This window comes from Daucus carota, chromosome 1 (assembly GCF_001625215.2).
Source record: "Daucus carota subsp. sativus chromosome 1, DH1 v3.0, whole genome shotgun sequence".
Lineage (NCBI taxonomy): Eukaryota > Viridiplantae > Streptophyta > Magnoliopsida > Apiales > Apiaceae > Daucus > Daucus carota.
In genome coordinates this window covers 20191812-20334772 of record NC_030381.2, presented here as the reverse complement: position 1 = coordinate 20334772, position 142961 = coordinate 20191812, and the positions used below count along the sequence as shown (strand labels likewise).

The following is a 142961-nucleotide window of genomic DNA, read 5'->3' as shown; positions in this document are numbered from 1 at the left end:
CACGAACTTTGTCTGAGGACGAGAAATAAGTTGGAGAAGATTTCAACCAAGGCGAACGGGCACAGGGTGGAAACGTTTAACCGAGGAACTGGCTTGTTCTCCGTTAAGACACAAAGGTACAGGGTGAAAGGGGTGAATAAGGGAGGGAACACACAGGTGGTTGACATAACTAATGGTACATGTACTTGCGGGAAATGGGAATGCCACCGCCTGCCGTGTTCACATTTGATTGCTGGTTGCAACCATAATGCCATAAACTGGAAACAATGGATTGGCCCATTCCACTACAACTCCACTTTGTTAAAATTGTGGGAGCCAATGATTTATCCATTACCAGCAACTGGTTATTGGGATATTGACTTACCAGTGGAATGGAGAATGTTTGGAACTGTTGTACCGAACGAGGCATTGAGAAAGAAAAGGAAAAACCGAGGACAAAGGGGCCAGTCCGTGAGAATACGAACGGAGATGGATAGTTCCCGTACAGGCTCCAAATGTGGTCGATGCAAGCAAGAGGGCCACACCAGACGCAGCCGGAAATGTCCATTGTACAATACTCAGCCCGATGTGTAATCTCTAAGTTGTTTCTCTAAATAGTCAGTACGTATCCATTAAGTTGTTTATTTAATGTTAATCCAAAATCGTCATTTAATATCTGCTCACAAATCTTTTGCACAGAGGTGTGGTTTGGCATGGCTCTAAAACTTTATTTCACATCAAATTTACAAGTAAAACATACCGAGCAGGAGATAAACTTTCACATGATTCCACAGTAAATAGATTCTGATTAAATATTATGCATTTAAATAAATTAAAAAGTCTAATAAGCATTTAAATAAATATTATGCATAAGTCCTTAGTTACTAGCCGGATACACCGTTAAATATTTCATTAAAATGAGAATTGTAAGTCCTTAGTGTTCTCAATCCTTGGTGATGTCCACAATATAGTCGGAACCATATTCTTCATCATCATCTTCATCGTCCTCAGCGTCAACATCTCCCCAAATTGCCCAATAATCAGCTTCATCACGTGCATCAAGCTGAGCGTGCAATGCATCGCATTCTTGCTTAATTTCAGCCATGTATCGATTGTAGCGAGCATCAGAAAATATGCTACCCAAGCGACGAAGTTTGTCATCCTGAAGTTTATCAACTTCAGGAAAATGTCTCCCCTCGTCCTCAACCTCCTGCTCTGTCGGCACCCAATCTTTGCCGTTTCGGGCTCTCCTAGTACCAAACTTGCGTTGCAAATAGTACGCATGATCCCGCTTGATCGTCAAGGTCTGTGGTGGTTTGCTTTTAGGAGCTAGTGTAGGTCGTTGGTTGTTTTGGTTGCTGCGCATCCCTCCCAACAATAGCTCCGGTTGTTGTCTCCTGTGTTGTTGCTGTTCCAGGCGTTTTTCATAGCCGGGGGACATTGGCCTTTTACCCTTTTCCATCTTGGTGCAGTTGAAGTGATGAATGAAATATTGTTTTCGATGTATTTTCGTAGTTGAAATCCAACTGTATTTTGAAATCCAACTGTATTTTCGTAGTTGAAAACTGAGTTCAATGTATGTGTAGAAGGCAGACTAGAGGACCTATTTATAAGCCAGCTCGGCAATGAATTATTGTTAGGCAAAAATTCAAATCCAACTGTATTTTGAAGTATGTTTTCATTTATTGCATGCTTTGATTGAGATTAAATGCATGCTTTCTATTGGCATGCGTGTTATGATGGAAGACATGGTTCACATGTGTATAGTAATAAGCCTGACAGATTTCACATTATGTGTGTTGTACTGTATCTTTTAAAGTTTGAAATGACAACTCCCCGCTGCAGTGATGTTATCTTTGCAGTCTTATTTTGGAGTGTTGTCTCTATTTTGTTTAGAGTGCTGAGAAGACAACTCATATTTACAGTTTCGAAATGACAAAGTAAATTCTATACAACAATATTTACTGCTAAAATGAGTAGATCATGAAGGACGATAGATACATGTACAACAATTAAATCCGTGACATTAACTTGAAAATATGTCATTACAAGTGCTTGAAACCAAATTGCGACAGATTTAACAACATAACATTTAAATCACGAGAAAAGCCACAAACAATGCGATCAGTAAACAAAGTAATCCTACTACGGAAGTCATTGCCTTATGCATCTTCCTGCTTCTCTCCAGCATAATTGCATTCTCGAGTTCTTGCACCCTTGTCTCATAAGCGTGAAGAGTATCCTGTAGATGTAGACGCTCATTATTCAATCGAGTAATTATAACATCGTCCTCCAAAGTCTCATCATCAATCCATTTGAAATAATAACAGCTATTTGCCTGCAATAAAATATTTGACAGTTTTAAGCACAAACAATGTACACATATGATGTAAATTCCAAAACTTGACTTACAGTTCGAGAACCGCAGCAGTAAAATCTCTGAGCCATCATATCATCATTCCAACAAGTTCGAATTTCAGCCCTCAAACCGTGCTGCCGAGGTGATTAGCAAGCTTTCAAACGAAATTAGTGACCTGAAATGGTCACAGGCGGTGGAAGTTACAAACATGGAGACTAAGCATGCTGAGAAACTAAAGAAGATGAAGAAGACCATGAGGGGACAGGGATCTAGATGGGATGACGAAAATTGATGTTATTTCTTATCTTCTTCATGTTTTATGTTTGTTGTGTGTTTGTGTTTTCTTTTCATGTTGTGTGTTTGTTGTGCTTTTGACGAAATACAACAAAGTTTATTAATAAAAGACAATAAAAAACTAGTAATACAACTTCAACTTCAAAGCAGGAAACAATGATGACGTTTCTACAAACCAATTACTCGTCATCAGACATGTAGCTATCAGAATAGTAATCAGGGCTGGTGACCAATACAAGGTATTGTTGTTCTTTAAACCAGTCCCCTTCTTCGCGAAACATCCTAGCATCATCGTATAGACTCTGACGCTGCAGTCGCAGATTCATGCGATTCTCCTCTTCTCTCGCTCTGAAGAGGGCGGCCTCCATCTCCTGTGGCGTTTCTCGAGGCATGGTACGAGCCCTTTGCTTGGGAATTGAAAGGTCAGCTAGTGCACAACGTTCCCTGCACACTTCAAGCGTACGCACACGCCACTCCCACTCATGCAACATGGTAGTAATTGACTCAGGGGAGTAACGTAAATTTGGGTTTAAAGAGTACGTAAACTCTGAATCACACCACCATTTTCTACCCATGGCAACAAACAAATCACCTGGTGTGTAATTCATTATTTACACTATATTATATGCGCCCTCTATGGTTGTGTGTGCATTGACAACCTAATATGTGAACCTATTTATAGGCATATCATTGTGCTACGATAATAATGCAGTTACAATCCAATTGATCAAATGTACAGAATAATAGCAACTTTCACATGATCATCAGTAGTGAATAGTGCAAATACTCCTGCATGATATAAAGCAAAGCTTGACCACACACTGCACAATGAAGAGCTTGACAACACACTGCACAATGAAAAGCTGCATGACACAAAAAAACAAAGGCTGCATTAAAAATACATAGGCCACGTTATCATACTATAACTCTATAAATACACTACACACTAACAAAATCATAATGCAGAGGTTCACATGATCAACATTACTGTCATAATGCAGAGGTTCACATGATCAACAGTAGGTTATTTTGACCAGCTTCACAAGACACTGCATCCTTCAATAACATATCAAACGGCAAGGACTTGTCATATCAAACTTTAATTATGAGTAGTCTACTCAGCCCTTTAAATTGCAGCTACTGTTCTACTGCATTACAAGTTTGACTGAAAAAGATACAAGAAGTACAGAGACTTGTCATTTCAAATATTTTAAAGATACAAGGAGTGGGGAGATTTCTAATCAAATGTAATTTTATTTTCACTTTATGTAATGCTTGTGTTTCCTTTAATTTTATGCAGTGCTTGTGTTTCTTTTAATTTTCTATAATGCTTGTGTTTCCTTTAAATTACACATCCCTCAGTTTATGTAATGCTTGGATTAACAACAATAAAAAACAAGCACTAAAATATGTGGTTTTTTCGGTAATATGAATATTTTTGTTTAGGTTAATATAAATAGATATTGCTCATATCATTCCGATTTGCAGAAATAAAAAATGCAAATAAAATTACATTTCATTAAATGAGAGCATGACATAAGTTCGAAGTCCTTAATATTCTCAATCCTGAGTTATGTCGACATAATAGTCGGAATCATAATCTTCATCATCATCTTCAGCATCAGCGGCCACAGAGGTATGCTTTTCATTGCAATCATAAAGAAAATTTGGCACATCTCCCCACACTTCCCAAAATTCAGCTTCTTCACGTGCATCAAGTTTCTTCTGCAGTGCATCACATTCTTTCATAATTCCAACCATGTATCGATTGTAGCGAGCATCAGAAAATGGGATACCCAACCGACGAAGTCTGTCAAAATAAAGTTGTTGAACTTCAGGATAACGTTCCGACTCGTCTAATACCTCCTCATACGTCGGCACCCAATCTTTGCCCTTTCTGATTCTCCTAGTAGTAAACTTGCGGAAAGACTTGTTGAATTTCATCTGGGCCAGCTCTCGAGCGTGCTCTTCGGCCTGGCGACGTTTCTCCTGTAAGATCTCCTCTTTCAGGCTCATTGGAGCCCCCCCTGGATGCTGATTCATGGCCATCCGTCCCAGTGGTGGGCGACGCTTTTCTTGCACGACCAGTGGTGGTTTGCTTTTAGGAGCTGCTGCAGGTTGTTGGTTGTTTTGGTTGTTGCGCATTCCTCCCAACAATAGCTCCGGTTGTCTTCTCTCTTGTTGTTTTTTTAGGCGTTTTTCGTAGCCGGGGGTCATTGGTGCCTTGCCCTTATCCATTCTGCGGTGATTGAAGTGATTAAAAGAAGAAGTGTTGCAATGACAAACAATAAAATGAGTGAAGTGTATGTGTTGAATGTATGGGGGAGGACATATTTATAGGACAGCTCCACAATGAATTATTGTTGTAATATTATGTATGTATATTCAAAAGTAGCTGCAGTTATGACATAATTCAAAATTTGTATTATGGCAACTCCCTGCACTGCTCTTCTTGCATCTTTAAAATTTCGAAATGACAAGTCTCTGCTGCATTTTTGTCTAGGGTATCTTTAAATTTTTTTCAGCCTTCTTTTGCAGTTACTTTATACAAAGCATGCATATAAAAAGCTAAAAAATCTACTGCAGTGCAGGCCTTGGATGTGACCATACAATCAAAATTATTTGCACACCCTTCAAAAAATAATTATCTGCATCACATTTCAATATTAGGTAAATAAAACTTTAAATATTAGGTAAATAATTTATACACTTTAAATATTAGGTAAATAAAAAAATATTAGGTATATAAAAAAATATTTACGAATTAAATTAAGTGCGGGTAAAAATATTTACAAATTAAATTAAGTGCGGGTCGTCCCTGCTACGGGCGACCCTGTCGGAGGGAAACCACCAATAGGGGTCGCCCTTGGCAGGGGCGACCCTGCCTGCACCAACCACCAACAGGGGTCGCCCTTGGCAGGGGCGACCCTGCCTGCACCAACCACCAACACAGGTCGCCCTTGCCAGGGGCGACCTTCACTCTCCAAGATTTCCTTCAGGGGTCGCCCGACTTTGAATGAATTAGGCTGGTTAGTTTTGAAAAGTTGAATGTAGGCTGGTTAGTTTTGAAAACTTTACGTTCAAACTGGTTACAAATGTAAGGGAGCCGAAGGGAGATGATTCTTAGACGCGCGTCCCTTCAAACCTGTGCGGCTGTGACCTAAATTGCTAGTAAAACCCTAACATAAACCCCTGTAGCGCGAACCCAATTGAAAGAGGTTTCCGTTTTTAAAACAGACCTGAGAGAGAGAGAGAGAGGCTAAGAGAGAGATGAGGAAGAAAGTAGATGAACGCATCAGAACTCTCATCGATAATGGCGTCAAAACTCGACACCGTTCATTCTTCGTCATCATCGGTGACAAGTCTCGCGAGCAGGTATATATCGGATAATCTCGATAAAGTAGCAATCTTGGTGAATTTATGCATTTTCTTAGTCAGTTGTGTTATTTATGTATTTATGCAGTTATTGTTTTTATATATGTGTTTTATTTTATTTTCAACAGATTGTGAACCTGCACTATATGTTGAGTAAGGCGGTGGCGAAGTCGAGGCCGAATGTTCTCTGGTGCTACAGGGATAAACTTGAGCTTAGCAGGTTTGTGTTATCTGCTTGTTTATAGCTTTCGAAATGTTTAGTTTTGGATGAAATATTGATTTATTTCTGATTGTTTTTTGTTTTATCGTGTTGGAAGCTGTTTTTTGCAAAGCTAGATTTGTTCGTGTCTTCAAATTAGGAATTGTTGTAGAACTATGTTGGCAGTTTTTTTTATTTGCCGGGTGAAAATAGCTTAATTTAGGTAGTTATATTGTTTTGAAGTGGTATATTGATTGGGAACCCTTATATGATGTCTTATACGAGGCACATTAGTTGTTTTGGGGTTGTTAACTCTGTATTTTCTGTAAAAGGTTTCCGTCTTTTGTGACTGTTTGTGGTCTCTTCTGGTTGTATCTCGTGAGTGCCAATTTTTTGTGCTACTAGAAGTTTGAACTACCTGTTGCTTGACGCTCACCACAGTTTCTGATTATGTTTAAATTAACATGAGCTTCTAAGAGCTGTTTCTATGGTTTCTGTAATTGTGTTTCCACAGTCATAGGAAAAAGCGTGCTAAGCAGGTCAAAAAGCTAATGCAAAGGGGCCTCTTGGATCCTGAAAAGGTCGATGCTTTTTCACTTTTTGTTGAAACAGCGGGAATACAATACTGCCAGTACAAGGATTCCGAAAGAATTTTAGGGAATACATTTGGCATGTTGGTGTTACAGGTTAATGACCTTTTTAAATTATTGTTGAGGTGGAGTGCATCATTTTTGGGATATAATAACTATATTTGCTGCCTTTTTCTCTTTTAGGATTTTGAGGCTATGACTCCAAATCTTCTTGCTAGAACTATAGAAACAGTGGAGGGTGGTGGTCTGGTTGTATTGCTGCTGCGTAAATTAGCCTCACTAACAAGTCTTTGCACTATGGTTATGGTAGGACCACAGGAGCCAATATTTATTTTCAGCAGTATTGTACTCTTTAATTCCTTGAACAGTCAGATATGCTATTATAAATATTAATAAAGTATTCTGTATTATACCATTTACATTCTATACAAGGTTGTTTCCTGTTATCAGTTTTCTTTATTTGGTCACATATATTTCTAAAGTGCTAGTGTAGTTTTTAATTAACCGGACATACTGAATTGTTGGATTTGTGCCTGTTCATTATTACCGTCATTACCTCTATTTGCATTATTCTTGTTTGTGTGTTCAGCATTTATAACTGCACATGGCTGAACATGTTTAATCTTGTTTCAAGAAATGTTTTATCATAACAAGTTTCGAGTGTAGTTATATATACCTAATTTGCTGTTAACAAATGTAGGGGGAATATGTAGTAATATACTTGTAATACTGTTTGTATTTCATGTATGTAGTATACCTCGTATATTGTAGTCTCATTCCTGATATCCTGCACATCATCTATATTCTGCTGGAAGTCCTTAATTCTCATTTCAGATCTTAATATTTTACATTATATAATGTCCCAACATTTCAAAGAACTGTAAAATAACAATTTCAAAGAGAAAAGTAAAATAGTGGAAAGTGTTTAAAGTTTTGGGCAATTAAGCGAACCATACAAAACATATTTTATAAAAGATTTTGTATATCATGAGCCTCTTTTAATTATTCTTGGTTTAGAAATAATGAGATTTGTTTGATTTGAAGTAATAGATAACAAATAATGCATTACTACAAGAGATAAATTTCTATGATTAATAAGATGTAAAGAGGATTTGAGAATATTTGGGGTTTTTGCCCGAAAATGGCGTGTTTTAAAGTATACTAATACGATGAACTCAGAAATTTTGTGGTTTCATTTCAGGGCTTAAAGTCTTAAAAGCATTGGGTACTTGTATTAACATCCCTGGATTTTTTGTAATAAGATGTATGCTAATTACTGAGATGTATGGTAATTACTGTAATGTGTATATATTTGCTGTCAATACAGGACGTTCATGAGAGGTATCGTACTGCCTCTCATTCTGAAGCTACTGGACGCTTCAATGAGCGCTTTCTACTGTCACTCACTTCATGTAAAGCATGTATAGTTATGGATGACGAGCTAAATATTTTACCCGTTTCTTCCCATATGAAGTCGATTACCCCAGTTCCAGTCAAAGAGGTGATTTGCATGATTATTGTATTTTGTTAGACTTAGTTGTGTAAGTGTGTAATGTGTTTAATGGTATACTCAAGGGCATTTAGGTGGAAAAGTTTGCTCCGTCTTATCTTTTAAGAAAGAATATACAGTGGTGTTTTACTGAAGGAAAGAGAGATATATGTTAATATTCACATTTTACAGTCTGTTAAGCAGAAACTGTCACCATCAACCATATCATTGATAAACTTTTACTATGTTGAAAATTGCAAATTTAGCAACAATATTTTGATTTCTAATATTGTTTCTTTTTGTTGTTGGACATGTCAGGACTCGGAGGGACTCTCAGAAGCTGACAAGGACCTGAAGGATTTGAAAGATCAGTTAAGCGATGATTTTCCTGTTGGTCCTTTGATCAAAAAATGTCGGACTTTGGACCAGGTTGATATTGTTTAATATGATTTGTATGGCATTGTCAATTAATTCATTACACAGAGGTCCTGACTTGCTAAAACAACTGAATAGGGAAAAGCAGTGATCACATTTCTTGATGCAATATTGGATAAAACTCTTCGTAGCACAGTTGCTTTGCTTGCTGCTCGTGGTCGTGGAAAGTCTGCTGCCCTTGGTCTTGCAATTTCTGGAGCTATTGCTGCAGGGTATTGAATGATACTTATATTATTTCATTCATATTTTCACAAGTATTTTTATACATACATTATACACTAAAGCAAAATCGACTTGTAGGTATTCCAATATCTTCGTTACCGCACCTAGCCCTGAGAATCTGAAAACTTTGTTTGAGTTCATATGCAAGGGATTTGATATGCTGGAGTATAAGGTGTGTTCTATCGGTTATTAGGCATATAATCGTGATCCTCTTATAAAAATATTCAAGTTATAACTACTGGGGAAGATGTAGTGTGACAGTAGGCGAAACACTGTTGACTCTTTGTAAATACATAAATTCATGTTCATGTTGCAACATGTCTTCGTTTCACTTTTTGGTTGATGTGTATGTATTCATGAAATAGGATGGATGAGTTTTAACTTTTATACAACACACTTTTAGATGCTGAACAGGACACTGAATAGATAAAATTAGAAAACCATTAAACATAGGACTATAGATTGTATTCAACTGAGTCTATAACATTTTTATGGCTTTTAAAAGCCGAGGGCTATCTAATTAGGATCTTACAATGAACTAGTGATTTCCTTCTCTTTTTATTTTTGATGCATACTTGGGCTGTTGCTGATGGCACTTATACAACCTTCAATATTGTGTTTTTTTCCTTTTAATAATTGCGCATTTTTGACTAAAATCAGCTTAGTGAGAACAAAAGCACAAAGAAATAGCTTACGTGATTGTGAACAAGTGATTTCTAGTGGATGTCCACACATTTTCTTTTTCCTTCTTCTGCCCATGGCCTTCAATTTGGTATCCAGTTAAATATTTAATCATGTCTCGTTTTCTAACCGGACCAGAAGCGGGGATTAATATCTACGTGGCAGTTTCTTTAAGTCTCCTGAGCACTATGAAATTACTACCAATATTTTGTTTTCTGAAGTGATAATATGCTTATAAATGATCAAATTTGGTTGTTTTAGCTGCATATGTGCTTATCATGCAAGACTTGGATACTTTATGTTTATCTTAAGAAAGTTAAAGGAATGAGATATCATTGTAACTCTTTGAGCTGTCAGATTCAAGGGTCTAACTACAATCTTTGTTTATAGGAGCATTTGGATTATGATATTGTGCAAAGCAACAATCCAGATTTTAAGAAAGCCACTGTGAGAATCAATGTTTACAGGCAACACAGACAAACGATTCAGGTTGGTATACAAGACCTTGGGTTCCCTCTTGACTTACATGGTGCTATACAAAGCACACACATACATGTTATGTCTATAGTATGGTGTAGATCTTTTTACGTCCATTTGCTTCTGTTTATTCCCTTTTTTAATTGTGTTATTATATGACGTAAGAAGCCTAACTATGGAATTCATTTCTTCCATCAGTGAGTAGTGAGAGTGGAAATCCTTATTTTTACAGCTTAAAAAGTTTTGTATTTGAAGTGTCCTTAATGCTAAATGAACGAGATTAAAAAAACCATAGTTTTTGCTTGGTGAATGTACGGTGATTTTATTCTCTGTTATTGTTTAGTCGGTATGTCCAGTTACGAAATTCAACCACATGAACATTAAATTTCCTAGGTTAACCATATATTTATGAATAATCTTCGATTTTTACGAGCTTATATTCTGATTGCTTTTTGAACCCTGCGAACTGCTATGAGAAACCACTTAATATATAATTAATAATATGTATCTTTATTATAGACAGAAATTTTTACTACTAATATAGTTCCACTCAGTATAACAAAGAAACTATAATATTTTTAACTAATCCTGTATGAGTCTATATTTACTACTAAAATTATCCCAATCAGTATAGCAAAGAAACTAATATCTTTTGAATAACCCAGTATGAGTCTTATGTGTAAACAAGCTTCCCGCCAAAGATATATCTCTAGTTAAGCTGTAGTTGTAAAAGATTCACCAAATGCTTCCTTGCAGTATATACACCCGCATGAGCATGAAAAGCTTTCCCAAGTTGAACTGTTGGTGGTTGATGAAGCTGCAGCAATTCCGTTGCCAGTTGTGAAGTCATTACTTGGGCCTTACCTGGTCTTTCTTTCTTCAACAGTTAATGGGTATGGTACATTTGCACTATTAATCATCACTGTGTCGATTGTATGGAACAATTAACTTTCTATACCCAGTTTTGAAATCAAATGCCATTTTTCTTACCTGAGAAAAATGCACTTTTTCTTGGATATTTTTACCATTAATGCCCCATTTACATTTGTAAATGACTTATTTTATTTCTCTCTTGAAGTTATGAAGGTACAGGGAGGTCACTATCGTTGAAATTACTGCAGCAATTGGAGGAGCAAAGCCGTGTCTCTACTAAAAGCTCTGAAAGCTCTCTTTCTGGTATGTTCCTCTAATTTGTTAGTTCATGGCAACTATGTTCCCGTTCCATGTTTTGAATTACGTGCAGAGCTGGCTATTGGGGTGTGCAAGCAGCCCAATAGCGCAGGGCCTCAAAATTTTGAGGGCCTCCAGGCTCCAATTTTAAAAATTTCCAACATACAAGATCTCTTCATGACATAAAGAAACCCATTTTGTTGATATTCAACTCTCTAACACCTCCAATGACATTATTCTTGAGTCTCTTATTTCTCTCTCTTATTGGTAAAAGTTATTTAATATTTTTATTAGTTTAATACTTTTAATTATTTAATTCTCAAATAAATTTTTTACTTTTTTTTGCAGTCAGAATGTTATCTTTTTTTTCAGATTTTAGGTTAATTCGAAAAATAGTTAAAGAAAACAAACGAATTTAGATTAGAAATTTAAATTTGTGAACTTTATAAATAGTAGTTGAATTCAAAAATAATTTTTAAATATATGACTTATAATATTTATTTGAGTATTAGTGTCGTTGTTTACTATGTCGACTATACTTGATTATTAATACTTTTATTTCTATAATTATTATTTCTTTTCAACTATTTTTTTTGAGAAAATAAAGAGAGATTGATTTTAACACATAAATAAATTATTATTTGAATTTTTTTGGCACAGGGCCCCCAATTTTGCTTGAGCCGGGCCTGATTACGTGCTAGTATTAGAAGTTACCAACTTCCTTTGTACCAATCAATGGGTATTGCTTCGAAGTGATAAATTTGATAATTCAACATAGGAGATTGATAGGCTTCTTAGTTTTACTGCTTTGTGCCTTTTGGGGGTTCGTTGGTTGTCAGTGTTTTTTGTTTGTTTCCATGGTTTTTCTGCACCTTAAGCGAGGGCTTTTAGTATTGTTTATTTGAGGTGAGGTCACTGAAAGGACCTGTCTGCTTTAGAAAAAAATATTAACGAATCTCTTTCAACGCTGGCTAGAAATTTTCAAGAATTTAATAATGTCCAATGAGTTTCTCTTTTTCTTATTATCACTTATTAACCAATGTTGTAGAAGCATTAAGTGAAACCAATTAGCTGATAAACCTTTCTGCATCAACAACTTAGGTTGATACTGAGAGGACATCTGAGTGCACGAGGGATTCATTCGGGGAAAATCGAGATGGCAGAGTCTTAGAGATCCTTTAAACAGTGTAATGGATTATTTAAAACCAAGAGGGAATCTTTAGAATATATATTAACAACTTTTTTAATGATGGCCCTTGCCAAAACAATTAACTTATATCTTCAAACTTATGTCTCTTGACCCCATGTATATTGTATGTAAGGACTAGGTGGCTAACCTTCAAATTATAAGCCTAATTCTACGTAATTGGTCCGTGTATTAGTTTAGAACTTGCAAGATAAATAGACTATAATTTGAAATTTATTTTGAATGTGATATGCTAAGGTTTTTGAGTTTTTCCAATGACATTATGGAAATTTTGATTATTGTTAATAAGACCAGCTCACGATTAATATATTGTTTGTGAATCATTCTTTGGAGCTTGTTTTTAGAGAATGTCCTGTCTGAGACTCTTGGTTTGTTAGTAATGATTTAATCATGGAAACTGTATATCTCAAGCATGAAGTATATTATATTTTAGATTTGGTTGTCTTGAAGTTACTTATGACTTGTTAACCATAAATGTAGGCCGGCTTTTCAAGAAGATAGAATTGGCCGAATCTATTAGATACGCATCTGGTGATCCTATTGAGTCCTGGCTTCACACTTTACTTTGCTTGGATGTAACCAGCTATATTCCCAATATCAACAGGTTTGGACATTGTTATTTAAGACTAGAAGAATACGTTACCTGTTTATTTCTTCTTATTGACAACCTCACTTCCTGGTCCAAATAGGTTGCCTCCACCCAGTGAATGTGATCTTTATTATGTTAATCGAGATACACTATTTTCTTATCACAAAGATAGCGAATTATTTTTACAGGTAATGACACTCTTCTAACATTTATATTTATTGAAATTGTCTGTTTCCATATTTTCTATAACTAAACATATTTGCCTGTGGGTTGTAATTATTTCAGCGGATGATGGCCCTATATGTTGCCTCTCACTACAAAAACTCTCCAAATGATTTACAATTAATGGCTGATGCCCCTGCTCACCACTTGTTTGTGTTGCTTGGTATTTTCTGTTTCTGTTGATCTGCTTATGTTCTCTCCTATCATCATTACTCGTCAAGATAAGCTTACTTGGTAATATTTATTGCAGGCCCTGTTGATGAATCAAGGAACCATCTTCCTGATATTCTCTGCGTCCTCCAGGTATACCTTCTTTTGTGGCTAAATTATTAAAATTGGAGTTTGATATTGACATTATACAAACTCTCATCTTTTATGGTTTTGATTATAGTATATTAGTGTGGGTTGATCTCTTGGCAATGAAGCCTAAATCCTTTTGTATGAGATTTCCATGTCTTTGATATTGGGTGTTATCTGGGTTTGGAAAAGTGTGGATTTTCAAGAATGGAAGTCTTTTGATATATCAAAATTCTGTTTCGCACTTTCACTTAATTCTTCTTAAGAAATAGTTGTCTAGTATACAACATCCCCTTTCTCTGTTTAAAGTAAGCAGGAGGATGATTAAAAACATTTAAGGATTTTCTATATATGTTATGCAGGTTTGTCTTGAAGGACAGATTCCTAGTAGTTCAGCCAAAAAGAGTTTATCTGAGGGTCATCAGCCCTATGGAGACCAAATTCCTTGGAAATTTGCTGAGCAGTTTAGGGACACCGTATTCCCAACTCTTTCAGGTGCTCGTATTGTGCGCATAGCCACACATCCAAATGCAATGAAGGTAAATGTTCTTTATGTTTACCGGTTTTGCACTTCTGTTTAAAATATTACTCCCTCTGTCCCCCTGAGTAGTATACATTGGGGGACGGGGACGCGGCACGGACTTTAATGCTCCTGTAAAATGTAGTTGTGTAATTTATTTTTAAAAATTTCTTTTTCTGAATTAAAGTTTGAATGTTATATTTTTATTCAGAAAAAGAAAATCTCAAAAATAAGTTACGAAACTATGTTTTATAAGAGCATTGAAATGCGTGTCGAGCAGTTGAAAAGAAACGTATACAATTAAATGGGACAGAGGGAGTATAAATAGGTGCTAAAGATTTCATCAAACCTAACTTTCTGTTTGATTCTCCCGTTTCCACTTCTTTTGTACAGCTTGGGTATGGTTCGACAGCTGTGGAACTTTTGACAAGGTGAACTATTTTTTCTTGTATTTTATTCTTGTCGTGGGGTTCAAATAGGGGCTTGTCTAATTTAAAGTGGCTTAAAAAGTTCTTTGAAATTTGTTGGGAGTTTTTAAACAATTTGATTATATATGACACCAATGTGTATTGTGTATCTATTAGTTTAAAGGGTAATAATATTATAAGTGATTGCTGATAAAATTGTGCAGTCTATAAAGCTTCTACCTACCTTCCAAGTGCTGGTTTATTAATTGGAGACTTGCATGCATGATCTATACAAAAATAGGTCTGACAGTTTTCCTGTTTGTAGGTATTTTGAGGGACAATTTACCACTATATCTGAAGTTGATGATGAAAATGCTTCTGAGCCTTCACATATGAGAGTTACTGATGCAGCAGAGCAGGTTCACTCTATTACATAAGTTTTCTTCTTTGGTGTTTAAGGTCTATTTGAATTTATTGTATCGACTTCCAAAATTAGAAGAAAATGGATTTCTGCCATATTGGATGTTGATCCAATATTTAAATGGTATATCTTTGTTCAGTTCAAAAGCAGCAACTTAGAAATGGCAGATGTGTGTGTTTTTTTGGTGGAAGAGAAGGGTGAAAGTTTCTCTGCCTGTTGCTAAAATCTTACAATTTTCAAAGAGTGAAAGACTTTACTGCTCTTTTCCTGTGGAGTATATATGCGTAGCAGAAGACAGATGAATGGTGTGGAAAAATAGCTAACACGACGACTTTACTATTTTGATATTAATTATGTAAAATAGATAGTTATATGAATTCCTTATTTCCTTAGGGTTAGGCCTGAATTTGTCTTCCTTGGAGAAAAATGGATTGGGAGTGGCACTTATTTTCGATGTGTTCTTTTTTGTTTGGATGTGCGAGGTGGGGGGTTATATGTGTGTAGAGATTTCTGGTTGATTGATGGTTGCCTTTGATGATTTATTTTATATGAATTGTTTTACCTTGTTTCTGACTCTTGTGAATTGCATCTTTATTTTGACGCTGACTGTTGTGTCCTAGCAGGTTTCGTTACTAGAAGAAAATATTAAACCTAGGACAGACCTACCTCCTCTGCTTGCGCATCTTCATGAACGAAGACCTGAAAAGCTCCATTATATTGGTGTCTCCTTTGGGCTTACTCTGGATTTACTTCGCTTTTGGAAGAAACAGAAATTTGCGCCATTTTATGTTGGTCATAATCCAGTTAAGAGCTTCGTTACTGTATCATCTTCTTTGTTTTCCTTAAATTATGATGTGATAAGTACTCAGTAAATTCATGTTTCTTTGGTAACAGAATTCTGTCACCGGTGAACACACTTGTATGGTTTTAAGACCACTAGATAATGATGATATTGAAACTAGTGGAATAGATGAATGGGGTTTTTTCGGTCCTTTCTACCAAGGTGAGCATATTCTCTAAGAAAGATCTTATATTAATTAAAACTTCTGGAGTACCACATTAAGATTGTACTTTTCTATATGCTATTAATAGATTTCAGGAAAAAATTTACATGGCTACTGGGATCTTCTAGCTTTCGTACGATGGAATACAAGCTTGCGATGAGGTCTGGGTCTAATAACAAGTGTCTATATGCAATATATTTTTTCTTCTCAATTATGCTAATTGTACCCTGGATTTCACAGTGTACTGGATCCAAAGATAAACTTTACAGATGTGGAGCCATCTTCATCAGCTACAAGGGAATCATCATATTTGTTTAATCATGTTTTGTCGGGGTACAGTATGGCTAGGCTTACGGACTACGTGAACAACCTTATTGATTTTCTTTCGGTAAGATCTCCTAACGATTGCTAGGTCAAATTCTTTTTCCCATTTTTAGGAGACTTAATATGTTCAAAACTTTGTTCTTGCCCGTGGGATATTGCCATATTGGAGACTTAATATATTTAAAAGCTTGAAATGGTGGGGTTCGTTGGAATATTTATACAAATTTTAAACCTGTCGAGAACAGACTTGTTTTATATGAACCATTGGCTGAAATCTGAAGTCAATTGGATGTTTCTCCTTGATTGCTTAGCTAGATCTACAGGTGCTTTTAATACTTTCCTTTATACCAGTATTTTTGATTCGAGAAAGCCTGTTTTGGATCCCGATCTTTCCTTCAGTTTTGCTTCTTTGTTCATCTCTACTCGTGAATATTCCAACAAATCAAAATTTTCTTTCTGTTTCTTTTACGTACTTTATAGTTTCAATAATTATAGAATGAAAAGCAAGGTGGGTTTGGCTTGCATCATGATATTTTTTAATTTCATTCTTATAATTATGTTAATGGTGGGTGCAAGAGGTACCACATGTGTTATTTATCCCTGCCCTTGTAGTATTTTAGTTGAATCACCTTTAAACCTAGAAACACTTGATGTTTTACAAATTTTATTGGGTTTGTGATTTTAGGGCATATAGAAGAGTAGAAATACGACTAGTGTGTTGCAAGATCAATGAGATTTAGAACTGTGGGAAGGGAAAGGTTTAGGTAATGAAATGAACTGGGCAAAGTAAAAATGAGGCGTTCTGAGGCCAAACTGACTCTTTATGGTGGTCGGTACTAAGAAAGAAATTGTTATGTAACATATAAAGCTAACTATCTAAAGTTGGTGACCGCTTCTTGGTTATAAACAGCACTTGCCTCTTCAGCACTTTCTCAATGCAAAGAACGCGACCTCAGTAGTTTTTTTTTTTTTTTTTTTTTTTTTTTTTTTTGTAATTGACTACTGTAGATTGTCAAGGAATTTGACTTTTGGTTAGAATGTTAAACAATTTCTACTTCAAGGGAAGCTGTGGGTGAGGGTGTTAAGCTGAGGTGAGTTTCTCGGAGTAGGTGCATGTTAAGAAGAGACTAAATAAATTCTTAGAGAGAGGGAGTGCGAGCATTGGTGAATCCATTTGCTTGTTCACAATGACCTTATCAGATATAGGCAGTAATATGCATTCCAGATTTTTGTTTGTAACAAAAAACTATGTATTTTACTTGCAATCTTTATTCCTGGACAAAAAATCAAGGTTTCACATCTATTTTTCTAGGAGGTTAGTTGAATAAGCATGAACAAATTTGAACTTGTAAGCTTATAACGACACACCTTTCTCATTTCTTCTTGTTTGTGAATATATTATCTTGCTCAATAGCGACTTGGCTATGCACATGAATAAATTGCATGATCTTAATTAGTAGATTCTTGCTATTATTGATGCCATTGGCACATGTATTGTTATGTGGAATCTAGACCCTAATGAAATATGTTACTACTTCTCACGGTATTACTGCAGCTAAATCCCATCTTTGACCCATAGCTCTGGTCCTAATCAGAAAACAGTACATGTACATGCGAAACTCAAAAACTGAATAAACATGCTGGAAAAGATAATATAGAATACGGAATGAGAGTGGAAGAAAAGAGATAAAGCTAAGAAAGTTATCTGTTTGGAGCAGAAGTTGTGGGTAGATGGGTCAGAAGGATATATGAGGAAGCTGAATGCTCACCACATAAGATAACTAAACTATCTTCTATTATGAAAAAGGGAAAAACAAGAGTCCGTCGCCTGAGAGGTGATCATGCCTAAGATTATAATCTGTTTCTACTTCAATTAATACTTATAGTTACATCTGGCTTTGGAATTTAGAGTGGGAGTTGTGTCAAATTTGATATAAGCTGCTCAAAGTCAAAGCAAATAATTGTCCTTTTTAATGTTATTAAGCTTCACATCTTCAACCTGTCTGAGCTTAAAATCTAGCATGTCATAGAAATAAATGCTGTTTACATTTGAGTTTCCTGAAGATGTTCAACTTTCTTTTGTGGGTATAAAATAATTAGAATCCAATGTTACTCGAAATTGTTTGTGTAATATGATGTACACTTTCCCTTTTTGTGTCCTACAATAATAATCTTATTGTATTGCAGATCTCATATCTTGAACCCATTTTTGCAACACTCTACTTTGAGGAAAAACTTCCTGTTACTCTGTCATACACCCAGGCTTCTGTACTGTTATGTATGGGATTGCAGAGACAAGAACTCTCATATGTCGAGGTTTGCATTTTGCATTTTGACTTTCTGTGAACTATTTTTTTAATGACAAGATACTCTGTAACTAATTATTCCCTGCCTTTCCTATTAAGCATTTATCTATCATGCCATTTTGAAGTTACTGTAATATACTGAAATGTTATCCTTAAATGTTTGGAACTATAAGATTTATCTTTTCTTTTACAAGTGTCATCTTGTTTTTAGCAAATATCCTAATTATTAGAAGATGGTGCTAGTAGTCATGTTTGAATGTAAATTTTAAAAGAGTTTTTGAAGTTTTAAACCTTTCTCTGTATTTAAGATTATGACTATTTCATATTACATGTTATTCTGCCAGAGTTCACTTGGGAATAAATTTAATATTTACTAAATATCTAGAATGTTGGCTGCATCTTTGTTTTATGTTGTATTTTATACTATCATATGGTAGTTTGGTCCACAACAGCTCTATGGTTGATCTGGTCTGGGTGGATTGCTCAGTGTTTGAGGATTGACCCTCGAACCCTTGATGATCTAAATATGTTATATGTATCTTTTTGCATGTTCTGTCATTACAATAATTGGTAGCTAGTGTCAACATTGTTTTAATGGATTCTGCTCGTTTTTTGTATAACAGGGGGCAATGAACTTGGAAAGGCATCAAATTTTGTCACTGTACATAAAAACCATGAAGAAGTTCCACAAGTATCTAACTGGTATAGCCACCAAGGAGATTGATTCAGTTCTACCTCGACCCAAAGAAGTAAGTATATAGGTAGAATATAGTGTATAAGCGTTGACTACTGTTTCTCATTTCTTTTGTGGTCACCTTCAAATAACAGTGTTTGCAAATGTAACTTGCTAAGACAGTTACTAGATTAACAGAAGTTGCTTAATATCATTTAGAGTGCGAGTGTCTTGAAAAGCGTCATATTGCTTGCCTGTCCTAAATGAGATGATGATTTACATCGTGGGATAATGCAGGGGCAGTATTGCAATGTATTATATTACATTGTAAATGGATGTATTAAAACGACCATGATATTCTACTAGTGTTAATATGCTGCAATTGAATGAGTAATTGTTAGGTCTACTCAGACACTATCAAAGTATTGTGTTTTTGACGCAGCCTTCTGTCAAAATCCTTAGTTTGCCTCTCCTCAAGTCAAATCGCATTTTTGTGTATAGTTGTTAAGCTCATCTGTTGGACTAGCTATGAAGTTTCAGTTTTATGATACTACTACACAAGAGCCATTTGGCATAAATTTTCGGTATGCTCTAGTGGCTCCCATGACATTACTCGGAAGGGCGATGTAGTACCCTTTACTGTCTTAAGACACTGAAGATGGACAGCATGAAAACTTTATTGTGTAAAGGTAAAGTTGGAAGGTACCATTGTCTGGATATGATTACGTGAACCACCTCCTGACTAATTATTGAATAATAAGTTAGCAACTACTGAAACAGGTAAATAAGCATTTTAAGGTGACAGTGTCTGTACCCCTGTGACCAAGAATGTCTGTTAAACTTTAAGACTGACATGGTACATTTCGGAATTTTGTTATACTTTTCAAGAAATGGAGATTAGTTTCTGCTTATGTCTTGGCAATTTTAGTAGGTGGCACTTTACTGGGGCAATATGAGTATTTAGTATATGCATTTGGCATTTTTAGTTAATACTAAAACTACCGCTGTGCTTGTTTTGTTGTCAGATTACAATGAAACCTCATGCAATATCTTTGGATGAAGACCTTAACGATGGTGCCAAGCAAGTCATGGTACGGTCGCTTTCCTCAGAGAAATTTCTTATGTTCTGTTGTTTGTTGAATAAGCTGTACTAAGTACAGGTTCAATATTTTAGGATAAGATGAAAGCGAAGCTGGATGAGGATGACACATTAAACCCAGAACACCTCCAAAAGTATGCCATCGAAGTTGATTTTGGCAGCGCGCTGAAGAATGGTAACGGGAAGATACCTTCAAGTGGTCTTGTCAGTGTGAAATCAAGTAGAAGTGCAGGAGAAAAACGAGTAAAAAGTAAAGATAGCCAGAGTAAGGATAAGCAACATGGTTCAAGATCGAACAAGAAGAGGAAATCTCAATAGGCTGGATTGTGAGTTGTGCTGTCTACTGTAGGAATAGATGTCTCAGTTTTGTAAGATGTTTTATGCTATATATCATACATACTTCCGTAATTTCAATATTTTTGTAATTCAAAGGAACATCCCCCATTACATAACTATGTCATCAAAGATCACTAATATATAGTTAGTTTTGCTGGAATGAGAGAACCATAAGATCATCGGGTCTTTGTTGTATGGCAATTCCGCAAATTTGGTTGTATGGCAATTCTGCAAATGTGATTGTTAACTAAACTAGTGATACGTGTAGCAGATATCCTTCGTCCTTGATTTCCAAAGATTGGGATTTTGAGTTTCAGTGAATGAAATGTAAAGTGTAAGCTCGAACAAAGTAAATATATTCTATAGTAATTAATGCTCTTGTTTTCCGAAGTAAATCCACCAGAACAAATAAACCTCCTCTTCACAACTGTTCGAAACTTAGAAAGCACAAAATTAAAAAATTAAATATACAAGGTTGTTCGAGAATGCTAGGATGGAAGTTAGTAATGCTCAATACTCAATAGTCAATGCCTCCACCTCGTTTGAATTCTACCATAAGCATTCACAAGCTCTAGCATGCGCAACCTCCCCGTCGTTCTTCTATTTCCGATACCGTCGTAGGGATTCTTTGAAAATAACTGATGATGCGAAAACAGACAATTAGCTTCTGGTAATAGCTAGCCAGGCAAAGAAAGTCTAGTTGCTAAGACTTAAACATTACATTATTAGGTTGTTTCATTTATGTTATCTATTGTGTTCATATTTGGTGTACTAACAATGCTTACATGTCTTGATCATGGTGTTCTGCAGCAAGTGCAGTCTGCGCAACACACAGGAATGCATCATCCACATTGTAGCCCTCTTTCGCCGATGTCTCAAAGTACGGTATATTTCCTCTGGAAGCACACCAGTCCCTGGCTACCTTCTCCGAGACCTGCACAAATATCGCACTTGAGCTTGTTCATTTGCCATAATAATCACTCACTTTGTCCCTTGATCTTATCTATTCCAAAGCTAGAAAGATTTATAGTAAATGAATGAATTCTTACTGCTCGACTGTTCCCACCATCGACGTCTACTTTGTTCCCCAGCAGCACAAATGGAAATAACTCGGGATTAATCGGATCAGCCTGAATTGCAGAAACCAAAAGTAAGCCAACAACCAAACGGATATCAGATGAAACAAGAGCTAAATAAGCATGAAGAGCAACAACCTGATTACCTGTCTAAGAAAATCTTGATGCCAGGTCTGGAGTGTTTCGAATGTCTTGTGTATGTTAACATCATAAACAAGAATGCAGCAATCCGCCCCTCGATAAAACGAGACGCCAAGGCTGTGAAACCTCTCTTGCCCTGCCGTGTCCCAAATCTAAGCGATTCATGTTTCAAACATTTCATTACTTATCATACAAACTTGACTATCATGTCTAAAATAGATGAACCAAACACAAACTCACCTGCAGAGTAACTAGCTTATCATCAATTTGCAACTCTTTTGTCACAAAATCAGCTCCAATTGTTGCTTTATATTGTTGACTGAACTTGTTGTACACATATCTAGAAATGTAGGTTAAGAAACTTTTACTTGGACACAATCTTTCATCCCTAGTAGATGATTATCATAATTTTTTATGCATTAATAGCCCGTTTGAGAACCTGGATTTCATTTAAAATTCTGAAATTGATCAAATAACTTGTTTGAGAATTTGGATTTCATTTGAAATCCAAACATTCAAATATCAGTATAAACCTAAGAATTTGAAATGACAACTCAAATCCTGTCATTTGAAATCCATCATTTTAAATGAATGCACACTTCCAAACACGCTCTTAGCATTTAAAAATATTTGCCTACTGTAACTACTTCCTGAGGGAGCCGAAAGGATACTTATTCATCAAAGATGTCTTCCCCACCCTGCAATGCACAAACAACACACCAAAACTCAACAACTCATAAACAAAATATCAAGAAAACTTAAACACATAGATCAAAACATACCCACTATCACCAAGAACAATGACCTTGAGTAAACTTCTCTGTGGAGTCAACATGATTATGAGTCAACTATTTGTGCTTCAGCTTCTGATGCATATGAATGTGTTATATAAGTGAGTCGTTGCTGACAGAAACATAATTTGACAGTTGTGTTCTGCTAATCATCATATCAATCATCAAAACTTGTTATTTGTGAGTACTCTCATTTATTTAATCTACTTATTATTCAGACACTACAATTGTTAGTGTATCCTGCTTCCCACATTAGTATTACAAGTGTACATGACAAATATTATTATTTTTCCTAATTAACTATCATAATTGTGTTTGTACAGGTAGATCATACATATGACTTGTACAGATTTTTGGAGTTTATGTATTCTATATTTCGGTTTTGTCTATTACAATTTTTTATTTTTTTAAATAATAAGGTTCACTATGTTATAAATCCCAGATCTACATGTATAGTAGACAAGTGATCGAGTCGAAATCGAGATGATCATGATTAATGAGATCAAAACACGAATGAGTATTGTTGAGAACCAATCCATTTACAATTTTAAGGTGTCACATAAATGCCTCAAATGGGTCTTATGTTATACTATTTCAACAAGTATAATATTTTTATTTTTTGGTATTATAGAAACACATTTGCTTCATCTAATTCATTCATAAGTACCTATAATGACAATATCAGATTTTATTATTGAGCGAACCACGAATATCAGATTCTATTAGAGTAAACCACGAATAACGTGTCTAGAATCAGTATGATCGACATCACATTCACAAGTAGAAGAGACCAAACTACTAAAATGTAAAGATCAAAAGTGATGTAAAGGCTGAATATAATAGTAAGTCGGTCACATAGACTGGTGATTTCTTGTGAATCCACCTATATTATAAAGCAACAAAGTGCAGATTTGCAGTACATTTCTTGTGAATGCATTACTGTGGAAGGTCAATGACAATGGGATGCTGGGATTGCTGGAGTACCACGTTTGCTTGCTCTTTTTGTAGATCCAAATCTTGCGCATATATTAGAGTTACATGGAGCCAGAGCAATTCGAAATGGCAGCAAATGCCAAATAAAATTATTTGATACGATTCACGAATCTGTATTATTATATTATAATAAGGTGTATAATTTGATTTTTTAGTATGATATCACATAAAAAATACGAATATTTGGTAACATAATATTAAAATATATTTACATTCAATATTTAAGTATACAACAAAATTTACGTTTTTCACATTCTTAATTAAATCGAGGTAGATTTTGTAAATTACACACATGTCCTAATTTTTTATGTTCCGTCCATAATAGACGGAGGTTTTTGCAATTAGAACACGATTTTGTTGTTTATGTATTCAAAAATACCGCACAATAAATAAGAACTGTTAAATTTTATTATTTGATAAACGCTAAAGATTATATAATAATAAAACTTTAGATTTTTTAAATCAAACGAAGAGTAGGTTTTGTAAATATAACACATATCCTATTCTTTTTAGATTCTAAATCAAATACTTCTTTTATGCTCAAAATTAAATAAAAGGAGATTTTGTAAATAGAATATGAGTTCATATTATAAAATTCATAACTATTTTTTCTACATCTTAATTTTTGTTCAAATGAAAACATAATTGTTAAAATATCACTGAAATAAATTTTTTAACTTTAATCGTGTATACATTAGTGTATAAAATATTAGTAAGATAATGCATAAAATAAATCAAATAATAGTATATTTTTTTAAAAATATTCGGACGTGCAACAAACGAGTTATTCAAATGAACATATATATTTCGACCTGGACATGCGGAATACACAGATGAAATCTCAAATAACACAAATTTAACAATTAATGTTCCAAATATCACATTATGTAAAAAGACTTCAAATACCACTTAAAAACGTATTTAAAATAATGTTTTATTTATAGATATAGAACGTTACATGAGACGTCAGACCTTTTAATACCAACAAAATGCTACGGGAACTAGTTTTTAACTATTTAATATAAAATCGATTCATTTTTTATGACAGAGTCATCGAAGAGAAGCCGTTTTTGATTAACACGAATTAGCGAAATTAGGTTGTGATTTTAGGTGAATTTGGGCTGCATTTCACCACTACAAGCGATTCAATCATATATATATATATATATATATATATATATATATATGAAAAATCATGGAATCTATGTTTTACTCTCATTTTTGGTTTTATACTGTGTTTTAGTCTCATTTATATGTATGTTACTCTGTTTTTTTTGGACAGAAAATACACTTGCTCGTATTGATATACGCCAATACTCCGAGGAGTTTTTTTCATTCAAAAAAACTTATCATCTAACCGAAAGACATGAAAATGTCTCCAGAAGTTTAAACAACTAGACCTTAATGTCCGAAAAGAAAACGTCCCAACTTGTAAGAACACGCTACCTGAAACAAATACGATTCATTAATAACCAGAAAATAATAATAATAAATTTAATAATTAAAATCAATATAGTTTATCAAAAGATGGTAAAAGTGAATGAAATGATAAATATAAATATAAAAATGGTAAAAGTGAATGAAATGATAAATATAAAGATGGTAAAAGTGAATGCCACTAGGTTTACTTTGAATTGTGATTTGATATATGTGTTTTATTAATTGTGCATTTGATGTATGTTTGCTTGAGTTTGTATATTTGATGTATGTATAACTGAAGTTTATCTTTAAATATGCGTATGGTAATATATTAGACAATAATTAAAATAGAACTGAAAGGATATTTTAAATAAAATATTATTTTGATATTTGTTTAATTAACATAAAATTTAAATACACGTGAAATGCTTTTCATATTATTTAATTGATCTAGTCGAAGTCAATGGTCAAATCTATCTTAAAAATATTTTTTCCAAATATATTTATATGTCATATATAAATATAAAAGATATCCCTTATTTTACTAATGTTTTTAACATTTATTCGATGAGTCAAGAATTTTAAACCGTAATTCATCGAAAAATATGTATCATTTAATAATATCTTTTCTTTGAAAGCATTTAATAATATCTTCTTGTTTCCCAACTGCTAAAACAAATGTAAAAGTAGTTTGAACAAAGGAATATAGAGTCATTATGTGCCACCATAATAAGTACTTTTTAAAAAAAAAAGTTGTTTTCTATTTTTCTTGACATGTTTGTGTAAAAAAATAGAAGCAGTTTTTAGAAATTATAAATGCTAGTTTTTTTTTTTCAGAGTTTCTGTTTTTCCCCAATCACTCTAACCACTTATAAGTCTTAACTTGTTTTTAACTTATGTTTCACTTTTTACTTTAATCGAGAAGCACTTATTTTTAACGCACCCAAACGGCCCCTATATTCCAATTTACACAATTTATTTTTACTGAATAAACTATTTTAAGCTCTCAAAAATATATTTCTAATTCTCAAAATATTTTATTCAAGAAAATATATTTCAAAGAGTTTACTCAAGTCAAAAAGATTGGTTGAAGTTCTGTTCAAAATTGTATAAGGCTAATCGCATTTCATTAAAATCCAATAACCGGTTTTAATCATTTCAAATATAAATAAAATACTTATACCTGCTAGAAAAACTTGAAATATGAGATGGATCATTTGAATAATGTTTTTGGTGCATGCTAAAATTTTCAAAATTTTCAGAGAATTTTTATCCGAACACTCCTTCTAGTAATATATAAATTTATGTTATTTTAACTTTATAAGATATATGATATTAACTATTATTTTGTAAATAATATTTAATTAATTCCAATTGATGATATGATTAATTTTTATTATCCGATTAATTTAGAACAGTATATTTACGGATTAAATCTGATTTCCGATTTACATAAATTGATGATATGATTTTGAGTTTATATAAAAAATCAAAACCCCCAAAAAAAAAGTAAAAAATAAAACTGCTTTTTGTCCGCTACATGTTCAAACTGTCAGTCTCGATTTTCGCTGGCTTCAAAAAACTTGGTTTCTCTCCGCTGAAATAAACTTGGTTACTGGTAAAGAATGCCAAGCTAAGTTCTTGTTTCTTGATTTTCCTTTTTTATAACGACTTGGATATTTTTTAATGTTCAGAGCAGCTACTTCTTGTGTTATCTCAGTTAAAAATTGAAACTTGTGGTGGCCCAGTTTATTCTTTACTGTTAGATCTGTTTGGTGATTAGTGTTTTCTTATTTGCTCTAAATCTTGGGTTTTAATTATGATTTGATTTGAATTTTGTATGAGTAGTGTTTAGTGCGAATTTGATTGATCACTTCTGCTTGTGTTAAGACTTGTGCTTTGTTAGGGGTCTTTAGTTGTGTGTCTGTGTGTGTGTGTGAGAGAGAGAGAGAGAGAGAGAGAGAGAGACAGGGAGGGAGGGAGAGGGTGAGGTTGGGAGAGGTGGAGAGAGAGGGAGGGGGGGAGAGAGAGAGAGAGGTGGTTGTGGGTTGGGATATAAAGAAGAAGTCATGTTCTGGAGGAGGGGAAGCGAAAAAGAGAACAAAGAACAGAATGGTGTGCTGCCGAGCGGGCAGGTTCGGGTTCTTGTTGTGGGTGATGCAGGTATATATCATTTTCATTGCATTATGATCTTGAGTTGATTCAAAGTTGCATTTTGTTACAAGTTTTTGTTATGAAGTCTTTAGTTCCAGAAGTTGGAAGCGGTGCTTTGAATCCAAGTAGTATAGACTATAGTGCGATGATATTATGTGAATAGTACAGTGAAATTGCTTTTAACCTATCCAAGGTTCCAACAAGTCAATAAGTCATAGTTTTTATGCAGAGCCCAGTTGCTGGATGATATGAAATGACACTGTTTATTTTTGATATTATAATTTAATCAGCGTGCTATTAGTATTTGTAATCACACCATTCGAGGTAATTATAATAAATACAAATGAATCCGTACCGTACTATCAGTATGTAGAAATTAGAATATGGGATTCATTTATTGAATGTAGGAAGTGTGCTGCATTTTTAAACTCAAACCGCAATGAAACTAGATGTGTGTGATTTTTAGAAGTCAAACGAAAATTAGAACCTAAAACCATTTGTCCGGCTCCTAAAAGTTCACTTTATAAATGGTATATCTTCAGTTTTAAATCAGGTATATAATGAATTATATGTATTTAAATTTTTATTCGCTTCCAAGTTGTTATGAAGGCAGGTTGGACTAGATATCAAAACTATTACCAGACCAATAACCATTGCTGTTTTTTTCAAGTTCAGTTTGGTTGTTTTTTCTCATCAATCTTTACTCTCTTGGAAAGGTGCAAAAGAACTGAAAATTTGTGTTCAGTTGGTATTACATCAGCCGCAATCCATAAAGATGCTTTCAAGCATACTAATATCTTTGTTCTCCGTATAAATCTTTTTCTTTCTGGTAGGTGTTGGAAAAACTTCTCTTGTTCATCTTATTACAAAAGGTTCTTCATGTGCACGTCCTCCTCAAACAATTGGCTGTAATGTTGGGGTTAAAGTAGGTCATTGTTTATCTATTTCGTACAATTTTAGACTCATTCAACATTCTCAGATTCTTATTTGTTCGGATATCCCAGCATACTACTCATGGAAGTTCTAGTAGCTCTTCAAATAGCATTAAAGGTGACACTGAGAGAGACTTTTTTGTTGAACTTTGGGATGTGTCAGGACACGAGCGATACAAAGACTGTCGGTCCCTTTTTTATTCCCAAATCAATGGTAAGAGGTGAACCTTCGTGCTTGTGCAGTTTCGAAAAGCAACTGGAGCCTGATTATCTTTTCAAAGCTATGCAATTTGTATATTATCTGGTAAACTATGGGACTCATGCAAATAATTAATTATTTTGATGATATTTATTGGCAGGTGTAATTTTTGTTTATGATCTCTCTCAGAGAAGGACAAAATCAAGTCTGCAGAGTTGGGCTGTTGAGATTGCAGCAAATGGAACATTTTCAGCTCCACTAAGATCTGGAGGTCCAGGTGGCCTTCCTGTCCCATACCTTGTAATTGGTAACAAAGCAGATATTGCTGCAAAAGAAGGTACAAGAGGAAGCAGTGGCAATCTTGTTGACGTAGCTCGACAATGGGTAGAGAAGCAGGGTTTGCTTTCATCAAGTGATGAACTTCCGCTAACTGAGAGTTTTCCTGGTGGTGGAGGCCTTATAGCGGTAAGTTTTAACATAAAGCTATTAATTAATCTGAAAAAGAAAAGGTAAATATTAAAAAACTACAGATGCATCGAACTGTGTTGGTTTATTGTTGTTCAGTGTCTTCTATTGGAAACTTGTTCTCCTTTGGAGGATGCTGGTGCATTCTTTTGGCTTCAAATTTCAAATATATTCCTACAAAGACTTTATTTAGTATTTGTCTTGCAGATAGTATTGTGAGATTTAAAAATATTACTAGTGTAATGTAGTTTCCTTGTTCCAGACTTCCAGGTGCTAAATTTGTGCCCTAGGCTTATTTATCATAAAAGTCTAACCTAGGTTTAAAAAAGAATACTATGGTTAGTCCAGTTACTAATGTGATTGTATATGTTAATGGAAGTATTACGATTTCATGCATCAATGACCTTTAAAATCTAGCTTGTTGAGAAGCATGGCTATTATTTCCTAAAACATGACAGCCCCTTTGGTCAATTTGGTCTGGTCATATATTTAGTCAAACTCCAGAGATTTATATTGTGTCGCTATGTTTTATTTACTCTAATGGGAATTGGTGAGATGTTAGACACACACACACACACGTCATTGTTCCGGTGAGAACCATATTATATAGTCCCGTATAGAACCATTTGATTTACTTTAAAATCTCCTAAATAATTTTGAAATTAATCACACCTATGCATAAAATTTGATTCTAATGTAGAATACTAATCATACATGATATGCACAAACAATTTAACACTTACAACTTAAGTGAAAGTTTTGATTTTTAAATTTGGTTTTACTGCAGAATCATTTTGGACAAATATGGTTCTATTAGTAAAACCAGTTGGGATATATGATTAATTTTCAACAATTTTTTTGGACAAAAATGATGAATTCTTTTTTATTATTAATTAAATGTTTGATGGGTAATGGGATTGATACATGTAATTTATTCATATATAGAGGTATTCTCTATTGGACTCGGACTCTATATAATATGGTTCTCCATAGAGTGTGACTCTCTCTCTCTCTCTCTATATATATGTGTGTGTGTGTGTGTGAAAACTGAAAAGTGCATTCATCTCGCACAACTTTTTAACTTCTGCTAATACCCCTTTTGTCCTATTTTTACTTTCACCTCTTCTATATAAAATTCTAAAAAGGTTAAACATAATAGGCTGCAAAGGAAGCACGATATGACAAGGAAGCCGTGATGAAGTTTTTCCGTATGGTCTGTCTTTTCCTCCTTACATTTTATAAACTGGTAATGCCTGAACAAGGATTTAATTTAAAGTTCATAAATGTCCCTTTTCAGTTGATCCGGAGGAGATACTTTGCAGATGAACTTCCAGCGGCAAGTCCATGGGCTATCCCTGTAAACAATTCATCACAGTCTGGTGAAATAATGAGTGACGAGGATCGATTATACAAAAGTACAAGGTACCATTTTTTTTTAATTGTTGCTGGATTTGCCTATGCAAGTGTTCCTGTTACCGTACATGAATTAGATATCATCTGTAAGCAAATTAAACTTCTCCACCAAAAGTTAAGTCCATGTCATATTTTAAATTTAGTTCAAGAATACATGTGAACTTTTGCTGCACTGTATAAGACATCATTGCATTTGTATCTTGCTTGTCATTTGTAATAGGTATCAAGCACTCATTTATATATCTTCATTTTGCTGTGATGATAATGACCTTCCACCAAAGTTGTGCAGTAAAAACTCTAATCTGAAAGTGCTGCAGCAGCGCTATTACTAAATTCCTTTTGTGGAACAAAAATTTAACAATAGTAGGAGATAGACAAAAAGTTTTATATTCTGAATTCATACCCTATTATAATCTACCATCTTCGAGCTTATTTTATGATTTCTCTTTTTACCAGTATTCATTCCTTAACGTAAGTTCTTACGAGAATTCATCATTATATTGATTTTATGATTTTGTGTTAAGGATAAAACAATTCCGCGAGATCTGGAGCACTCATTCTCTTTCCCTTTTAACTTGCAGTTTTCTCTCTCATTTTTTGACCCCCACCTTCCATTTACTAACACACACACACACACACACACACACACACACACACACACACACATTATCCCATATATTAGTAACTCATTCATTTCTTCCAGCACATCTCTGCAAATTGCAAACACGCTAATCTTTTCCGCTTTCGGTGACGTTGTCATTGATGAACGTTGTTTCCTTGGGATAAAGTCGTTCTTTACACCCATGTGACCATGTCATCTATTATCATGTGCACCATAATTGATCCACAAAACATCACGACTTTTGTATGTAAGTACTACCTCAAATAACTAAGGGTATGTCGTCTTTGATTTTTATGATATATCATCGATTCATACTGAGAAACCACTATATGTAGTTGTAAATATTTGGTATCTTGGTGGTACAAATTAGTGACTTTCGTAGTACAAAATAGTGATTTCCATTTAAATTTGATAATTAGTGTCATTTATCGGGTCTAATATTGGTGATTCAGCAGTACGAAATCAATGTTGCATTTGTTTGATCAGCTGAAAGTTAAATAAGTGAGCAACCTAGGTGAAAGTTTAGTATGATTGCAACGACATAGCTTTGTTGTATATGCACCCATTCGGCTGACATATGCAGTTCCAGTATGCCCAGGGACAGGCTCACACAATGTTAGATACTTCAGCTCGTCTCAAACTTGTCTGTGCACTTTATGTTATCCTGCTAAATCTGTTTTGTGGTTTATTAGAGTGGTCGACTGGAGATTTGTTTAATGTTGCTAATATGACTTAGCTTAGGTGATTTGTAAACTTCACCTACAAATCCCGTATGTGAGTATACGCTAGACATGAAACGGGTTGGTGCTAGATGTGGTATGTAAAGTTGTCATAGGGGAAGTCCTAGTGTAACACATAATGCGATTATGATTTTTCCATTTTTTTTAGCATATATTAATTATTGCCCTGTTTGTATGGCATCCTTGTTTTGGTAAATTGCAGCAGCCTGGTAGATGAGTCTTACAAGTACAATGCACTCCCACCACTTCCAGCACAGCGAAATCTGACACCTCCGCCTACGCTTTATCCTCAGCAGCCCATGTCAACTCCCGACACCAAGTACACAACCATCCCAAGATATGCAATCACAAGTAGCAACGAGTATAGCATCGCTGCCAGATCTAAGCGTACAGATATTAATGTCTGATCACAGCTCTCTGTTGAAGGAAGTAAACCAATTTGAGCTTTTACAAACAATATGTATTATGTAGGTGATTCCTTGGTTGTTGAGTTTATGATGTGTACTTAAGTCTCACACAAAATGACCCAGATGTGAAAACTAAACCCAATCGAATATATGAACAAAAATCAAGATTGTATAGTGGATTTAGTTGATTCCTCTGTATTCTTTGGCAGAATGATCCTATTTGTTTTGCATAATTCTTTACTTGCCTAAATTAAATTTTGTTTGAGTTCAATCTATTTATATTATAAAGCCTGAAGGCTGTTTGAGGGTGTAATTACTTAAAGCCCTCCCCCATAACTCCGTATCTACATCCTTTGCCACTGACTACATACGGAAGGCTGCTTCCTTCCGCTGAAACGTGTATGAGTTTTGAATTAAAAAATATAAACATACTGTGCAGCCAGCTACTTTCCCAAAAACTCAGCTAATCTACCATTCAATACATTGACGTGTCGATGGATTAAGAGAGTACCACACTAAACCTAATATCTTCTCAATTCAAAGCTGAAACATTTTGTTTAGAAATTCAAATTGGCGCTTCTTACAACCACAGTTCCCAACCTAATCTCTATTCAAAATTTTTAATCAATCAAAACAAATTCACATTGCCGCTTCTCCAATTACTTGCGCGCAGATGGAAAGAAAATTCGAGCTGGGTAAAGATGCGGTTGATCTAGGTATTCAACCACCATTCAGTCGCAATGTTTGTAAGTTGCTCAGATTTTGATACACTCTTCTTGGTTGATTGATTCACAACTTTTTACATATACCATTCAGTCGAAATGTTTACAGATTTTGTTACCCTCTTTCCTCTTTTCCGAATTGATGGAGAACACACTTTGATAGTAAGTTTGTTTTTGTTGCAGTTTATAGTTTGATGTGAACTGTTTGATGAAATGGCTGAAAGAAAAGGCTATTAATTCTTGCACTCTGTATTGTTAATGGCTTGATTTTGGGATGTATATACAAGTTTCTTTGAATATTTATTGTTTGAAACTAACTTATAATGTGATATATTTTGATGTAGACGAAATCAAAGATGCAGATTGATGTGTATGGCCCTGTTGTAACTGTCTGGACTTTGCCTGAGAAGAAGGATTCTCATTTCCAGGTGACATTTTTGCACCTTTAAATCAAGGTAGTCCAATTTTTTTTTTATATATATCATTCTGTTTTGTAGCAAATCAGTAGTTTTGAGTCAATGCATGAGTTTAGATAAACATACTATTTGTGAATAATATAGTGTATTAACAAATATATGCGTAATTTATTAATCACTTAATTTCAGTACCTCCATAGGGTGTATTTATTCGAGTTTTGCCAGGGTGCAATGTGTGTACATTTGCATATGAATATAGGCAAAATTGTATTCGATTTTGGATGGATATAATGTACGTGTGTGTATATGACGTCAGTAATGTGTATTTTCGATTTTGGATGGATATAATGTATTTGGGTGCAATTATTTGCAGGAGGATCACATTACGGAGCAAAATGATGTAGGGCTAGAACCTAAAGTGATGTTAGATCCAGCAACATACTTCTGGATCGTAAGTGAAATCCACAAGTATTAGATTTTGGACTTACCAATTTGTTTGAATAAAAGATGGTCAGAATCCAGCAGCTTGGATGTTGGATATAACTTCAGAATTGCTTGAAGCAATAAATGGAGTCGACTTTGCTGAAGTGTACAAGACATAACTATACAGGTAGAAAATCCAGTCTCCGTATTCGAATGTAGCATGCTCTAGCATATATAAGTTAATGAGTTAAATTAGTTAATATTGTTGGGGTGCATGATTCAGGAGAAACAAAGAATTGACAGGGGTTCTGTTTGGAAGAATTTTTCTGCTTGGATTATGAACAAAAAGTGGATTCTTTACAGTGAAGTGTGGTGCTGGTATGAGATGAATTTATATCCCGACTTGCATTACATGACTGCAGATTATAGTTTCTAAGCATTCAAATATATCTTTCTTTGTTTTGGCAGCCTTAATATCAATGGTTTACTACACAATTAATGTAATGTATCACAGATTTTGATTTGTACACCCATGATATAGCTTATTGTTAGAACTATCTAGATATATAGCATTCCCACAGTTTATAAGCACCAAAACATATTTGCCCGCTTTGTCTCTTTTTTTACCCTCTCAAAAACATAAAATTTCATGGCTCAATACACATCAAATATGCAGACCTTTAACTCACCACTTTTCTTTGCTTGAGTTTGATCCAAATGTGGACCTCATCATGAATCAACTCATGCAATTAAATCCAAGTGTCATGCACACCTCAAACTCTAATTTTACTAGCTGGGCAGGCTTTCCTTCCGACAATTTCATTACATAAGTGCTTGAATACCCTGGGAACTTGGCAGATAATTTTCCACATTTTTCGAAAGATTATAAAAATGTCATGCAAGAATCTGAAATCTGTTCTGATAACTCAACTCCTCAGGCTTCTGAAAGCGGAAGCAAGTGAAAAAATGTATCGTAAATTAAATGTAGAATCTTGCATTAGTTATGAAAAATTGCATGCTCTTCTCTTTACTAGCTTAATTGCTTTGTTTATGAATGAATTGAATTTTTCGTCTTATCTTTGATTTACTGTTAACAGAGCTGTGGAAGGGGCAAAAGTTCGAAAAGCAGTGATAAGGAAGAAGAGAAACTGAAGGATGTGGTACATGTCAGAGTGAGAAGGGGCCACTGGCCCTCAAATTTGCAGGCTGCAGGTAGCATCTACTATGACTATAGATTCTTAATGAAACCACTGGCCCTACGGATCACACATATTCTGATTTTCTATGATACATTTTTACAGTTGCAGAGACAGATCTGATGGTCCTCATAATATGTGCGGAGAGTTGCTCAAAATTAGCGGCAATTTAGGAAGGTAACGTGTCTTCACTAGCTATTGTGCAGGTAAAAACTTATGTTGGAACTGTTATAACATGGAAACTGCTCTATTTGATAGTAAAAAATGGCACTGACAATCAAAGGAAGTATTTTCTACACATGTTACAACCTTACAGATGAATTACTACTAAATTTTACAAACTAAATATATATTCAACCAAGCCAAGAGAAAGCAAGAATATAACATAATGAATGCATATACCTTTAATTCATGGAATAAGTTGCCCGTGTCTTTTCCTTTCAGTGGTACGATCATGAGATCTGTACTGAACAAAATATATATTCTTAAATTAAATATCAATCTTTCATCTGCTTTTTTGATACAGTTGCAATTCTCATCTTTTTTGCTTCTCAAAGTCTAGAACTAAAAATTTATTTTATAACTTCTTTGACAAATCAACTAACTAATCTTATCAAAACAAATAACATAGAAATTCTATATACGGCTCCATGTAGCTCCGCCCTTGATACGGGGTAGCCATGGAGTACCTGGGATCCAAATGGCTCTGCCCCTGATATAGGATATTGATACGGCAAAGTTTGGGATTTTAAGGTCTACTTAGATATCAATGGTTAAAGAATAATCACATTTGATCGTTTTGTGTTCCTGCAGGCTTGGAATTCTTCAACACATTAATCATGTTGAATTTACGTAAATAACTCTATCTATATGCAAAGTTGCAAATCAAAGTGATTCGGATGTGGTGTGTCGATGAGGCTGACTATGTTGTACTGGATTGATGAACAAATCAGAGTTGAAAGAGTTCTGGGAACAAATTTGTAATCAAAGTTTCGACTCTAGATTTTGAACTTTCTTCGACATGCAAGTAGGAAAATATGATCAAACATCATTGGCTCATGATGCTTCAGCATACTTTATTAGTAATTATAGTATATAATTTGGAGGATAATTTTATGGCAGAGTTGATAAAGTTGCAGATGGATGAATAATAGAGGAAGAAGTCAGAGAGATATGGACACTCTTACTGTGATATTGAAAATTAGTCATATAAATGGTCTACTTGAAAAATTGTATATTAAGGATAGAAAGTTAATATGTAATTGGTCAAACATTTACGTAGATTATCAGCCTCAGTGAAGTAGTAGATCCGTCAAGTGTGTTCTCGGTTTCTCTTCTTTTTTGTTCTGGCCATGTATTGTTTGTTATGATACCAATGTGTTCAGGTGCTGTTCCGGTGAGAGCATATATTTAGGTTAAAGTGTATTTTTATGCTAATCTGTTTTAAATAAGTATTAAAATTATGATGGTGCTACATGCACATCCTAGATTTTTTCATGTATTTTCTAACCATAATTTTTGTAATCAAATTACTCCTAATTATTTAGAAAATAGAGATAAAGTCCAAAATAAAATTTTAATGCATAAATAAATTTAGATATAAATATATAATACTAGCAAAGTATTATAATATGTTATTTTAAAAGTAGGCCTTTTATGATATTCATTGCATTTAAATCAACTATTATGTTTATTAATAATCATAATAATATTGAAAATATATATTTTTGAAAGCCGAGGTATGGCCGCTCGGTCATTGCCGAATAGTTACGCATGAATAGTCAAATCATAATAATATTGAAAATTTATTTATGTATTTTTTTCTATTCTTAATATCTAATCAAATTATTCTTAATTTTTAAGGAAAACGGGATAAAGTCTAAATAAAATTTTGGTGTGCATAAATAAATTTAGATATAAATATACAAGCATTTAATATAATTATTATAATAAATATATAAAAAATTAAAACATATAACCAAGCGGAGCGAGTCCAGAACACTGTCGATACGACTCAGCACTTTGACGAATTTCATTTGGGAAGCAGAGAACCGAGCCACTGGCGGTGAAGAAGACTATCAGTGATAATTTTTACTAAGCCGTAGAAGAACTCTCCCATTCAGTTTTGCAATTTTAAGATGGGGGCAAATAGCACTTAAATACAATAGCATTTATTAGAGACAAGGGAAGAGAGAATAAGAAAATTAATTTTTGTTCTTTTTAACTGCCCAAGGAGCTGACTCCCATCTCAAATCAACCTCTACACCTTTTGTATAAAAAAAAGGTTTTATTAGTAAAATAAAAAATTAATAGCAAACAGTATTTTTGAGAATTTGGTCACAATTAATTTTGCGGAAAAAATCATCTCTCTACCCATGCGTAGCGGGCAAAAAATCCTAGTATATGTAACTCCATGATATATACCTGAATCTATATAGAAAGAAAGATGGTTTAAAAGTCTATGGTGACAATAACTGAACCCAAGATTGTACAATGAATCAACATTACATGTTTTGAACTAGTACTACTACTAAAACTTGTTATACATGACAAGAAATACAGAACAGAATACAAAAAATTTAAAGTTCTTCATGAGGACAGCCATCTCCAGTACACTGCTTCTTTGCCACCTTCTCCTTGGTCTTGTGCACCACTTCCCCAACCGCACTAGCGGCTGATTTCGCGGTTTCCTCCACCGTCGATTTACTCGATCCCAGACTCTTCTTCACCGCCTCTTTCATCCATTCTTTTGACCCTTGTTCCTCTATTTCTTCTTCAACCTTGGGCCTAAAACTGAAACTCATTCTCATTAGTCACCCTCATTTTCCGCTGAAAACTATCATAACCAACACATATCTGTACAACAAATTAGTTCTCATTTAAATGGACATTAACATAAAATATATTAGAATCAAACACACTTCGCCACAGCCTTCTTCGAACCCTCAACATCACGCAAAAAGAGCGAAACCATTGATAACAATAACATACTCCCTCCATATCTCACTCTAATGCTATCATAAAATATAGTTTGATAAATTATTTTTTTAAACTTTTTTTCTGAATGAAAGGTAAAGTTCAAATTTTCATTCGAAAAAGAAAATTCTCAAAAATAATTTATGCAATTATATTTTATATCCGTATTAAAATACATGCCGAACAATGAAAAAGAACATAAATCTGTCTATCCGGAAAAAAGAAGAACATGGGTGGCTAGGAATAAAAAACTTACTCGAGACTGGGAGGAAAATATCGTAACTGAACATCATTGACGAGGGTTTTAAGCTTCTGCCAACAGGACATGGAGGAAGACGTAACTACAGAATACAAACCTCTAAACTTGTCAGAAACGCTTTGTTTTTCTTGGTCTAAAGCAGCTGTGGAGATTATTACATGAGGGAACAAGAGTAGAAAAGCTGAAAATATAAGCAGCGCAAGATTTCTCTTTGATTTTTCCATTCTCAGATCAATCGATCTATCTATGTTGGTCTTAAGACTATTCACATGAACAACTTTATTTATATCGGTTTTCCTATGGTGTGCCCATGGGCACATGCTAAGCGCGGAAATTTTTGCATTTGGAGCATTTTGATTGGCTCCTACTTCTTAATAATGGTGGACCCCCTGCAAATGCACCAACCACACCAATCAAAATACTCCAAATGCAAAAATTTCCGCGCTTAGCATGTACCCATGGGCACACATTAGACAAACCCTATTTATATAATCTGCTAAAATACAATACTTGTAATAGTTCCTGCTATGCACAACATGATGACGTGTACACCAGGGACACGTGGTGGATGTATGGAGCGCCTTGGCGGACCCAAAGCTCAACTTTTCAAACTGTGTAGTGCTGTCCGGTTTAATAATATAAAATATTCGAATAATGTGATCGACATGTTTTTCTCGAAAGCCGTGGCGATAAGTAAAATACAGATAGGCATCTCCGGTCATAATACCCTCTTTATATTGTACGTGTTGTATCGGCTAGTAACACGTGTCCTGGACTAAAGGTTTACCAAATATTACCGTCCCAATTTTGAATTCACGAACGGTAAAAATTAGTCGAAATAAAATCATAAATTTAGTTTTCCTCACTCCTTCGATACTCTTTTAAGAAAAGGAGAAGTTTAAGAATATAATTTTAATACCAAAACTAGGGCTGTTTAACGAACCGAGCTGTTCGCGAACAAGCTCGATCTCGGCTCGTTAAGAGCTCGTTCGGCTCGGCTCGTTAAGTTAACGAGCTCGAGCTCGAACACAAAAAATTGTTCGTTAAGTAAACGAGCTCGAGCCGAGCTTTTAGTATGTTCGGCTCGAGCTCGGCTCGAGCTCGGCTCGTTAAAGCTCGAAAAAATGCAAAATTTTTGGGTTTTTTTTTATAATTTATATATGTTATTGAACTCAGAATTCAACATATAATTAATATATATATATATATATATATATATATATATTAGTGATGTAACCAAAATTTCGGAAAATAATAATTTTATATGGTTTGCTATTTTAACAGTCAAGTAAAAGGTTAACTAGTACCGCTAACTAGTGTTTAATCCTAATATAGTGTTTCAATATTTTAAAAAATATTTCTTACCGATCCAACCGTATGAAAGTTAACATATATACATTTTAGTGATATAAACAAAGTTTCAAAAAAATTAAAATTATTTGGTTAGCTATTTTAAGAGTCAACTAGCGGTTTGTCTTTAATTTTTTCTGGCTCGGCTCGACTCGACTCGACTCGGCTTGGCTTGTATTTGTTCGCGAACAAGCTCGTGTTCGGCTCGTTAGTTAACGAGCCGAGCTTGAACACAATTTTTGTTCGATAAAAAAGCTCGGCTCGGCTCGACTCGTCAGAAAAAAAATTAAAACTCGGCTCGGTTCGGTCAAAACTCGGCTCGGCTCGGTTCGTGAACAGCCCTAACCAAAACTAGTCAAAATAAAATCACAAATTTCGACAGAATACTTAACCTCATCAAATGTGATGGAGTGCAATTCAAAAGGAAGAATCATCCCTTCCTTCTTGTTCTCGTTGGCCAGAGTGTGGATTCCTGTTACAGATCAATTTCAAGACAGCATTGGAGTTGAGATGAATTATGTTTCAACACTAGCAATATGACATATAAACAGACTTGTATTAAGCTGCAGAAATTTGCTTTCTAACCCCAACTTCCAGCTCGTCCAGCACAGGTACCTCATCGGGATGACACAATCACATCTTCACAATCTTTTTCTAGTGAAACAGTTGCAGAATAGTGGCATATTACTCTCCATAACGGTCAAGATAAGTGAGTGCCATTGTGATTGCAAAGTAGAGTAGCAAAACAAAGTCAATCAATGCCCCCACTCATATCCAAAACCGGTATGCATATGGGAAGAAACCCTGCAAATTCAAAATCACAACTCCTATCCATTTTTAACTAGCTGTTCCGTGACAAAGATTTTAAACCTTCAGCTTATTATCATATAGATGGTAGATGAGCAGAAACGAGTACGAAAGAGAGGCATGTTTTAAATATAAATTTCCCTTGTGCCATTGATGTCCAAGGAATTCATAAACAACAATGGTGTTCATCCCATACATCATGGGTGATAAATAGTAACCCATTAGCCACCACGTTGCGACATTGTCTACCAAACCAGACAGAAGCAATAAGATCAGAAGATAGAGAACAAATGAGAAGATTAGTTTTACAAATTAATTTGGTAATTCATACCTCGTGCTAGGATGAAGCGACCTAATGCAAAAAGTACAAGCAACCCAAATCCCATTGCAAAAATCATGTTCCCACCTACTGCTGCCCTGCCATCAGTTAAAAGTTAAAACAATGCAAAGGCCATCTGATTGATGAGTAAAAGTACTATGTAGTGCTTAACAAACCCACGGAGAATATTAATTAGTCTTAAAGTTCATTACAGAACATGAATATATAATAAGGGACCAGTGAATAAAATATGAATAGAGGACAGAGAAACTGGAGATGTACACTATTATTACTTCTACTGCATATTACAAGGGAGGGAAGAGCCTCAATATATAGGACATAGATGACTTGGTGCAGTGGCGGATCTTACTATGAAGTTAAGGGGGGTCAATTTTTTTGTAAAAAAAATTAAAAGGGGTCACAAAAAAATTAAGGGGGGTCAATTTCAATTTTACAACCTAAAAATATGTATAATATTAACAAAAAAAAAATTAAGGGGGGTCAGTTGCCCCCTCTTGCCCCTTCTAAGATCCGCCTCTGACTTGGTGGCTACTCTGCTTCCAACATGAGCTTCTGCCTCAGATTTTCAAATGCTCAAATCTAACTTCTATTTTTGGCAAATCAATTCCAACCCTCGCAACAACGATACAAATTATAAAATCTGACTTCATAGAGAACAGTACACTAAATTCATGTATATTACCTGTCAACTCGATTCCTAAGCTTAAAAAGAACTTCTCATTATCTTCTTCAGCAACATTGACAAGCCTCTCCGGTAAATTCTTCTTCTCTTCAGTTCCAAGATCATGTACATCAACTTCAGTTCCAAGAGGCAGCCCTTTTGGTAACCTACCAAAAGTGGGTAGTTTTTCAGTAGAAGCCTATTTAAAGCTTCTTCATCATCTTCTTCTCTTGCTGACTTTGGAAACACGTCCATTCCATTGTTCCTCCATATTTCAGAACTACTTGATCTCAGATTCATGCTATATCTAACATTGCACTCAAGTCAAGAAATCAAGGACTAGTCCTTATGATCAAAGTGCATACTTAATATCAGACGTATATAGTATAATATATTACATATCACAGGAGAAAACACCGGGCCTGAACTGCGCAAAAAGTCACTCACTGCTCATTTGAGGATCTTGTGAAACAGAGTAATTACTAATCAAGATTGTTTAGCTTGCAAAGTAATGTGTAAAACAACTTGCTCTAGAAGCATATTATAACAGACAAAGGCATGGGAATATTTAGCTCAAGAAATGTCGCATCTTTGTTACTTATTACTTGCAATAACGCTGTGGCTATTGTTAATTTAAGTCAAGAAACGCCTAAACAGGTAATGTAAATTCATTCTCAATGCACAATTTTATAAGTGTTCATGACAAAAGAGACAGAGTGAATTAATAACTCATCTTTATATTACATCATTTCTTCTATTCATCGAACTTTTCAATCTTGAACAAAACAAATTTGTATGTAATTAACAATAATAAGAAAAAATATGCATGCCGCTAATATAGAATCTTTATTTTAAAATAATAAAATATAGAATCTTTTAATATTTAAATATTGGATCTTACACCAGAACACTAAAATGAATCCATGATAAGATAAGTGAAAATATAAACAAATATTAAAAATATATAAAACTGAAAATTCATAATATTTACTCAAAAATTGCATTAACTTTATAGTAGAACAATTTATATATTATGCACCAACCTAAATATTACGAGAAAAAAAAATGTTGCTCATTAGAACCTTAGTGATCAAAATAATAAATCTTTATTAGTAAAGTTTACAAGAACACAATCATGTACATTTATTATATGGCTCAGAATCTCTATAAAAGAGCATAATGAATTAATATTAATAATTTTAAATTAGCAGGACACTTAATGAATTAATTTATTTGTTTTTTAAATTTATCATCTAAAATTATATAAAACAAAAAGGTGTAATTTTTATCGTATTTGAAACTAACATCTTAAAAAATATCCATAAAATCAGTAAGAAAAATAAATTTGAAAATATAAATTGTTTCATAAGATATGTTACATTGAAATAATTTAAAATATTTATACCTTGTCATCTAAATTTTAATAAAAACAAAATATTTGATAGTGAAATTATTATCATGTGTCGAGGGAACACCTTAAAGAATCACAAATTTTCTTAAGGTGGCAATATATTATGGGGAGATTCCTTGATGTGTTCGAGAAAAGAGTCTTAAGAATTAAAAAATTTCGTTTGATTTAAGTTCAATTTCTACTTTTAGTAATTTTTAAATACATAATAAAATCTATAATGCTATTTTATCATCAATTAAAAGTAGTCAATATTGATTTTTTCTAAATTTTAGATATTGACGTTATAAATTTAAATAAATATTTCAACAGAGATTCAAATTAATCTCTCGTAAATTTATTATTATTAAAACTGTGAGAAAATTTATGTGGACTTTCCGGGAAGGTGAAAAGAGTTCTCAAAAAGTTGCTAATAAGATTTTAACGTTTCTATTAATATGAAGATTTAATAACGTGTTCATGTTTGGGATAGTTGTAATTATTCTTATCACTTTCACGAACATGTTATGAAATCTTCATATAAATTAAAAAATTAAATTCTCAATACAAAAATTTTCAAATCTCTATTCACTTTCTCAAAAAGTCCAGAAAATTTTCTCAAATTTTTAATAACAATAAATTATAAGAGATTCATTTGAATACCTATTAAAATATAGATTCTATTAAATATTCACCTAAATATTTATTAAATTATCACAAAATAAAATTCAATAACTTATTTTATTTAATAATAATATTTTAAGATTCAAATAAGTGTTTTACTAAGTGACTACTCAATTTAACTGAAATAAGTATATGAAATAAATATTAAAACTTTTTTTTGAATAAAATATAAATATTTCACTCAAATTTAACGAAATATTATCATTTTCATTCTCATTTAAAATTCTCTATTCTAAAATATTCAGGATCGTATTTAGGAACTCAAATTATTTAAAGAACACTTAATATAATATAGTGCTCTCTGATAGCTGCTAGTTTTTAAGAATGCAATCTTTTATATCAGCTGAAAGTGACTTTTTAAATCAATCTTGGTGACTATAAATTATAAGATAATGTATATAAAGTAACGTATTAATTGCAGGACGATTCTCTTACCAAATATTCAAGGATTATTAAGATTCCTAAATTAACTCCTCATCATGGCATATTTCCTGAAATACAAAGCGTATAAATACATCAGCAAGTATTGTATATATGGCATTGCCACTGTGCTTTCAATGTATTTACAAAAAGGGTTTGTCTAGTGTGTGCCCATGGGCACATGCTAAGCACAAAAATCCATCAATTTGGAGGGTTTTGATTGGTGTGGTTGTTGTAATTGCAGGGGGGTCCACCATTATTAGAGAAGGTAAGCCAATTAAAACTCTCCAAATTTATAAGTTTTAGTGCTTAGCATGTGCCCATGGGCACACACTAGAAAAACCGTTACAAAAATGACATTAAGTGGCGTATTATAAAATAATTAAAGATTGTATTTAATTAACGGTTAGATCTTAGGTCTCCTAAGTCTCTTGATAAAGACGGTCTCTCTGGAACTCAACTCTATCAATATACTTATATAAAGGAGAAGCATTCGTTTAGGTGGCACCTCTCAGAGAGCTCTGTTCTATTTTTCTAATTTTCTAAACTTTTTGGATGAAAAAATATCAAAAATAAAAACTGTCTTTTTTAGTTTCAGATATATTGAAAGAAAGTTTCAGAATTACCTTTTTCAAAAATATCAAAATCAAATCAGAACATGAAACTATCATCATATTTTTGGAAAAAGGTATATATCAAAAACAGAAAGTATTTTTGATAAGCCGGTCTTTTCTCAAAAATCAAAAATAAAAACTGTCGTTTTTAGTTTTGGATATACTTAAAGAAAGTTTTAGAACTGCCTTTTTCAAAATATTAAAATCAAATCAGAATTTGAAACTATCATCATATTTTTGCAAAAAGTGTATATAAAAACAACAAGTATTTTTGATAAACCGGTCTTTTCTCAAATCAACCCTTATAAATTAAGGTCAGCCATCATAAAATTTAACACACAATTTTTTTTGAGTTTATTTGTCTTCTCCATCTAATACAATAATGAGTTACACTGTGTTAGATGTTTTGAATGGCGATAGAGATGATTGGCCGATAAAAGTATGTATTTGTCGGATGTGGGAGTCGACGGATTTAAACATGGGAGAACAATGTAGTCTTTGACGTGATATTGATGGATGAAAAGGTCAATAAATTAACAATTACTAATATATGTTTGTTCCTTATTCTTATATAATATTTGTTTTGTTCATCGACATGTTTGTTGTTAATTTTTATAAGGTTTACTTTGTATACAGGAAAATATTATTCATGTAACACTTCCACAATATCTGTTTGCTCGGTTCAAACACCTTTTTAAGTGAACACTGTTTATACAGTATTAAGAAAATAAACGTTATTGCAAGGAAGGGTAGTTAATTAGTAATAGACCGTTTGCATCTCAATATCTTTTAAACTTTTACACACCCATGTACTTGCAAGATTTACTGTCTGTTTTATTGACCAATCGATGTATATTACTTAATGTCATCAATCAGTTCTGTTAAAGAGCCGCATGTTTTTTATATGTAGAGGTGATGTATATGTCTAAAAAGTAGTGTTCGGAAAAATTAATGATAATGTCAGTGATGAACATGATTACTTTTAAAAAAAAAACATAACTAAAATTAATATTTGGTGTGCTTTATATCGTTAATTACATGTAGAGATTTATTTTTGTTTTTTCACTCATGAATTATAATCCAATTTTGCAATTTTAAATTTTAATATTGGTATTGAATTGAGATGCTTATAATATAAAATTTATTTAGTATGCAAATATTAATTTTGAATGAAAAATATAATTTTTATGGGTCTCCATAAATTTATTTCATTCTACAAATATTAATTTGAATTCATTAATATAAATTTTTATAGACCGCCGCAACGCGCGGCTTCTCAACTAGTATATATATATATAGGGATAAGATCAAATAAAAACTTTTTTAACTTACAAACTTACAAACTTTTTTTTATTCTCCCATCGTGTTAATCCTTAGTTATAGAAAGTATTCATGTTGAAAATTCTTTAAAAAACATCACAATTTTTAAAAATAACGCATAAATAAATCGCGCATTCAACACATTTGTAACTGAGGTTCAACATTGGATGTAGAACACTAATTATCATTATGTTAAATATAAAAACATAAATATTAGTTATATAATACGTTTAACATAGTTCTTACATTCAAAAATTAGTTTATGTACTTCTCCAACACAATTTTAATCGATGTTCAACAAAATATGTTAAAAAAATGTTGAACTCAAATTATATATCCGTTGAACGCAGAAAGTTTGTAAGTTTGTAACAGAACCCACCCCTATATATATATATATGGGCTTATTCAACTACGAACCAAGTTAGCATACAAACCTAAAACCACTAAGTCCACTCCCATTTTTGCTATGAGCACTCCATAATTGCTAACTGCACTCCAATTTTTTTTTATTTTGTTTAATTTTCTGGGGGGACCCACGTTGACGTGGCAGCAGACCTGCTGCTGACGTGGAAGATGACATGGCAACTGGGGGTGGCCCCGCTGCTGAAGTGCAACTGACGTGGCAGTGCCACGTCAGCACTTGGTGACGTGGCAGGGTGACGTGGAAGAGTGACGTGGCACACCCGGTGCTAATGTGGCGGGGGTAGGAAGTGTAGGTTTTGGAAAGTTGATGGCAAAATTAAGGGGGGATATTGTTAGTTTTTAAAAGTTTGAGGAAATATTTGATCATTTTGAAACTAGTTTTTAGGTTTTTATGCTAAGTGTGGTTTGTATCTGAACAAAGGCCTATATATATATAGGCAATTGCTCAAATACAAACCACTGAAATATAAACTAAAATACAAAGCAAGAGAAATGATACCTAAATGACATCACCCACCCCCTATATGTCATCACCCACCCCCTATATGTCATCACCCACCTAAGGCCCACCCTCGCTCCAACCCCACTTAGTCCACCCGGGCCCGCTAGGGCCTTGCCAAGGCTCCTCACAGGTCCTGGACAGGCTCCAGACAGCCTTAAGAGCCAAAACTTGGCCCCACCATGGTCCCACTAAGGCCCCGCCCCGACCCTACTAGGCCCTACTTAGACCCCTTCTAGGCCCATCTCGGGGTCCATCCCCGGTCCCAAACCCCTTACCATTCGACTTAATCGCGTTGGTTTGTCTTTAGTTCGTATTTTAGTAGTTTGTATTGGAGTATATATAGGGTCCTACTCCAATACAAACTACTCCCTCCGTTTCCTATTTCTTTTCTCGTTTGATATGTCGGGACAGTTCATAACATGAGACGAATCACTAATTTATGTACTCGTTTTATGTACTTGTTTCATGTTGTTGTTCTATGTACTCGGTGTGTTTTAAATAAAGATGTTTTTCGTTTATATATGTGTATAGAGATGGAAGATATATGCATTGTTGAATGCGCAACCACAAACACTATTTTACAGAGTCAGAAATACTTCTCACGGTTGACTAAAACCAACTTACATGTCTGGACGATATCGGGTACATCAAATATAATAGAAGGTTTTGGGAAAGCCAGTTTTATTCTACCAAATAAGACACACACACATACAAGAGGCTCTATACTCTATCAAGTCAACTAGAAACCTACTGAGTTTAAAAGATATTCGTCTTAATGGGTTTCACGTTGAAACTACTAATGAGAATGAAAAAGAATACCTTCTCATCACCTCAAACACTGTTGACAATAAAAAGGTCTTAGAAAAATTCCACTCGGTTTCTTCTGGATTATATGTTACGAGTATACGAGTTATTGAATCTCATAGTGTCAAAATCCCTAAAGTCATAGACCCAAAACTACTTTTCCTTTGGCACGAAAGACTCGGTCATCCAGGAGTATCTATGATGCGTCGTATCGTTGAAAATTCTGTAGGACATCCGCTTAAAACACAAAAGATAATACCCCAAGATGAACTTCATTGTTCAGCATGTTCCTTAGGAAAACTGATTGTCCGACCATCTCCAGTTAAGCTTCAAACCGAGTCCCCGAATTTCTTAGAAAGAATTCAAGGTGACATATGTGGTCCTATTCATCCATCTTCTGGCTCATTTAGGTACTTTATGGTTTTAATTGACGCGTCAACTACATGGTCCCATGTATGTCTACTTACAACCCGAAACACATCCTTTGCCAAATTACTTGCCCAAATCATTAAACTACGAGCTCAATTTCCTGATCATCCCATTAAATCAATCCGACTGGATAATCCTGCAGAATTTACATCTGCAACTTTTAATGATTATTGCATGTCTGTAGGAATCTCAGCCGAACACCCGGTAGCTCACGTACATACACAAAATGGTTTAGCAGGATCCTTAATTAAAAGACTTCAACTTATTGCCCGTCCCTTACTCCTAAGAGCAAAGTTACCTATATCTGTTTGGGGTCATGCAATACTTCACGCTTCAAATATAATAAGAATAAGGCCTTCTTCTTACCACAAACAATCTCCTCAAGAATTGGTTATTGGTCAAGTACCTAATATCTCTCATTTAAAAGTATTTGGTTGTGCTGTGTATGTTCCTATATCACCACCTCAAAGAACTAAAATGGGACCTCAAAGAAGAATTGGTATATATGTTGGTTTTGATTCTCCGTCTATTATAAGGCATCTGGAACCATTGACTGGTGATGTTTTTACTGCTCGGTATGCTGATTGTCATTTTGATGAATCTATGTTCCCTACATTAAGGGGATATAAAATTTTGCATAAATTAAATTCAGAAATATCATGGAATGCCTCAAGATTAAATGCTATTGATCCACGGACTAAACAATGTGAATCTGAGGTTCAAAGAATTATACATATGCAAAATATTGCTAATCAAATGCCAGATGCTTTTAATGATTCTAGAAATATTGTGAAGTCATATAAACCTGTTGTAAATGCTCCGGCCAGAATTGAAATCCCTGGCAATAAATCAATTTCAGAGGAATTAATTGGTGATTCAAAGTCACGCCAAAAGCGTGGTAGACCTATTAGTGCAAAAGATATTGTACCACGAAAACAGAAATTGATTAGAATGCCCCAGAAGTGGCAAATGTTTCAGAAAATACCCAATAAATGGTATTGCCTCCTGAAGAGGTTCAAGCTCCTGAAGTGGCTGTAACAAAACCTCCTGAAGAGGAAATTGCCCCAAAAGAGGCACATGCCCCAGAAGTGGCAAATGCTTCCATAGAAGCAAAGGTACCTAAGAATTATGAGATCTCAATGAGTTATGTACATAACGGGAAGTTATTGGATTGTGAGAGTACTGAAATCAATGATGTGTATGCTTTTTCTGTGGCATTTGATATTATTATGAACTCTGATCCTGAACCACAAAGTGTGGAAGAATGTCGACAAAGAGATGATTGGCCAAAATGGAAAATTGCAATTCAAGAAGAATTGCAATCATTGCGCAAAAGAAATGTATTTGGACCTGCAGTCCAAACTCCAGCTGGGTAGTCCCTGTTGGGAATAGATGGGTATTTGTACGAAAACGAAATGAGAGAAATGAAATTGTGAGGTATAAAGCCCAGCTTGTAGCCCAGGGATTCTCTCAAAGACCTGGTTTCGATTACCAGGAAACATATTCTTCTGTGATAGATGGAGTTACCTTTCGTTTTCTAATGGGTATGGCTTGTATGGAAAAACTAGAAACACGTTTGATGGACGTCGTGACAGTATACCTATATGGATCACTTGATAGTGATATTTATATGAAAATCCCTGAAGAATTAAATATAGAGGACTCTAAGCCTCGACATCTATATTCTGTCAAATTACAACGATCATTGTATGGTTTAAAACAATCTGGTCATATGTGGTACAACAGGCTTAGTGAATACTTATTGAATGATGGATTTGTTAATAACCAAGTATGTCCTTGCGTTTTCATTAAACGTTTGTTGACAGGTTTTGTTATTATCGTTGTATATGTGGATGATTTGAATATTGTTGATACTTCTGAAGATATTACTAATGCTACTAACTATTTGAAAAATGAGTTTGAGATGAAAGATCTTGAAAAGACAAGATTTTGTTTAGGTATACAGGTGGAGCACTTATCTTCAGGCATATTTGTTCATCAATCAAACTACACTGAGAAGATTCTTGATCGGTTCTACATGGACAAAGCTCATCCACTAACCACGCCAATGGTTGTTCGATCACTCGAGGTTGAAAAGGATCCTTTCCGTCCTAGAAAGCAAGATGAAGAGGCTCTTGGACCTGAGACTCCATATCTCAGTACAATAGGCGCTCTCATGTATCTCGCAAACAACACACGACCTGATATTTCATTTGCAGTGAATCTGTTGGCAAGATTTAGTTCCGACCCTACTAAAAGGCATTGGGATGGAATCAAACATATATTCAGATATCTTCGGGGAACAATTGATCTTTGGGTTATTCTTTCCAAGCAGTTCAAGATCACAAGTAACTGGATATGCAGATGCTGGATACATGTCAGATCCTCACTTTGGACGATCACAGAATGGATATTTGTTTACATATTGTGGTACTGCTATTTCTTGGAAGTCTACAAAACAGACTATGGCTGCAACTTCATCAAACCACGCAGAGTTATTAGCAATTCATGAAGCAAGTAGAGAATGTATTTGGCTAAGGTCTGTCATTCAACATATTCGAGAATCATGCGGATTATCAGGAATCTCAGATAGCCCCACAGTATTATTTGAAGACAACTCAACCTGCATTAAACAACTAAAGGAAGGATATTAAAGGAGATCGAACAAAACACATATTGCCAAAATTCTTTTACACTCATGAACTTAAAAAAAATGGTGACATTGAAGTACAACAAGTTCGCTCTTGTGATAATCTGGTGGATATACTTACGAAGTCACTACCTACATCAACATTTGAGAAGCTGCGAAATAATATGGGTATGCGGAGGTTCAAAGGTTTGCTACATCAAGATGTTAAATTGTGAGACATTTTATTCAGGGGGAGGCTGTACTCTTTTTCCTTCGTTAAGGTTTTTATCCCAATAGGTTTTTCCTTACAAGGTTTTAACGAGACAGCCAATCTTTGTAATAAATAACATTTGACAATCAAGAGGGAGTGTTATAACAACTGTACGTGTTTGTCAAATGTAGTAAATGCACCAGTTGGCTTGGCACAGTAAACAGAACAAGCAGCCTGTAATTGTATTTACCTGTACACGGTGATACGACTTTGCATGTAACAAATTAATACCACGCGGTTTACTTTGCCTATATAAAGCAAGCCGTACCATTTTGTTTATACAGTGAAAAATATTGAAGCATACATTCTTAGCTTACGATCTTCAGTCATACTATCTATTAGTTAGTTTACTAGTTTAATAGAATTATAACAATAACTATGACAAAAAATGTTTGACATTTTAGTATCCACAATAACTCGACAGTCTCACGTTTTCAAAAAGGAAGTTGCTAGTTCCACTGTTACAGACAGCAGTAATTGTAGCTCTTCAAGCTGTTCAGATAGTCGTGACATCTTCGCAAGTGAAACCTTTGATATCACACTGGCAATCCTACAAAGATTGTTCATCTGGACTCGACTGACCCCTCCCTTTCCAATAAACACCTCACTAAGTAACAATGAATAGTACAAACGGCCGGTGTTCAATTATACATCTTTTCCCTCACAAAGCGAAAATTTTCTTACCTGGTTTGCCGTGTTCAGGCTTCATATGTATAAAGAAAATCTCTATAGATGCTACTCCCCTTGCAGCATGACAGCCTCTTTTGCTACAATCCATTCACCATTTCCGGAAGTTTCCTCTCTGGAATTCGAACAACTCTAAGCACAAGAAGAAACTCATGGTCATATTTATGAACAGGAAACTAGCATGAACAATATTCAGAATATGTTGTGATTCTAATGCATAATGATGGTGGAAACCCACATCAGAACAAGTGTATATAAGTAGAGTCATCCAGTTCCAGTTCTCCAATGTGTAATTCTGTTTAGTTGTTGCTTGCTGTAAGAAATATAATAGCGGAGGCATTAGCTGCATTTCGTAGTGTCTGGGTCTGCCACAGAGCACACATCTTCCGGGATCTCCAAGCTCTTCTGCAGCCAGTAAAGGCTTTCCACCATACGAATATCTGCACATTTGAAAACGTCAACTGTAAAAGGCTAAATGAGCATGGCTCCTTGTATGGACTTCTAATCCTTTCTTGTCCTTCACAGTTATAAGGTTGCAGATACTTTTGAAAGCCCAGGGATGATAAATATATTTTTTAGCATCATAGCCTCGGGCTATAAGAGGTCGAGGGTTCGAGGTTCAATGAAGACGTGTGTGTGAGAGTAGTTAAATAATATTTGATGAAGTTGAAAGCAGGTACAGAGATCAACAGATCATTACCTGGGAAAGAAAAAGCAAACTTAGCAACAAATCAAAGATTAATATAAAGAAACTGACTTCATAAGTGTGGAACAAAGTTCTCAATATTCAGCAAGCGTACAAAAAGTCGATTTCAAAAAGCAAACATACAAGCTAATTATTTCCTACACATGATTGTAAGCTTTCAAAACTCAACAAAGTCAGAAGGTCACAGAATTAGGACAAATATTATATCCTTAAATATAATAAGCATAAGGAGGATAATTTGGTTGTTTGGTATAGTACGGCCGAATACATACGAACCATTAGATCTTATTGTTGTTTGGTCAGGATTCATAATAATATTTATATATAATATTAAAATATAAAATAAAATTTATACATTCGATGTTCTAAATTAAATAGAAGTAGGTTTTGCAAAAGAATATGTTCTCGGCTCTCTTTAAGTTCTAAACAAAATTTTAAGTTCTAAACAAAATAAAAGATGCCATGTTCTTTTTATATTTTAAACAAAACATAAGGAGGTTTTGTAAAAATTATATAGAATTAGGTTTTGTAATTAGAATACAACTTTTTATTCTTTTTATGTTCTAAACCAAATAAAGGAGGTTTTATAAATAGAATATGATGCTTTTTATAAAATTCATAACTATTTATTCTACTTCCTATTTTCATCACTAAATCTTTTTATTTTCAGTGAAATGAAAAAATTGACTTTAATCATGTATAAATCAACGTATAAAACATTAGTACGATAATTCAAATTATATATATTAATATAAATACATTTTAAAAGATATCCATACATCATACAAATTATTAAGAAAAACTTGCATTTTCAAATCAAAACGTATACGTGCATCGCACGGGTCATAAGCTAGTATTTTCTAAAAGGAATAAAGACAACGAAAAAGTTGGTAGTAGTAGCATTTTAGTTGCAAAATTCTGTGAATCTTTAGACAGATGAACTCATAATATATAATCCTTATGGCAGGTTAAATTTACTCGATTTATAGCAGATGTAGAGAATGCTAGCCTGTTATGGATATAGTATTAGCGTTGCTTTACCTGAAGCATTGCTCTGGATGTGCATCCATTCGTTTCTTAAATTTGAGGTATGTCCTGCTAGCACTTAAAGCTCTATCATATTCATAAGCCTCCTCATCCCATGCTTCTTTTGATGAGGAGTCATCAAGGTAGTCTTCGTTGTCTTTAATAGAGAGTGCTGTATAGCTCAAACAAACTGAAGCAACATCTTTCTGATTTGCCTCTTCAAGAATATACACATAAAAGCAAGGCAAAACTGCAAAAGATATAAACATGATTATATCATGTAATGAAACCATAGCCCCATTTTAAATAAAAACAAAAATAAAAAATCCATTAAGTATTAATTACTACTATCCTGCTGAAAAACAAGTAGTAATAATCATGTGACAAAAATGTGAGAACTCCAGCAGTCATTCTTCATTCCATTTTTTACTATTCGTGGTAAATCGTTCAGGTAATCAAGAAGAAATTGACACGAATTGGATGCACATTGGTAATTAAAGGAATAGTAAAAGACCCTTATTCCATACTGGCATGCTCCATTTGCCGAAATAAGGGACAAATCCGCAGCAACACCTTTCACCAAAGAGTTTGACAACATAATTCATAGAATGAAATCGATACATATGAATAAAGTACTAAAAAGAACCAACCATAGCACTGGACCGCCACATAATTGTCACACAATTGTTCAGCCACAACAGCAGCGCTTATTTTAGCAGGGTAGAATTAATTGTTTGCCGACTCACCTTGAACTGTAGCATTGCCATTGTTTTCACCAGCTGCAGCATTTTTGCCTTTAATACCCACTGGATTTATCACTGTAGCTTTTTCAAGCTCCACTGGATTTGCATTCGCCCGATCATTGTGGCCACCTGCAACCACTAATAGGCATATTAACCATATAATTTTTTTAAGACACGATAATATTGCAGGTGAAACAACCAGATACGCAACTGTGACCTTTCACTTTGGAAAATCTATTTCATTATCTTTGGTTTATAAGTAAGATCTGTTGCCAAGTATACACTCAGAGATGAACAAATTACTGAGAAATATACTTGAGTCTGCTTAGGCTCAGAACTACCAGAAACATATACTGTCATAGGGCACTTCTGACTATAATGCTCGTTTGGATAATGAAGTGGTGGTGTTAGTGGCGCTTTATGATATATCAGACTTACATGTTATTATGTACTCCACATAATTTAATGCCTAACTAATTAAGATTATAGAGGAAACCGTGCATATGAAAATTACAAATTACAATAAATTACTGCAGAAGCGGCAGAACTACCATGGACAGGTACATATTAAAATGCAATAAAGTCGAAAAACAATTTTGTAAAAGAGGCAAGCATCAGTTAATATCCTTTTTCATGAAGCACAATAAGTACCTGCAGTATCATCGGAAGGAACTTTTATTGTTTGATTAGTAGACAAGAAATCTATAGTTGCCTCGGACTGATGAGGAATGCCTTCCCTTTTAGAATTAGAAGCTAGGCCCGCAGCTTCAGAGAGTGAGCGGCCTAACTCCTCTAGATCTACATCATCATCATTCCCTTCATCGAAGGACCAAAACTCGTCCCGCCAGTCAGTGTTTGAAGCTTGATAAGAAGCATCAGGTAGGAGCACATTCTCTTCTTCATGAGATTCCGAAATTCTATTACTGCTACATCTTTGAACACGTATAGCTATCCAGCTGTTGAGGACAAACCTAGTCAGCAGAGCACATTGTGCATGCTTGTATTAAAAAATATACATAGTAAATGAAAAGCAAAATTAATTTTATTATAATTGTGTTTCTAGTGAAAGATTGTATTATTATTGACATGAGAGTCAGAGTCCTGAATATAACAAAAAACATTGATTGGCATGAGGAGAATACACATAGGACACGATGAATTGCAGCAAGGAATTGTTGATATTACTATTTTATCTCTGTGTTAGCAATATTTGAAATTAATTTTTTTTCAGTATCATTGTCATTATCTGGTTACTAGCCCCAATACCTAAATTTATAGAAGGGGGGATGGGATAAAAGACCTTTCAGGGTTTCCTTTGCATGTTGGTGATATACAGCCAAAAACAAAAATTTGACGTTCTTCAAATGTCAGGGTCTTGGTAGATACTGGAGCATAAATCTGACAGAAAGAAAACAATAGAAAATGAAATCCGGATCTTTACAAATAACCCAACACAACAAGTTTTTCAATGAACTGCAAAATAGTGACTGCACTTCACGTAATGTAGCATATAGTGGTTGGGCTTTGAAATTTTCATTTTGGTGGCCGAACATTGCTTCTACTCCTTAAAAGTGGCGGAAACAATGTTTCGCCATCATTTTTCTTTTGGGATGAGCCATATTTTACATGATGGAAACAATCAGCCACCAAACGACGATTTTTTAGAAAACCAACCCCCAATAGGCTTAAATAGTTAAAATTTATCCACTAATTTGTGATTTATTCTATATTTTCATTAATCAAACCTGAGCAACAAGCAATAAACTATTTCCACATGATCTGCACACACGCCAATTGTGCGGTATGACCATATTAGGAATGGGCCAATCCTGTAAAAAGAAAAAAAAAACCAAGTATGCTGTATAATTCATCCAAAACCCAAAACAACAACCTGAAGAGAATGCAATAAGAGATAAAACAGCTTACAGGAAGTCCACCAAATTTTGTCGTATAATGGTCAGCCGCTTCGTATAAATCATCTGCCCATGGGCCTGGCATGCCTAGAATGACTTCTCCCATATCTTGCTATGCTAAGAACATAAAAAGGTGGAATATTTAAGTAAGCAATTATACATGGGTCTGGCCGTCTGGGTCCCGACAACCGATTGATGCAACCATCTATCAGCTATTTTCTTCCCAACTGGATGGCATGAAGCCTAAATCTTTTATGTAAATGCAGGGGGCTACGTCCTCTACCAGCAAAAAAATGATCATTCTAGGGTTTAGCCTACCAAAAAAAAAAGCCGGTAGATTGTTGCTAACAATCGATGGATGTGGACCAGCTGCCATTATACACAGTCAAGTAATGCAACTAAAACTCATAAAATTCATCTTGATACTTAGTTGCATAGGGCAAATAGCAATCTCCATCTCTCTCTGTGTATAGCAATCTCCCTCTCTTTCTCCCTCACACACACACACACTTAGCTTTAACAATTCAAATTAAAACACTTCAAAAGATGTAATTTTTCTTATACATGAAGCAAATAAATATGCAATCTGTTTTGAATACAAGTTGTTATACAATTTTCATATCGTTAAAAGTTAAAAAGGTTCATAGTTGAGGTACAACTAGCAGATATACAATCATCACCTAACAGAACACACACGGAGAGAGAGAGAGAGAGATAGAGTACCTAGTGAAGTGTAGCCGGAAGGCGGTGAGTGTTTGGCGGCTATATTCCTCTGCGAGTTAGAGAACAGAGATTATATAAATACTTGATTTCATTATTCTTTGGACTTCTATGTATCTACCTCCGTCACATTTTATATGAACGGGTTTGACTTTCACGGAGATTAAGAAAAATGTAGTAAATGTAGTTGAAAAGTGGGTAAAGTGATAGGACCTATCAATATTTAGTAATAGATATGAGATAGTGGAGAAAGGTAGTGGGTGTAAGAGCATCTTCAATGGGGCTCTTAAATCACTCTCTAAAATATAATATAATATTTGGCTCCTAGTGAGTTAAGACATCGAAATAGATTTCATCTCCAATGCTTCTCTTTATACTTGCTCCTTATTAATATTTTATTCATATAAATGAGAGAGAAAAGTGAAAAGAGAGAAATGTTTGTGATAAAATCGGAGGGAAAGTAATATTATATTCATGAAAAACATGTTAAGAGCTCCTACATGCTCTTTAAAAGAAAGGAGAGATGATGAGCTCTTAAGTTTTTAAAGAGTTTCAAGGAGCCCATTGGAGCTCTATTTCTTATCTTGCTCTTTAAATTTGAAGTTAAGAGCTCATTTAGAGAGCCCCTTGGAGATGCTCTAATAGTGTTTATTTAATAATAAGAGAGTATAAAATATAGAGTTAGTGGGTGTAATAGTGAAAAGTAGTGTTCAAAAATAGTAAGTATTCTAGGTTCATTCTTTTTGGGACGTCCCAAAAAGGAAATGAGGTCACATAAAATGGGACGGAGGGAGTAATATTTTGTATATATAAGTATAAAACACGAATTTTTAATTACTTTTAATTAAAAATATCATTTTATAAATCATTGAACTTCAAAAGTACAGTTCCAACTGAATTTTTATTTAGACTCCTCCAATAAAACAGTAATTTATCTAGAGATAGTCTCTTCACAATTTTTCCATTTAATAAAAAATTGGGATGTAAATTTTTTAGAAATTTATTGAAAAATTAGGTAATTCAAGATTTTAACATGACAAAATATTTATCTAAAAATTATGCTCGAAATGTAATGACAAACAATACAAAATCTTGACCAATGATTTTAAATAATACACGAGTATTACACAATTATCTGTTTAAGATTTGGATCTCTTGAACATGACAATGACCCGAATCGAATATATACTATCAATAATAATAATACCATTATATATCAATAATAATACCAGAAAAATTGTTAGATAACTTATCATAAATCTTTGATGAACATGTAAAAAATAATTTTTTATTAAATAACTTAGCATAAATCTCACGTGGACATGTGAAAAATAAAATTTTTAGTTAACAATTTAAAGTGTTGGACAATGAAGATGTAATAAGTCTTTGATAGAATATGCAAAACATATTACAGTTTCATTTACTATAAACAACATATCTTACTAATAATCTATTACTTATGAAATTTTATTTAGTGCATTCATTATACAAATCATATGTATATGTGGGTGACATTCTCGCCTCTAATTTTACCTCAAAAAATAATACAACTATGAGAATCGATATAAATGATACAACTATGAGAATCAATATATACAGACAAGCGAGGATGATAATCTGATTACTTTTTCCAAAGGATCCTCTAGTGTAAAACTGTATAAACAAAGTAATATGAATTTTAGACAACAAAGATTAAGAACATGCAATAATTTATCCAAGCTTTTATTCTAAAATTGATTTGAGATATTCCTAAACGTTTTATATATACATCAACGAATGTCGCTCGCACAGGGCCACCTAGATATTTTATACAGACAAACGACAGTTCTTTTAGTTAAGGGGATCTGAGTTCTTATTTCCACCTCTTAGCATTCTTCAGTCCCTTGGACTTCTGTTTTGCCTGCTGAAATGCCTGCATTTTTTGCTTCTTTCTAGCTTCCCTCTCAGCCTGGTCATTTTAAAGTTGCAGCTGTCAGGTATTGTCCCGATTATAGAAATGATGTTTAGTGGAAGTAATTTTACCTTTGACATTTTAGATTTGGCTTTTGTTTTTGGAGATTTTTCCTCAAGCTCAGCCTCCCGTTCAAGTTCCCTCTCCCTTGCGTCAATGTTCTTCTCTAGATAATACTGTGACATGGAAACTCTTGTCAGTCAAAGGCACAAAACACTGAAATAACAAATTCATTTTAAATCTATTTAAGTTACAATCCACTTGGGCTATTTAGAGAAAATTTGTTTACAATAGCATTATCACTTATGAGGTTTGGTATGCTCTCAGCTGAACAGGTGGCATGCTTCTTGTCAAAACATTTGAAATTACAAGATTTAAGTGGATTAAAAAAGTGAGGGGGTGAAAGAGTTGCTATATATTAAGGTTGGATATAATACATTATAATGATGCTGCCTAAAAATGACATTAGTACTTTAGTGGTGTCAATGCTTAGAATCAGAAACTATGCTGAGGTAGTAATGAGGACACAAGCAAACCATAAAAACAGACGGGAGTACACTATGAACCAAAAAAAAAGCAGAAATAGCATTGAATATATGTATAATATGGAAACCATTAGAGAAATGTTCCACACGGACTATGGCTAGCCATGTGCACTGGTCATGCCATCTACGGCATGCTATGTAGGCATAGAACTGCAATATTAACTGCTACAATAATGCAGACTTACATTATAGTCGCCCATATAGTCTTGTAGATTCCCATCCTTTACTTCTAAAACTCTGTTAACTATTTGCTTTATAAAGTATCGGTCATGAGAAACGGTAATGACAGTCCCTTTGTACTCGGATATTGCCTCCTAATATAATGAAAGAGCCACAAAATCAAAAGGACAGCAAATTAATAAAATGAAAGATATCAAGAGGGTACAAAATCACTTAAAATAAAGGCAATAATCACCAAACCTCAAGCATCTCTTTTGTAGGTATATCCAAGTGATTGGTCGGCTCATCCAATACAAGCAATGTTGAAGGTGTTACCATGAACTTGCAAAAGGAAAGACGGGCCTGAAAAGGTATAACATCCCAGGTTTATTCAACTTAACAAAGGTAAGATTGGTAAAAGACGATATTTGTCACCAGCAATCTCTGCTGTTCGTAGTTTTATGTGCAGCCACATATACATTCATTCACGATGAAATTTACATATACCGGTTGTTCAAATCTTCACAATAACTTTGACGAAATAAAAAATGCTTGTACAAGGGATAAGATGTAGGATTAGTCACACAGTAGTGGTAAAAAAAAAAGAACTTTTGTACCCACTGCACCTCATCATTGCAGGACAAGAATAGAAGCTTAGGTAATTCTGATGATATATCTTTAGAATTCTTGCATAACAGTTGTTATTATTGTGCCAGATAAAGTTAAAAGTAACTAATTTCTGTTAGTGTCATTTATTCAATTAATTGGTGACAATTATTTTTAACAAAAACAATCTGGTCCTAATTCATTAAAAACAATAATTAAACCATAGTACCAAAGTAAATCAATAGAAGCCTTTTATTCTACAATTGTAAAATATATCTTTCGAATGCAACAAACAGATTCCACACACACAGATCTCAGTTGAAAATTCTACAATCCTAATCACATAGTTGGTAGTCTGTCTGCCTAACGTTTTCATTTGCAAGTCGATAAAGTAGCTAAAGGGCTTTTAGCAACTTCTCCATACAGAAAAAAGAAGGCAGAGCCAAACGAAGTAAACATATTCTATTCAAATGTTCTTGGTATACCTAAAATGAGAATAAATTTCAGGAACTTCAAATAGGGTGACATACATATGAGATGTGAACAAACAGACAGTAGAAGCGGATAACAGATGACAAACGGAACTATCAATTCCTTATTTTAATAAAGAACCAAATGGGAAAATACAATAGTTACAATCAATTTCATGTATGACAGGAGAGCAACAATGACGATCCTGGTTAAAAGATAAGAGCAAGTGATCTGAAAATAACACGAATCCAATTTAAAAGTGTGGAGACAACTAAAAAACTAGATCATTACCTTCTCACCCCCGCTTAAAAGAGAGACCTTCCTATCAAGCATATCAGCCTTAAAATTACAACGTCCAAGAAGACCCTTTATATCATCCAATCTCCAGTCCTCTGCTACTTCTGCTACAGTGTCCAGTACTGTTTTATCTAGGTCAAGTGCTTCGGCCTGAAAATTTGGTATGTTATTCGCAATGGGATATTTCGTCATCTGACAAGTAACAATCCCAGCCTACAGAAAGAAACTGGATATACTCTGTTTCTCAAATCATATGTAAAAAGTTGGACAGGAGATATCTGTACATGCCTGATTCTGCTCAAAATAGTTAGGTAACACATTATGCTCTCCAAGCAACACTTCACCTCTTGTTGGCTTCTCTAATCCCATAAGTAGTTTAAGCAATGTACTTTTCCCACACCCATTGGGGCCTAGAATAGCAACTTTCTCCCCCTTCTCAATTGTTAGATTTGCATTCTTGAAGAGAACCTGGTAAACAGAACATAAAAATAGCACACAAGTAGGGTACGCATACCAATAATTAGTATGTACCATTTTTTCATTCTTAATTCGAAACCGATTAATAAATTAATCACCTGATCACTGTAGCAAAATTCGAGATTCTTGACTATTGCAACTGTTCTTCCACTTCTTCCACGCTCAGGGAACCTGATCTTCATCTGTTTCCGAATAAATGGCTTATCAACCTGTTCCTCATCCTGAAGTTTTTCCAGCTTCTGTTACATATAAGAAATGCATGAGCATACATATTAGATTTCCAAGAACTTTGCTAGCTACAAGCAGCAAATGACTGATATGAATAAGCTCTCGTATTTTCTGCACGATAAAATTTCCCCTCTTTTGGCGACTATCTCATGTTAAAGCCAGAGTCCTAATAAAATTCAAAATTGCGTATCTGGTGGCGTCAAAGTAGTATATAACTGGAAAAAACATAGTAGTAATGCTGTATTTATTACACACATTTAGCTAATTTTACACCAGAGCATTATAAATTAGGAATGGACGATTTGGCTCTTCAGTGTACCTTTCCAGCAGTGGAGGCACGTCCTGAATTTGCTCCCGCACCTAACCTGGTTATTAAACCTTTAGTATGCCCTATTTCTTTCTGCTGCTTCTCCCATGCTGCAAACTGAGCTTCAATCCATGATGCCTTTTGGATAATAAATTCAGAATAATTTCCCATGTAAGTTCTGGACACGCCCATATCAGTTTCAACAATTTTTGTGCATAATTGGTCAAGGAAAGCCCTGTCATGAGATATGATAACCATGGGCACATCTTGCTTATTCAGATAACCTTCAAGCCACTCAATGGTATCAAGATCAAGATGATTTGTAGGTTCATCTAGAAGCAACAGATCTGGGTCCTGTGTAGTTTATGTAATAGCCAGTCAAACATAGATACCTGATACGTGTTACAAATGTAGCAAAATAACAAAACATTTACAATATTAGAAAGCACAAATGAAATTTGTACATCATCTGCAATCATAAATATGATATAACCAGTAGTCTACACATCCCATTCCAAGTCATTATAATTCTATCAAATATGAAACAGAATATAATTATCTCTATCATCAACCAAACATGAAGGTTTATTGAGTAGCTCCAAGGAAGGCAGTAGAAGTGACAAATTCTTAAATGGAAGTTTCAATCTGGGTTCATATAATTAATTTCTTCTATAAACATTTCAATATCACAGCCACACCTTTGCTCAATTAAATGAAGCTCCCATAAGCAAATAGCATGTACATCTACAACCCACAGACCCAAAACACATAAACCATTAATTTACCAACAAAACAACATGGCCACAAACCTGAAGTAGAATCTTCCCAAGTGACATCCTCATTTGCCATCCACCACTAAAAGATGCCACCAACCTATCTGAATCCTCCTCCGAAAACCCAAGTCCAGACATCAATTTACTAATCTTCACATCCACTACATCCAAATCCACAGCCTGAGCCCGTCTCTGCAACAAATCAAACTCATCCAAAAGCCTCCCCATCAACTCCAAATCCTCTACAGAACCCTCGATTGCCTTCTGCACCTTCTCCAGTCTCCCCGAAATCTCCATTTCCTCCTTAAACGCACTCATAAACTCTTCCTTCACTGTCCTACTCAACGAAACCTCGAATTCCTGACTCAAAAACGAAATCTTCATATTCGATTTCGCCTTGATCACATTCCCTGAATCGGGTTCTTCCATCCCCGCAATAATTCTCATCTGGGTTGTTTTCCCCGCACCATTGACACCTACTAGCCCTACTTTTTCACCTTTCTTAACTTCCCAACTAATATCCTTCAACACAGTCATACCCTTATAACTCTTAGTCACATTCTCTAACCTAACCCCAGATGAAATACTAGAAGCACCAGTCCCAGACTGCCTACTACCACGCTTATAATCAACATTCTCCGAAGAATTCTTCGAAAACAAAGACTCTATATCCTCTTTCACACTTGTTTCAGCTGTATCAACAGCTACAGCCGACAACCTCGGCGGGTTTTTAGAGTACGGAGAGTTTCTATTACTAAACCCAGCTACGCATTTTATCGAACAGTTGCTGGGCATGATGGACTGGGCCGGTATTTGGGTCGAAACTGGCCGGAACCGTTGCCGAAAAGATGATGTTCCGGTGAGAAATGATGAACTGAGGTCGATAAGCTGAAGCTTAGCGGCTAAATCCATGGCTGTTCGAAAGATAGATACAGAAGCTGTGTGTATATGTATCTATAATCTCTGTCTCTTATCTTCCTTGGCTCATGGAAACAACAAATGAACTCTCTGCGTCCCTGTTATTAATACATTTATTCTTTAAAATAAAACATTTTTTAATAGTTAAAATATACTTTAAAATATAAATTTGGAAGTTAGTTGAAGAAGAAATTAAAATTTTAACCCGATAAAAATGACAACCACATGTTTTTGCTGTGTTTATTTTAAAAATGTTAAAAAGAATATTTCTCTAATATGTAACTGTTCAGGGCCGGTTTTGAGGGAGTGCAACAAGTGCAACAGCACAGGGCCCATGAAAATTTAGGGCCCCCAAATTTATGATTACTTCTTTTTATCTTTTGGTATTATCTTTTGATATACTCATGATAAATATAATATAATATTAATATCTCTTTAATTTTTATCATTATTTTATTTAAACACTAATCAATTCTCAACTCCCTCTCTCTCCCCGCAAACTAGTACACTGTACAAGCAATAAATCTCACACGTCCACACACATATTTAAGTCTAACTACTCAAAAAACAAATAATTTTTCACTTGTAGTAGTCTAATTTTGTTTATGATATTTTGTTATTTTAAATATATTAAAATTTTGTTTTATCATTTGGAAGGGGCTCATTCTTAAAGTCAGCACAGGGCCTCAAAAAAGTCCCAAACGGCCCTGTAACTGTTGCGTGACAATATAATCTACTGAAATTTTAAAATATTGACCATATAAGTGGACGTAAATACCTATTGCATTTCATAACAATTATTATTAATTAATAAAATGAAATAGAAGAGGAAGAGAAAATGGTAACGTGGATGTTTGTACAAATTAAATTATAATTTTTTTAAATAACTAACTTGATTTTTCATCATCTTTTTAAAATTCTGAGATGCTCAAGTCCAAAATGTGTCCGTTTTAAAACTAGTTAACTTTAATTAGTTCAATTTTATGAATGGTTTGATACTATTTCGAGTTATTTTAATCGTGTTTGAAGAAAATGAATACGTATTGGATTTCGATAATAACAATCTCAATGGTGAGAGTAAAAAACAAAATTGTAGAGATAACGCCGGTGCCATAGCATGCATTCATTCCTGTGGTGCAGCTTGTGCGAAGAATCTTTCTGACCTGTCTTTTATTTCCACGTGTAACATAAACGCCAGGTGCAACCTCCAACACGTAGGCTGCCCCTATTTTTCTTGAGATTGTTTCAATTGGCTGGAGTGATCTCAACCTCCTTCCTTCCTTCCATTTTACTGGAGCAAATAAATATAGTTATTGTGGGTGTTTGGTGACCCATTTTAAGCCGGACTTCTCGACTTATAAGTTAGAACACTTATTCGTAGCGTTTGTGTTAAAAGTCAAGAAGCACTTATAAAAAGTTAGGAATGCTAGCTTTTGTTTCAGGAGTTCTACTTATTTCCCAAACACTTTAATCACTTATAAGTCTTATCTTGTTTTTAACTTCTACTCTATTTATTTATTTTAAGCAATAAGCACTTATTTTAAACTCACCCAAACGGCCCCATTGTTATAATATGATATCAAAAATTATATTTTGATACTAAAATAATTTTCGTTCTTTAATTTATGATTTTAAAATAAAAGCACAGAGATATAAAATATGAACACAAGTACAAAAATTTAATCAAAATACTATATTCGTTTCCCTCCAAAGTCTCACGTGGCAATTATAACTACATCTGTACTTGGTTCTATATTTAGAACCAAGCAAAACATTTTTCTATTTTAGCATCTTATATAGCATTACATTGGAGTGTTAAATTCTATAAATAATGCTATATTACAGAAATAACATCTCCTGTATTATTGCATTGGACTTGCTCTTAGAGCGGAATAAAAAATTGAATTAATATTGAAAGTACCCTAAAAATCAAAGACACTTATAAAATAGAAATATATCAAACGGGCTTAAAAATCGAATGCGCAGAATTTTTAATGTTACAATTTTAATGAGGGTTAAACATCAAAATTGTAGCTGATGATAATTTACTCACCAATCTTATTAGATATCATGTGAATCATTGTAGTAATACATCACCCTCCGTCCCTATGTACACGTTCACTATTTGCCGTATTTCGAAACTCTTGTAAAGTTTAGTTTCATAATATTTTTTAAAATTTTTATTAATTTGAATAAAAATTTAAATATCAAATTTTTGTTTAGGGTAAAAAGTTTTTAAAAAAATATCATGGAACTATACTTTAAAGAAACCTTAAAAAAACGTGTCAAAAAGTAACGTATGTCATTAAATGGGACAAAGTGAGTAATAAATATCAAATATGTACCTCTAAAATAAAAATAATATTTTTGAGTTCTACGCATATTCCATAAATTTTATCACAACCAAGTAAAAAATTGTAAATTCTAGTATTTTAGATATAATATTTAGAATTTTAAAAAATTATTTACTATATATTTTTAATTTATAGTTAATTTCTATATCTTTATTCTAAATAGTAATAAGAATTCACAACTTTTCATTTAATAATGATAACATTCTTCAAATATGTGTAGATTTCCATGAATTTTATATTTATTCCCTATCATTATCTAGGCATACACTTTCATATTCCATCTGTCACCCTTATTCTTTAAAGGTTTGTCGAGGTTGTGCCCATGGGCACATTCTAAGTAGTAAAATTTATGAATTTGGATGGTTTTGATTGATGTGGTTATTTAAACGGGGGGTCTATCATTAAAGAGTGTAAACCAATCAAATCAAAACCATCCAAATTCATAGATTTTAGTGCTTAGTATGTGCTCATGGACATCATAGAAAAACCGTTCTTGAAGTAACTTAATCTTTTTCTCTATTATACTCTCAAACTCTCGAAGAAGGATCTTAGTCAAATATTTACCGGCTTTGCGAGACCATTTTGTTTTACACATGGCTAGGCACTTTGGTCATTAATTCTCGATAAAAACTCTTTAATGTCGAATATCTCATGAGCAAAATTAACTAAAGTCTCTCGAGTGATTAGACGGAGACATGATTCGAACCTGCACTCTTTTCAGTAAAAATATAGAGAAAGTCTCTCAAGTGATTAGACGGAGACATAATTCGAACTTGCACTACTCTTTTCAGGAAAAACATAGAATAGTAAAGGATCCAGCATGCGGAACACGATCATTACATTTAAAAAAGAAAGGAGGATAGAGGACTCAACACATATTTTAAGACTTCTGTGAAGAATATATAGGTCATAAATTATTTTAAGCTTTTCTTTCTTCTAAATAGAAGTTTTATATTCAAGTTTTTTTAAAAAAATTGAAAATAATTGATGAAACTGTACTTCATAAACAGCTTAAGATATGTGTCAAGCAGTGAAGGAAAACCGTAAAGAAATGAGAGACGAATAAAGTATCTATATTGACTTTAATGATTCAAATGATTCTTTGATAAGACGACGAATATCACATTTGGTATCAACTTCAACCATCATTTTGATATTTAACCCGTTTTAATAATACCAGCTTGCACTTGTGTAGAGCACAGGTTAATTTTAAATGATTTATTCTGTTAATAATTTTTATTTATTATAATTCTATCTATGATTTTAAAATGGGATATAATATGTGTCATGAATTACATTTATTTATATTTCTTAAATGTACCCCGTTAAAATTGAAATTTTATAAGTTATTCATGATAATTGAACATTACACGTTTGTATGGGTTTTTTTTATATATATCTTATATTTCACATCAATCGAAATAGAAAATTTTGACGAATATGATGAAAAGGAGTAACATTAGATGAGAGTATTATACCAAACTATAGATTATACTCATATTTTGTTATTATAGTTGATATAAATAGTATAAATTAAATATAACATAAAATAATCAAATTAATATTTGTTAGATATTTTCATGAATAAATAATAGAATACACAGAGAGAGAGAGTTCGGTTTTATGGAGACCGTTTTTTTTAAGACCGTGGAGATCACTTATGTTCTGCAAGCAAAACATTGCAAAACATATAATTTTACGGATCATACTATACAAAGATCATTATTTTATTCAAAATCTTGAAAATCATATATAGTTTGCATGTAGAACATTATAAAATGTTTTATTCTATGAAATATGTTTAGTTTGCAGAAAACATTTTAACTCTCTTTCATATTTAAGTAATTTACTAACTTTTTTAAATATATTTTAACATTATGCTATATTCATCTTCTGCATCATTATTTTTATAAAAGTTCTACTTCAGTATCATTATATTTATTATATAACATTATCTACGATACAAAAATCACTATATTTGTTATATTATATTATCAAAATATATATTGTAATAGTATTTTTTATTTTGTATGATAATTATAATGTCCTATATAAGGTATTTTATATTTTATTATGATCATTTTAGTAATTTTTTATAAAATTATTCATAGTTAACATTAATATTCCGCAGAGGTATATTTTAAACATATGTGTACAAAAATTTAAATTTAAATTATATCATGGATTATTATTTATTGAATGAAATATGCTACATCCGTATATTTTAGGAATGTAGATAATTATTAATATTTGTAAATACATTAACTATAAAAAGTATTCAAGCCTGTTTTAAAATATTATTTATTATGTTTTCTTAAATATGTTTGCACATGATTCATAAGCACATGTAACATACAATTAATTTCTAATCACAATATGAGTCACATAATTAATTAAGACTGTGAAAACAATGCATGATACATCGATGGTGTGTGGTCATTCATCCCGGATTATCACTATTATCAAAGTTATGAAATTAAAATTGTCTTTGAGAAAGTTGAAGGAACTAAGGCACATTCCTTCTCTAGTGAGGAAAATTTTGATAATCCTGCTCTGGTAAATGCATTGGAACAAGTTGCTCTAAAGATCATAATTGCAAGGATTGAAGAACTTGTTCAGAAGTGAGCATAGGTTAAGGAAGAAAGAGCTGTTAAGAAAAGAGCCGAGGAATTAGCACTAAAAACAAAAGCCAAGAAATCAAGGAAAAGCAGTTCAGACTAGAGGAATTATGAAATATAATCCAAACTGTACTTATTATTATTTCCCGCCTTTAAGTAGTTCGTTTTTCTTTTTGTTAGTTGACACTCTAAAAAACAAACCAGGGAAGATTGTAAAGCATAATATAACTTATAATATAATAGTGACAACTCAACACACTAAAAAGACATGAAAATAATATATAAGTATGATACATGAACCATCAGGTTGAAGAACCGGTATATGCAAAATCAGACATTCAAGCAAACTGAAGCAATCACAAATCCACTGTAAGAATTCATTAATATATTCAAGTCTCAGTGAAGAATAGAATTCAAGTTGTTTTAGGGGACAGAATTTGTCTACTAATTCAGTGATAAGTACCTGTAGATTTCAGGATCGACACCATGACTATTCATAATCAAATATTGAAGCATTACTAACCAAAAATGGACTTATCAATGTTATTTATCAGAAGACTGTACGAAGCTCAGTTTCAGTGTTATTAATTTGAGAAACGATCCAGCATTAATCATCAACATGTACGAAGTTGTTCGTTGTATTTATTTAACGAAGAAGATCAAGTCAAGCAAGCAGTTTAATTGATGGTGAAGAATAAAGTTCAAGTTGTTTAATTGATGATGAATATTAAGTTTAGTTACGCACAGATGAACCAGACTGTACATTTGTGTGCCCGCTATTTATATTGAATATTTAACATCAAAGGAAAGTGGTCGTTCAAGCGAGAGATAACCGAAGACGAAGATTTCAAGACAAGAAGACAAAAAGATCTGAAGAAAAGAATTAATTAATTAATTATTCTCTACCTATCAAAATTAAATTAGTTGCTTAATTTATTTATTAAATTAATTCACCTTGAATTAATTTAATTCTTGAATTATTCAATTAATTAATTAAGTAGAAAATATTAATTCACTACTCAAAATATTTATTTTGATTGCATAATTTATTTATTAAATAAATTCACACTTGAGTAAATTTAATTATTGAATTTTTATAATTAAATAAATAAGTGGATAATAATTTATTGATTATTTAATGGTTGTTTGGACATTGTCTTACTGGCCGGCAAGGTAAGACAATCTATAGATTGTTCTACCGAGTCCTGCCTAGGTTTGTCCTGCTCAGTTACTCGGCAAGACAATCCATAGATTGTCTTCTCGAGTCCTAAAGGATTGCCTTGCCACACTGCTTGGCAAGACAAATGTCCTCCCGAGATACAGATTGCCTTGCAAGTCAGGATTTGTCTTATAGGGCTTAGAATTGTCTTATCGATGTCTAAAAATTGTCCTACCAAGCTCAAATAGTTTTACCATAGTCTGAAAAATGTCTTACCGAAGGAAAATTGTCTTGCCCAGAAATTAGATTGTCTTACAAGTGTTTTTGGCCATTTTAATTGTCTTTTTCGGCCATAAAAATTGTCTTAAGTTTGTCTTGCTAGTACAAAGCATTTCCCTATGAATATGGGATGCTTTCCTTCATTTCTAGTGTTTTAAAAAATTGTAAAGCTTGATCAAGCTGCTTAACTTGCATATTGTTATATTCACAGAAGTTCTGTGTTTTGATCATTCGATTATTTTAATTTTTAAAGAAGAATACTTCATGTCAATTCTATTCTAGACTTTTTAGTAAACATTAAAACTGAACCTTATTAATTCTGTAATGACTTTCAAATTTAATTAATTATTCATCTTGAACCTTGTTTCATTAATTGATATTAATCTAATTTCCAAGTTCAATTCAAATCAGATTATTTCTACGCGAATTTTGGACGACTGTATTCAACCCCCCTTCTACAATCATATCAGGAGTCAACCCGCTTTCAACTAAAGTCAAATTCGAAAGCGGTGCCAAGAAATCAAATATCGCATTATCATAATAGCGCCAACTGATTTGAACTCCAAAATAAACAAGAATGGCGCTTAAATAAATAATATGTCTAATTGATTCAAGTGCCAAAATAATCCAAGTAAGAAGTGGCGCCTAGGCATAGAGTATTGTGACTCTAGTTATGGAGGATATGTACTTTGGTTAAGGGAAAATCAAGTGGCGCTTGGCTTCCTACTATACATATGTGATATCACCTGACTGTCAATTATGGTCAAGATATGTGTGTTGCTAGTTAAATTTTAAAAAAAATTACTTTCTAAGTGTTTTATTTAGTGGCGCCATACACTATGAAGCACCACTTAATGAGGAAGCGTCACTTACAGCTTGAGTTAACCGGAAGCGCCATTTGACAAAAGAAATGTTTATGTAAAGTCAAGTGGTGCCACACCCTCTTGTCCATGAGTATTAGTGTGCCAGTTGAAAATCTGGAGAATATTCTAGATGTAAAGCGCCACTCAACTGATACATACATCGGAAGATAAAGGGATTAGTTGCTTAACCGTTCATGGTTAGATTAATTGAAGTCTATAAATAGATTCAAGTATTTTAATTTAAAAATAACAACATACAAATTGTATTGTTCACGCTACTCACACACATACTAACCAAATCTTAGTAAAGATAAATTGATAGCATCATCGAACATTATTGAGATTAGATCTATAGCAACTTTATAGCAACTTTCGAGATTTATATCAATACAATTATTTCTCAAACTTGCTGGAATTATTTAATTACAATTAAGGATAAAAAACCCAAACATTTCATAAGTTAAATTAAATTCAAGAATGATGACGTATTTAACCTCTTCTTCATTTTGAACTAACACATTTACACGGATGGTATATTTGACATTTAGATTAACATTGATATATAATAATATCCAATTTTTTTCATAATGAAGTTTTCACTTTTCAACATGTCGTTATGAAGCTTGCTAGAATTTTCTTTGTCAGTGTTTTTACCAAAATTTGCGGGGTTAAAAGCCAAGCCTATTTAATTTCTATAACAATGAAGTACGTGTTTTTGTGTATGAATAATTAAAAGATCGAATGGATGAATATCGAAAAGAAAATAAAAGACAAGAACACAATCAATTTTGGTGACGCGGAAAACCCCTTGTAAAAGGTTAAAAACCGCGGGTGGGAATGTCCCAGCCAAATATCCACTATAATGTTGTAATATCAGCTTACAAGTATGAGAAATACAAGATAAAAGCATAAAAAGATGTTGTCATCAGCTCCAAAGGAGTTCACATCCGTCATCAATGTGCACCCGTCGGCAGCAGAGAGTTCCCATCGGCAGCATGATTTGAGAGAGATGTAGATGTAGAGCTCAGTTGATAGAAGATGAAGAAGCTCTGGTGGGTGTACTGTAGTTGTCCGATATGTAGGAGATACGTATGATATATATATCATGTGGTTTTAGGGCTTGGGCTTTAGGTTTATACGTAAGAAAAGTTGAGTTGTGAGGGTGTGTAGATGATAAGTATGCTTGAGTAGATGTAGATGACCTGTGCTTATCTCATCTTCTTGTGGTATTTATAGCTGATTTTGAGCTTAAACCGTGGGCTATTTTATAGGAAGGTGAGTTGCATAAGTGTAGGAAAGTGATAAGGTTGTTACCAACCTTATCTCCTATTTTTCAGGACAAGTTTGATGACAGGTTGAATGATTCTGCAGTCGTCCCTTGATTGTAGGAGTCAACCTCTATCCATCAGCATTATTTGTTCCTTATATGTCCGCACGCGTCATGTCGTCAGTACTTCCCGTCGTGTCAGTGCAGTTCCCGTCGTGTCCTGACGCCTGTAAAATCTGGGTACAAACAATAGCCCCTAATTTTATTGGGTGGAGGCATGCAACCAATGAAATTATTTCTAGAACACTCCGTTTTCTTCAGATCATGGCAAATAGGAACACCGATGCTATGTTAAAATACTGACGCTTGCAACATGTGATCATGTCATGTCGATTTGTCTTGTATCGAGTCTCAATCTCGTTGTGTCATTGTAATGTTGTCATTGTTGTCTAAATCTTCCAATGATAAAAACATCAATGAGTAGCTGTTTTGTTGTCGTTAGTTTTTCGTTCTAAGATGAGAACATTTTGTATTCGTTTTAGTTGTTTGTAGGCTTGGATATAGTTTTAATCAGCGTTGTAGTATTAACATGTCAAGTTGTATGCTGTTGCTTTGCATTATATATGTAAAACCCCTTGTAGATGTCTTCTGACATGTGCAAGACGTCGTATATAATCTTGTGATTGTCGGCTGCGTATTTCTATGTGTTTGTGGCTTGAAATTGTTCCATGTGACCCCTGAATTTGGAGTGATCATGACGTAATGAATAGGAGTACCAACACGTAAAGTGTTTTGTAGTATGTCTTCCGTTCGTAATATGTAACTTGTAGGCATGATTTGTAACTCGTCATCGTGACTATAACGTGATATGTTGATTGTAACCGTAATATGTCACTTGTAATTGTAATGTGCGACATGTAATCAATGCAATCTGTCATGACACTTGTAGGTGATGACATGTGGAAATGTACGTTGTAATTCATGTGTCCGACCAAGGGTCGTGACTTGCGTGATTTTGTGGAGTTTTCGTCGACATGTATGTTGAATACGTCGATGTGTCTAAAGTTGTAATATGCGTAATTGTAGTCGACATATATATTTTTCAAACGTTGATGCACGTAGTTTATGTATTCGACAAATATATATATTCGATGAATATATAATTTTCAGACGTTGATGCATGTAGTATATGTATTCGACAAATATATAATTTTCAAACGTTGATGTATTCGACAAATTTGTTTATTTTCAAACGTCGATGCATGCATTTGTAGGCTAGTTAAAAGGCCTTTCCCTCTTGAAACTTAGCTCGTAATCGTAATTGTGATTATATAATGTTTAAATACATAATGTTGAAATGCATCATTATTCGTGGCGTCGTTAGTTATTTGTGTAATGTGTAGTCTTGTCATCATCATCTTTAGATAATGATCAACCGTAGTAGGATGGGTGATCAGCCCTCCTTGTATATTAGATATGTTTCTAGTTTGTATCTACACAACTTCATGTCACAATAAAGATGATAATGAAGTTGCTAACTTTAAACAAATAGATATGAAGACAACTTGTAAGCACTTGCATAATCATATTTCATCACATATATCAAATCAAGTAGAGTAGCAAGTCATGTAGAAAACAAGCACATGTATCATTATGCTTAGATCACAAATCATTCAAGCAAACATTTACTCGAAGCATGAAATATCATCTAAATGGCATAAGCCCAAGTAAAGATCAATCAACTTATTATCATATTGCTAAAGACTAAGAGAACAAAGAGGATTAGTTCACTTACATGTGATAAAATTTCAAAAGTAGCACGTTCGAGTCATTGGGGACTTGTAATTCGTAATTTGCAATGTATCGTTGAATCTCATTGGAGTCGTCGGACACTTCTAGAGGTTTCACGTCATGTTGTTGACCGTCATGTCCCTTGTCATCAAGCTGACCTTAATCAACTTTTTTGGACTTGTCGCAACAAGTAGTCTCTTTTTGACTATTTCTTTTATGTTTATCCTTCCTGGTCATGTCATGTCTTCTTCCTTTACATCATGTCGAACGCGTTCATCACGTCGTGTCTAGACAGGTGAAGATTTTGGATATGACATCAGCCCCATGTGTTTTGACTCTTGTCGTCATGTTGTTGGTCTCTTTAGACGTTGTAGTCAACTCAGGTTGGAGTTGGATATTTCCAGAATCGTCACCAACCGTGTCGTCGAAATGTGTATGTCTTTGACATGTTTCTCTTTCATTCATCCGTAGAGTAATATTCAAAATTTTCATGTCCGTCTTCTTCAATTCCATATCCTTGGTTCGCACGTCGTTCATTGTTGGCGTCTGCGTAGTCGTCATCCATATCTTGTTGTTCGTGTCGCATTACGTGTTGTTTACTAGTACCCGTCAGACGTGATGAGATGAATGTAACTTGTTCCCATCGTACATGTCATGGTCGTTTGCGATTACTTCAGGTATGTTTAACCTTGAATAGTACCCTCTTGGAGTCTTTGTGTACCTCTTGACAGATGTGACACATGCATGCCGTCGTCTTCTCAAACTATCACGTGTTGTAGGTTGTAGGCGTCGGTGATATATGGACATGTTGATCAACTCGTCGGGCAGTCCCCTGAACCATGATAATGTTGGACGTATCGGTGTAATTTCGAGATGTTTACTCATGAATGGTCTTCGTAATGCATTAAAGATCAGTGTCGTAAACTTCCATTGTGTGTGTTGAGTGTCGTGTTCTTCAATTCAGCCAACCCGTCGACATGAGCTCCAGCCAACCCGTCAGATAGCTACATGTTTGTAACCAGAAATCTTTTTTGTATGTCAACCAAAGTGATGTGATATATGAACGTATAACTAGTGTATCATGTCGTCTGTCTCTTGTAGCACCTTTTGAACCGATTAATATGCGCGTCGATGTGAACTCCATTGTCATAGAAATCATGTAAGTGCTTCGCTAGTTTCCCACAGACGGCGCCAATTGTTTTTACCAAAATTTGCGGGGTTAAAAGCCAAGCCTATTTAATTTCTATAACAATGAAGTACGTGTTTTTGTGTATGAATAATTAAAAGATCGAATGAATGAATATCGAAAAGAAAATAAAAGACAAGAACACAATCAATTTTGGTGACGCGGAAAACCCCTTGTAAAAGGTTAAAAACCGCGGGTGGGAATGTCCCAGCCAAATATCCACTATAATGTTGTAATATCAGCTTACAAGTATGAGAAATACAAGATAAAAGCATAAAAAGATGTTGTCATCAACTCCAAAGGAGTTCACGTCCGTCATCAATGTGCACCCGTCGGCAGCAGAGAGTTCCCGTCGGCAGCATGATTTGAGAGAGATGTAGATGTAGAGCTCAGTTGATAGAAGATGAAGAAGCTTTGGTGGGTGTACTGTAGTTGTCCGATATGTAGGAGATAAGTATGATATATATATCATGTGGTTTTAGGGCTTGGGCTTTAGGTTTATACGTAAGAAAAGTTGAGTTGTGAGGGTGTGTAGATGATAAGTATGCTTGAGTAGATGTAGATGACCTGTGTTTATCTCATCTTCTTGTGGTATTTATAGCTGATTTTGAGCTTAAACCGTGGGCTATTTTATAGGAAGGTGAGTTGCATAAGTGTAGGAAAGTGATAAGGTTGTTACCAACCTTATCTCCTATTTTTCAGGACAAGTTGGATGACAGGTTGAATGATTCTGCAGTCGTCCCTTGATTGTAGGAGTCAACCTCTATCCATCAGCATTATTTGTTCCTTATATGTTCGCACGCGTCATGTCGTCAGTACTTCCCGTCGTGTCAGTGCAGTTCCCGTCGTGTCCTGACGCCTGTAAAATCTGGGTACAAACAGTCAGCCGGATTAATTTAACTTGGGAGCATTGTAAAGTTTGCTCATAGGTGAAAGCTCCCCTCACTTCATAACCTTTTTGTTACAAAATCCGTTTGCATGCTTTACCTTTTACATATTTTTTTCTTCAAACAATGGCTGCTTTGGTCTACACTTTAGTTCAAAATTTTAACAGGAAAGTCAAAAATTACATGCCAACAATTGTGTATTGTGTGATGCATCATATTTATAATTTATCAGATATATATACCTGAATAATAATATAATATATCTTTGTGTGAGCTGTTAAAATTGGATCATAATTTAAAGTTGAAGAGTTTTATTTGTTTATCTAAAAGATATACTGTTCCTAATATGTTGAACATACAGATATTTATTAATTTGATGAAAATATTTGATATATATTTATTAAAATTATTTAAATCTCATAATTAATTATGAGATTTATTATGGTAAACTACAAAAAAGGACATGGTGCAGAACAATAGAAGGTTACATAGACTCAGAGATAAACAATTTCCTATCTATATCATACAACTGCTTCACTTGTAACAAAAAACAACTCTCCTGTACATACACACACAAATCTCTCTCTCTCTCTCTCTCTCTCTTTCTTATTGCTTCAGAAGCCATCTCTGCTCTGCTTCAGTTCATGGAAGATCAGAAGCAAGTAAGATTCTGTACCTTGTTGATTCTCATGCTTATATTTGTATTTGTTTGCCTTGTTTACATATTACCATATCAAGCTTCTCTGCGAATATACACAAATATAAATTTATTATCCTTAATTTTCATCTCTCGTTCTTTAGTTCATGCATGATTAAGCTATGTCAAAATACATGATTGCCCAGTAATTATAAATATTTTTTTGAAGAATGAACATAAATCAAGGAAGATATTTGGTTGAGTTTATTTTTTAGAATGGGCAAAGTAAGTGGATGTCATGTCATGATCACCATCTTGACCATATGTTATATTTTAATTACACTAATCTACTTGAAGCTTGTGTGTATCCTAGTATTTTTATGTTTTTAGTGAGGTCTTTAACATTCTTAAGCAATTGTCCAGCCTGCAAAATCTGATAGGCCAACTTAAATACTTCATAAGTTGACTTAAGTTAGGTTGTTCTGTAAATAACATCCAGTTCCAGATGTAGCATATGTGAAAAAATTGTTGAGAAAATAGGCTTGTGTTTTTTTATCGGATTTTCTAAACAACCACTTTTTAGTTATGTAGTGAATTTCTATTAGCTACAATATCATTAATAATGATGGCACCGCATGCACAAAAATCTCCGCCAATCAAAATTGTTAGTGTGTGTCCGCCGGCGCACACACTAGAAAAAGACCTTTTTTTATTACCAATTGATCGTCATCTTTCGGGAGCTCAGGGCACGCAGTGAGGTTTGTGGATAGATTCTGCTTTTTATAATTTCGACATGAATAACAGGGATTTCTCAAAATTCACTATGCTAGAGGATCTAAGTTGTACATGTTAGTACTTGTTTATTTCTCCGTTCGATGTAATGAGATCATGATCTTGTGTTGTTTCAGAAATATGAGCCATGGCTATCGGTGCCACAGTTTGGTGACTGGGATTCCAAGGAACAAGTACCGGACTACTCCCTAGATTTCTCCAAGATTCGAGAAATGAGGAAGCAAAATAAGAGGGACGTTTCGAGAGCCAGTCTTGGAAATGAAGAAGAGCTCATCTCTCCCTCCACAAGTAGCACCAAGCCGAGCAAAGTGGATCCTGTTCATGATTGGAGTCAGGACCACTCTGCAACTGTAAGTTTTCTCGGCCTTTGGTCGTCTCATCTCACTGCTGTAATAACTGTCTATTTTCGAGTAAAGGCAGGGTATGGTTGTTTGTTGTTGCAAGTCATTAAGATGCATTCAGAAAATTTAATGTTCTACTTCCTATGACAAGTTTTAAGTGTTTTTGTGCATAGACCATGTTGATTTCAAAGGCCTCTTAGAACCGTTTGGTGGAACTTAGAATAGTAATACCTTATGACGGCGAGTTATTTAATGTGATAACTAATAAGTGTGCAATTTGAATTGTTTGGATAATTTTATATAATAGGCGACTTATGAGTTATTAAAATTGTACTAATAAAATTAAATTTGATAGGTTATTTATTTGAGTGATGAAATTGATTTTTATTAAAATAATCATAAAAATAAAGTAAGTTGTTCAAAAAAGTACATCCTACTAACTCGGCTTTAGCTTTAACTATGTTTCTGGCTTATAACATAAACATACATTTTTCAATTTAAAGTTAAAAATGGCTTTGAGTTCCGGGCTTAAAGCCGCGACTAACACGCTCCTTGTATGAACATATTTTGGTAAGCAACGAATGTAAAGCAGTGATGAATTCAATTGATTTTGGATTCAGGACCATGGACTTGAATAGAAGTACAACACTACTTGATTCTCAACTTCATTGATTGCGCTTTTTAATAATGTTCACTGACTCATATTTCAGATAGCGTTGAGTGACTCCGAGTCCATTATTTTTCATCCAACAGATGACATAAAGATATGCTTGTGTATTGGGAGTGACCCTGTCAGTTGGTTGGGCAGTTATTGATATTTCTAATTCTGCCCGCAACTTGGCTGATAAATCGATGTCCTGAAAAGAAATGCAATATGCTGTATCGCTATATTTGGAAATATGTAGGGTTGCTCATAACGAGGCTATCCGCAGAATGTAATAAGATGTTTACATATGCATCAACCTGAAAATCCACCTGATAATCCATATATATGCAAGCATTCATTGAACTATACCCAGACTTCGTATTAACAAATATATTATATACTTGAAGAACTTAATGTCGCTGCTCTATCCTGACCTGGTTCTGATTTAATTTGGCTTGTGGTTTTATCTTTCTACAGCGAAGAAGAAGCATTTTCAGCTACTTCAATTGCTGCATGAAAGCGGAAGCTGCTCGGTGAACAGTTTCCCGGGTGATGAAATCTGTTGAGGAACAACTATAAATGTTGTCCATCAGCAGAAGAGTCGCAGGCTTACCCTTAATTTTTTTGGAACTATGCTGCCTGTATAATGATATCATTGTATACTAGTACGACAGACTAATAATTAATGTCATTAGTTTGCGTCGATTCAGTTTCATAATTATGCACTTTGTGCATACCAGTAACCAGTATACAAGCTAACAACCCTGTATAGTAAAACTTATGGGGGAGAAGTTGTATACAAAAGGCCAATGCATGAGTAAGTATATACAATACAGGCTAGTGATGCAACAGTAGAGCTGTAATTCGAGTCGGGCGGCTCGCGAGCTCGCCCGGCTCGAACTCGTTTAACTAGGCTCGACTCGGCTCGTTTAGTTAAACGAGCCGAGCTCGGGCAAAGGTTCCGGCTCGTTTAATTAAACGAGCCGGCTCGACTTGACTCGTGAAATTAAACGAGCCGAGTTCGGGTAGAGGTTTAGACTCGATTAAGTGTAAAATTAAACGAGCCGCTCGCCCGGCTCGCTAAAACCGGCTCGTTTAGCTAAACGAGCCGGCTCGACTCGACTCGTGAAATTAAACGAGTCGAGTTCGGGCAGGGATTTAGGCTCGATTAGTTAAACGAGCCGGCTCGGCTCGGCTCGATTAACTTCGGCTCGAATTACGCCCGGCTCGAAACTCGGCTCGCTCGGCCCGAATTACACCCCTATGCAACAGAAAGTAGCTCCTCATAGTTTAAAAGTATGGTCTCGGGGAATTTGTTCTTTTACCTTGGACCAATCCTCGTATTCTTCTTGTGCAACAATACCCCCACTCAAGACCATCTCTTTTCCTAATTAATCTAGATGTCTCTTAAAATAAGTGTTTATTGTTAATTAGTGAGAAATTATTAAAAATACTTACAATTTATACATAGGGACCAGGTCCCTGGCATACGGCTGCCAGGGACTGGTTAACCAACAGCCCATTTCCTGGCCGTTGGATGTATATCCAGCGGCCAGGATCTTATTAAAATTTTAATATGTCCAGCGCTTTTTTAGCGCTGGACAGGGATTCCCACGTCCAGCGCTAAAAAAGCGCCCACGTCCAGCGCTAAAAAAGCGCTGGACGTGGGAATCCCTGTCCAGCGCTAATAAAGCGCTGGACACATTAAAATTTTAATAAGATCCTGGCCGCTGGATATGCATCCAACGGTCAGGAAATGGGCGCTTGGTTAAGCGCTCCACAGCAATCGGTTGCTGTGGACCGCTACCCTTATACATATGAATAGACTTTCTTGTATGATTTATTAATATAATAATAAAATATTATTAAATATCCTTTAAAGTAGTCTTTTATATTTTTGTAAAATCAAATTTTAAAATAAAAATAAGTCATTAAAAAAACTAACATTTTCAACTTCTCAGATTCAATTAAAAATTGACTTGTAAATTTCTTACACAAAATAAGTTGGTTCCTATTTATAAATCCAAAAGGGGAATAATATCATTATAAATCCAAAAGGGGAATAATATCAAATTGGTGACTCGTTCCATTCGAATATATCAAGTAAGTCGCCACTTTCCAGTTTGACTCAAATTAGTCACTGAAGTGCCTTTTTTGTTCAGCATGTCAGAGTCAAACAAGTGGAATGGTTGTTTTCAACGTTAAACGTTAAAATAAACATTAAATCAGCAGAAGACCGCCACGTGGAGATGAGTTGGCATGCTGACTAGATTAAGACAAAATAAAATCCAAAGAATCTCATACAAATATACACACATACATACATGCGCGGGAACTGAATGACTTATACATATATAGATGTATATGTGTATGTATATGTGTATATTTGTATGAGATTCTTTGGGTTTTATTTTGTCTTAATCTAGTCAGCATGCCAACTCATCTCCACGTGGCGGTCTTCTGCTGATTTAAGGTTTATTTTAACGGGCTGAACAAAAGAGACACTTTGGTGACCAATTTGAGTCAAACAAAAAAATAGTGACTTACTTGATATATTTGAATAAAACGAGTCACCAATTTGATATTTTTTCCAATCTAAAAGTTCAAGACTTTTAAACCATCCAAATAGTACCTTTATCACCATCTTTTTTTTTTTTTTTTGCTAACATGTTATATTCTTGGGAGACGCAAACCCAAGCACAAACTCTCAAAAGGGCTCAGTTCGTTAGAATGATACAAATTGAGCTCAAATCTCCCCCATCCCGTGAACGGACATCACTCCAAGAAATGGATCGTCTTTAAAAAGTTCAGGCAACAAACATTTCCATAATAATTATTCTAGACCGTGAACACCTTCCAATAACTTATACTCCCTCCGTCCCAGTCAATTCTATACAGTTTCCTTTTTGGATGTCCCATCATTTCTATACATTCCCAAAATAGCAACTTTTTATAATATAAAACACTACAACACCCACTACATTCTCCCACTATCTCCATTTTATAACAATAAAAACACTATTACACCCACTACTTTCCTCCACTATCTCAAATCTATTATTAAAAAATATATGGGTCCCGCCACTTTACCTACTTTCCATTTAACTTTACTCATTTCTTACACTTTTTCTTGGTCTCCGTGTCCATTCCCAATGTATATAACTCACTGGGACGGAGGGAGTATTATTATGGAAATGGACATACCTAACATTTTCATAATAACCACTGTGAATCTGTCCCTAGCTAAGATGTCAGTAACATCGCACACCTCTTGCCTATTTTTTCCCTCCGCGACTCTTCCGAGCGACTTGATCTCCTTGCCAATGTGATAAATCTTAATCTCTTTTCAGCACTTGCCAATAAAGCTCCGCAAATGATCCCCGAAACCATGTTTTTCAGTTGCATGTTCTTGCTGAAGGATACTGTTCCTTTCCGAGATGACTGCAGCTTCATTGGTAACATCTCTGTTGTTTATCCACTTGAGAATCCGGGGATCAGATGCTAGTTTTGTTTCTGCATCACTTACAGAAGATTGCAGGCAGTCAATTTCATCTCTGAGCCACCGTACACCATCTTTCACTTTCTAGTGTTAACTTCCTCTCTAATATAGTCCCAAGCTTTTCAGTTGCAAAAGATACAGCTATAAATATGTTAGGGACGTGTTACAATTTAATTGTAAACATGACCATATTGTAAGATTGTAACGAGACTTGCCAAAGTTTCTGATAGATCAAGACCTAGTACACTTGCAAGATCATTCAAATTTGACTGAATTACCTTCAAGATCAGTCTTAAATTTGTGCATAGCCAATGTAAATTGCTGATAAAATTAGAAGTTCAACATTCAATAAACTCAAGTTGTAAAGTGTTTAACAAATAGCTCACACATTTCTTGTGATATAACACCCAACATCCCTCCAGACATTTGGTTCACAAGACAGGCTCTTGACACATACTAGAATAACGGAGCTTAAACATGCTTTGCTTCTTTTAATTTGTAATACTACTTTGGGACAAAAAGCTGGAACAAGCTGCTTAACAACATCAAGCCATCATTACCAAAACTAATACTAGCTGGGTGCCATGTCCAGGACAGAGAACGCAGTAAACCAACCCAGCACTCTAAGAGTTTTAATACACTTCAGAACATGCGTTCTGAATTGTAACCTCACACCTTTTTTATAATTTGCACAACATCTTCGTCTTCAAGTTCATGCTCCTGGTATTGAAGAAAACAAAAGGTTGAAGTATAAAGAGACGTCATAAATGTTTACTAACATCACCATGACTATGCAACATAAAAAATACACAAGAAGATTACGGTTTTAAGAAAATAAAAGAACGGCCATATAAATATAGCATAATCGCAAACAATTTCATATAGTATTATACCTTGCCCACTCTTTGTGGTTTGTGCTTTGCGCTTGATCCCCAAACCAATGCACTGCATCATTACAGAGTTAATTTATGAGACTATTGTGAGAAGGATAATGAATTCCATATGTGCATTTTAGTACCAAAAGCTATGTTACTCGGACTAGGCTAGAAGTGTCCGACATGGATACGTGTCCATGCAACGGACTTGATAATATTTTGAAAAATGTACATGTTTTCGGCCTAAAATAAGTGCCCAAGTCCAAGTTTCCATGTCCGACGTGGGGAACTTCAAGACAAAATGAAGAGTCCGAGTAACATAGGCCAAAAGTATCATCTCAAAGAAAAAAATTGCAAGCACCAAGAACAGAAGGGCAATTTCTAGATGTGATATTCTCAAATAACGCTCTGGTTCTGTTTACATCATAGCATCTTAAATAATTACTCTACAAGGAAGATGAATCATTATAATTAGGAAACTTATAGTTTAGTTGAGATTTTAAGAGTAAGTTTAATGACCTAGCAGGCTAAATATTTCTGGTGAACATTCAACAACTGTGTTGACCCTTGACTAATTTTATAGAGCAGTTTACAGAATATACCCAAGGCCCAATTTTGAAAACCCTTGTGAGACTAGGATGACATTAAGGAGAACACTCACTACTTAAATTGTTTAAGCATGTCCTTGTGGATTCTGGTGCAGAAGTCCCCGACTGTTCTTCTCTTTGATGACAAGATTACAGGGTCCTCGTAATCTGGATTCATCCCTTTTGGCTTGGTGTATATGCGAGTTAAACATAGATACTCCCAAACCATGTCCAGCAAGCCATCAAGATTCCATTCCAAGTGAGCACTGCAGCAAAGACATGAACTTACAATTAGAGCTTTCTTAACTTTGTAAATGACAGGCAAGCACCAAGACAGTTTACATTGAAGCATTCTGCAAAATGCACCTGAATGGCTGACACTCATGCTGCTATAGTATATCAAGTTCTTAAACTACATAGAAATCATTTCGTGGATAAAGAGAAATCGTATTCCATATGCTATGACTGACAATGGACTGGCCTGCTATGTACTTGCCATCATCAACTTTACACCGGGCTATAGCCCTAAACAAAAGAGTAATATATACAGCCTATGTGTCAAGCAGAACCACTACTAACAAAGATATTATCTATATTAGGAATAGGAATAGGACTCGTGTATGTCAACAATGTAATTAATTGTAAACTTCTTACATGATCTTGACGTCAGTTATGTAGTTTTACAACATCGGAATACTACAATTTCAGAAATTTATTAACGAAGTAAATTACAAGGTTTAATACAAAAAACTAAATCAAATGAGTAAAAACCAATGTAGAATTAGCATAACACAAAATGAATAAACATGAATTTATATACGGGATACCATATATTGTTTCCATTCACAGGGATCACTTGCTCTATATTTTGCTATTCTGCTTGCATGATGTTAAATCAAGATTTCACATGTAAACACGAGTGTTATAACATGATGATTACCTGACAGGACAGTAGTGAGGAAGTCTATCGAGAATTTCTAGCTCTTCAAGTGTTATCTGATCTATCTTGTTGACAGCATATATGCAGGGCATATACACCCGACTCCCTTCAATGACGTCAATGAGATCGTCAGCAGTTGCATCATTCCTCAGGGTAAGATCAGCATTGTGTATTTTGTATTCGCTGCAAATTGCTTTCACAGTGTCGAGGTCCAGATGTGTATTGGGTACTGTAGATGTGAAGTTTATGCCACCCTTTTCTTTTTTTCTAAATGTCAGGTTAGGGGGTTCCTTGTTCAACCTAAATAAAGAGGAAGATCAGAGTAAAGAGATGTGCAGCATTAGAAAGAAGAGAAAAGAAAAATAAAGCAGGAGGAAAATGAATGCACAAGTGACATGTTACAAATATGCTTCCAAGAATGGGCATCTCCTCACCAATAACAGACCCTATTCTGGTCAAGAAACACTAAATTGTTTATCCTCAACAAGACCTTTTCTGTTAAAATCACTATATTGGTAATACAAGACACAAACAGCCAAGTACACAAATGAAGACATCATTCCTGTTTTAATTGGTAGTCTTGTTATCTAGATCTTCTGACATATTACATATTGTTTGCATTTTTCAATTTAAACATTAAGATATATTTTAGATATTATGTACTATTAATTCAGACAGTCTTCCAGCTTCACCCAAGCTTGTTACACTGTTCATATGTACTATTACTACTACCAGTCTTCAAGCTACAGCGAACCTTGTTACATTGTTCATATACTAAAAACATTTCGCAAGACAGTTTGATAGCTTCTACAAAAACCAAAAAAAAATAATGAAACTTTACACAATATAAGACTCCAACAGAAAGGGATACCTAATGCCAAATCCCTCAAGTTCTTTCTCAATCAAACGTTTGTGAGTTATTGGCTTTATTGCATCCAGGACAATTAAAATACAATTGCACGTTCTGGCTGTACTGATAACCTGTAGAATAGAAGTCAGATAGCATATGCATATGAACCAAAAATATCTAGTCAGGGCAGTTGTAAATTCATTTGTGGATCATGATTCTAAACTTAAATATTTCTTACAACAAGACAAACGATAAAATGGAACTTTGTCTCATGGGATGTTTAATGTTTCAGAAAATTACAAAATAATAAACCAACAGCACAATTACCTGTCTTCCTCTACCCTTACCATCCTTCGCACCCTCAATGATACCAGGGAGATCCAACAACTGCCATACATATGATATGACATCAAAGATCAGGATGACTTATAAATACTGAAAATGGCAGGATATAATATTTGAGTAACAAAGGACGTCAATGCCTCAATGCTGCATTCACGATATATTCATGAAATTTCTACAGGATTTAAAAGGCAAAGTCACCAACTGACAAATGTAAGTAAATATAATTTTATCAATTTTATACAAATGATCAGTAATAATGCATATGCACAAGATATACCGACTATAGTTTATATGTACCCAATTTGATGTCATTTCTATACAAAGATGGATCAGTTCTTATTGACCTCTGTGAAGATGCAACATAAATTTAGGACTAAATTGTTTCGGCAGACTAGTTCAATTTGTCATCAGGTGAGTTTTAGTGAATCGTTGCCTGAACTATGGAATCTGTATAATGAGATTTTCATATTTCCTTCGGCATATTATGAAATTTCAACGAGATTATAGACATCTAAACAGACCCAGGTAGTTGTGATACATATATCTAGCAACAGAGTTGTTGGACCCACCAAATAGTTTACTACAGTATATGATAACACTTGCAGTATATAAAAGTACCTGGATTTTAGCCCCTCGATATGTTATCACACCTGGAATGCAGGTTAAGGTGGTAAACTCATACGACGCAACCTGTAACCAATGGGACAAAAAAAACACTTTTAGGAAATGCACAAGTAGCAGTCTTTTTTAACAAACATTTATATCATTGTAGCACTGGACAAAAAGGCATTTATAAAAAGGATTAGGGGAGTAATAAAATGAACTATATAAAACATTTACTTTATGTACTTTGGACTATGTGACAAGCATCTGTTCCACTTGATGTGTTTTAAAATTTCTATGAAAGATTGAGCTTGCAATATTATTTCTAAAGAACATAAGTGATTAGTACAACTATGTCTTCAAATGATATTTTAGTTCATTATTCTTTTTTCTTGTGTTAGAAACCACAAGATACTGGACGTTGTATATGTCAGTTCTTCATATCAAAGATCACAGGGGATCACTTTTAAGAATAGAACACCTCTGAGAAAGTTCCGGTCAACTTGTTTAAAAGCGTTGATTTCCCTACTGACGGAAAACCCACTAAACCAACCCTCGCATCTCCACTTTTGGTAACATCAAACCCTTCACCTGCACCACCACCTCCTTTAGTTGAAGGCTCAAGAAGCTCCCGTCGTAGCTTTGCAAGTTTAGCCTGGCATTAAAAAGAGAATCAGATGAACTTTATAGTTGAAGAAATTAAGCAATGAAAACGTCACAACGAAAAAAACTAGCTAGAAAGATACTGTGAAATGGTCGTCAGATGGTCATGTACTCAAAACGTACTACCTCACTTAAAACCGGAGAGAACTTGGGTTTGTTGTTTTACACATTTTGCAAATACAGTTTTATACTTGAAGTCCAACAAACAAAAATTCAAAACCAAGACATTATTAAGTATCTTTGTTACTTAACATCATTTTAAAGTAGAGAGAATTATTACATATGCTACAATTACATCACATGAAAGAATTATGATTACCTTCAGCAAACCTAAATGGTGGGCAGTAGCTTTATTCTTCTGGGTCCGTGCCATCTAAGAGTGAATAAGAAGGTAAAATCACATCAGCAATATACGAACAAGGCAAAGACAAAATACAAGCACCAGTATCAACATAAGTATAAGATTCTATACAGTCGACCTCAGATCATCACTTGCACCGCAGACAAGTGAAAAATATACATATGAGCTATAAGGAACACTTTACACCAAAGGCTAAGAATTATATGCGCTGGTTGGTAATAATCCAGTATATTATGTTCTTCTCATAGTATATTTTAGGTTAGTAACGTTCAATAATTGCACTTAACAAAGATTTCTTATTTTTTCTTGTACTGTACTGTACCTCATAAATCCATTATACCACACGATTTATGGGATCAAAGATAAACTACACACTTCACCTCTCCTAGACTCTCAGCACCTAAAGTTGATTTTTATTAAGCTAGCAACAAGTTCTGTGCAGAAAGTGAGAAATTACACTTGTGTATTTAATGATTATCTGACAGAAAATAATAACCTGAAAACTGCCTCATCAAATAAAACATTACTTTATAGAATATAATTCGATCACCACATAAAATTATAGCCTATTTAAAGCTTCTTTCACCTGAATGGTTTTCGCATCTAAGAAGCTCAAGGCACGGGTACAAGGATACAACAATTTGAGATTATTTTTTTTCATTTATTGAGGTTTAAAACCTAGTGTCTTTCTTAATTTATGACCTAACAGTTCCAAAAATTAAAGCTTCGCCCCAATATAGGCACATCTTCTTGCTCGAAATTTAGTATCATCTATTCTAAATCCCACTGAATATAACCAACCAAGGAAAATATTCTATAATTTAATCCACTAAACCTTATTTTATCAAAAATTTCGTTTCAGCAGGTAGTCATTGAGCTTATACATAAATCTTGTCAAATCAATCATTAACGCAGTTCACAAATCACTATAGATACAGGAGAGAGAGACAGAGTGAGGGAGAGAGAGATGCAGATAAAGGGAGAGATAGATACAGATAGAGGGAGAGAGAGAGATGGACCTCATCTTCGATATCTTTGATTTTCTGCATGACCGTCGACATGGTTGCTGGTTGTACGGTAACCTAACAGACCTTTGTTGGTGTTGATTCAAGACGAAGAAGAAGGATGAGCAGCTGTGGAGAAGAGAAACAACGCTGGTTTTAAGATGGGTTTTATGTGAGACGGATTGGGTTTTAAAATTTATGGAGTTTGTTAATTGATGGAAGCCCAACCCATTAGTATGTCACGCCGAAAGCAACCCAGCCCAACCCATATATATTTTCCTTATTTTTTTTATCAATAAGTTAGGTAGAAATACTTTTCAATGAAAAAAGTTACCAGACCAGAACTTCCCTCACCTACCTCTCTAAAACAAAAACAAAAACTGCAACCACTTCATCTCATTTCCATTTCTCCGGTGAGTCTCTCTTTCCCCTCCTTTTTTTGTGCTCATTGCCATTTTCATCATCAACCATTTACTCATATTGTGTCTCTAATTACAAAAATATACAAACCCATGTTCTTGTTTTGTCTTCTATGATGATTTTGAGTTATTACCAAAAGGGTTACTGTATTAATCATTGGTCATAGCATTAAGTGTAATTTAGATAAAGTTTGAATCTTTACTGATTTTCATGTTATATGGACCATGATAATGTTCTTTATAGCTTTAGTGGAAGATGATTGCAATTGTAATGAAAAGATTAATGCCCTTGGTTTGGGGGGATGAATTGAGATGAGAATGTCATAATTGTGTACTCTTTCATGAGTGTGTGTTTGAAAGTTTCAATTTTTTATGAGTTGGGGATGATTTTTCGAGGTTTATTGGCTGATTTGTATCAAGGGTTGACTAGTCTCTTGGTTTTTGTAGAGGCAGATTGGGAAGAAAAAATATTGAGTTGGTTGTGGCGTGTAGTGACGGATGATGTCTGCTAAAGCTTCACAATGCATGCAGTTCTCGGTGTCTATCGCGTCAGAAAGGACATTAAGGAGAAAAGAGTGTTCATTGCAGTTTCCTCGGAGGTGTAGAGAAGAGAGGTTTCCGATTCTTGTTTCTAGTTATTTGCAACCTAAAAAGGATCTAGCTTATCATAGCTCAGTTGCATTGAAACTTTCGTGTTACCCACAGAATAATGAAGGTAGCTATAACTATTATCTTTGTTTGAGCTGCTTTTTGTTATCGCGGTGTTAGTATGCTTTATTTAGTTGTTAATTTAGTTTACCTTTTAATACAAGATAACCAACTCAGCGAAGTTTTGATAAGAAACTGAGAATTCATACCTATATTAAGTGCACGTAAGGGTCTTTTGATCACATGCACCACTTATTTGCAGAAATTGATTTTCTGTTTATATCAAAAATACATGATGAGATTTTTCAATTTTGCACCATTGTTAAAGCCTGCTTATACTCCACATCTCCTCTCCCTTGAGATGTTGTACATGTTGAACTAAGATCCTAAATATAGTTTCATCAAAACTTTTCACAATCTTGAGGAGAAAGGAAGAAGGAATATTTATTTCCATATTATATACCAAAAAAAAAGAGGCACATTGTGTATATACGAAGTAAATTAAGTATCCTCTGATTCTTAAAATATTTTTTAACAATCAAGATTCCCATATATTACCTTAATTTCTATATAATGTTATAAAGATACACAATAAATCGATCATTGCTGTGTCATGTGATAAAATGATTTTTATTTTCTAATAAACCCATAGGCCATAGTTATGCTACCAGAAATACTACTATCTGCTAGATATTATCCGGTAACAATTTTCTTACTTTGTAGCCTCAGTGTTGGAGTCTGGAACTTATCCTGCTACTTTCGATGAAGCTGTAATTCTAAAGGTAAAATTTCAGAATTCTCCCTTGGCCATGTTTATATATATTTTTTTAATATTTATGAAAAGAGAATGCTAGTCAGTTTCGGGGCTTGTTTGGCGTACATAAAAAAGTTTTTGTCATATAAAAGTCAATTCGTTGACTTTAGACTATAAAGCAAAATATTTTTTTCGTTATAAGTTATTTTTGTTTGGTTACTTACAAGTGTCATACGGTGAGCCGTGATGGTAAAATATTATTATTTGTCCAGTGAAATTAGTAACCTATAAAAGTCACTAAATTAGTACCTCTTTCCCGCTTTTCAAAATTCAACTCACGAGTCAGTTTTAAGCTGTAAAGAGGCTAAAAATAAGGTCCAAATGACCAACAAATTAGTTTTAACTAATTATATGGCCCTTTGCCTGACATTATCTATCCAGTTTATAATGTATTGATTTGGTAAATGTCTTATGTTCAAAGTTTGCTTATACATTGTTGCGTAGATTACTTGTGGAATCTTAATAAGTCTTACACAACTTCTGGTAGCTGATAGGCTGATAGTTTTAATTGGGTTAGACTATTTATGAAGTGCTAATAAGTATTTATCTAACTGTTAGTAATTTGCAGAACAAGTCAGAAGAGATCGAAACATACTTACAAGGAAGGTGCATTTATCTTGTTGGTCAGTTACCCTTTTAATGTTTTCAGCACAAGTAAAAAAGAAGTGCCAGAAACTATATGTGATTTAGCTGATATGGTGCATGCAGGAATGATGGGTTCTGGAAAAACGACGGTTGGCAAGATTCTATCAGAAAATCTTGGTTACTCATTTTCTGACAGGTTTGTGCTCAGTTACATTTTTCCGTTTTTTTATCATTACAAGCACGTGTAGCACCCATGCAAGGGAATGTATCTAAATAGATTGTGCTTAAAATAAAATAAAAAAATAGTGATTGTGAGAACTGAGAATGGTATAGTATAGATTTATAAGAAAACACCCAATTTTCAATTACTTTAAGGCCCAGAGTGACGTAATTTATAAGATCTCCAATATTACCCTAGTAGCATAATAAAACCTTAAAAGTTTAATAACAGGCAACTTTTTTTTATATCATCTGACGAACAAGGGACAAGAAATCATCACAAGTTCAGGTTTAATAGTGTAGTATAGATAGATTTCTATCCAAGAAGATCCTGATAATCTTGATGTCGGTATACAAAACATGATACATTGACATATGCATCTATTACTAGTTTTTGTTATTGTTATATTTGTTGTACGCATGTTGAAGTCTGATAGTCCCATAGTGGTGATTACAATCTGCTACTTTATTTGGTTCTTCAGTGACAGTTTAATAGAGCTGTCTGTTGGAGGAACTACTGTTACTGACATCTTCAAGTTTCATGGAGAAAGCTTCTTCAGAGACAATGAGGTTAGTCAGCAAGAAATGAAATCAATAATCGGCTCAAACTTCATGTTTTCATTTGAAAAGCACCTTAGAAAAGTAATATATATTATATACCAATAAACTACTGAACCACTGCTATACCAGGTTAATCGAGTCATGAGTTACAGATGTGGAAAGCATAATATGAAAACATAAATGTGTATTTATGTATATATAAATGTACTTACACTGTATGTTTGGCAAAGCATACAAAAATCCCTCAGTCTGTCGAGTTTTAAAACCTCATGGACTCCAGATTTTAAGGATTGATTTAATCAGCATGATTATAAAGTTTTTTTTTCCCCCTATATATAGTAATGCATTAACTAATGCATTACTATAATTATAGTTGACCGCACACTTAAAATTCACTTGGACTTAATTTTGTACATGATAAGTACCAGGCGTTTGCAGATAATTTTGTGCAATGAGGATTCAGATGTTTCTGTGTTCTGTTTGTGTGCTGTTAATATGTACACGTGGTCTTGCTTCAATAAAATCTAACTTCACTGTAAGTACTTTGTTAGACTGAGGTATTGAAGAAGCTGTCTTCCATGCAACGGCTAGTTGTTTCAACAGGTGGCGGTGCGGTTATAAGGCCCATTAACTGGTACACAATTTTCTCATTAATATTTGAATGTTTATTAAACTTGGGTTTTGATTACTTCTCATTTGTATAGATCAGTTTAGCTATGTATTTTGTGTTTTCAGGAGACACATGCAAAAAGGAATTAGTGTGTGGTTAGATGTGCCGTTGGAAGCCTTAGCTCGGAGGCTTACATCTGTTGGAACTGAATCTCGACCCCTGCTGCATAACGAATCTGGTGATGCTTACGCGAAGGTGTGTGCACATTACTTGCCAATAAGTCATTTTGGTATATAGAGATAAATGTATCCGTGTTTCTATAGTTAATTGTGATTTCAAGAGTTATGCCATTGCATATTAATTTTAAAACCAAGATGATTATAAAATGTCAATGTTGTTTGTAGTACTATTAAAGTTGATTTGTACTATTCGTATCTGTTTCAATAAGTTACATCAAATTTAAAAGTTCAATGTGTTGTGGTTTGACTTTAAAGAATGTATCTGAATTTACTTGGCAAAAAGAAAGAAAAAAAGAATGAAACCGAGACATCTTCTGAATCAGAAGGGTGTATGTTGTAATTTATTCCATATTAACTTATCTCTGCTGGCTTTTTGACCCATATATTTTGTTTTTCCGCCTTACTTTTCTGTTTGCAGACTTTAAAGCGTTTATGCACTCTCTGGGAGGACAGGAGTGAAGCCTATACCAAAGCAAGTGTTAGGGTTTCTTTAGAAAGTATGATCATAATCAGTAGCCCTGAACAACTGTTATTTTTGGGTCAATTCATCAATCACTTTCTTACTCGTTTCAACTTATTAACTTATTAGTTCTTGACCTTAACTCATAGAATAATTATAATTCTCTCATCCCCAGTCCCCAGCATATCAACCTTTAGAAATTGATTCTAAAAATAAAACTCTGTAAGAAGTAATACTTTGACTAATTCGCGTATATAGCTTTTATGTTGAATTACTTTAGTTTGCTTTTACATTAGCGTCTAAATTAGTATCATCTGGATTCTGGACTCTAAAAGTCAAATGGAGAATTTTCTTGGAACAGATATGATACCAATATATATTTATATTAGAATGAAATTTAAAATAAGTCGTAAATCTCTACATCTCCGTTGACAAGTTTCCATCTCTTAATAATTAAAAAGTGACTCCAATTGTTCTGCAGATATTGCTGCAAAACTGGGTTACAACGATGTATGCAATATCACGCCGACTGCAATTGCAATAGAGGTGTTTCTTTCTTTCTCTAATATATGCATATACAATGCCAGATATAGCATATATGTGCGTCAGTGTGCGCACATCAAAATCTCTTTGCTGGCCATTATTTCAAAATTCTGTTCTGTTAATTGATCTTTCGTGATTCATGTATTTTGTATTGCTTGAATTGTAATAATGTTCTCTAAAGGGTGCTGTATGCCGTTGTCATCTCATCTCTTGCAGTTGAGATTTGCCCTTATATGCCCATCTAAGTTGATTTTTTTCTGATTTAAAATAAAATTGTCAGGCACTTGTGCAAATAGAATATCTGTTGAAGAAATAGAGTTTCCTGGCCATGCCCCCTTGTAAACGCAGAGCTGCACAACCGCAGATATTCAGTTCAATGGAACAGGAAGTTCTCTTAGTTATGTGCTGAAATGTTATAGAATAAATCGATAAGGTTTCTGTATTTCCTTCACCTCGCAATTCTGTTTGTGTTTTCCGGTTTATGATTCATATGTAATGGGAATGAACTTGACAATTAGTTATTTTAATTTTTTGTTAATACAAGCACAAAGGGAGTAATCATATTGATGTGTCGATTGGACCTTAGTAGGGTCTCTTTGTTGGAAAATGTGGGTAGGAGCCCCACATTGACAATTCATTTTGAGCTAGGAATTGAGTAGACATTGTATGCGTGTTCCCAATAAGTTATGCTTGCAGTGTGCTCTCCTCAAAACGACCAAGAGTTATGATGATCCAAAGTTACTCTCTCAGAAGCAAAAATTGAGAAATGAACTATTGAAATCCCATGTTGAAATGAGAAAGCTTTATATGGCACATATTTGTGTAATGTCTAAATGTGTGTAATGTATTGGCTTAATGTTTTATGACCTGTTAACTTGTCTAGATTAGAAAATTAGGGTGATGTTCCTCTTAGAGCATGAACTCCAACAATACTCTTTATATTTCTTTTATATATCATATTTTATTCATGTTGGGCGTTGCTATAATAAAGATCCAAATTCAAAAGTGGGGATGAATTGGAGGGAAAGAATTTTTTATTGATAAAAATAAGTTAAGAGTCAAGCCGTGGCTCCTAAGAAGAAAGGAGAAAGAGAATGGGCTTCCAACTTTTTGAAGAGCCACTTGGAAGCTTTGATTTATACATAATTTTTTATTTTTTCAGTTAATAGCTTGAACAGAGAGTCTCTTGGAGATGTTCTTATTGTTAAACATAACATTTTGTAGCAAAATTCTCTTTATTCTGTAGTATTAATATGAAATTTATGTAGTGTGAGTTCAGACGTAGGATTTTGCTTTAAATTCATGTTTACGTATTGTATTGTGAAATTATTTTTGAACGCAAATAAAGATGCAAAAACATGTAGATAGGGTTCTGTAGCAGAATCTTAATGATTCTAGGATTCTGCTTAATAGGTCGGTTCTAAATTGAAAACATCCCCACAAAATTAGAAAGTCCGGGATTATCTTAGTTTTGTTCTTGCAAGTTTAGAGTGAGTTGTAGCGCACAAGAAGTTTGAGTCATACGTTAGAAAATTTAGGTTATCTCCAAACAACCGTCTGGCTGCCTTGTTTGTTCAAGAGTCTATTCTAAACTTACCATCATCTATCTTGTATCTGTTGGACGTTATTTTCTGGGATCATATATTATTGGATGTTACTTTCTTCGATCTTATCTTGTGATAACGAGCAATGTTGATTTTTCGTAATCTTGAAAAAGAAATAATTGCCAAACTGAAAACTATACAAACCCAAAAGTTTTGATAATTTGCTACACAAACAGTTTTACAACCTCTAACTTTATTACTTATAACTAAACGATTTTTATTAAACAATCATATCAAATATATACATAGTTTTGGGCTTTATCATTGGAATCTCATAACCAATTGTTTATCTTTGTACAGAATAAATTTATAAATTATTCAATAATTATTACTGGATAATAAGGAAAATGATTCTTTTTTCCAATCCTGAATGAACATATAAAAAGTCCATCTGGAGTAGTATATGTATTTAAGGATGCAAGATATTAGGATTGAAGTCGCTCGCTATATTCACGGTACTTCATATTTGAGGAAGTTCTACATTAATTACGGTACAGTAGTTTGATTTACCAAAGAACCTACCGAGTGACCATGACAAGAAGCTTAAATTTAAAGACTTCTTTTAAGGGTCGTTTGGTTCGAGGAGTTGGATCGGGTTGGAATGAGGAATTGGGTTAACCTGGTATGGGTTTGAGGTATCATATCTGATATCATGTGTCTAGTTGAGTGTTGGAATCAATATATACAATTTTTATAAAAAATAAGTTATTAATATATATTAATTTAAAATATTAATAAAATTATTATTGTCATATATTTTTGCATCATTGATTTAATTTTGTATCAAACATTAATATTTCATTACTTAAAAAGAGGGAAAAAAATAAAAAATGAATATAGCTCATGCCTCCATCTCATACCCACCTCCACACTTGGGTATCAAAAACCCATACTTTGGGGGTTTAAAGTAAGAGTTTCGGATTTTGTTTTCTCAACCAAACACCAGATATGGGTTTGGAATGGACAAGCCTCATACTTCATTCCAGAAACCCACGAAGCAAACGACCCTTAGCAAGTCTAATCACAAAAATTTAATATACCTAGGCACCTAATTAAATGCTTAATTCATTATTATTAGAGAATCTCACACCGTATTTGTTGGATTCACATCCAATATACCGAAGAAGTTAAAATTTCTGGCAAGAGATAGTCCATAGATGCCTGTTAACTTATAAAGGGAAGTGGAAGTTGATGGGATGTCATTTTATTTGAGATTGAGCTTCAAATATCTGTGAGTTTAGTACTGTTTATGTGAATAGTCGTTTTTTTGCAGAAAAACGGCAGAGACTCGGCACTCGGGTCATGTCTAAATATATATATTTACGTGACCTTCATTTCATTTTATTTGCAAGATTTAATTAGAATATGTAATTCTTATTTTTGATCCAAATATATGTAAGTGTCTCTATTTTTTTTAGGATAGTTTGTAATCTAAATTCTATAAGTCTTTGTATTCTCTAACCCCAACTCATTTTCGATCTGTTAAAAATTACGGTTGTATAAATTAATTCCAAATTTAACAATTTTTTAATTTTTAGATAATTTAAGTTGTTAGTTTCACTTCAATGTTGGATGAGAAATGCTAGATAAATTATGCTTCCCTCCGATTCTAGTCTAGTTTAATGATAAGGTACTAAAATGCATAAATATATGGTTAGATACAAATTTGGCACGAACTATGCATTTACATATATTATTTACGATGATGACAAATGAGGCCGTTTAGATAGCATAGTTATGGTTCCCCGTACACTATATTCATCATTAAGATTTTATTTTTTTTTGTCACAATATTCATCACTAAGATTGTTCATGTAAGAATTTGCAATAAAAATCAATGACGGTTACCTTTTTTTTTTAAAACTTGTATGGGAGTGTGATGGTAATGAAAGTTAAGGTAGCTAGTATTAGGGCTGTCAATGGAGCGGATATCCGATACGACCCAATTCGATCCAAGAGTTAACGGAGCGGATATGGATCATCTAAAATAAAATCCGATTCAAAAAAAAATCCGATCCGATATGTATAGGATATAGATTTAATATGATCCGATCCGACTTTTATATATATATAAATGTATTTATTCATAATTATATATATATAATATATATAATACTTAACTAATATATTATAAATAAAATAAATTAGACACTTGGGTATTCATTTTTTTAACATAGTGTTTTCATGTTTTGGATATGTATGTTACTGAACTTCAGTTGCTTACCTGGATGGTTATGTGTATTAACAGTAGTTTCATGTTTTCTTGTAGTTGTGTCTTAATGATTAATATGTGTACTCATAACTGATGTGTGTTTTATATATTTCGCTTTTTAATATTTATTTTATGATACATAATTGAATTTACCTACAATCCGAAAATTCTAAATATAAAGAATGGAATATTTTTTTCTAAATATACATGGAGCGGAGCTCCGATCTGAAAATCCGATAATCATACGGATTAGGATATGGATCATGTTTAAAAAAATCCGACTATAATCCGATCCAAATCCGATAAAATTAGACGGATCAGGATATGGATCAAAGGTGATCCGATCCATCGACAGTTCGACACCCCTAGCTGGTATATTAGGATTTGAGTTACTTTCGTGTCTTCTTAATTTGCGTACATACACCCACTTATAGAGGTGAAGTCAGAGATATTTTCGGCTGAAAAACCTATTAAATTTTGGTTTTTTCCATCAACCGTCTTTTGATAGAGCATATATTTATATATGTTTTATATGATTTTATTCTCATAATTTTAGTAATTTGTAAATAATCGGGTCATTACTAAATAATTTAATTGTTTAATGGCATGAAAATAAATATTCTTCAAGTTGGATTAAATTAAGCTTATTTGGGTTTAATCAGATGGAAATTTGGATTTTATGGATAGTCTGCAAAACAAATCTTGTTTGGGCCCTAACTTGAGTTCCTGACATCAGAATTGGGCGATTCAGCAGCCCACGCGAAGATATTGGAATTTTCTACAAGTTTAAAGTGGTTCAGCAATCAAAATCCAACCTGATCAGCCCAGAATCAGGCCTGAACAGCAGCCTGCGAATTTCAGCATCAGAATCCAACCCGTTTTAGAATAATATTTTATTTTCTTGTAAATTAAGAGAACTTTTATATATATTAGGGTTTTGATAGAGATTAGAGACAACTAACTTGTATCATATAGAATAATATAGAGATAGCTTTGGGAGAGAAAAGGGAGGAAGCACCTGTGAGAGATATTGGAAGAAAGAGTGAAGGGATTCATCCGGATTTCAAGCACTTTCGTCAAGTTGTATTCTTCGTACTTAAATTCTTAAACTCATGGTTTGTGGTATAAATATATATTTGTTTCATCTTATCATGAGTAGCTAATCCCTTGATCCAAGAGTTGGGTAGTATTCTTTGGCTTATTATGTTTGTTTAGTTGGAGTGTGTAATCTCTTGATTTGTTAATCTGTCATTGAGAGCTTAACACAATTATAGGAATCGCGAACCTGTAATTGTATTCATAGGACTTATAACGAATCGAGAGAGGAGTTATAATTCTAGTACATGATATGATGGACACAATTTGAGTATTAGATCGCGAGATTGATATGAGAATTGTGAGACTTAAAATCCTTGGTTCTTAATAGTTTACAAGTGTTCTTTGATTGACCATGGGAGTTGCTTTTAATGGATAATTGTAGGCATTATAATCTATCTTGGGAGAGGAGTTTATAAATATTAGAAAGATTGTTTTTAGCAAACAAGAGACACAAATTAGACATTCATGATAGCCATCGAAGAACTCTAATTCTTGGGTTGTTTTCTCTCATATTTATTATATTTAATTATTAATTATATTAATTAGTTGATAGATAAAACCCACCAAATTCTTATCGACACTTCTGAATTACAAGAGATAAAAGGTTTGAAATTTGTATTGATATCAGTCTTTTCCTGCGAACGATACTCTTGAAAATACGCGACAACAAATTGGCTCTAGAATGGTCTCAATATGATGAAACTTAGTCATGGGTCTTGAAACATGTTCTTCGATCCATGACATTTCGAATCACACTCGGACTCAAATTCTTCTAGACTCGTCTAAATCGATGTTTCATGACTTATCACAAATGCAAGGACACCCTCTTGCATTCTGATAAAGACAACCACAAAACTATATAGCAGACAACCACAAAACTATATAGCAAGATCTTCTAGAAAATGCTTTCAAGAGGATCCTACGACTCCCATTGGATACAACCCACTGAAATACAAAGTAAGACCTCCCAACCCACGGGAATACAAAGTAAGACCTCTTAACATTATCTCGATACTCTTCGATGAGTATGGCTCACCAGACTACATAATTAATTTTTCAAGCCAGTGTTCAAGGGCTTCCCAATGAACATAAGGTGACATCTCCCCGTCATCCACGACTTCAGGTAGACCGTTTTTATATTTTAGTTGATAATTTTTTTATAAAGAAAGGCACCCAAGTTGCAGGACTATCCGTAGACGCCCAGAAGTAAGACGGGCTCAACTGTTAGGTACCACATTTTGAGCCACGACATAACTCTCAATGCCTTGTTTATCTTCAAGTGATCTAAACCATCAATCAAACCCGTATTGTATTTTGGAAATGACAATCACCACCCAAGTCTCAGGGATATTGAATATATGAATTACAGTTCTCTTAAGTCTTTAAAATTATTCTTCAATAAAGAGTTTTATTATCAAGGAACGCCATTCTTACAAAGTTGCACCATGTTGTCAGCTTTCTAGATCCGTGATCCTTGAGTAAATATTCACTTAAAATAAAATTTGGGGTCTTCGTATAACACCAAATCTTTGATCTTCGACAATCACACGAAGTGGATCTTAGACATTCAATATATCACCCAAAACAAATTATGAATCTTTTAACAGAATTGATTACAATAACTAACAATATTTCATAAAAACTTTTTAATATTATTTCATAAGTTTACAAATTAATAACATTATTTAATATATGGTTATATTTATTATATATTTCAAGAATTAATATTATATCATCAATATAATCAGGTTTGTCAAAAAATATAATCAAAAACTAACGGGGGTGTATTCGATTGGGATTTTAATAGATTGTTTTTAGTCTATGGATTTTAATGGATTGTATGAGATTTTGATTTTGTGCGGATTCTTGATAAAATGTCACAGAGTTGATGACGGGGGTGTATTCGATTGGGATTTTAATGTATTGTTTTTAGTCTATGGATTTTAATGGATTGTCTAGGATTTTGATTTTGTGCGGATTCTTGATGAAATGTAGCAGAGTTGATAGGATTTAGGTACAATGCTTCAAAATCTCATTGAATTTGGTGGGATTTTAAAAAACTTAAAATACACTGAAGAATGCCACAAAATCCATCATTTTATGAAATGAAAAAAAATCCATCAGCATTTGAATACCATCAGATTTTAATGGATTTTAAACAATCCCAATTGAATACCATCAGATTTTAAAGCATAATTTAAAATCCCAATTGAATACCACCAGATTTTGTAGCATAATTTAAAATCCCAATCGAATACCTCAAGATTTTAATGGATTTCAAACAATCTCAATCGAATACCCTCAGATTTCATGAATGCAAAAAAATACTTTAAAATCCCAATCCAATACAATGCTTCAAAATCCAATTGATTTTGATGGGATTTCAAAAAACTTAAAATACACCAAAGAATGCCACAAAATCCATCATTTTATGAAATGAAAAAAAATCCATCAGCATTTGAATACCATCAGATTTTAATGGATTTTAAACAATCTCAATTGAATACCATCGGATTTTAAAGCATAATTTAAAATCCTAATTGAATACCACTAGATTTTGTAGCATAATTTAAAATCCCAAATGAATACCTCAAGATTTTAATGGATTTCAAACAATCCCAATCGAATAGGGGCGAGCAGGAAAAACCGAAACCGCAAAAAAAACCTAAAAAAACCGAAAAACCACACCGAAAAAAACCAAACCGCAAATAAAACCGAAAAAAACCGAGATAAAAAACCGAAATTAGTGGTGCGGTTTTATTTTCGGTTTTATGCTAAAACCGCACCGAAATTAACCGAACCGAAATATATATATATATATATATTTAATATAAATATATATATATATATATATATATATATATATATATATATATATTAATAATAGTAATAAAGCACCTTAGTCATTTTTAAACTTCACATCTAATTTTGTATGGAGGTTCTTCTTCCATACTTGCATACTTGCTTAGTCACTTAAATAACCGGGCACCCAAATATTTGGAGGAGCGCTTGATCGAAAATTAGGGCTATTGTGATTTGCCACAAAGCAGAAATATTTCTGTTGTTAATCTGCTAATCAAATTTTATTATGAAACCTATTCTACTTTTTTTATTTATGTATTTTTTGAAAACTTTTTATTTGAATTTCATGATTAGTTGATTGTGGGTAATTTTATTGACTTGACATCATCTAATTTCTTGTCAAAATACATATCTTTTAGTTTTTATTGTGTATTAAGGTTTTTAGATGAAAGTATGTAATGTTTCCTATATCCTCATATAGAAACAATAGTAAATAGTAACCGAACATATTGTACATGTTCATGAAAATTTTACATTTTTTTAAAAATATCATTATGCACAAGAGTAGCAAATAATAGTGGAAAAACCGAAAAAAAACCGCAACCGACTAATGGTTAACCGCAACCGAAAAACCGTTTTAGTTGGTGCGGTTACGGTTAATGATGATTAACCGAACCGAACCGCATTCATCGGTTTGGTAACGGTTAATGTCCGGAACCGCACCAAACCGCACCATGCACACCCCTACAATCGAATACCCTCGGATTTCATGAATGCAAAAAAATCTTTAAAATCTCAATCCAATACACCCCTCTAAAATTATGATTACAGAAACATATATCTACCTGTTCACGGCGTTTGGAGCCCCCGGCCATCGCCTAATCAGTGATGACCGATCAAATGTTTATAAAATTCCCACTTTCGAGATTTGGTACCATAAAAAGTGGTCACACTCCGCTATTGTAAGTCTGTCCAGCACTGAGATACAAAATGAGTAGACACGCACAAACAATCCAAGCTCCGTCCCTTTATAATTCAGAATTGTATGGTCAGTTTGTTAGGCCACACCACTAATCATCAACAAATTTCAGTCAAAATCACTGTACCAACAGATTCACGAGTGAGTATGTTACATGTCTTGTTATATCATTTTTCTTCTTCTGCATCTTTATTCTCCACTCACTTTCTTTGTCTTTTTCTCTCTTTTGGATTCCCTTTTTCTTCACATGCTTTTTTTTCATCGATGTATTTTACAATTACGAGATTCGAGTTGTGGATCACTTCTAACACTACGCATGTTGGCTTATGTGTGTTGTACCATGTCTAAGCCAGTTTTTCGCAACATTTCCTGGGCTAAACTTGAGTTCTGATACCATGTTGTGATATTATGTTGAGAACTGGTTTATTTTAAATTTTAAGGTGTCAGAGGAAGACTCTAGATGGATTTATACTATAGATTTTTCTTTATGAATCTTGATTTTAAGTTAAAATTCAGTAAAAGTTTATATTGCTAACTATCGGTATCAAATAATAAACTATTTTATTTTATTTTAATTTGGGTTGTTTAAGATGAAGAAGAGTCAGAGAAAAGGTTAAGATGTAGGTGGTGTTTGAAACTTTTGTGCACGTGATCCCACTCAATACTGTATATTATCTTTACAACAAACCAGCTACAATAATATTCATTGGAATTTTTGGAGATCCCTCCTTCTGCACACCCTTTTTGTCCAGTGACTAGAGTCTTTATCAGCACTGCATTATTACAAGTTGATTATGTTATGACAATTCACAAGCTATTTATTTAGTTGTTATTTGTATCAGGCTTGTCAAGTGATCACAGGATACTCTGGAGAGACCTCACTAGTCACATAAGCTGGAGATGTTTGATCTTAGCAGCATCACATGTAAGCCTAGCTCACTTGCTTACAAGAATGTTGCTGCATGTTTACAGGATACTCATATGCATGCATCTTTTTTCTTTGCTGATTCATCTGTTTTCGACTTTTTGTTTAGCATAGTTGTTTCACTGCAGCATACATGCATGTAAGTTTAGGTATGTTCTAGCTAGTTCTTGAAATTAACTAGATCAGTTACTCTTGTTTTTCGGGGAATTATACTAACTGCAGAAATTGTAATACTCACCCACTTACACGTCCATGAGCCCTGATCTCTTGGCTTCTTACTACCGAGAGGAGAGGAGTATCAGCTACGGTAGATAAGAGTATACCCAATATCCTGTTGTGATTTAACTTAGTTCTTTGCAGTTTGCACAGAGCCAAAAAAACAAATGCAGAAAGATTAGTATATGTTACCAAGTACAATCTGCACACAAAGATATTTCTTGAAAAATTTAAAATTGCTGCGTGAAATCTGAAAATCCTGTGGAGTTCATGTATAATAAGAAACATACATATTACATATGGGGTCACCCTCATTTGTCAAATATTGAATTTCAGGACTGAAAACAAAATTGAAAAAGACATTCGATCAGTAAAGATATTCGATCTGGTGCAAGTGAAAGTTGGCTTTAACCTGTTTGATTATAAGGACTATCAAATATTAGTGCTGGGAGATTTTTTTACTTCTGAAAGATACCTCATCATATGTTTAAGAATAGACTTAAACTCAACAACCTAAGTACTTTGTACAGCCAGACGGAACTTGATCTTTTCTGTGTGAAACAGTTTAAGCGTGCATTTTATAAGGATGAAATTTGCATCTATCAAACATACAGGAAATGGTATTTTGTAAATATAGTGACATGTTCAATCCCTTCAGTTACTAGACCATGTTTTTGTTTTTTCAGTTATGATGCTTAGGTATACAGGAATGTGTGAAATATCATGAGGAAACAAAATGTAAATGTTTTTACTTTTTATACAGAGGTATGTCCTGATAATGTATATTGGTTGTGACAGATCTTCAGTTTGGGACATCATGGCTGCAGCTACGCTTGCCTTGCTTGTGTGAGAATGCTAGCATAGTTCTTCAACTAGGCTTCCTAGGATTCTTACTACTCTACTGTGTGTGGAAAACTGTTTTATCTTTGGGCAAAAACAATACAAGTGCATATAGCGGAGAAAAATACAAAATGGATGCAATTGTTGGCCTTTCTTACAAGGTTTGCCTAGTTTGCTCCATTTTGTTGCTGGGATCTCTAGTAGCAACTCTCTTTATGCCACAAAGTAAAAGTGGGACAGAATGCAAGATGCCAGGTCCAATTCTTACCTCCGAGATCTTGCAAGCAATAGTTTGCGCTATTACATTGATTGCACTGTACAAAGTGAAGAAAGACAAGTGCGGCAAGTACCCTTTGTTTCTAAGAATCTGGTGGATGTGCAGCTTCATAATGTCTCTTGCAAAAGCAGTTCTCGAGGCTCATCATGCACTTGTATACCACTCCGATATCACAATACTTAATTACATTGATTTTTTTGCTCTTATTGCATGTACCTGTTTACTGGTTATTTCAGTTCGAGGAAAGACTGGCATCGTCATCAACTTGCCAAATGGTATTAGTGAGCCACTTCTAAATGGAGATTCTGAGAAGAATCCAGATGAGAAAAGGGACTGTCCATATGGAAAAGCAACTCTCCTACAACTCGTAACCTTTTCTTGGCTCAACCAATTGTTTGCAGTTGGAATAAAGAAGCCCCTTGACCAAGATGAAGTTCCTGATGTAGACATCAAAGACTCTGCTGGATTTCTTTCTCATTCATTTGATGAAAGCTTAAACCATGTTAGAGAGAGATATGGAACTGCAAAACCATCTATATACAAGGCTATCTATAGTTTTGGAAGGAAGAAAGCAGTGATTAATGCATTTTTTGCAGTAATCAGTGCTGTAGCATCATACGTTGGCCCCTACTTAATTAGTGACCTTGTTACATTCCTTAATGAAAAGAATACCCGGAGTTTAAAGAGCGGATACCTACTTGCACTTGGTTTCCTTAGTGCAAAAATTGTTGAGACAGTAGCACAAAGGCAATGGATATTTGGTGCTCGCCAACTAGGCCTTCGGGTTAGAGCTGCTCTAATTGCTCACATCTACAAAAAGGGTCTTGTATTATCAAGTCAATCCTGTCAAAAGCACACAAGTGGAGAGATCATCAACTATATGAGTGTTGACATCCAAAGAATCACTGATTTCATGTGGTACATCAACATAATCTGGATGTTGCCCATTCAGATTTCCTTGGCTATCCTTATTTTACACACAAATCTAGGAATGGGGTCCATGGTGGCATTAGCAGCAACAATGGTAGTAATGATGATCAACATACCAATGACCAAAATCCAAAAGGGATACCAATCTAAGATAATGGAAGCGAAGGATGATCGAATGAAATCCACTTCAGAAATTCTTCGAAACATGAAAACACTGAAACTTCAAGCATGGGACAGTCATTATCTTCGAAAGCTAGAAAGCCTCAGGAAAACAGAATACAAATGGCTTTGGAAGTCACTTAGGTTGCAAGCAATAACGGCCTTTATCTTTTGGGGATCACCAACATTCATTTCTGTTCTAACTTTTGGCGGATGTGTCCTTATGGGAATTCCACTTACAGCTGGGAGAGTGTTATCTGCATTGGCTACATTTAGAATGCTACAAGATCCTATCTTCAACCTACCTGATCTTCTCAATGTGATTGCACAGGGTAAAGTTTCTGCAGATAGAATTGCTTCATACCTCCAAGAAGAAGAAATTCAGACAGGTGCAGTACAATATGTTTCGAGGGATGAATCAGAATTTGACATTGAGATCGAAGGTGGGAAGTTTAGCTGGGATTTCAAATCATCACGCGCAACTCTTGATGGAATAGAATTAAAAGTTAAGAGAGGAATGAAGGTAGCTATTTGTGGGACGGTAGGGTCAGGGAAGTCTAGTTTGCTATCAAGCATACTAGGAGAGGTTACAAAGGTATCAGGGACCGTGAAAGTTAGTGGTACAAAGGCTTACGTTCCTCAATCTCCATGGATACTGACAGGAAACGTTAGAGAGAATATACTGTTTGGTAACTCTTATGATAGCACCAAGTATGATAGAACAATCCAAGCATGCGCTTTGGTCAAGGATTTTGAATTATTTTCCACTGGCGACTTAACAGAGATTGGAGAACGAGGGAAAAATATGAGTGGAGGCCAGAAGCAAAGAATACAAATTGCTCGGGCAGTCTATGATGACGCTGATATTTATCTGCTTGACGACCCTTTCAGTGCTGTGGATGCACATACAGGCAGACAACTCTTTGAGGTTCGTGGTTGATGTTTTTTTCAAATCGGTGTATATGGAGTGTATGTTGCAAGTAATTATTCTTTAACTTCTGATATTGAAAGAATAATATAAACTTATTGTAATCCTGTCCATAATATTCACAGGAATGTCTAATGGGGATTCTCAAGGAAAAGACCATACTTTATGTCACTCACCAAGTTGAGTTTCTTCCAGCAGCAGATTTGATCCTGGTATGCTATAATACCCATCGTTACCTAAACTAACCAATACAATTATAGAGAATAAAACAATGTAACTTTCTTTTTCTTGCCCTGACGAAACTTGTTAAGTTACTATGGAACATCTGGAGCTTTACTGATATTTATAGATTTCAAGAACTCCTGCATAGATGTTTAAGTAAATGAAGTTTGAATTTAAAGTAAATGACTTCCAAACATCAACAGGTGATGCAGAATGGCCGAATCGCACAAGCTGGTACGTTTGAAGAACTTATGAAGCAAAATATTGGATTTGAAGTTCTAGTTGGTGCTCATAGTCAGGCTTTAGATTCAGTCTTAACAGTAGAAACTGCAAGTAGAGCAACTCAAAATGCATCAAATGATGGTGAATTAACTACAGAACCAACCCCAGTTGATGAATTTCCACACACTAAACAAGATTCAGAACACAACCTTAGTGTAGAAATAAATGAGAAGGAAGGAAGATTAGTGAATGAAGAAGAAAGAGAAAAAGGAAGCATTGGAAAGGAAGTTTATTTGTCTTACTTGACCATTGTAAAAGGTGGCGCCTTAGTTCCGATTATACTTTTAGCCCAATCATCTTTCCAAGTGCTGCAGATAGCCAGCAACTACTGGATGGCATGGGCTTGTCCAACAGATGATGCTGAAAAAGTAACAGGGATGAATTACATACTATTTATTTATGTACTGTTTTCTGTTGGAAGTTCACTTTGTGTGCTTTTACGAGCATCACTTGTGGCTATAACGGGTCTTGCAGCAGCAGAGAAGCTCTTTCACAACATGCTACATAGTGTTCTCCGTGCACCTATGGCATTCTTTGATTCAACTCCCTTCGGAAGAATATTAAATCGGGTAAGAAATCTCTATGCCAAGTCAAAATTGCAATTATCACTAATGAGCCCCTGCAAGCATATAGACTCACAATATCTACTTAATTGTCTGCAGGCATCCACTGACCAAAGTGTACTTGACCTGGAAATAGCAAACAGAATAGGTTGGTGCGCTTTCTCAATCATACAAATCATTGGCACCATTACTGTAATGTCCCAGGTTGCTTGGGAAGTATTCATCATCTTCATTCCGGTGACAGCCATTTGCATCTGGTACCAAGTAAGAATTTTTCTTCTTTCAGTTCCTATATTCCAAATTGATCAAACATATCTATGTAAGTGTCAAAAGTATGTGAATTGTATACTGATAAGATTTGCAGGACTACAGTATTAGCAAAAGGGATGTTAACAAAACAAGCTCTTAATAATAAGTGTGTCATATATATATATTTTTTTGATCTAATATACATTAATGATGTCAGAAATATTATATACCTACTGCAAGAGAACTGGCACGCCTATCAGGGATAGAAAGAGCTCCGATCCTGCACCACTTTGCTGAGTCACTGTCAGGAGCAGCAACTATCCGTGCTTTTGACCAAAAAAGGCGCTTTACCGATGCAAATCTTTGCCTGGTTGACAACCACTCAAGGCCATGGTTTCATAATGTTGCGGCAATGGAGTGGCTTTCATTCAGACTGAACCAGTTATCCAATTTTGTATTTGCCTTCTCACTGGTTTTGCTTATCTCTCTCCCAGAAGGAATCATCGATCCAAGTAATCAAGAAGAAAATTACATATTTTTTGAAGTTCTTCGTGTCCTGGAATAATCTTTTTATTCTTTTAAATTTAAAAAGACTACTGAAAACCCAGATAAATAATTGGAATGTATATTTTACAGGTATTGCAGGTTTGGCTGTGACATATGGGATTAATCTGAATGTCCTGCAAGCTTCAGTTATATGGAATATTTGCAATGCTGAAAATAAAATGATTTCAGTTGAAAGAATTCTTCAATATTCCAATATTACTAGTGAAGCACCTCTAGTAATTGAAGATTCTAGACCACCAAACAACTGGCCAGAGACTGGAACAATTCGCTTCAAGAACTTACAAGTAAGTCACTGGCAGACATAAACCAATCAAAGATCGATAGTAGAATGATTCTGATTAAATTTACGTATTGAATAGCTCCTGTATTGAAACACAAAATAAAGATAAGAAAATGCTTTTTGGTGCAGTTTTTCTTTTTCATCAATGACATTTACAAGTTCAATCTCAACTATTTTTAGCAGTATATGGATTTTTGAAAAAAATCTGAAATTGAAAAGAATCATAATCACAGTATATATGTTTATGCATGGCTGTGCTTGCAGATTCGTTATGCTGAACATCTTCCATCTGTCCTGAAAAATATAACCTGCACTATCCCTGGAAAGAAGAAAGTTGGAGTAGTAGGAAGGACTGGGAGTGGAAAATCAACCCTCATACAAGCTATCTTTAGGGTTGTTGAACCCAGAGAAGGAAGCATAATTATTGATAATATTGACATATGCAAGATAGGCCTTCATGACTTGAGATCAAATCTTAGCATCATTCCACAGGACCCAACAATGTTCGAGGGAACAGTAAGAGGAAATCTTGACCCACTGCAGCAATATTCTGATACTGAAATTTGGGAGGTATGCTTTCCGTCTTGAATTTACAAGCAAGTCACTGTAACTATATTGATCCACACCTAAGACTATAAGTGATCACAAAGTCAGTGTCGTTTTTGTGGTAGTGGAAATTAAAGAACCAAGTATAGGCCTAGTAACCCCAGATAGGCTTCTTTTATTAAAATGATCCCTGTTGATCAAGCAGTAAAATTATCAAGTAAGGATCTGCAGCGAACCATGTAGCATTAGCATTATTATGATTATAGCTTAAAATCATTGTAGTAACATGACTATATTCTGCAGGCTTTAGACAAATGTCAGCTAGGCGACACAGTTCGGGCAAAGGATGAGAAGCTGGATTATACAGGTCAGATACATTACTTCCGTTAAGGATATAATATCTTAAAAAAAGCCCTTCTCCTGACACCAAATATTTAGGGATGTTAGCAACTTAACAATGCTTGTGCCATTTCCGAGATGGTGCTCATGTTACAAATTTAAGCTTTATCTTGTGGATTTGCAGTTGTTGAGAATGGTGAAAATTGGAGTGTGGGACAGCGGCAGTTATTCTGCCTTGGAAGAGCTTTGCTTAAGAAAAGCTGCATTCTAGTTCTAGATGAAGCAACAGCTTCTGTAGACTCTGCAACTGATGGAATATTACAAAAAATTATTAGTCAGGAGTTCAAAGACCGCACGATTTTAACAATAGCTCACAGAATCCACACAGTCATCGACAGTGACTTCGTATTAGTCCTTAGTGACGGTAAGCATATGATCATACATTCTATTTAAATGTGCCTATCAGGTGCTTTTCTTATAACTTAAAGTCATTAATTTATCCATCAACAGGGAGAATAGCAGAGTACGACACTCCAGCAAGGCTTCTAGAGAGAGACGATTCGTTCTTCTCGAAGCTCATCAGAGAGTACTCCATGAGTTCACAAAGTCTCAGCAACTTAGCAAAGTAGCTAGCTAGCTAGTAAACCTCAATGACAGTCCCTACAAGACATTGTAGTGTTTAAACACTTCCAGGGGATTTCAAAGAAATTTGTTACAGCGGTAATAAAGTACAATGGTCATGCATAGTAGTATCGAATGATCTCTCCAATACATGCTGAAGTTTTCGACAAGTCAATTGATGAAGAAGGGAATTGTCTGGCAGGGATAATATTAATGCATGCGATGAAATGGTGGCTACTTCATATTGTGTTACGAAAACAGTAAAACTAAGTTGTACTCAGAATTACTCTGCCAAGTGCTAATGAATGCTACTCAACTCGGAGTTCTTTGTGCAGTAGACTTCTTAAGATTTCGAGACAACTTATCCAATGAAGTGGTCTGGTAAGTTAATGCGATAAGGTTGGAGTTTAGAATGTTCTTTGGGTCTTCTGACTTATCGAATTTTCTATGGTGTGCCCATGGGCACACAATACTCACTTACTCCTATGAAAATAGTTTTTGATTGGTGGATGGATAATAAATGTTTATGGCCCCCCCTGCATTTACACCAATTCCACCAATCAAATGAAGCCATTTTCATGAGAGTTGGTGCTTATTGTGTGCCCTTGGGCACACATTAGAAAAACCGTTGACTTATTTAAGATTTACTAGCTTATAAGCTGTGCAACGCACAGACGGTTATGATATTTATTATTTTATTATATATTTTTAAATTAATTAATTTTGTTGTGAAAATAAAATTATGATATTATTGTGGTTAAATAAATTTTTTATTTAACAACTGAATAATTCTTTTAATAGTTAAGTCCATCAAATAGCTAATTAAAAATTAGGTCGAACATATATATTTTAATGAGAATGTTAAATTTTTTTTTTTTTCATGTTACAATCTTTGTTCTAAAAGTCGATGATTAATCACTGATTAACCCATGTTCCGTGATTTGCCGAACTGATTAAATATCTAATTATTCAATTAATTATATGATTAATCCCCAATCAGTCTATTTAATCTTTGATTAATCGTTGTTCTACAATTTCACAGATTAAGTTTAATTCCCGTTTTTTTATAACACTGGTTATAACTAAAGGAGACCTATGAACCCAGATATAAACCAACCAATCAATCTTTTAATATTTCGTTATTAATAGTTAATAATATAGTATATAACAAATTATATTAAAGAGACGCGTAACCCCAAATACCGACCCATTATACTAACCTAATATTTAATGTTTTGATTTAATAGATAATAAAAATTATTTTATACTACCACATTTTAAATTAAGCAGGTCCGTGGGTCGAATACCAACCGGCTCACCAAACTCGACTGCCCAACCGACCAACTAAATATTTCATATTTCGGCTTTAAGTATCATAATATTATATAGTATGATTCTGATTTAAAGGACTATTTTTAAAGTGAGACCATTAGAGTATTTTAAAATAATATTAATGTATTTTGGGTTAAAAATATCACTGGTTATTTATTAATAATTATATACAACAATATTATATTTTTATATATATGTCGCCCGTGTAATTGTAGAGGATCAGTTTTTTTAGTTAGAAAATCTAAAAAAGATAATGTGTTTTCGTTAAAAAGGTAATTACTATGTTGCTCAATGTTATTTTAGAAAATTAAGTTTTTTTAGTTAAAAAATATAAAAAAGATAATATATTTTAGTTAAAAAGAATAAGTGGTTATATGAATAGGCCCATGGATTCGGCCCAAGTACCGACCGACCAAATTTTTAATGTTTCGCCTTTAACAGGATAGTATAGATGGGTTATTAATATAGAATAATAAAAATGATTTTTGGAGAGTATTATTATAACTTTTTTGTTTAAAAAGTAAGTTACTGAAAAAAGTATTTCAAACTAACTTCTAATTTTTAAATTGTCTTATTTCTAACTATAAACCGAGTTTCTTATTCCTTTTTCAATTTAAAGTCGAAAACGGTTATAGTCCGGAATTGAAATCTAGATAAACATGGGCTCATAAATGATGCTTAACAGGAGTTAATTGTGAAAATTTTATTTAATTAATGTTTTCTTAATATACTTTATTTTTTCAAAAGAGACTTGTATTGTGGGAGGGAGGGAGTATCATTTAATCTAAATAAACATAATATTACAAAATATAATAATACTAAATTAAAACTTACGATTATATGTAGGTATATATAATTTATTATATATATATGTGAAGAATAAACATTATCACAGTGAATAAATCATATTTTATGAAGAATTTACACTTAAATAAGATATTAAAATTTTATAAAATGATAACTATTTATTTACAAATATAATGAATTAAAAATATAATTTGTATATAAGTTCGAATCGAATGTGAACCATAAATCATATTCGGGTTTTCAAATACGATCATATTACGGAAAATTATATAAGACATATAGGTGGTGTTTGGCTACGGCTTTTAAACCGACTTCTGGGCTTATAAGTTAGAAGCACTTATTTCGTACTGTTTGTGTAATAAGTCAAGAAGCACTTATAAAAAGCTATGAATGCTAGCTTTTGTTTCAGGACTTCTGCTTATTTGCCAAACACTTTAATCACTTATAAGTCTTGTCTGGCTTCTAACTTCTACTCCACTTATTTATTTTAAGCAAGAAGCATTTATTTTAAGCTCAGCCAAACGGCCCCATAATCTGAGATGGTAGAGAAGTGCTTATATCGAGGCTTAATTTTGAGACATGTATCATGAGCCGAATATACGTCGAGATACGGAAACAGACGAACGATCGCAGTATAAGGCTGGTCTGTGTTTTGTTGGAATTTGTTTAACGAAGAACTGTTCTAAGTTTTATATATGTGAAAAACAAGTCGAAGAGCCCAGGTTGAGATGGCCGAGTTGGTCTAAGGCGCCAGATTAAGGTTCTGGTCCGAAAGGGCGTGGGTTCAAATCCCACTCTCAACATTACACTTTTTCTTTCTCCCTTTTAACATTGTATTTGTAGCCCATCCTATTGTTTGCTTTTATTATCTGATAAACCTGGATGGAAGCAGTTTGATTCCAGTGAAGGCTGTGAATAAATAAATTCAGAACCTTTGATTTAGTTCTAACTAAAATTCTATGAGACTATCAAATGTTAGCATATACTCGTATGTTTTTTTTGAAAAATTACGCAATGAACAAGTATTTTCCCATTGTTGTAAATCTCTTTAATTATAATAGTATAGATAGTATACTCGGGACACAACTCGAAGAGTTTTAGAAGTAGATTTCACTGCGCATATTATCTGAACTATCAACTCCATTTTATAGTGGTAGGAGCCGTGTATCGAGAAGTACAAAAATTTAATGCATACAAATGTTTACAATCTAAACATTAGACTTAGGTGACTACTACTCCGTGTATAAGTATCTGTGCCATCCAGAAGCTGCAGCAATTCACTTTGACAATCACAAACCTATTCATATTATAACACTCCCCCTTGATTGTCAATGTGAGTTATTACAAAGATTGATTGCCTCGTTAAAACCTTGCAAGGAAAAACCCAATGGGATAAAAACCTTGTCGAAGGAAAAAGAGTACAATCTCCCCCTGAATAAAATGTCTCACATTTTGATATTTTGATGTAGCAAGCCTTTTAATCTCCGCATACCCATATTATTTCTCAGCTTCTCAAATGTTGATGTCGGTAGTGACTTTGTAAGTATATCCGCCAGATTATCGCATGAGCGAACTTGTTGTACATCAATATCACCATTTTCTTGAAGTTCATGAGTGTAGAAGAATTTTGGCAATATGTGTTTTGTTCGATCCCCTTTAATATATCCTTCCTTAAGTTGTTTGATGCAGGCCGAGTTATCTTCGAATAAAACTGTAGGTTTGTCTGAAACATTTGATAATCCACATGATTCTCGAATATGTTGGATGACAGACCTTAGCCAAATACATTCTCTGCTTGCTTCATGAATTGCTAGTAACTCTGCGTGGTTTGATGAAGTTGCAGCCATAGTCTGTTTTGTAGACTTCCACGAAATAGCAGTACCACAATATGTAAACAAATAACCAGTCTGTGATCGTCCAAAGTGAGGATCTGACATGTATCCAGCATCTGCATATCCAGTTAGTTGCGAACTTGAACTGCTTGGAAAGAATAACCCAAGATCAATTGTACCCCGTAGATATCTGAATATATGTTTGATTCCATCCCAATGCCTTTTAGTAGGGTCAGAACTAAATCTCGCCAATAGGTTCACTGCAAATGCAATATCCGGTCTTGTGTTGTTTGCGAGATACATGAGGGCGCCAATTGCACTGAGATATGGAGTCTCAGGTCCAAGAGCCTCTTCATCTTTCTTTCTGGGACGGAAAGGATCCTTTTCAACCTCAAGTGATCGAACAACCATTGGTGTGGTTAGTGGATGAGCTTTGTCCATGTAGAACCGATCAAGAATCTTCTCAGTGTAGTTTGATTGATGAACAAATATGCCTGAAGATAAGTGCTCCACCTGTATACCTAAACAAAATCTCGTCTTTCCAAGATCTTTCATTTCAAACTCATTTTTCAAATAATTAGTAGCATTAGTAATATCTTCAGAAGTACCAACAATATTCAAATCATCCACATATACAGCGATAATAACAAAACCAGTCAGCGAACGTTTAATGAAAACGCAAGGACATACTTGGTTATTAATATATCCATCATTCAATAAGTATTCACTAAGCCTGTTGTACCACATACGACCAGATTGTTTCAAACCATACAATGATCGTTGTAATTTAACAGAATATAAATGTCGAGGCTTAGTGTCCTCTATATTTAGTCCTTCAGGGATTTTCATATAAATATCACTATCGAGTGATCCATATAGGTATGCTGTCACGACGTCCATTAGACGTGTTTCTAGTTTTTCCATACAAGCCATACCCATTAGAAAACGAAAGGTAACTCCATCCATCACAGGAGAGTATGTTTCCTGGTAATCAAAACCAGGTCTTTGAGAGAATCCCTGGGCTACAAGTCGGGCTTTATATCTCACAATTTCATTTCTCTCATTTCGTTTTCGTACAAATACCCATCTATTCCCAACAGGGACTACACCAGTTGGTGTTTGAACTGCAGGTCCAAATACGTTTCTTTTGCGCAATGATTGCAGTTCCTCTTGAATTGCAATTTTCCATTTTGGCCAATCATCTCTTTGTCGACATTCTTCCACAGTTTGTGGTTCAGGATCAGAGTTCATAATAATATCAAATGCCACGGAAAAAGCATACACATCATCAATTTCAGTATTCTCACGATCCAATAATTTCCCGTTATGTACATAACTCATTGAGATCTCATAATTCTCAGGTACCTTTGCTTCTATGGAAGCATTTGCCACTTCTGGGGCATTTGCCACTTTTGGGGCAATTTCCTCTTCAGGAGGTTTTGTTACAACCACTTCAGGGGCTTGAACCTCTTCAGGAGGCAATACCACTTCTAGGGTATTTTCTGAAACTTTTGCCACTTCTGGGGCAATTCCAATCAATTTCCGCTTTCGTGGTACAATATCTTTTGCACCAATAGGTCTACCACGCTTTTGGCGTGGCTTTGAATCACCAATCAATTCTTCTGAAATTGATTTATTACCAGGGATTTCAATCCTGGCTGGAGCATTAACAGCAGGTATATATGATTTCACAATATTTCTAGAATCATTAAAAGCATCTGGCATTTGATTAGCAATATTTTGCATATGTATAATTCTTTGAACCTCAAGTTCACATTGTTTAGTACGTGGATCAATAGCATTTAATCCTGAGGTATTCCATGATATTTCTGAATTTAATTTATGCAAAATTTTGTCTCCCCCTAATGTAGGGAACATAGATTCATCAAAGTGACAATCAGCATATCGAGCAGTAAAAACATCACCAGTTAATGGTTCTAGATATCTTATAATAGACGGAGAATCAAAACCAACATATATACCAATTCTTCTCTGAGGTCCCATTTTAGTTCTTTGTGGTGGTGATATAGGAACATACACAGCACAACCAAATACTTTTAAATGAGAGATATTAGGTACTTGACCAAGAACTAATTCTTGAGGGGATTGTTTGTGGTAAGCAGAAGGCCTTATTCTAATTATACTTGCAGCATGAAGTATTGCATGACCCCAAACAGATATAGGTAACTTTGCTCTTAGGAGTAAAGGACGGGCAATAAGTTGAAGTCTTTTGATTAAGGATTCTGCTAAACCATTTTGTGTATGTACATGAGCTACCGGGTGTTCGACTGAGATTCCTACTGACATACAATAATCATTAAAAGTTGCAGATGTAAATTCAGCAGCATTATCTAGTCGGATTGATTTAATGGGATGATCAGGAAATTGAGCTCGGAGTTTAATTATCTGGGCAAGTAATTTGGCAAAGGCTGTATTTCGGGTTGTAAGGAGACACACATGGGACCATCGAGTTGACGCATCAATTAATACCATAAAGTACCTAAACGGGCCAGAAGATGGATGGATAGGACCACAGATGTCACCTTGAATTCTTTCTAAGAATTTCGGGGACTCGGTTTGAAGCTTAACTGGGGATGGTCGGACAATCAGTTTTCCTAAGGAACATGCTGAACAATGAAGTTCATCTTGGGGCATTATCTTTTGTGTTTTAAGAGGATGTCCTACAGAATTTTCAACGATACGACGCATCATAGATACTCCTGGATGACCAAGTCTTTCGTGCCAAAGGGAAAGTAGTTTTGGGTCTGTGACTTTGGGGATGTTGACACTATGAGATTCAATAACTCGTATACTCGTAACATATAATCCAGAAGAAACCGAGTAGAATTTTTCTAGGACCTTTTTATTGTCAACGGTGTTTGAGGTGATGAGAAGGTATTCTTTTTCATTCTCATTAGTAGTTTCAACGTGAAACCCATTAAGACGAATATCTTTAAAACTCAGTAGGTTTCTAGTTGACTTGCTAGAGTATAGAGCCTCTTGTATGTGTATGTGTGTCTTATTTGGTAAAATAAAACTAGCTTTCCCAAAACCTTCTATTATATTTGATGTACCCGATACCGTCCAGACATGTGAGTTGGTTTTAGTCAACTGTGAGAAGTATTTCTGACTCTGTAAAATAGTGTGTGTGGTTGCGCAGTCAACAATGCATATATCTTCCATCTCTATACACATATATAAACGAAAAACATCTTTATTAAAAACACACCGAGTACATTGAACAACAACATGAAACAAGTACATAAAACGAGTACATAATGGAAACACATAAAACACAGAGAAAATAAGTATAGTAAGACAATACATATGAAGCCTAGTCGTCTAAACCATAATAAAGATTAGCACCACTGTCTTTTTCATTTGAGGCCTTATTGACTGGTTCATTAACTAAATTATAATTAGCAAAGTTTGTTTCCACTCTCTTTCCAGTATTCCTTTTGAACGACTCGTAGAGATCAACAAGATGTTTGGGTGTGCGACAAGTACGTTGCCAGTGTCCCTCAGTTCCACATCTATGACATATGTCTCGTTTCTCTCCTTCTTGAGGTGCCTTTCTTTTGTTTGACACTTCACGTTGGCACTTGTTGTAATTATCACGTTGCCACTTCTGATGGCCAGAGTTGTAACCATCACGTTGCCACTTCAGGTGGCCAGAATGATATTGATTGCGAGACCGACCACGGAAATTTCCACGTCCACGGTTTCGTCCATAACCTTGTCCTCCTCTATGCCCTTTCCCACGTTCATTCTTCTGGAATGACGTGTTATGTACTTCAGGTAACTGGGCAGAGCCTGTGGGACGTATCTGATGGTTTTTCAATAACAACTCATTATTCTTTTCAGCCACAAGAAGGAGAGATATCAGCTCGCCATATTTCTGAAAATTCCGCTCCCTATATTGTTGAGCCAGGATCATAGTGTTGGGGTGAAAGGTTGAGAGGGTCTTTTCAATCATTTCAGCATCAGTGATATTTTCACCACATAAAATTAATTTTGAGCTTATCTTAAAAAGAGCAGAATTATATTCAGCTACGGATTTGAAATCCTGTAGCCTCAAATTAATCCAGTCATATCGGGCAGATGGCAAGTGAACAAGTTTCTGGTGATCAAATCTATCCTTGAGATTGTTCCAAAGGGTGAGTGGATTTTTGATAGTGAGGTATTCAGATTTTAGGTCTTCGTGGATGTGATGCCTAAGAAAGATTATTGCTTTTGCATTTTGTTCAACAGTTGGGATTTTTTCTGGGTCAATAGTATCTTTTAGGCCATTAGCACTAAGGTGTAATTCCGCATCAAGGACCCATGACAAATAATTATTTCCCGAAACATCCAAGGCAACGAACTCTAATTTTGCAAGATTCGCCATTCTGAATTTAAAAGACGACACAATAATGTAACATGTTGGTGAACAAATAATTAATCATGTGTCACATAATAAAATTTATAATATAAAACAATAAATATTATAATCATGCAACATGAATTTTTAATTTAAATAAATATATAAACAAATTCAAAAATTATAATAACAATGAGGATGTTGATAATAAAATAAAATGAATAAGTTAAAGTGTACCTTCTTTGTTGAAATAAAACCCAGATAAAATCTTGTATTCCTTTATCGAAATAAAACTCGGGCAAGGACTCGTGCTTCTTCCTTGAAATAAAATCCGGATAAAATCTTGTACTTCTTTATCGAAATAAAACTCGGGCAGAGACTCGTGCTGATAACGTGTTGTAAATCTCTTTAATTATAATAGTATAGATAGTATACTCGGGACACAACTCGAAGAGTTTTAGAAGTAGATTTCACTGCGCATATTATCTGAACTATCAACTCCATTTTATAGTGGTAGGAGCCGTGTATCGAGAAGTACAAAAATTTAATGCATACAAATGTTTACAATCTAAACATTAGACTTAGGTGACTACTACTCCGTGTATAAGTATCTGTGCCATCCAGAAGCTGCAGCAATTCACTTTGACAATCACAAACCTATTCATATTATAACACCCATGTTCTTTTTGAAAAATTTACGCAATGAACAAGTATTTTGAGACAAATTTTTCTTAAAAAAAGATATGTAAAATAGACACAAAATTTTTACACTCCAATTCCTTGGTCAGTTATAAGTTCCAAGTCACAATTACTCCTTTATATGGCTTATTACAAGAGAATCCAAGTTCCAGGGGTACAGTGATTAGAAAATGTAGTCTGTAATATATATGTTGTTTTTTTCTAGCAGAATTGATTTGCTTGTGGTTTGAGGTTTACTGTTTAGTATAGACTTTTATGTTTGCAGTGAATATTAGGTTGTTGCAAGTAATTAGTAACCGCAGAAATCACCGTCTCCTGATGGCCTCTGCCTTTTAATCTTTCCCTTCATGGAAGTCTCCGTGATCACACGATCATCTAGCGATCAAGAATCTGTAGCATGCATTTGTGATCTTTCCTATTGCGTTTTAATGGTTGTCCATCAACATATATTATTCTTAAGGAAAATGCTATCCAAAAATTGTTTCTAATTTATTTATCCAAATATTTGATTAGTTCCCGTGACATAATAATAATTGGATCCCTACACATAAACTACCCAATTAGAATCAATCATTTTTTGCCACGTTATTTCCGACAAAATTTGAAACATTTTTAGTGGTGATCAATGCATTATCACAAACAAGCCCATATATAAATAGATAGTGTCAACAAACTAGATATAAAACAAATAATCATCAAGATTTCTCAGAAAGCAATGTATATAGGAATCAAGATTTTAATAACCTTGGCTGCTGTTTGCAGTCTCTCCTCCGGCTCCGTCTCTTCGTCAAAACTTGCTGTCGCAACTTTTAGGGAAGATTTTAAAAGTGAGTATTGCTATAGCCAAATTTCCACATGCCTGTAGTTTTTTGAGCTATGCAACATTTTATTCATCATATATTTCTTTTACATGGATCGGATGGCAGCAACGTCATGCTTCGGGGACAGAGATATGGGAGTAGCTGCCGCAGCTGTGAGAAAAGTGTTTAGGAAAGAAATGTGCGGCCAACATATAACATTTACGTGTGTAGGTCCGCCAGAATGCAAGAACAAAGGCGAACACAGGGTCATGGTTGTTGATGAATGTCCTCCCAAACTCTGCGCAACCAGCTATGATATATGTATATCCAGATTTCTTTTTAACTTAGTAGCTGATACGGCTAATAATCCTACTCGTATGGTTGTTAATGTTACCGGGCCTCTCTATGATTAGATTTTTCTTTTAAGGATTAATACAAGTATGCGTGTTATCGATTTTAAAGTAATAATATTGTTTTATTTACATCCTCGGTGTTCTTTTACTTGTTTGAGAATGGAAAATGTGTTCAACAGAGCAAGACTCAACTCAATAAGCATGTTCTGATAAACTCCATCTATGAACTCCAGTAAAAAAACATATGATATTCTCCATGAGCTCATTAACCACAAGATATATGCCAAAACAAAACAGGAGTCAGAATAAAGCTTCGACGCTCTAGGAGCTTATTAGCCACAAGGACATTAGAACACTACTATATAGGGGTGGTCGCTCAGGCTCATTAATGAGCCTGAGCTGCCCCCCTATGTCACTGAAATTATTACTTAATGTAATCGCAAGTAATTAATACATTATGAAAACTTTAACTAATTGTTCCGAAAATGAGAAATGAATGAAATCACCAACTAAAAATAATTGTCATGTGTAAATATCAACACCCAAAACAATAAACGATCAAGACAAAAAGCCAAGCCCTGCGTTGATCATAATCTTACAAAAAAGATACTCAACTCTGGACCATTCCCATCAGGACTCAACATGTACAAAGTTTCCGAATCTTTAGACCCTACTACACGATCAAAATGTGCCCTCAAATAGGCCATCTCATTCTCCGGTCCATCGACCTCCTGATCAATCGATGGCAGGACTCCAGCTCCCATAGACACCGCATTCAGAAGCTCCATGACGCGCAAATCTGCATCCGTGGCTTCCCTCTTCATTCCATACCCTGTTTTCTTCCCATTACAGAAAAATGTCCATACTGGCTCCTCCATCAGCCTTGTCTTGTCCTTTTCGCCTCTTTTTTCGCATTCCAATGCAAGTCTTACCAATCCAGCACTCATTTCTTTCTGCAGCACACTTGTCTGGATACCTAGCTCCACCACAAAAATTGGCAATGTCCTAGGATTTTCTTGAATGGACAAGGTAACCCTGGCTTTCTTGAACCCGAAAAGCGTGCCACAAACCTTGTTGCCAGAATCAGGGATCCTGCCACCAGGAAGCGATGGCAGGCTGCAATGAGGCTGGATTATAGGAAATGTTCTGAAAACATTTTTGAAAACCCTGAAGGCCTTTCTTTTGTGGTGCTTCTTGGAATCCGTGGGCTCCAGGAGAGTTGTGCCAGGCGTTGGTGGCGGGGGTGGGGATGGTGGCACTGAGACGCTTGATCGCGAAGAGCCATTGCTGATTCTATTAGGCTCCCCCATTGCCGCAACTTTTTTTAAAATCAGCAATGGTAAAATGAGGAGATGAGAGGAGGGGAAGTGTTTAGAGTGGTGGTGCTTGATTATTTAGCCTCAAAATATGGAGACACGAAAGAAGCAATTTTATGTCAAGTGTTGTGTTCATTTTGTTTTTATGCATGTTGGAGAAAATGAGATCCAAGAAATAAGGGGTGTCTCAAGATATGATTTATCAAAACCATACACTTCTTTCAAACAAGACTTGCCGTAACATATATAATTATACCCTGCCTGCCAGAGTGCCAGCTGAGTCCATTTCCAAATAAATCTCCTGAATGAGAATCCAACTGAGGATCTACAATTAGGGGGGCCTCAAGACTACTCTAGTGTGTGTGTATATATACTAGCATTTGTTTTGCTTTGTGAAAAAGAGTTCGTATAATTGAGTTCCAATTAATTACTTGTAACGTCACGCTACACAGAACAAAGTTGGTAGATATGTACTCCCTCTGTCCCTCTCATTTCTTTACAGTTACTTTTTTGGGATGTCCCTCTCATTTCTTTACGTTACTATAAATAGTAAGTTTTTCTCATCATTACACCCACTATCTTCCCCTACTATCTCATATTTAACAATAAAAACTACTATTACACCCACTACTTCTCTCCACTATCTCAAATCTATTATTAAATATTGATAGGTCCCACCACTTTACCCACTTTTCATCTAACTTTACTCATTTTTCATACATTGTCTTGGTCTCAGTGTCCCCCTCCAATGTAAACAATTGAGGGGGACGGAGGGAGTACAAACCAATTGGATATATAAAAAAAGGGTTTTGGTCTGTAGCAATCGATTGTTACAGATATCTTATCCAACACACAGCTTCAGAGCCCTTAGATCTGTATTTTAATGGTGGAGATGAAAGCTTTTTTTTTTTACCGATCCGCTATAATTTTCCGCGGATATTATCCGCGGAAGGAAAAAGCTCCGATCCGCGGAAAATTATAGCAGATCGGTAAAAAAAATGCTTCAATCTGGACCCTTCAAATAGAAATCCGACAGCCCTGGTAGTGTGTTATATAAACGGTCCCTGACACACGGTTGTCAGGACCAGGACCCATAAAAAAAACCCTCAATAATGTGAATTTAATCGACCTACCTGGTTCATAAAAGTATTTCATAATTTGACAAATGAGTTGATTACGTTTTAAATAACATAGGTGCACATACATATCATAAAAATGTGCGAGGCACGGGCATGCTCTAAACATTTCTATATTTAAGTTTATGCGGTGTTTTTGTATGTTTTGAAAATGTAATGATGAAACAGGCAAAAAAACATCTATCAAAGTGGATTAAAAAGGATCACCACAAACCATTTGCCTGGATGATGCCTCCAAAAAGAAAATAAGCGGAGAACTGATGATATTATATATGTAACACTCCAGTCCCACATCGAGAAGAGTGGGAATATTTGTTCAGTTTATAAGCATAAGTATTACTACTAATTGCACCAACAAATCATGATCTTCTGGGGGTCTGTGGTGGGCTTGTAAATTACCCAAGTTGTTGCAATTGGGCCAGTTTATTTCGGCTTATTTTTGGATTTGGATTCGGATTTCGGGACTTGACCTGATTTTCGAAAAAGATTCGGGATTTGACCCGGTTGTCACAATATACTATACTATGAAATAAACTTATTGACAATTAAACTCCAACTACACATTCATGCATATAAAAATTCATGGAACAGCTACTCATTATTGTAATACATGCATATGAAAATTTATGGAACAGCTACTCATTATTGTAATTATGTGTGCATAGTCTTTTTGACAAAATAAGTTGTTTAATCTATTAAGATATATGATAACTACTTTATATAAATTCTTTACTAATCATAACATATAATTACAGTTGCTTAACTACATCATATCAATTCTTTGTTCATTCTTTGGTTTCAGTGCATTAACTTAATGAATTAGATAAATTCTTTAGTAATCATAACATATCACTTGAGTTGCCTAACTACATTAGATCAATTCTTTACTACTCATAACATATAATTCATGTTGCCTTAATCTTAACTAAATCAAATTAGCATGATCAGAACTTTTAACATTCATGCATGAAACCCTTAACATTCATGCATATGGAAATTCATAAAACAATTAGTCATTATTGTAATATTATGTGTGCATAGTCTTTTTGACAAGACACAGTAACTTAATTTATTCATAAATACGATAACTACATTAGATAAATTCTTTACTAATCATAAAATATAACTCGAGTTGTTTAACTCATTAGATCAATTCTTTATAAATCATAACATATAACTCGAGTTGTCTGTAACTACCGTATAGTGGTTCACTCTTTGTTCTGAGTGCATTAGTTTGATGAATTAGATAAATTCTAACTAATCATAACATATAACTCGAGTTGTCTAAAATCAATTCTTTACTAATCATAACCTATAACTTGAGTTGCCTAACCGTATATTGGTTCACTCTTTGCTTTGAATGCACTAATTTGGTGAATTCCTCGCAAAGAATATTTTTATTTTGAATATGTAGTTATTCGTAATTAATAATGTATAATGATTGATGAAATGAATGATATTTATGAGTATTTTACAAATATTTTAAGGACACATTCATTCAAAAGTATTATTTTACAATAATGTATTAGATATTATTATTAATAAATATTATTCATGTATTTATTAGTAATTACCAATGTATAATAATTGATGAATTGATCTAATGTTAACTGAATTACTATTGTTAGTATTTGTAATAATTAATAACATATATTAAATATGTTGTTATTAGTAGTTAATAATGTATAATGATTTATGAGATGATCTAATAATAAATAAATTACTCCCTCTGTTTTTTTTATTCGACGCTTTGACTTTGAGCACACACTTTTAAGTTCTTTGACCAGATAGTTAGAAATATTATTTTTTAAATTTTCTTTCTCTAAATAAAAATATATAACTAAAACTTTTATTCACCAAAAAAATAAATTAAAAATAATAACTTTTGCTACCCGGTCAACTCATCTAAAGAAGTGTGCCTAAAATCAACACGTCATAATAGAAAAACCAGAGGGATCATTAGTATTTGCTACATACTCCCTCCGTCCCCCTGACGGTATATATATTGAGGGACGCGGCACGGACTTTAATGCTCCTGCAAAGTGTAGTTGTGTAAAAAAAATTTATAAATTTTCTTTTTCTGAATTAAAATTTGGGATATAATTAATAACATATATTAAATATGTATGATAAATAAATTACTCCCTCTACTTTTTTTATTTGACGCTTTGACTTTGGGCATACTTTTAAGTGCTTTGACCCAGTAGTTAGAAATATTTTTTTAAAGTTTTCTTTCTTTGAATAAAAATATATAACTAAAACTTTTGTTCACAAAAAAATAACTTAAGAATAATAATTTTTACTACCCGGTCAATCATCTAAAGAAGTGTGCAGAAAGTAAAAAAAAAAAAAAAACAGAGAGATTATTAGTATTTGCGAGATACTCCGTCCGTCCCCCTGGATAGTACAAACTGAGGGACGCGGACGTGAACTTGGCATGACCTTTAATTCTCATGCAAGATGTAGTTGTGTGATTTTATTTAGGAAAAAAATCCTAAAAAATAAGTTATGAAACTATATTTTACAAGAGTATTGAAATGCGTGTCAAGCAGTTGAAAATAAACATGGGTGTATTAATTAAGACATAATAATTAGATATAATCAATGACAGATATTAGATATTTAGTTATTAGTAATTAATAATATGTAATAAATTAAATGAAATAATTATTAGTGTAGATATTAATGAGGATATTAATGATTAAATTGGCTCACCAAAACTCATAAGAATAATAATTTCTACTACCCGGTCAATCATCTAAAGAAGTGTGCCAAAAGTCAAAAAAAAAACAAACAGAGAGATTATTAGTATTTGCGAGATACTCCGTCCGTCCCCTGGATAGTACAAACTGAGGGACGCGGACGTGAACTTGGCATGGCCTTTAATTCTCATGCAAGATGTAGTTGTGTGATTTTATTTAGGAAAAAAATCCTAAAAAATAAGTTATGAAATTATATTTTACAAGAATATTGAAATGCGTGTCAAGCAGTTGAAAATAAACATGGGTGTATTAATTAAGACATAATAATTAGATATAATCAATGACAGATATTAGATATTTAATTATTAGTAATTAATAATGTGTAATAAATTAAATGAAATAATTATTAGTGTAGATATTAATGAGGATATTAATGATTAAATTGGCTCACCAAAACTCATGTTGTAGTATTATATATATAATAGATGTATTATACGTATGTAAAGTTTCGTACTTCCTCTGCCCCACACAAGCCAACGTTTGTATTTGGGAAGGGGTGTAGGGCATGAAACTTCAAAAATAAGTAAAGTATGAGTAAAAAAATTAAAAAAAAAGTGAAGTATGAATGAAAATAAGAAAAAACGAAGATAGTGGTGAAAAAAATGAAGATAGTGGTGACACCTGATATTTAATGTAGAGAAAAGTAGGCGGGGTAGTTGATTTTTATATTATAAAATCTTCCGATATTTAATAATTTTGTGATGTAAAAATTAGATGAGATATCTTAAATAAAAAGATGAAAAGAAATCAAAACAACCACATGTTCGTCGCCCTCTTTATTCCTTCGGCCATGAACAGTGCCGCCCCCCACCAAAATCAAACACCACCAGCCATACCGCAACGACAAACCACCGTGCCGCCGTCTCCGAATCCAACCAACGCCACAACCCGTTTCTTAAACAATCATTCACAGCAAGCATATATACATAGGCACACATATATAAACTACTACTCCATATATCCGTATAGATATAGAATCGAATGTAGTTCCTCTGGTTTATTTTCTGTTTTTCTTGAATATAGAATAGAATGTCCTTACACACATGAGCAACTATTGCCCAGCCTAATAAAGCTTGATATAACATCTTATATCTTGTTCTGCGTGAAGAGAAAAGATCGAGAGAGGGGCAACTAAGAAGATGGGTTTGTCACATGATGCTGCTCCGACTTTCAAATCCTATGGGGTTCCTCATGGCTCAACTGGTATGCCTTTCTATTACAATTATTTACAATATTTTCTCTTTTTCTCATGATTTTGAGTGGAATTGCGAAAGGTGTTGATTTTAATCTTGTTTGTTTGTGTGTATTTGTTTGTTTGTTTAATCCCTGTGTTTTGTTTGGTTTTTGGTGTTTTGGGCGATTTTCATGTTACATGTGATACGTTTCGTTGTTCGCTTCGCATACGACGAGGCAACTTGATCGATAGCATAGCGGTGGTGGCCGATGGTGGCGGTGACGGCGATTTCAGGACGGGATCCGGTTTCAGAAAGGAAAGCGCGCTAATTGTGCCTTAATTGAGGGCGGTAATTGTGTCTCGTTAATTATGCCTCTTTATTGAGGGCATAAATTGTGCCTCAATTATTGAGGGCGTAAATTATGCCTCTTTATTGAGGGCGTTAATTGGGCCTTATTTGAGGGCGTTAATTGTGTCTTAATTAAGGATATTAATATTTTATTATTATGCCTTAATTAAGAGCTTAATTGTCTCAATCATGAGTTATCATGATTGTGGGAATATTTTGATGTAATATGTTAAATATATCGACTTATATTCTTTTTGTTTCTATTGTTTTATTTTCAGGATTCTTGGAAGAAGGCCGGTTTTCTTTTCGGACATTAAAGTTTTATTGTCTAAATTTCCCCGGTCATCTTGCATGTCCGACGGTTAGATAATAAGCTTTCTTGAATGAAAGAATTATCACGGTGATTTGCCGATTCTCGTTGAGATTTATTCTCATTTTCAAAAAAAAAAAAAAAAAGATGAAAAGAAATGACTGGTACAGACAGAATATATAAGTTTACGATGCATACAGATCTATTTCAAGAACATTAGTTTACAATGCATGCAGATCTATCTCAAGTACATTCGAATACATGTCGCAAAATACTATGCCCTGTTTGGGGATTAACTGTTAGCGGATTGAATTAGATGTTTTGACTAGCGGATTGAAATAGATGTTTTGACTAGCGGATTGAATTAGCTGTTTTTTGTAAAACTGTTTGGTTAATAGCTGATTGATTAGCTTTTTTTGACACAAACCAGAACCTCTAACACAAAGTAGCTTTTTCAAAATTAGCTTTTTGGGTCCAAACCTCTATTTCAATCCGCTAACTACCAAACAGTTATATTATCGGGTTCTAGTGGTCAAACCTCTAAACCACCCCAAACCTTTAATTTTGCCCGAAACCTCTAATTTCCAAATAAGGCCTATATTTTTGGCTTGGCTGTGACTTGTGAGACTGTGGGTGAGACTGTGGTTGCTGCCTTGCTAGTTCTTGACTATAGCATGCTGGTACATTTATCAATTTTTAGTTAAGACTTATCAGTTCAGAAAATATTTTGATGTCCCCTCTGGATTGGATCCTAGATCCGCCCCTACATGTGCATTTGCTCAAATAATATAAGGGGCCGTTTTCTTTTGACCATGATATTAATCGATTTTTTTTATGAGTGTTTGTTTCATTATAGTTGTTATTATTTTCTTTTCTTAGTTTTATGTTTATCAATATCCCTTCTCCCCATTTCTCAGAGCTTGCAATATATATTTGTCTTATCTTTCTCATTTTTTCGTAAACGCTGCGCACGAAAAGCTCCCTCCCTCCATCCGAGCGAATAATATACTCCCTCCGTCTTAAAATATAAGTCTTTTTGAAAAAAAAAAATTGTCCCAAAATACTTGTCCCTCTCTTCTTTTAATACAAATTTATCTCTATATTAATTATGATTTCTTTGAAACTCAACTTTATCCTCATTTCTCAATGCACTAAATTTCTATATTTATTGTGATTTTTTTGAAACTCAACTCTATTCTCACTTCTCAATGCACTAATTAATGATAGATGAGACAAAATTATATATAACCAATTTTTTTATTAATATGCGTGTTTTTTTCAGAAGATACTTATAAATTGAGAGAGAGAGAGAGTGGCACATAGGTTAAAAAAATGTAATTTAAGGAATAAAAAGTAGGAAAAATAAGTGAAGTGATGAGATCAACCGATATTTATTGTTTTAAATATGTATAGTGTGGATAAAATAGTCGGACAACTGATTTTAACATATAGAATGGGTTTAGCAAGAAAATTATAAATATTTAGTGCTTGTTTGGGTGCATAATATAAGAACTTCTTTTCTCGAAGTCAGCTTCTGTTTTTTTCGACCCGTTTGTGTAAATAATTAAGAAGCATTTAAAAGAAGTTAAGAATGCTAGCTTTTGTTTCAAGACTTCTACTTATTTTCCAAACACTTTAATCACTTATAAGTCTTAATTTGCTTCTAACTTATATAAGAAGCACTTATGCTCACCCAACTGGTCCTATAATTTCATATTTTTCCCCTCATTCTCAAATTTATTTTTTTGTCACAACAAAAGCTGGACTCTTATTTGAGGCGAGCGAGTCAGCCAAGCCAAGTAAAGTACCGTTCAGTTTCAGTTCTTTTCATCTTCTCAATCTCAGTCCATCTCCCCCGTCTATACACACACTTTTTTGTATCTATACGCCCATGTTTGATCATGGGGATGAGCTCATAATCGATAGCTACAGAATACCATGGCTCATATGGATTCAGCTTGTAGTAATGTTCCTTCTCATCCTCTTATTCTACTTTTTTAGCTTTGATGATCATTCACCCACCTCTAATCATGCCTCTTCTTCTTCAAACAACAATACCCAGGTAACCCTTTTGCATATTTGTACTTATGTTTGATTCTATAGGTGCCCATGTCTGTTTTTGCATTGGATTAGTAGTTTTTGTTTTCTTAGGGAATCTTGGTTTTTGGGTTTGTTTTTTTGTTGGTGTTTTATGGTGATTAGATCTTGTTTTTTAGATGACAGTTTAGTAATTGTTAAATATTTTTTATTTTTGTGTATTTTAGTTGTGAATTGCCCATTTGTTAGTATGCGTTGAGGTTTGTAAAAATGGGTTCTTGATTGCATCTGTGGTTGGTAGGATTGATTGAGCTTAAAGGGTGTGCTTGAGGGTAGTTTCTTGAGCTTTGTATGTGTAATCGGAAGTTGGTGTACCATTTTTGGGGATGCTTAGGAATGATTTTAGGACGTGTAAATTTGTTTGCAGTCTTTGCTTTAAAGTTATAAGATGAACAAGGAGGCCTTTTTAGTCAAAGATTTTCTCCTTTGTGCACGGTGGGAAGAGATACTTACACATGGAGTACTCCATGGTTAATTGAAGAATACAGGAAGCTGTTCAATTAATTAGCTTAATGAGCTGAGTTATAAATGTGTAAATTAGTTGTGAAGTCAAGCATTAGAACTGTGCAGGGGTAGTTTAAGAAAAATCTGTTATTTTTTTTTTTTTGGAACAAGAGAAGATCAATAATCTGATATTGGTTGTGAGTGGAGGTAGGTTTCTAGTTAATTAAGTGTGAGGAAGATCTGGCCTTTTGAGCTAGCTTTTTGGTTTAGATAGGTCTGAAAAACCCAACACTGGTATTAAGCCCATATTACAACAACACGTGGCAGGCTTTGACTGAGTCGGGGACCTAGTCGCATGGAAAGGGCTGGTGGAGCTGAACTTGGTTAAGAGTGTGTGTTGGGGGGTGGGGGGTGATTGTTGGTTATTCCAGATTAGTTGTTGGATGGGCATTGTTGATGATAAGCTTGAAAATTGTCATCACCCTGCAGGCTTGATTTTGGGGTCGAAGATAACTGAAGTCCTGGCAGACTTTTTGTATCAGGATATTTTTTGTTGTGCCATGGGTCGGAGATTAGGACTGTGTAAGTAGAGATATATTTTTAAACAAGTGAAGACAAAATATTCCGTATTTTAGCTGTCATATCATAGGTAATAGCTATGCTTTGATTTATCAACAATGAGTAACTGACTAACTGTTGACAATAAGAGGGTCTTCTCATTGTATCTGGATTTTGGGATTAGAAATTTTCCTATATCTAATGAACAGAGTACTACATCTGTGGAAAGAGTGTATTACTATGTTTATGTCAGCCTCCAGATTTCTTCTTGGGATTAAATTTTTTGGTGTCATAACACATTGGAGAATAATTAATCATATGATTTGTTCAGTATTTAAATTTAGTTGTCTTTATTACATTTTGGCCTGACTAACTAATCATAAATTACAAATGATAGAATCTGTGTGCCTTTGATTTCAAAAGCACTTATATAGGGCATTTCTGTTTCATAATTAGACAAGAACAGGTATATGTGGCTACATAATACACATATAGGAACTATAATTTCCAAGTAGTGCAAGTGTTTACATTCTATGAAAACTGTGCGAGACTATTCTCATCACCAGAATAACCATATTCTTACAAGCACATATCTTCTTCAATTGTATGTATTATTAGACAATCAATAATGATATTATTAGACCCTACATCCATGTGATGTATACCATGTATTGTTGATTAAAAGTATAGCTTCTTATTTAATCAGAATACAATCAATAATGTTGGATGATTACTGCTTTGGTGGGATGTTCAGAAGGGCAAAACTTCCCAAGTTTTGTGTGTGTATATATATATATATTGATTATACTGGATAATATAATAAAATGCTCTGAATAGCAACCATTATTTAATTCCTCCTTTCAGCATCTATTGCTGCCAGCAAAAAGGAATTATTATGTAACTGAACATGTATTGCATACTCATGGCGCGAAGAATATATAGAAGTATAAAACTAATATAATACATGTCATGACATTGAAGGATTTATCTGTTTCTGCTAGGAGCCCAGGGAAAATCTGATTATCAAAGAACCAGGATCACGTGCAAGCAGGGAAATAGAAAGAAGAGAGGATATTAATGAAACTGAGGGTTCTTCAGGGAAAGACGAAACAAGTGACCCACATTTCAGGCATGCTCAACATCCTTGCCACTTTCTGGGGATAGCTAAGCAAGCTTTCCTTAAGTGCTTGGGTTTGGATTTATCCTCCGAGAGCTCTTCAGATAGCAATGAAAGGAGGGATTAATGTACACATTTCACCTCTCTTCTACCCTTTCTAAAACTCATTCTGATCTCCAGATAAGCAGAGGCAACTAATGATAACGTTTTTTCTCTTTTTGCCAAATGGTGGTCACTCATTTGTGTCTCAAGTGTATCCTAACCCCGGCACTAACGAAATCTTTCCCTCTTTTATTCTTACAATATGTTTTATATGTGAGTAGTTTAGTTAATAGTTAGTCTGGTTCTTTTCCTGTGAGGTAGTGTTGGACAGCTTCTTCTATTGGTACATTGGTGTCATGTTTTTAATTTTGTCACTATGGCCATCTTTACCACATTACTTTCAAGTTTCAATAGCTCTCTGTATATTCGAGACACTCTATTGCCGCATGGATCTTAGGTATTGATTATATATCTGTTACCATTACTTGGTGTTTTAACTAGTTAAAAGCAGCTACCTAGAAGCTTGATGCAACACATGTCATAATATACATTCGAGGAAGACCAAGCTAACTCGCAGCTTACAATAAAAGAATTTATGAAATGGACCCAGAATCTACAAAATTCCAAGACTCATATGCCTCAGTTATCCTCTTCAGCATATCCACTTCCAGCCTCCAGCCCTGATCTCATTAGCAACCAGATGTTGACATCTTCTCCTGTTTATGGTCCACTTGAATGCACTAATAATGTTGTCCACTTCTTCATCAGAAAATCAAAATATGTTGCCTAACGCAATCTTAATTAAATTGCATTAGTGTTGGTTTTTCCTAATGACAGTGTATATGCCCTCAGGAAGACAACTCTTATTGATCATCCTTCTTTGTAGGCCTTTTTATTCTCAGTCGGTTTTCATTCTACAAAATCAGATATTGCATTGGATTACTATCATTGCACTAAATACCTACATAGATTAATGACTCTCAATCGAAGTATGAATTTTGATCCTAAGGTCCGTCAACTGCAAAAGCTTTTCTTCAACTTCCTTCATTGTAGGCCTTTTGGCTCCTTCAATTCTCAGACATTTTTTCGCTATCTCTGCGGCTCCTTCAAGCTGCTCCGCGTGCCCCTCTTCTCTCACCCGGGGTTCAAGAATTGTGTACAGTTGATCATCTTCCAACGCAGACAAGAAATACATGCCTAGGTTTCTGTTCTTCTCTTCTCTGCCAAATGAGACAACTCTGGCTCCAGTTAAAAGCTCGGCAAGCACTACTCCGAAGCTGTAAACATCGCTTTTCTGTGTCAAAATCCCTGAATGAAAATATTCTGGGTCAATGTACCCAAAAGTTCCCTGAACCAATGTAGCTAAATGAGTTTCTTCAGGCGAAAACAGCCTGGAAACGCCAAAATCAGAAACTTTTGCAGTGTATTCATCATCCAGAAGTATGTTAGCTGATTTGACATCCCTGTGTATGATATGCACAGGAGCTGAATGCATATGTGCTAGTGCTCCAGCTGTTTCTGTGGCTATTCTTAAGCGCATATCCCATGGGATCGACGAGGCACAACCTTCATCATGTAGATGATAGAAGAGTGTATTGTTTGTCACAAATTCATAGACTAATAAAGGTACTGGAGTTTCCAAGCAACAACCCAAGAGTTTCACAACATTGGGATGACTTATCTGTGAAAGTATGATCATTTCATTGACAAATTGATCAATCTGGCTTCGATCAACCACTTTAGATCTTTTGATGGCAACAAGTGTATCATCTAAAACACCCTTATAGACTGTACCATAACCTCCTTGACCAATGACATTGTTCTCATTGTAGTTATTCGTAGCCTTCTTCAGCTCTTCCTCGGTGTATATCTTGGCTCTTTCAGCAGTGTTCTCTGCTTTGTATAGTAGTTGTTGTAGCATTATACCGCCATTTTGCTTGAAAAAGTTTTCTTTAAGCTTTACGCTTTGCTTCTGTCTGTGTTGCCGGACTCCCCAATATGAGACCAAGAGAATAACAAGCATCACAGCTAAGCCACCTCCAATTCCTACAAACAAAACACTCTCATCAAGCACAAATTGAGGCTGTGATCAAATTCTTGAACTCAGTTGCATGCTGAAAACATTGTTTCATATACGTAAAATTTCAAATTTGGTTACCTGCAATCAAAACTGGAATGACAGATCGATCTTTATTATTCTTTTCTGCTTTAGGGGGAGCCCATTTGATATAGGCAATGGTAGAATCATTCACTGATCTTTTCCCATATCTCAGCGGAAGGCTTACTTTTTTGCAATCCCCGTCTTTAAAAAGGGCTGCTTCGCATTTACAGTCCTCCAAACAATCTGCTTCACACTCTTCTTTAGTTTTCATTTTGTCAACAGAATCAGGATCATTCTCCCACCAAGTATGCTGCAATTGTGTCATGTTATATCGGACCGTCTGGTCCTTGTTATTGCAGTTATCAACAGTATAATTCCTCTCACAGCCTTCATTGCTGCTGTCAAGACTAACATCAATGAATCCAAATGGACATTCACATTTAGCTCCACCATCATTAATAAGAGTACAGTATGCATTATTGCCACATAATCCTTTGGGGTCACACCTATTTTCCGGGGCATTCCATACAATCGAGGAGCTGTTGCCCTTTCCATCCAAGCTTAATGAATACAGTCGAAGGATACCATCAAAATCAATTTTCATGAGGTAAAGCCTCTGTTTCACCGAAAACCCATCGGTTAGATTTTTCAGGACGAAGGAATCACCAAAGCGTGCATCGCTCAAATAAAGGTGTCCATCGACTTCAAGATTGAGTGTCAAATTCACCGCACCACTTCCAAAAGTGCCAGTGCTCCAGTAGGAATTCAAGGAACTATCTATAGTCTTTGCAGGGTATAGAACAAGATTTCCATCACCCTGCATTTTGAGTCGGAATTTCCCTTGGGAGTAATCAGATTCTGTCCTACTAGAAACCAAATCTTGATCCTGTGCAAGAATTTGGCCAGGTAAAAGAGCATCAGTTGGGTGATCAAAGCTCTGCCATATCATTTCCTGGTTCGAACCATAGAGCACAAAGTTGGCAGAGTCTAGCATGGAAGCAGAAGAAATAGATTGATCAACTTTAACTACATCTGTAATCAAGTCTTGAGATTTTTGTTGTAGGATGAGCCTACCCTCAGTAGTTAAACGCAAGGTTACATCGTTGGAGACAGGAGGATCATCTCGGTTGGCTGTCCAAACCACAGTTTTATTCAGAGGAAGGTCAGCAACAGCAAGGAAAATGCCAACACCATAGCGGTTATCACCTTGACGATAGAAGCCAAAGGCAAATACGCCTGAAGGAGACAGCCAAACCGGGTTTTCAGTTGGTGTCAAAGAGGAGCCTTGGCTTATATTGAACACTCTTTCTTGTGCTGCAACACAATATATGGCAGATAGCATAACAAGAAAAAGATGACCAAAAGTAAAATTATCCATGATGATAATTTCTTTGTGTGATTTTGGTTTTATGTTCCTCTGCTGCCTAAATCCGAGTTTTATAATAACAGGGTCGCCCTCTGCACATCGCCTTCGCAGAAATAAGAACGTGGACTAGAACGGTGACCTGAAAGGTCAATTTTTGTCTTACCTCTAGAAAGTAAGCTAAGCTAATACGTACTCCCTCGTTTGGTTTGGGCACGGAGGTTAAGAAATATGTATAAAGTAGTGGAAAAAAGAAGACATCCCAAAGAGAAAACGGTAAAGAATGGAGTAGTTTACTTGGTCAAGAGATGAATATGTTAATTTCATTCTTAAAGATTAATGTTTCTATAACTTCACCGCGTGCCTGCAGAAAAATTGGCATTACCTAAAGTTTGGCATGAAATTCAACAAGGATGGCCGGGTCCAACAGATTTGGTCATCATGAGATAGTCAGGTGTTTTTGTTCCATCAAACGTTAATAACAGTTTAATTATGACCTTATAGAGTACCAGATATAGTAATTGTAAACAAGGAATCTCCATGCAAGAGTGATTTACGATGTTAAGCTCTCTCACTCATGCTCCAATAATCTCGTGTAGTCAGTAATCTCCATTGAAGACAGGAAATACATACCTAGATTTCTGTCCTCTTCTCTGTCGAATGAGACACGTGTATCATTTTATATAATTTTATTCTCATTATTATAATAGTATTTTGTAAATAAGTGGGTATTAGTAGCTGCTTCTAAATGTTTAATGAAAGGAAAATAAATGTTTGGATTATATGGAGCCTGTTTGGATTATTATTTTTTTTTTATTTTTTTTAAAAATGAGAATAAATCTCAACGAGAATCAGCAATTCACCGTGATAATTCTTTCATTCAAGAAAGCTTATTATCTAACCGTCGGACATGCAAGATGACCAGGGAAATTTAGACAATAAAACTTTAATGTCCGAAAAGTAAAACCGATCTTCTTCCAAGAATCCTGAAAATAAAACAAGAGAAACAAAAAGAATATAAGTCGATATATTTAACAGATTACATCAAAATATTCCCACAATCATGATAACTCATGATTGAGACAATTAAACTCTTAATTAAGGCATAATAATAAAATATTAATATCCTTAATTAAGACACAATTAACGCCCTTGAACAAGGCTTAATTAACGCCCTAAATAAAGAGGCACAATTTACGCCCTCAATAATTGAGGCACAATTTATGCCCTAATAGGCAAAATTAACGAGGCACAATTACCGCCCTCAAATAAGGCACAATTAGCGCGCTTTCCTTTCTGAAACCGGATCCCGTCCTGAAATCGCCGTCACCGCCATCATCGGCAACCACCGCTATGCTATCGGTCAAGTTGCCTCATCGTATGCGAAGTAAACGACGAAGCATCTCACATGTAACACGAAAAATCGCCAAAAACACCAAAAACCAAACAAAACACAAGGGTTAAACAAACAAACAAACAAATACCCGCAAACAAACAAGATTAAAGTCAACACCTTTCGCAACTCCACTCAAAATCATGAGAAAAAGAAAGAATATTATAAATAATTGTAATAGAAGGGCATACCAGTTGAGCCATGAGGAACCCCACAGGATTTGAAAGTCGGAGCAGCATCATGTGTTTGTGTTCGGATTTGAAACCCGTAGCAGCACACTTCCGATTTTCTCTACATTATCAGTTTTAGATGTATGTATGTTGTGATGTAGATGCAGAGGAGAACCCACTTAACAAGAATGCTTGATCCAACAACTTGACTTTATTTTTAGCGTGGAACCGGGTTTGAAATGATGAATCGGAATTGCTACAATGTAGTATCCGGAATATCTGAAACTTGAAGTTGTCGAGTAAATCTTGTTTGGATTGTAATTGAATGAAAGTCCGGATTTTATGTGTATAGTTGTCGAGCAAATCTTGTTTGGATCGTAATTGAAGTTTAAAATATCACAATTTGATGTTTTTCCAGCCCAAACGAACACAATTGAATTATCTATAATTCTAAGATGGTCCAACATCATAAATTCAAGTGAAACAGGCCTGAAAATCATCAGCCTACGAATTTCAACAAAATTCAACTCGTTTTATGATATTACTTTATTTTCTTGTAAATTATTAAAATTCTTATATATCAGGCTTTTGATAAAGATTATTTGAGTCAACTTTGTATCATATAAAATAATATAGAGATAACCTGCTAGATAGAAAGTAGAGAAACACTTGTGAGAGATAGAGAGGAGTGAAGAGATTTATCCGGACTTCAAGCAATTTTGTCAAGTTGTATTCTTTTTACATAAAATTTTATACTCATGATTTGTGGTAGGTGTATATATATATATATAGAGGGAGAGAGACAAGTGCTCAAATACAAGCTTCTTATAATACAAACGTACAAATAATCACTAAATGTTTTGAACAAAATCACTAAATGTTTGAACAAAATCACTAAATTTATCCGGATTTCGGGTTCGGATCGGATATCGGATCGATAAACACTAAATTCAATTTCAAAAAAATTCGGGTCTGATAATCAAATCTAAATTCAAAATATAAGGTTTGATATATCCAAATTTTGATTTTGGATTGGATATCTATCGAATCAGATTGTTTTGCCATCTCTATGCACCGACTCAACCAAAGTTTGCATTGTAATATAGGGTAGGGTTGCTTACATTTAAACTTGAAAGCTTAAGACCCGTCTCCTAGTTATTCAGGTGGCTTGTTCAAGGTCACCTCATGATAGTGAACATCAACAGTCCTTTTTTCAATCTTTGTTTGTCGACTTTGGCAGAGAGCAGCGGCTGGGAGCTCTATCTCGTTAAGTTTGCATTTGAGTGAGTTCTTATGGAGGATAAGCATCCAGACATCAGGACAACAGGTGCGCTCAGATATCACTTCATATTTTTCCTGCATTGACGTTATTAATGACTTATATGTTGCTGCTAAAATTACTGTAAGTTATTTAGCTCAAAATTTATTATCTCAACCCTTGTTATTTGAAATATAATAATAACTGGAATACATAAGCAAATAGTATAATGACTCACATAGAAAGCAAACTTGCCCCAAGTGAGGCAAGCTCTTTTTCGGGTCTCTTCTGTATTTAAATTCTCGGCCACTATGAAAAAAAAGAAGAAAAAAATCAGACATGGCAGTACTTGTAGTCCACCTCAACACATAAGTGATCATCAATCGTGAGTTCTCTCAACTCAGCAAGCTCCTCCGCAACTTCCATCATTGTAGGCCTTTTAGCTCCTTCAATGCTGAGACATTTTTTCGCTATCTCTGCTGCTCCTTCAAGCTGCACCGCGTTCCCCTCATTTCTCACCCGGGGTTCAAGAATTGTGTACAGGCGATCCTCTTCCAACTTAGACAAGAAATACATCCCCAGATTTCTGTCCTTCTCTTCTCTTAAAAATGAGACCACTTTTGCTCCAGTTAAAAGCTCTGCAAGCACTACTCCAAAGCTGTACACGTCGCTTTTCTGTGTCAAAATCCCTGAATGAAAGTATTCGGGGTCTATGTACCCGAAAGTTCCTTGCACCAAAGTGGCCAAATGTGTTTCTTGGGGAGAAAACAGCCTGGAAACACCAAAATCAGATACTTTGACACTGTATCCATCTTCCAGAAGTATGTTAGCGGATTTTATATCCCTGTGTATGATATGCACAGGAGCTGAGTGCAAATGCGCGAGGGCTCCAGCTGTTTCTGTGGCTATTTTGAGGCGCATAGTCCATGGGATTGACGACGCCAAACCTTCATCATGTAGGTGATGAAAGAGTGTATTGTTTGTTACAAATTCATAGACTAGTAAAGGGACTGGAGTTTCCAAACAACAACCTAAGAGCTTCACAACATTCGGATGATTTATCTGCCAAAGTATGATCACTTCATTTACAAACTGATCAACTTGGCTTCGATCAACTACTTTGGACTTTTTAATGGCATAAACTTTATCAGCTATCACTCCCTTGTAAACTACGCCATAACCTCCTTGACCAATGACATTGCTCTCATTGAAGTTATTAGTAGCCTTCTTAAGCTCTTCCTCTGTATATATTCTAGCTCTATCTAAAATACTCTCACTCTGGTATAGTAGCTGCTGTAGTATTATCCCACCATTTCGCTCAAAAAAGTTTTCTTTTAGCTTCTTGTTCTTTACCCGTTGGTGTTGTCGGACTCCACAGTACACGATTACAAGAAAGACAAGCATCAGAGCCAAGCCACCTCCACTCCCTGCGGCTAAGACTGGAACGACTAATTTATCTTTGCTATTTTTTGTCATGTTTCCAGGTGGTGGCAGAGCCCATTTGATAAAGGCCACCGTAGAATCATTCATTGAGCTTCTTCCGTATCTCAATGGAAGACTAAGTTTCTTGCAGTCCCCGTCTTTGTAAAGGGCTGCTTCACATTCACAATCCTCCAAACAAGCTGCTTCACACTCTTCTTTACTTCTCATTTGTTCAACAGAATCAGGATCATTTTCCCACCAAGTATGCTGCAATTGTGTCATGCTATACTGGATCGTCCGCTCCTTGTTACTGCCACAATGAACCGTATAATTCCTCTCACAGCCTTCATTCCTGTTGCCCGGACTAACATAATTAAAACCACCCGGACACAAACATTTAGGGTCATCATCGTCATCAGTAAGAGTACAGTATCCGTTGAGGCCGCATAATCCTTTGGGGTCACATCTATTTTTTGATGATTCCCATACAACCGACGAGCCCTTGCCCTTTCCATCCAAACTCAATGAATAGAGTCGAAGGATGCCATCAAAATCAAATTTCACGACGTAAAGCCTCTGTTTCTCATTAAACCCTTGGGTGAGATTTGCTAGAATATAAGGTCTTGTTGCTTCAACAAAAGATCCCTGTCTAAGCAAAAAAAGGTGCCCATCAGGATTAAGATTCAGGGTTGTCACATCGTAAAGGACTCCTGCAGGAACGTTAGTCGACCAGTAAGAATTGAAGCTACGGTCCACAGTATTGGCCGGGTACAGAACAAGATTCGAATGAAACTGGAGTTTGAGTCTAAAAATCCCAGTTGAAAAATCAGATTCCGATATCCTAGAAGATAATTCTTGATCCTCTGAAAGAATCTGGCCAGGTAAGATGGTGTCAGTTGGTTCATCAAAACTCTGCCATATTATCTTATTTTCACAATCATAGAGCACAAAGTTGCCCGAGTCTAGGATGGAAGCAGAGGAAACATTTTGATGAGAAATCTGCCATATTATTTCTTGAGATTGTTGTTGTAGCACGAGCCTCCCATCCTTGGTAAAACGCAAGGTTACATTGTCGGAGACAGGAGGATAATCTCGGTTGGCTGTCCAAACCACGGTCTTATTCGTAGCAAGTCCAGCAAGGATAATTCCCACGCCATAGCGGTTATGGCCTTGTGGAAAGAATCCAAAGGCAAATAAGCCTGAAGGTGACAGCCAAGACGAGTTTCCAGTTGGCGTTAGAGATGAGCCTCGGCTTATAGTATTAGACAGTCTTCGTCGATCATGAGCTGCTACAAAATGCATAGCAGATAGCATGACAAGAAAAAGAAAAAGAAAATGAGCTTCGTTGGCCATGGTGAAAGTGTATGAGAATGTATATTCTTGTTTGCTAGTTTGTGTTTTTCTTCTTGCTGTTTCGTCGATTATATAACGGTGTTTAGAAACTATATATAAGTTTTAAGGAAGTTGCTTATACTTTTGTTAACTCGTTTGTCTAAAAAGTTAGAAGTTAGAAGTTGAGAATGCTGTCTTTTGTTTCGGGACTTCTACATCTTTTTCGAAACACTTTAAAAAACTTATAAATCTTAATTTATTTCTCAATTCTAATCCACATATTTACTTTAAGCAATCACTTATAACCCATTTATTTACTTTAAGTAAGAAGCATATTTTTTAAACTAACTCAAACTGTCCTAATATGTAGCTCCTTTTTTTGCATGCGGCTTCCTCATAACTCAACAAGGCGTGTTACATAGAGATGCCAACATTTTGTGTCGTGAGATGTTATTACAACCTTATTAGCACTTCATTCTGTTGAAATGTCAAAGTTCTTCATTGCATTGGGAGTTAACTTGATTTATTGACACTTTTAGGTGTATCTAATGACTAATGTGAATTTAGAAGGAGATAAAGAATTGTTCTTGGCAGCACACAAATATTGGACGAGACGTCCGAGAACTTGACATTATTGTCTTTTATGTGTTGTTATTGGCGGGACTACGTACTGAGAATGTTGTTCTTTCTTATATACTACTCCCTCGGTCCCCCTGAATTGTATACATTAGGGGACGGGGACGCGGCACGGACTTTAATGCTCCTGTAAGGTGTAGTTGTGTAATTTATTTTTAAAATTTTCATTTTCTGAATTAAAGTTTGGATGTTATATTTTTATTCAGAAAAAGAAAATCTCAAAAATAAGTTACGAAACTATATTTTATAAGAGCATTGAAATGCGTGTCGAACAGTTGAAAAGAAACGTATACAATTAAATGGGACAGAGGGAGTAAGAATTTAGTTATTTATTAGAACCATATTGTGGTTCGATCAACTTTATTAATTGATAAAGCCTTACTAGGTTGTAATATATAGCCGCAGCATATACAATTAATTTTTATACTTCTATTATATGGGTATATAATAAGCTTATAATAAGATATTATAGGTGTAAAGAAGATTTCCATCGGAAAAAAAAGTGTAAAGAAGATGGTATAAATACTATCAAAAGCTTATTATACATCATTGTATAGATTAGAAAAAAAATTGCGTTCTATCGTATAAGCCAATTGATATCTACTTACATATTTATAATTATTTATTTTCTTAATTCAAAACAAAATATGATTTTACATGTTTCTGATTCCTTTTCTAATCCAAAACAAATTTATTATTTATCGATTTTAATTCGAGAAGCATATAAATCCCACCTTTACAAATCACTTTCATCTAATATATTTTCTTAAACAACAAACTAAACAAAAATGATATTACATATAATATTAAAATTAATAAACCAGATCCCCACATAATAAATAGTTAATATCACAAAATGATTTTAATCTAAAAAAAATTCAAAAATAAATAATAAATATTTAATATCACAAAATTATTTTAATCAAAAACATTTCGAAACATAATCAAATTTGATAGAAAGACATTATTATTTGGCTGACACATATAAAAAAATGCCTAACTTTACTAAGCGGGAAAAATATCAAAGGATATTGGTCTTATAGACGAAAGTTAAGCTTAACAAGTGTTGTATCTAATGTGGGGAACAAACAAAAACATCTTTTAGTATTTCAAAAGAAATTTTGTTTTCTACTTGCATGTTTATGATTAATTTACTTAATACAAAACAAATTATGACTATCAATTTTATTTCCAGAACCATATAAACTTTTAGAAAAATAAATAAATTACATTAGATATCATAATTCTCATATAAAACACATTTATAAATAAATATAATCTAATAAAAGTTGGTGTTCATATATAAAACCCTACCATACGAATACATATCAAAAAAAATATTAAGAGAAAGAGAAAGACGTGAAAATACCGTAATAGGAGTTGGTGTTATATATAAAACACTCTCATACAAATAAAATCAATCAAAAATATTATGCAAAATAGAATATTGAATATCCGCTACAACACCAAAATCTTTCAAACATAAAATTGATCAACATCTTGAACATAAACCACCCACATTAGTCTCACCAACTTTTTCTATTCATCTTTGTAAACATCACTACATAAATTTTTGTTAATATCAAAATATGAATGTGTCAGCAAGATCAAATATAAGCATATGATATTCCATGAACAATATGTCAAAGACACACAAGATGATCAATAATGAACCAACCGTAATAAATGTTATAGCTAATAATACAACAATGCTACTCCCTTCGTTCCTCCGAGTAGTATACTTTCATTATTTGCACGTATTTTGAGACTCTTATATATTATAGTTCCATAATATTTTTAAATTTTTTTTTGAATAAAAATTTTAACATCAAACTTTTATTCATGAAGAAATTTTTTTTAAAAAAATATTATGGAACTATACTTTAAAGAAGACTTAAAAAGCATGCCAAAAGGTAACATATACAGTTTAAAGGGGCAAAAGAAGTACTAAACAAGCACAAAGTCAAAGGTCAATAATAAGGCGTGAACTCAAGCCCACACAAAAGTTTAATACCGCACAAGTAGTTCTGATTATTTCATATTCATTTCATAATAATATGAATTTATATTTAATTTTTCACTTTTAACCAAATTCAAAATAAATCTCATTTTTAATTTGTTATCCGTTCAATTGGGAACACAATAAAATATTATAGAAAATAATTAATGGTACTATCGTGGTATTGACTTTTATGAATGGCAACTTCATATTTTTGACTTACAAGCGGCACCACTGTGTATTTACATACCCATTAAAAATAGCATTCTCTTAATTTAAAAGTTAAAATTGTCGGATCCCGGAAAAAAACGCCGGATTTTGGAAAAGT

General features: G+C 34.4%; 13 protein-coding genes and 3 non-coding genes across 28 annotated transcripts; 8 read left to right on the top strand and 8 right to left on the bottom strand.

Annotated features, from left to right (window-relative positions):
- The first annotated feature begins 5738 nt into the window (after positions 1-5738).
- LOC108204277 (RNA cytidine acetyltransferase 1) lies at positions 5739-20895 on the top strand. Its single transcript, XM_017373622.2, has 26 exons — positions 5739-6007; positions 6136-6227; positions 6721-6892; positions 6980-7102; positions 8124-8297; positions 8604-8714; positions 8799-8932; positions 9021-9114; positions 10014-10112; positions 10857-10993; positions 11179-11276; positions 12958-13081; positions 13167-13254; positions 13352-13451; positions 13539-13591; positions 13948-14124; positions 14499-14536; positions 14838-14931; positions 15557-15736; positions 15828-15936; positions 16026-16098; positions 16178-16325; positions 18449-18577; positions 19191-19316; positions 20266-20331; positions 20415-20895. Exons 1-26 carry the CDS (start codon positions 5903-5905, stop codon positions 20655-20657), a joined length of 3087 nt encoding a protein of 1028 aa, XP_017229111.1. The 5' UTR covers positions 5739-5902; the 3' UTR covers positions 20658-20895.
- A 123-nt stretch (positions 20896-21018) lies between these two features.
- Positions 21019-22872, bottom strand: LOC108204278 (ras-related protein Rab7). Its single transcript, XM_017373623.2, has 7 exons — positions 22675-22872; positions 22564-22590; positions 22133-22232; positions 21898-22044; positions 21725-21805; positions 21461-21609; positions 21019-21313 (listed from the first exon to the last, which is right to left on the bottom strand). Exons 1-7 carry the CDS (start codon positions 22725-22727, stop codon positions 21247-21249), a joined length of 624 nt encoding a protein of 207 aa, XP_017229112.1. The 5' UTR covers positions 22728-22872; the 3' UTR covers positions 21019-21246.
- Positions 22873-27098: 4226 nt separating this feature from the next.
- LOC108204713 (small GTPase LIP1) lies at positions 27099-32260 on the top strand. Of its 3 annotated transcripts, none has more exons than XM_017374279.2 (7): positions 27099-27258; positions 28083-28174; positions 28254-28395; positions 28541-28845; positions 30005-30058; positions 30143-30267; positions 31826-32260. In XM_017374279.2, exons 1-7 carry the CDS (start codon positions 27165-27167, stop codon positions 32025-32027), a joined length of 1014 nt encoding a protein of 337 aa, XP_017229768.1. In that variant the 5' UTR covers positions 27099-27164; the 3' UTR covers positions 32028-32260. The 3 variants fall into 3 exon arrangements, with proteins under 3 accessions (XP_017229768.1, XP_017229767.1, XP_063948822.1); XM_017374278.2 differs by having other exon boundaries at positions 27100-27258; positions 31823-32260; XM_064092752.1 differs by lacking the exon at positions 28083-28174 and having other exon boundaries at positions 27120-27258; positions 28254-28485; positions 28570-28845; positions 31823-32260.
- Positions 32261-32382: 122 nt separating this feature from the next.
- On the top strand, positions 32383-36281 carry LOC135152439 (uncharacterized). The gene is made up of 8 exons (XM_064092757.1): positions 32383-32773; positions 32859-32911; positions 33094-33177; positions 33539-33775; positions 33872-33966; positions 34686-34800; positions 34890-34990; positions 35598-36281. The coding sequence occupies exons 1-4, from the start codon at positions 32701-32703 to the stop codon at positions 33638-33640; spliced, it is 312 nt and encodes a 103-aa protein (XP_063948827.1). The 5' UTR covers positions 32383-32700; the 3' UTR covers positions 33641-33775; positions 33872-33966; positions 34686-34800; positions 34890-34990; positions 35598-36281.
- A 950-nt stretch (positions 36282-37231) lies between these two features.
- LOC108198230 (uncharacterized) lies at positions 37232-38391 on the bottom strand. Its single transcript, XR_010289176.1, has 2 exons — positions 38017-38391; positions 37232-37577 (listed from the first exon to the last, which is right to left on the bottom strand). It is a non-coding gene; the product is annotated as an uncharacterized LOC108198230 (transcript).
- Positions 38392-50875: 12484 nt separating this feature from the next.
- On the bottom strand, positions 50876-56587 carry LOC108202605 (uncharacterized). Of its 5 annotated transcripts, none has more exons than XR_010291606.1 (10): positions 56459-56587; positions 55749-55852; positions 55568-55651; positions 55123-55220; positions 54474-54778; positions 53826-53960; positions 53095-53329; positions 51586-51787; positions 51345-51479; positions 50876-51248 (listed from the first exon to the last, which is right to left on the bottom strand). XR_010291606.1 is itself a non-coding variant. In XM_017371110.2 (9 exons), exons 2-9 carry the CDS (start codon positions 55839-55841, stop codon positions 51396-51398), a joined length of 1236 nt encoding a protein of 411 aa, XP_017226599.1. In that variant the 5' UTR covers positions 55842-55852; positions 56459-56587; the 3' UTR covers positions 50876-51395. The 5 variants fall into 5 exon arrangements, 3 of the variants coding, with proteins under 3 accessions (XP_017226599.1, XP_063948812.1, XP_063948813.1); XR_010291607.1 differs by having other exon boundaries at positions 50876-51210; XM_017371110.2 differs by having other exon boundaries at positions 50876-51479.
- A 1462-nt stretch (positions 56588-58049) lies between these two features.
- On the bottom strand, positions 58050-63297 carry LOC108202596 (ABC transporter F family member 5). The gene is made up of 9 exons (XM_017371069.2): positions 62306-63297; positions 61509-61850; positions 61060-61200; positions 60773-60952; positions 60479-60634; positions 59372-59473; positions 59137-59265; positions 58478-58582; positions 58050-58403 (listed from the first exon to the last, which is right to left on the bottom strand). The coding sequence occupies exons 1-9, from the start codon at positions 63179-63181 to the stop codon at positions 58308-58310; spliced, it is 2127 nt and encodes a 708-aa protein (XP_017226558.1). The 5' UTR covers positions 63182-63297; the 3' UTR covers positions 58050-58307.
- Positions 63298-76082: 12785 nt separating this feature from the next.
- Positions 76083-78710, top strand: LOC108215219 (uncharacterized). Of its 2 annotated transcripts, none has more exons than XM_017387627.2 (3): positions 76083-76253; positions 77137-77370; positions 78485-78710. In XM_017387627.2, the coding sequence occupies exons 1-3, from the start codon at positions 76236-76238 to the stop codon at positions 78542-78544; spliced, it is 312 nt and encodes a 103-aa protein (XP_017243116.1). In that variant the 5' UTR covers positions 76083-76235; the 3' UTR covers positions 78545-78710. The 2 variants fall into 2 exon arrangements, with proteins under 2 accessions (XP_017243116.1, XP_017243108.1); XM_017387619.2 differs by lacking the exon at positions 78485-78710 and adding an exon at positions 78072-78373 and having other exon boundaries at positions 76091-76253.
- Positions 78711-81824: 3114 nt separating this feature from the next.
- On the bottom strand, positions 81825-88016 carry LOC108204237 (developmentally-regulated G-protein 3). Its single transcript, XM_017373571.2, has 10 exons — positions 87750-88016; positions 86689-86742; positions 86188-86361; positions 85722-85793; positions 85086-85145; positions 84780-84889; positions 83909-84208; positions 83043-83234; positions 82400-82451; positions 81825-82226 (listed from the first exon to the last, which is right to left on the bottom strand). Exons 1-10 carry the CDS (start codon positions 87789-87791, stop codon positions 82176-82178), a joined length of 1107 nt encoding a protein of 368 aa, XP_017229060.2. The 5' UTR covers positions 87792-88016; the 3' UTR covers positions 81825-82175.
- Positions 88017-88033: 17 nt separating this feature from the next.
- On the top strand, positions 88034-93393 carry LOC108204238 (shikimate kinase, chloroplastic). 4 transcript variants are annotated; one of them, XM_017373572.2, is made up of 11 exons: positions 88034-88147; positions 88601-88868; positions 89525-89583; positions 90184-90238; positions 90324-90396; positions 90902-90989; positions 91532-91614; positions 91716-91845; positions 92248-92326; positions 92771-92835; positions 93113-93393. In XM_017373572.2, exons 2-11 carry the CDS (start codon positions 88652-88654, stop codon positions 93146-93148), a joined length of 885 nt encoding a protein of 294 aa, XP_017229061.1. In that variant the 5' UTR covers positions 88034-88147; positions 88601-88651; the 3' UTR covers positions 93149-93393. The 4 variants fall into 4 exon arrangements, with proteins under 4 accessions (XP_017229061.1, XP_017229064.1, XP_017229062.1 ...); XM_017373573.2 differs by having other exon boundaries at positions 88045-88147; positions 88607-88868; XM_017373574.2 differs by having other exon boundaries at positions 88072-88147; positions 92248-92301.
- An 8241-nt stretch (positions 93394-101634) lies between these two features.
- Positions 101635-110192, top strand: LOC108203815 (putative ABC transporter C family member 15). Of its 2 annotated transcripts, XM_017373008.2 has the most exons (12): positions 101635-101668; positions 102370-102452; positions 103467-105802; positions 105928-106014; positions 106228-106875; positions 106969-107133; positions 107336-107630; positions 107755-107969; positions 108230-108535; positions 108815-108878; positions 109035-109274; positions 109361-110192. In XM_017373008.2, exons 2-12 carry the CDS (start codon positions 102428-102430, stop codon positions 109477-109479), a joined length of 4500 nt encoding a protein of 1499 aa, XP_017228497.1. In that variant the 5' UTR covers positions 101635-101668; positions 102370-102427; the 3' UTR covers positions 109480-110192. The 2 variants fall into 2 exon arrangements, with proteins under 2 accessions (XP_017228497.1, XP_017228494.1); XM_017373005.2 differs by lacking the exon at positions 101635-101668 and having other exon boundaries at positions 102226-102452.
- Positions 110193-112332: 2140 nt separating this feature from the next.
- Positions 112333-112413, top strand: TRNAL-AAG (transfer RNA leucine (anticodon AAG)). The gene has a single exon. It is a non-coding gene; the product is annotated as a tRNA-Leu (tRNA).
- A 4363-nt stretch (positions 112414-116776) lies between these two features.
- On the bottom strand, positions 116777-117829 carry LOC108218839 (uncharacterized). Its single transcript, XM_017391965.2, has one exon. It carries the CDS (start codon positions 117827-117829, stop codon positions 116777-116779), a length of 1053 nt encoding a protein of 350 aa, XP_017247454.1.
- Positions 117830-120241: 2412 nt separating this feature from the next.
- Positions 120242-121064, bottom strand: LOC108200298 (protein MIZU-KUSSEI 1). The gene has a single exon (XM_017368410.1). It carries the CDS (start codon positions 120962-120964, stop codon positions 120242-120244), a length of 723 nt encoding a protein of 240 aa, XP_017223899.1. The 5' UTR covers positions 120965-121064.
- A 4533-nt stretch (positions 121065-125597) lies between these two features.
- LOC108208589 (uncharacterized) lies at positions 125598-131393 on the top strand. Of its 2 annotated transcripts, XR_010291570.1 has the most exons (3): positions 125627-126391; positions 126670-128763; positions 130802-131393. It is a non-coding gene; the product is annotated as an uncharacterized LOC108208589 (transcript). The 2 variants fall into 2 exon arrangements; XR_010291563.1 differs by having other exon boundaries at positions 125598-128763.
- Positions 131394-131482: 89 nt separating this feature from the next.
- LOC108197499 (uncharacterized) lies at positions 131483-140057 on the bottom strand. Its single transcript, XM_017365142.2, has 3 exons — positions 137581-140057; positions 133118-134552; positions 131483-133005 (listed from the first exon to the last, which is right to left on the bottom strand). The coding sequence occupies exons 1-3, from the start codon at positions 140017-140019 to the stop codon at positions 131930-131932; spliced, it is 4950 nt and encodes a 1649-aa protein (XP_017220631.2). The 5' UTR covers positions 140020-140057; the 3' UTR covers positions 131483-131929.
- Positions 140058-142961: the final 2904 nt, after the last annotated feature.

Coding starts and splice junctions, on each gene's coding strand:
- LOC108200298 (XM_017368410.1), bottom strand. CDS start 120,964: ATGGGGGAGCCTAATAGAATCAGCAATGGCTCTTCGCGATCAAGCGTC.
- LOC108202596 (XM_017371069.2), bottom strand. CDS start 63,181: ATGGATTTAGCCGCTAAGCTTCAGCTTATCGACCTCAGTTCATCATTT. Junction 61,851..62,305: donor TTGGGAAGATTCTACTTCAG/GTTTGTGGCCAT, acceptor TAAACTACACAG/GACCCAGATCTGTTGCTTCT. Junction 58,583..59,136: donor ACTATATGGGCGACTATAAT/GTAAGTCTGCAT, acceptor TCCATGTCACAG/TATTATCTAGAGAAGAACAT.
- LOC108218839 (XM_017391965.2), bottom strand. CDS start 117,829: ATGGCGAATCTTGCAAAATTAGAGTTCGTTGCCTTGGATGTTTCGGGA.
- LOC108204237 (XM_017373571.2), bottom strand. CDS start 87,791: ATGTCGACGGTCATGCAGAAAATCAAAGATATCGAAGATGAG. Junction 86,743..87,749: donor TCAAAGATATCGAAGATGAG/GTCCATCTCTCT, acceptor ATTCACTCTTAG/ATGGCACGGACCCAGAAGAA. Junction 82,227..82,399: donor AACCACAAAGAGTGGGCAAG/GTATAATACTAT, acceptor CTTCAATACCAG/GAGCATGAACTTGAAGACGA.
- LOC108203815 (XM_017373008.2), top strand. CDS start 102,428: ATGTTTGATCTTAGCAGCATCACAT. Junction 107,631..107,754: donor AGAAGGAATCATCGATCCAA/GTAATCAAGAAG, acceptor TATATTTTACAG/GTATTGCAGGTTTGGCTGTG. Junction 109,275..109,360: donor CGTATTAGTCCTTAGTGACG/GTAAGCATATGA, acceptor ATCCATCAACAG/GGAGAATAGCAGAGTACGAC.
- LOC135152439 (XM_064092757.1), top strand. CDS start 32,701: ATGGAAAGAAAATTCGAGCTGGGTAAAGATGCGGTTGATCTAGGTATT. Junction 32,912..33,093: donor ATGGAGAACACACTTTGATA/GTAAGTTTGTTT, acceptor ATTTTGATGTAG/ACGAAATCAAAGATGCAGAT. Junction 33,178..33,538: donor AGAAGGATTCTCATTTCCAG/GTGACATTTTTG, acceptor AATTATTTGCAG/GAGGATCACATTACGGAGCA.
- LOC108204238 (XM_017373572.2), top strand. CDS start 88,652: ATGATGTCTGCTAAAGCTTCACAATGCATGCAGTTCTCGGTGTCTATC. Junction 90,990..91,531: donor GCTTCTTCAGAGACAATGAG/GTTAGTCAGCAA, acceptor GTACTTTGTTAG/ACTGAGGTATTGAAGAAGCT. Junction 91,846..92,247: donor CTGGTGATGCTTACGCGAAG/GTGTGTGCACAT, acceptor TTCTGTTTGCAG/ACTTTAAAGCGTTTATGCAC.
- LOC108197499 (XM_017365142.2), bottom strand. CDS start 140,019: ATGGCCAACGAAGCTCATTTTCTTTTTCTTTTTCTTGTCATGCTATCT. Junction 134,553..137,580: donor ACTACAAGTACTGCCATGTC/TGATTTTTTTCT, acceptor TCACCGTTCTAG/TCCACGTTCTTATTTCTGCG. Junction 133,006..133,117: donor CATTCCAGTTTTGATTGCAG/GTAACCAAATTT, acceptor TTTTGTTTGTAG/GAATTGGAGGTGGCTTAGCT.
- LOC108202605 (XM_017371110.2), bottom strand. CDS start 55,841: ATGGGAGAAGTCATTCTAGGCATGCCAGGCCCATGGGCAGATGATTTA. Junction 55,221..55,567: donor GTTTATTGCTTGTTGCTCAG/GTTTGATTAATG, acceptor TCTTTCTGTCAG/ATTTATGCTCCAGTATCTAC. Junction 53,330..53,825: donor TGGCAATGCTACAGTTCAAG/GTGAGTCGGCAA, acceptor TATCTTTTGCAG/TTTTGCCTTGCTTTTATGTG.
- LOC108204278 (XM_017373623.2), bottom strand. CDS start 22,727: ATGTTGACTCCACAGAGAAGTTTACTCAAGGTCATTGTTCTTGGTGAT. Junction 21,806..21,897: donor ATCAAGATTTTCTTAGACAG/GTAATCAGGTTG, acceptor TCTGCAATTCAG/GCTGATCCGATTAATCCCGA. Junction 21,314..21,460: donor GAACACCATGATCAAGACAT/GTAAGCATTGTT, acceptor TCGCATCATCAG/TTATTTTCAAAGAATCCCTA.
- LOC108204713 (XM_017374278.2), top strand. CDS start 27,165: ATGTTCTGGAGGAGGGGAAGCGAAAAAGAGAACAAAGAACAGAATGGT. Junction 28,396..28,540: donor TTTTTATTCCCAAATCAATG/GTAAGAGGTGAA, acceptor ATTTATTGGCAG/GTGTAATTTTTGTTTATGAT. Junction 30,059..30,142: donor TGATGAAGTTTTTCCGTATG/GTCTGTCTTTTC, acceptor GTCCCTTTTCAG/TTGATCCGGAGGAGATACTT.
- LOC108215219 (XM_017387619.2), top strand. Junction 77,371..78,071: donor GTCAGGACCACTCTGCAACT/GTAAGTTTTCTC, acceptor CTCATATTTCAG/ATAGCGTTGAGTGACTCCGA.
- LOC108204277 (XM_017373622.2), top strand. CDS start 5,903: ATGAGGAAGAAAGTAGATGAACGCATCAGAACTCTCATCGATAATGGC. Junction 13,452..13,538: donor CCACTTGTTTGTGTTGCTTG/GTATTTTCTGTT, acceptor TATTTATTGCAG/GCCCTGTTGATGAATCAAGG. Junction 19,317..20,265: donor TTCTACCTCGACCCAAAGAA/GTAAGTATATAG, acceptor TTTTGTTGTCAG/ATTACAATGAAACCTCATGC.